This window comes from Grampus griseus (assembly GCF_964374135.1).
Source record: "Grampus griseus genome assembly, chromosome: 1".
Taxonomy (NCBI): domain Eukaryota; kingdom Metazoa; phylum Chordata; class Mammalia; order Artiodactyla; family Delphinidae; genus Grampus; species Grampus griseus.
Genome location: NC_139017.1, coordinates 165,501,377 through 165,623,272, shown reverse-complemented (window position 1 = coordinate 165,623,272; position 121,896 = coordinate 165,501,377). Strand labels below are relative to the sequence as shown.

General features: G+C 42.2%; 4 protein-coding genes across 5 annotated transcripts; 1 reads left to right on the top strand and 3 right to left on the bottom strand.

Moving 5' to 3' along the window:
• Positions 1 to 382: 382 nt before the first annotated feature.
• Positions 383 to 19,383, bottom strand: LACTBL1 (lactamase beta like 1; the record flags this gene model as incomplete). The annotated part of the gene is made up of 7 exons (XM_082673657.1): positions 383 to 1,364; positions 1,968 to 2,073; positions 6,886 to 7,124; positions 8,137 to 8,294; positions 10,343 to 10,452; positions 11,623 to 11,758; positions 19,363 to 19,383. The coding sequence occupies 7 exons, from the start codon at positions 19,381 to 19,383 to the stop codon at positions 383 to 385; spliced, it is 1,752 nt and encodes a 583-aa protein (XP_082529783.1).
• A 9,969-nt stretch (positions 19,384 to 29,352) lies between these two features.
• On the bottom strand, positions 29,353 to 31,232 carry TEX46 (testis expressed 46; the record flags this gene model as incomplete). The annotated part of the gene is made up of 2 exons (XM_082673530.1): positions 29,353 to 29,550; positions 31,041 to 31,232. 2 exons carry the CDS (start codon positions 31,230 to 31,232, stop codon positions 29,353 to 29,355), a joined length of 390 nt encoding a protein of 129 aa, XP_082529656.1.
• Positions 31,233 to 35,312: 4,080 nt separating this feature from the next.
• Positions 35,313 to 99,332, top strand: KDM1A (lysine demethylase 1A; the record flags this gene model as incomplete). 2 transcript variants are annotated; one of them, XM_082656865.1, is made up of 20 exons in its annotated part: positions 35,313 to 35,669; positions 43,587 to 43,752; positions 57,466 to 57,525; positions 68,921 to 69,054; positions 72,101 to 72,179; positions 72,802 to 72,894; positions 73,780 to 73,886; positions 75,451 to 75,532; positions 76,599 to 76,693; positions 85,509 to 85,651; positions 86,029 to 86,119; positions 87,314 to 87,448; positions 88,223 to 88,296; positions 89,079 to 89,190; positions 92,327 to 92,459; positions 94,272 to 94,459; positions 94,883 to 94,997; positions 96,693 to 96,820; positions 97,513 to 97,659; positions 98,733 to 99,332. In XM_082656865.1, 20 exons carry the CDS (start codon positions 35,313 to 35,315, stop codon positions 98,916 to 98,918), a joined length of 2,625 nt encoding a protein of 874 aa, XP_082512991.1. In that variant the 3' UTR covers positions 98,919 to 99,332. The 2 variants fall into 2 exon arrangements, with proteins under 2 accessions (XP_082512991.1, XP_082512992.1); XM_082656866.1 differs by lacking the exon at positions 57,466 to 57,525.
• Positions 99,333 to 104,766: 5,434 nt separating this feature from the next.
• Positions 104,767 to 109,925, bottom strand: LUZP1 (leucine zipper protein 1; the record flags this gene model as incomplete). Its single annotated transcript, XM_082667030.1, has 2 exons — positions 106,845 to 109,925; positions 104,767 to 104,922 (listed from the first exon to the last, which is right to left on the bottom strand). Exons 1-2 carry the CDS (start codon positions 109,899 to 109,901, stop codon positions 104,767 to 104,769), a joined length of 3,213 nt encoding a protein of 1,070 aa, XP_082523156.1. The 5' UTR covers positions 109,902 to 109,925.
• Between the last annotated feature and the right edge of the window lie 11,971 nt (positions 109,926 to 121,896).

The window sequence follows — 121,896 nt, the reverse complement described above, 5'->3', positions numbered from 1 at the left end:
GGGAGCCTGATTCCTCCAGCTCCATTTTTCTTTCTCAAGATTGCTTTGGCTATTTGGGGTCTTTTGTGTTTCCATACATATAAGATTGATTTTTAAAAGACACAATGCTAGACCATATTCTTAGATTTGACAGACATAAAAGTACTCTGTCAATTCGCTATTAAAGTTTCTAAATGCTCACTAAATTTCTGTAAACTCTTCCTCTCCCATGGATAACAAACAGTTCGCCACCGGCTGTAGTTCACAGACCACACTTTGAGTAGCACGGCCCTTTCCCACTTTGCCAACTCCTTAGTTCTTTAATAGACATCCCTACAGCCTTACCTTGCAGAACTAGGATGGAAAGCTGCCAGGCGAGAGAAGGGGAGGCTCTGAACAGGGGTCACTGGGTCTTGAATACTGGTTTGTGAGACAGCCGCATCACCCGGTACGTGTTGAGGCCCGGCACGTCGAAGCCGGGGGAAAGTCCGTGGTGGTCCAAGGGATAGAAGTTGACGAGCTGCCCATGCTGGGCCTCGAGGGACAGCCAGGAGTCACCCAGCGGCAGTGCGCACGGAAACTCGCGGGCCACATACAGCTGGAAGACGCGGCCGCGCAGGTGGCGCAGCGCCAACGTGCGGAACGCCGGGGGCACCAGCGCCTCCACGCGGGGCCCGAACTGGCGCAGGTGCAACTCGCCCGTCGGCCCGGCGCGCACTTCGTAGAAAGTCAAATTGGCAAAAGTGAAGTAGCCAGTGAAGGGTCGTGCGCTGGGCGGCGGAGCCGGGCTGAGCGCGGCCTCACGAAGGGCGCTCTCCATAGCCGGCAGAAGCACATCGTAGACCTGAGCCACGAGGTCAGGCCCTGGCGGCCTCGGCCCGGCCAGGAGCAGCACGAGGCTCAGGCGCAGCGGCGGCACCAGGGAGAAGGTGGCGGCGTAGCCATCCAGGTCACCGTCCTTGCGCACCACGCGGTAGCCCCGCTGCGCATGGAACTCCCACGGTGTGCCAGTCTCGTTGGCGAAGTAGGCGCCCGGGCAGGCCAGCAGCGGTGCCAGTAGTGTCTTAGCCGCGTCTGGCCGCAGAAGCCGCTGGGGCCTGCTGCCCAGGAGCACCATGGCCAGCTTGGCCAGGTCAGAGGTGGTGGAGTACATCTGGCCCGACGGGCGGTACCAGCCGAGATCGTACAGCGGCGCCGGCCGCCCGCTGCCATAAAAGCCAGCTGCCAAGCGGGCACGCACAGGAGGTGTCAGATCGAAGCCTGTGTCTTCCATCCCCAGCGGTTCCAGCACGTTCTCCAAGATCCAGTGCTGGTAGTCACCCTGGGAGGTGTGGGCTGCCAGGACATGGGCCAGAAGCGAGAAGGCCAGCGTGCTGTAATGGCATCTGGAAGAGGAGGGGTGGAAGCTAGGATGCAGCCTCGGATGGACATCTCCAGGCCCTAAATAAACCCTTCCCACCTGCTCAGACTGTCTGCAAAGCCATCAGAGTTTCTGATGCCTTCTCTGTTCAGTGGCTGGCTACACCAGCTATCCACTCCCTATCTCATCAGCATCCCATTTATTTCCAGCACTTGGCAAAGTCTGTATTTATCTTGTTTATCTGTTCACTGATAAGAATGTTCACTGTTCACTCAGAAGAATGCAAACTCCATGAGGAGGAACCTGGTTGGATTCGTTTGCTGCTATATCTCAGTTTAACATATTCCAAGCACAGAGTAAGTGTTCAATAAATGTTGAGTTGATTAATGGGAAAAACATGAGATTCAAACAGGACTGGATCTGGGCCCAGCTCCCTGCTGCCTTGCTCTGCCATCCCTCTAAGGTCCTCAGTCCCCCCAGCTGTGGAACAGGGGTTGTCATCAGTGACCTGCGAGGTCTTTCCTGGCTCTGACCACCTAGGATGAGGTGACATAGGTTCTCTCCCAGGAGGGGTATGTCACCTTGTGAGGTTCCTAACATTGGTAGGGCATCAGGGCTCACTCCTTACCTGGTTCCTGGGTCTGCCACCAGCACATCATCCTTGAGCAGGTTCAGCGCCTCCTGGGTGCTGCCCCTCCACAGCAGCGAAGTGGAACGGAGCCTTCGGGGCAGCCCTAGGGAGGAGCAGTGGTCAGACCTGCTGGGTCAGCTGATGGTGGGATGATGGGCCCCTGGCTGTACCCCCTCCCCCACCTTCCATGAGTTGAAAGATAACAAGATCACCTTTAAAAAAAAAAAAGCTCTGGCATAGACTCTAATCCTGCCTGTGTTTCATTGGGCAAGCCATTTAACCTCTCTGAGCCAGAGTCCCCTCATCTGTAACATGAGGGAAATAATTGCTATGTCATATGGCTGGTGTGAGGATTTGGTGAAATCAAATGCTTAGCAAGGTTCCTGGTCATAGTAATTGCTCAAAAAATAATTATTATCATCAACCATAGATATCTGATTCCATAAAATTCTTGAGGTCACTGCCCAGATAGGTTTTGTGGAACTGGCTGCTCCAGCCACTTGGAATTTTCTGTTTATTGGATGTGACTAGTATTGACAGGATCACAGGATTAGGATTCTTCCCACCCATTCACTCAACAATAGTGTTCAAGCATCTCTTTCGTGCCAAAGACTGTTCTGGGTACTGGAATTCAGTAGTGAACAAAACAAAGTCCCTGCCCGTGTGGAGTCTGCATTCTAGCAGAGGAGACAGACAAGAAGCAAATAGATATGCATGCTGTGGAGGGAAATAATTCCATGTATGAAAGGAGGGATTGTTATTTTTTACAGAGTGGTCAGAGGAAGGCCTCACAGGGTAGGTGACCCTTGAGCAGGTGAGAACTCGAGGAGGTGAGGGAGAGAGCCACATAGCTCTGTGAGGAAAGAATGTCTTAAGCAGAGGAAAAGAGCAGGTGCAAAGGCCCTGAGGCAGGAATCTGTGGGCATGTTTGAGGATCAGCAGGAAAGAGCCAGTGTGGCTGGCAAGGACTGAGAAAAGGGGAGACTTTGGAGGTGAGAGATATTGGGGTGCAGGCACCAGATCCTGTAGGGTGCTATAGGCTACTGCAAGGACTTGGCCTTTTCTCTGATTGGGATGGGGCCACTGTAGGGCTTTGAGCAGAGGAGCGATGTGATCTGACATATATCAGGGTTGCTCTGGCTGCTATGTGAAAACAGACTTTGGGGGGCAATGGCAGACACCAGGAAGCCTGTAAGGAGACTTGCAAAAATCCATGTCTAAATGCTGGTGGTTTGGATGAGTGAGGAGTGGTTGGATTCTGGACATATTTTGATAATGGAGCCAACAGAATTTGCTACTGGAGGGGATGTGGAGGGTGTGGGAGTGAGAGAAATCAGGGATAACTAACTCCAGGCTCTTGGCCTGAGCAGCTGGGGGATGGAGTCCCAAGTCCTGGGTTTAAATTCTGACTCTAACACTTCTTGCTGTGTGGCCCAAACCATATGCTTTACCTCTCTGAGCCTCTACTTGCTCACCTTGAAGTGGGCTGAAGCACCTGCAGTGGTTTCCCTGTGAGGTGTTACAAAACTTAACTAAGAATGGATGAAAAGCTCCAAGAATGGGAGAAAGCTCTAGATTAGGGTGAAGGTCAATCATAAAAGGTACTGGGGGATTTCCCTGGTGGTGCAGTGGTTGAGAGTCTGCCTGCCAATGCAGGGGACATGGGTTCAAGCCCTGGTCCGGGAAGATCCCACATGCCGCAGAGCGACTAAGCCCGTGAGCCACAACTACTGAGCCTGCGTGTCTGGAGCCTGTGCTCCGCAACAAGAGAGGCCGCGACAGTGAGAGGCCCGCGCACCACGATGAAGAGTGGCCCCCGCTCTCCGCAACCAGAGAAAGCCCTCGCACAGAAACGAAGACCCAACACAGCCAAAAATAAATAAATAAATTTATTTTTAAAAAAAAATACTGGGAACATATAACAGAGTCATTCAAGCAGCTGTATGCTCAATTGGTGGGCTTTGGGACACGTAGGGTGGGCTTTTTTGTTTGTTTGGGGGGGTTGCATTTTTCTTAATTAATTTATTTTTGGCTGCATTGGGTCTTCGTTGCTGCATGCAGGCTTTCTCTAGTTGCGGCGAGCAGGGGCTACTCTTTGTTGCAGTTGTGGGCTTCTCATGGCGGTAGCTTCCTCTTGTTGCAGAGCATGGGCTCTCAGCGTACAGGCTCAGTAGTTGTGGCACGTGGGCTTAGTTGCTCCGCAGCATGTGGGATCTTCCCGGACCAGGGCTCGAACTTGTGTCCCCTGCACTGGCAAGCGGATTCTTAACCACTGCGCCACCAGGGAAGCCCGTGTAGGGTGTTTTTAAACTGACCACAAACACAAGACCCCTGTGCTGGGTCCCTTGGGTGCAGATGAAGAAGAATCCACAGTGTACCCTTAGAGGGAGCCCTGGGGTCAGGTTATAAACAGGAGTGTATTTAATAGGAGGCTCATGGAGCAAAATCCTCAGAGCCTCTCACCTGTATGACCCCTTCCAAGGCCTGTATCCAAGTTTGAATTTATAGTATTGTATTTTTAAAGAGGACCCCCAAATTATATCTACATCAGGCCTCCATAAACCTAGGTCTACCCTTGGCTGTAATAACCAGAGCTACATTGACAAGTACTGCTGTGTGCCAGGTACTCTGCTAAGTGCTTGACATTCATTAGCACATTTAATACAGCAAAATAGCATGAACCAGTCCTTTTACAGAGGAGTAAGACAAGGCTCAGAGAGGTTACGTGACTTACCCAAGATCACACAGCTGGAATCAATTTCAGTGCTCATGCCCTTAGCCACTAGGCCACCCTCCCCCAAGGCTCTGATCCTGTCCTGCCTGGACGACTTCAGGAGGTTCCACTATCTGGCAGAGCCTCAGGTTCACCATGTGCTAATGGGAGTGCTAACCAGCCATGTCCACAGACTGAGACCTCAGGCCTGAACGCACTTTGTAAAATGATGAAATAGTAGGCACTTATGGTGGATTCCTACCATCTAGAGTTGATGGGTTGGTGACTGCAAATATGAACAATAGAAGGCATTTTGGGGTGGTGCAGCTGGTGCCTGCCTTCTCCTCCTTGGCTGGGTCAGTCACCATGCAGCACAGCCCCCCTCCCACCCGTTCCTGCCCAATTCCTGTTCACTGGCTTTGTCTTCCAGTATCCCAGCCTGCCCTTGCCCTTCCACCACGTAGATTTCATCTTGGCTTGTTAGCACATCTTTTATTATCATCATTATTATTATATAATTTGTTTTTAATAAGTAATTCATTTACATGATTCAAAAGTCCAAAGACACCAAAGGGTATACAATGAAACATTTTCCTCCCACTCTTCTCCACAGCCACCAAGTTCCCCTCCCTGGAGGCAGCCCAGTGATTCAATCCCTTTCCCTTCCAAAAATAGGTGGTACCCATTTTTATATATATATCTGTATATATACACACACACGTAATATATGTGTATATAAATATATATGTTATATAACAGATACATTACAAATGGATTATACATATACATTCATATACATATATACATTATATGTGTATATATTATTTATTCATATGGTAGCTACAATATATGCTGTTACGAGCTTTTTTACCCACTTAAGATTGTATGTGCATCTCAGTACACAAGGAACGTTATTACCCATTTTTTTAGGGCTACAGTAGTATCTGATTGTATAACTCTGTCATAGTTTATTTAATTACTCCCCTATTTATATTTAGGTTGTTTCAATCTTTTTTTTCACTATCACAAACAGTGCTGTAGTGAATAACTGTGTACATACCTCATACCGCACATGTGTGAATACATCTGTAAGAGAATTTCCTAAAAGTGTATTTCTGAGTCAAAGGATATATACATTTTTGTGACAGGTATTACCAATTACCCTCCACACAGGTTGCACCAATTTTTTTTTTCTTTATTTTGGCCGTGCAGCGCAGCACGTGGGATCCTAGTTCCCCTACCAGGGATCAAACCTGTGCCCCCTGCAGTGGAAGCACAGCGTCTTAGCCACTGGACCGCCAGGGAAGTCCCAAGTTGCACCAATTTAAATTTCCACCACTGATGTATAAGAGGGCCTATTTCACCATAATTTCACCAACTCAGTACACCCACCATTATGGCCTTTACCAATCTGATAAGAGGAAAATGTGTCTCAGGAGATTTAATTTGCATTTATTTTGTTATGAATGAGGTCGAGCATCTTTTAATATTTTGTAATATTCTTAAGAGCCATTTATATTCCTCTTCTGTGAACTGTCTGTTCTGTTCCTATCCTTTACCCATTTTTCTGTTGGGTTCTTGGTCTTTGTAATGGTTTATATACTAAGGGAAATTAACGTATAGTTGTAGAATATATATTATATTCAAATTATATATATAATTTGTAGAATTGTCAACAAATATTCACTTGTTGACTTGTTCTTGATCTAATAAGCAGATCTTGACCTGTCAGCTTGCTTTTGACCTTCCAACAGATCCTCATTTGTCCACTTGACCTAAATTCCCAGGTTTTACCTCAGCTTTTTTTTTTTTTTTTTTTTTGCGGTACACGGGCCTCTCACTGCCGTGGCCTCTCCCGTTGCGGAGCACAGGCTCCGGACGCGCAGGCTCAGCAGCCATGGCTCACGGGCCCAGCCGCTCCATGGCATGTGGGATCCTCCCGGACCGGGGCACGAACCCACGTCCCCTGCATCGGCAGGCGGACTCTCAACCACTGCGCCACCAGGGAAGCCCCACCTCAGCTTTTAACTCACCCGATCTTTCTACCCCTGGCCCGCCACCCAGGAAGGATGAGAGGGAGCTATGGCCAGTTCAGGAAGCAGAGCAGAGAGTGGGCCCAGCCTGGCTGGATGAGAACCTGCTCCTTGGTTCCCCTACCTGAAATGGTTTGGGCTGAGCTACGTTAAGTTCAGAGGCACTCACCTGAGAGCTGGCTGGCCATCCTTCGGAGGGTGACAGGTGAAGGCCTTGGGGCTGGGCCCACCTCCTGCAGACCATCCATCAGGCTCTTTTGTTCAGGCGCTGATGCCATGCCCAGTGGGTTGTTAATGGTGAAGGTGCTGGCGTACCGCTCCAGAGGGTCATCTAGAGAGGCCACGACGCCCTCCTCCCACAGACGATAGAGCATCAGCACGGGAAAGATCTTGGAGATGCTGGAGATCCTGGACAATGTGGGGGGCACAAGGGTGCAGAGGGCATCCTGTTGGCTTCACGACCCACCTCCACCCTGCACCCCCAGCCTCCAACTTTCTAGCATAATTAGGAAAGCACTGAGTCCACCCTTATTCAGCATCTCAGACAGAAATCCACCAGCCTCTGTAGAATGCCTTTGGGATGCTTGAGAACTTACCAGGGGCAGTGGGCCTGGACCAGATGGACACTCTCGAGCACCTCCCCCATGCCAGGCCCTTCACCAGGCACTTCGCTCCCTGGGACAGACCTGGGTTGGGATCCTATCTCTGCCTCTCACCAGCTGAGTTGCCTTGGGCAAGTGCTAGACCTTTCTGAGATTCAGTTTCATTGTCTGTTTCATGGGTTGTAGAAAGGATCGAACAGATTGTGCTTGCAAAGTGCTTGGCAACACACCTGGAAGGTAGTAAGTGCTCAATAAGTGATAACAGATATAATTGTTGCCCTGTGCCTGGCACATAGCAGGTGCAGTGTGAATGGAAGCCCTGCAATCCTCACAGTATCTCAGGGAGCAAATGTGTTCACTTGGCACTGTGAGCTCTGAGGATCCTACAGGCAGCACCCAGGAGGGGAGACTCTGGGTGTGCAGCAGATTGTCCCAAGTTGCTTCCATCTGGGCCACCGCTGCCAACTGGCAGAGACCCAGGTCGAGGGCCCAGGAACTGGTTACGGTTCTTTAGTGTCACGTGGAAGGGGTGTGGGGTGGGACATAAGGGAGCCTTTTCTAGTCTGGGAGGCATTAGGATAAGGGCTCTCCAGAAGGGATTCCTTCCTGACTTGTTACCACTGTGGTGTGATGTTAGGCACTCACTGGTCCTCTCTGGACCTCAGTCTCCTCATCTATAAAATTGCCAAGACTTAATAAAGGGCCCTGGCAGCTAAGACCCCCAGTCATGATTCTCTTGAGTCCCCCTACCTCCTAAGTTCCCCTTGTCCTACCACTCTTCGCCCCCTCCACAAGACCCTGGTGGTCCCCCAGCTGACCGGTACATGGTGTACTCATTGGGGGGCCCAGAAGCCGGGTCTGAACCGTTCTTCCTCCCGAAGTTCCCGGTCCAGAGCACAGTGTCGTTGTGGATGACAACTGCAGACATAGCAGCCAGGCCTGGGGCAGACAGTGCCTGCCGCAGGATCCTGTCCACCTTGGAAGAGAAGAGCGGGTGCCTCAGAGTACAGGTACAGAGACAGGCCCCTCTCCCCACCCACAGGCCCCATGTGGTTCTGTACACCGTACCATTCACATACCGCACCTTGTACACAGCACCCCCTACCTGACTCCCCTCCATTCTCTCCCCCTAGTGGCTGGAAGGGAGCCCAGTGAGCCTCCAGACCTCGGGTTCTCAGACCGTGTCCCATGGGGTGGGGACCCCACCCAGCGGCAATCAGAGCAGATCCCCTGGAAACTGTTTTGTATGTAAGTTTTCCTCATAAGACCTTTGTTCAAAGAAACATTTCTTTGGAAATACGTAAGAGGAGGGAGGCGTTAAAACCCCTGATCTAATCAAACCTGTGTCTGATGCCCTAAAAAACCTCCAACAGGCTGAGTCTGACCCCTTAGTGTTGGAGAATTCAGTATTTATAGAGGGCCCCTAGCGCTGTCTTTGAACATTTATTGAAAATACCTCATTATTTTCAGTCATGTAGTATAATGATGGTGATTAACAGCTGACATTTACTAGACATTTACAACATGCCAGACACAGTATAAAATGATTTTCATACATTGTCTCACTTAATCCTCATAAGTCATTGCTGATTTCTCCCCATTTTACAGGTGAGAAAATTTGAGATATGAAGTGACTTGCCCTGGTGGTTAATGGCTAGTGGAATCAGGATTAGAACCCTATGCTAACTCCAGCACCTCCTTGCCAAGAGATTTTACATTCCCTGAATTGAGCTCAGTCTACCTGTAGTTTCCACCCCTGCACTAACTTTGCCTCTCTGAGCCTCAGTTTCCTCCTCTTTAGCTAGGGATTCACGAGGTGGTAACATAGAGAAGATAGCACAGTGCGTGGCATGTACCAGGTGCTCACTAGAAGGTTGCTATGGTTATTATTGTTGCTTTATTTTTTTTTTAATTACTCTGACCCCTGGGAGCCAAATAGCGTGCTTCTGCTCTCTCTCCTTCACAAAAGCTTTTTGTGTATTTGCAGGCAGTGATTGTGTCTCTCTGCACTGGCCCACGCCTGCTCTTATGTGGACACATCACCCTCCTTCCCTTCAACTGTTCCTCGGATGAAGTTTCAAACCATCTCCCACCACCACCACCAGGCTGCTGCACATACACTTCTGATCTGTGTGTCTCCTAAGGTGAGTGACCCAAGTGGGTAGGGTCTGAATGGCAGAATGGCACAGACAAGAGCTGGCTGACAGCCCCCTCTAGTGTTAAGCCATTCTGCAACGGTAAAAGTTGTGTTGTGGGGTCTTTAATCGTCTTTCAATGGCCTCTGTGATCCTCTCCTATCTCCTCTTTCTCCACCCCCACTTAATGGCCCCACCAGACTGAATATCCTCTCTGTATATGCCTCATACTGACCCTGCTGCCTCTGGGCCTTTGCACATGCTGTTCCCTCTATCTAAAGCACACCTTTCACACCCCCAAGCTCCCTCATTATACACACACATATACTCTGAGTATCTACTCCTTGTTCACCTCTCAGTTTAGACACCACTTCCTCCAGAAGCCTTCCCTGACCCCAAGTCCAGTTCCTTTGTGTCACCATGTACCCTAAACTTTCTCTATCCTCACTCTTACCCCTGTGTTATAAATATTTACTATCTTGACTGTTCCAAGACTAGTAGCTTCTTGAGAGCAAGACAGTATCTTCTTCTGCCACATCCCTGGTGTGTAGCGCAGAGTAAGTGCTCAAGAATTGTATGTTGGGGGGCATACCTGGTGGTCCAGTGGCTAAGACTCTGCACTCCCAATGCAGGGGGCTTGGGTTCGATCACTGGTCAGGGAACTAGATCCCACATGCTGCAACTAAAGATCCCACATGCATGCCACAGAGAAGATCCCATGTGCCACAACTAAGACCCAGTGCCCCCAAATAAATTAATTAATTTTTTAGAAAAAGAATTATATGTTGAATGAATGAATGAATGCCACTACCAGCTCAGAGGATATGCCCTCCCCTTCATCAACCGGGCCTAGCCCACACAGCCAGTTCTCTCCTGGCTCATCACTGACCTTTTTCAGGGCCTCCTTCAACACGGGGAGGGGGTGGGCCAGGGGCACAGGCTCAGGGTGCTGGGGACACATCCTCACGGGGGCAGAAGTCACCTCTGGTCCCAAGGAACCTGGAGGGAACATCACATGGTGAGTGGAGGACAGAGATCAGGTTAGTAGTCTAGGGGTCATTGCCCACTGGGTCTTCTCTCACTTCTGGGTGATCTCAGGAGGCAGTGGAAGGTTTAGAGAAGAGTGGTTCTTGTACTCTTGGGGGGTTCTCACACCCTTACCACCCCACACTGTCCTTAGAGGATGCAGGGAGGTCTGGAGGCCGTTGTGATGGTCTCACAGCCTGAATCCTGCCCTGCCAAGGTCCACACCTTCCCCCTGCGTTTCCAAGAAAGCCACACACATGGACAAAAGTAGGATGGGACTCAAACCCTAATGCCCAGATGCACAGCTCTGGGGATGAAATGAGTTGTTCCTGGTGGTTTAAGCCTGAAGCCTAAGTGGGGCCCTGAGTCCACTTCTCCACCCTTATATATAATCAGAACTGGAGAAAGGGGGACGGTAGAGATGTGGCTGAGCCTGCCCCACAGAGCCGGAACTTGTCTAAGTCTGCTGACCACATGGAGGGAGGAAGCTCGTCATGCGAAGAGAGAAGGGCTACCAACAGGCGCCTGTGGCCTGATTGGTGTCTCGAAGGCCAGGCAGCAGGTAGTGAGTGTAGGACTGTGCTGTCTCCTCCTGGGCATGCTCTGCCCTTTGCCTCTGGCTGCCCATGGCTGGCATCTTGTGGTGAGGCTGTGCCAGCTGGGAGGGCTGGCCCTAGGGCATGAGCCTGGCGTTGCCAGCAGTGGTGGTTCACTTGCTGAGCCTTGACCAGCCCAGGATGGAGAGACCAAGAAATGGCAGCTGCTGTCCATGGACACGTGGACATGTTCCTCCCAGGGTCTTATATGTAGCTGGGGCAGTGCCTTTAAAGGGAGGTAGGGCCTGGAGATCCCACCTTGGGGGCCCAAGGAAGAGCAAGGGAAACACTGTTTGCACTTTTGGGGGGATCCTGAGTTTTACCCCTGGAGTCGATGGCTTAAGGGACCCCCAGTGGTATTAGATCCTCAGTTACTACAGAAGGGCATCGAGGCGCAGAGAGATCACATGACTGGCCCGAAGATGCACAGTTAGTGAGAGCTGGAGTCAGAATGGTCCTCCCTCTTGCCTCAGATCAGGAGTGGTGGCTCAAAGCCCATGGGGACCTCCGGAGGTGGGGGGAAACTCAAGGGTGTTCCTGCACTCACCGGTCTTCAGCTTGGGGAGGTAATACTGCCACAGGAAGCAGCCAGTCATGAGCACAGAGAGCACAAAGAAGAAGCTGCAGGAAACCGGGAAGAGCCACTTCTGTTTCCCTTTCAGCAGGCTGAGCTGCCGGCCAGCCTGCAAGGGGAAGGACAAGGCACACCCCCAAGGGGGTCAGCAAGAGGGAGGAGAGAGGGACCCCTGCCCTGGCCCCTCCTATGCCTTAGGTTCACCCAGACATCAGGAGAGCCCACAGCTTGGGGTAAGTTTCACACCTGTAAAACCAAGGGCCTTCCCAGGATTGCCCCTTCAACAGCTCTGCCCCATATGCACCTCTGCATCTCTGTGCCTTTGCATAGCCTGTTCCCTCTGCTGGGTGTGCCCTCTCTCTCCTATGTACTTAGTGAAACATCTAAGACCCGCTGAAATGCCACCTCCTCCATGAAGCCTTCCCCAACTCTCCTCACCCAAGTCCCCAACAGGGCACTAGGCACAAGCCTCCGTTGTGGTGCACATCCAGCTTTCTCTCTAATACAGTTGTTCTACAACTGTTAGCTGATCCACCTCATGGAGTGTGAGTTCTCCAAGGGAGGGACCACTTCCTCACTCTCTGTCCTCCACGGCCTCTGGTTTATCCTGGTTGCTCGGTACATGTTGTGGAGGGAATGTGTGGGTCCTGAGAACACAGGACAAGGCTTCCCAGGAGACTTGCTTCGCCCCATGCCTCGCCACACACCCACTTTCCCAAGCCTCCACCAACGGTGTGTTCTTGCAGTGGGCCTGCGTAAGGCTCCCAATGTGTGGTTGGTGTCTCCCAGCTGTGGCTGGTCTCATCGCCACGCCCCCCATGTTTCTCTGCCAAGTGAGTATAAAAACCGTTGAAGTGAAAAGGGACCTGCCTGGAAAGCTCAAGAAAGGGTGGAGCTCAGAGAAATGGGGTCTTTTCCTCAGACAGGTGCGTGGGCTGAGCAAGTGTGGCTTGGGAGGTGGGCGAGGGCAGGAAGCAAGGAGCATAAGACGATGAGACCAAGGCCTGAAGTCCAAGAGAGGGAGGAGGAAGAGGCCGCGTGGGGAGGTGGCAAGGAATCTAAAGAGAAAGTGTGTGTGGCGACCTGGCCCCCAGGAAGAACCATGTATTCCCTCACAGCCAACTTAGAATCCTGGAAACACAGTACCACCTCCAGTTAGTGTCCCAGACACGGTGCTAAAAGCCTCTTAAGAGGCGCATCATGGCACCCTGTGAGGTAGGCGCCCTCAGTGCCCTGATGTTACAGATGAGGCTCAGAGAAGTTAAATGACTTGCCCAGGGTCACACAGCTAGTTGCAGAGCTAGCATTTGATCTCTGTCTCTGGCCTGCTCAACCAAAGTTCTGGAAGAGCCTTCACAGTCATTTGTTGAACTTTCTCATTTCCAGGTTGGCAAACTGAAGTTACAGGAAGGAAAGGACTTGTCTAAAAAATAATAAACATCATATGTTGAGTGCCAGCTTTAAGCCTGGGCCTGCACTATTCACTTAACAGGTATTATCTTACCACACTTCATAGTCTGTTCATGAAGTTGGTTTGGGCACTTTCATTTTAGAGGTGATAAAATGAGGCTTACAGAGGTTAGGGGACTTGCTCAAGGTCACAGGGCACAGCAGTGGCAAAGCTGGGATTCAGATCCAATCTGCCTGGCTCTCCACCTTTATGTCTTAATGTGTCTTACGTCTCTTTTGAACTATCTTCATTGCTGCTGTAACCTAAACTCTGATGTGAAAGGACTCTTCCCTGGTCTCCCCTAATCCTTCTCTGTCCCTCCTAGAGGGCCTGCAGAATGAGAGAGCTGGGAAGGAATTCAAAATTCAGGACCTTGTCCCAGGATTGAGGGCTCTGTTTCATTTATTCATCCTTTCAACAGCTCTGTATTGAGCACCTACTAGGTGAGAAGCACTGTTCCAGGCCCTGGGGGCTCAGCAGTGTACCAGTATCAGAATTCCTGCCCTTGGGGAGCTAGCATGCTGGTGTTTAAGGCCTAGCTCTCCTGGCCAGCCCAACTCTGCACAATCTCTCTGCTGTGCTCAGTGGCTGACCTGTGCTCAGGGCGTGGTGAGGATTTGCTGAGTGAATGGGTGAGAGTAGTACAAATCATCGAAGAGTGAGAAGCAGCCAGCTGCTGGAGAGCTGGGTCTCACACTCGGGCCTCTGAAATGTTCAGTCACAGAAGATACCCTTGCAAAGCAAAACCCACATCCAAATCCAGGATACACTACCCTAAGACCCATAAAACCTTTGGCAACTCCCAGTTTCTTCATTTGTAAAGTAGGAAAGGTAATAACCTTGCAAAGTTGTTTTGAGACAAAAAACGTAGCACCTATGTGAGGGGTAATATTCTAAGGACTTTAATGTACTTTATGCATATGAAATCATTTAACTCTCACAATATCCCATGAGACAGTATTATTATTACCACCAGTTTACAAGTGAGGAAGCTGAGTGTCACATATGCTAAGCCATTTACCCAAAACCACACAGTATTATGTGGCAGAACTGGACCTTGAACCCATACAGGGTGGCTCCAGAATCTGGCATCCTTAACCACTAGGCTATCTCTACTGACTCTGGTGAATGAGATGACATATGCTCACACAAAAATGTGTCCTTGAATGTCCATAGCAACATTATCATAAGAGCAAAAAAGTAGAAACAAACCAAATGTCTATCAAATGATGAATGGGTAATCAAAATGCGGTATATCCAATGGAAGATTATTTGGCCGTAAGAAGGAATGAAGTAGTACAACATGGATGAACCTTGAAAACATGGTAAATCAGCCACAAAAGGCCACGTGTTATATGACTCCATTTATATTAAATGTCCAGAATAGGCAAATCCACAGAGACAGAAAGTAGATTAGTGGTTGCCAGTGGCTGGAGGTACAGGGGGATGGGGAGTGACTGCTAACGGGTAGTTTTCTTTTGGGGGGTAATGCAAAGATTCTAAAATTGATTGTGGTGCTGGTTATACAACATTGTGAATATGCTAGAAACCACAGAATTCTACACAAAATTGGTGAATGTTATGGTATGTGAATTATATCACAATAATGATTTTTTATAATAGTACCTATTTGTATTCAGTTGCAAGGATTGAATGAGTTAATATTTATAAATCACTTAGGGCTTCCCTGGTGGCGCAGTGGTTGAGAGTCCGCCTGCCATTGCAGGGGACACGGGTTCATGCCCCGGTCCGGGAGGATCCCACATGCCGCGGAGCGGCTGCGTCCGTGAGCCATGGCTGCTGAGCCTGAGCGTCCGGAGCCTGTGCTCCGCAACGGGAGAGGCCACAACAGTGAGAGGCCCACGTACCGCCAAAAATATATATATATATATATATATATATATATATATATATATATATATATATAAATCACTTAGAACAGTGGTGGGCACATGGTAAACACTATATAATGCATTAGCTATAATTGAATGCCTACTATGTGCTAGGCACTGAGCCAGATATTAGAGATATACTGATAAACAGCGAAGAAAATGTTTCCTACCCTATTGGGGATTACACTTTTCGGAGGAGGTGGGTATTAACCAAATCTTGCATTCACTATTCTTTCCCTATCTCCCTTTCCAAGGGCTCCTCCTTCACCTCTGTCCTACAAATATAGTGTACCTGGCTCCCCTCCTCCTCTTTCCTCAGTACACACACAATCCCTAGGTGACAAATTACCTAATCAGAAGTGGAAGAGGGCCACCACTACAGATCCTACAGGAAAGTATTGTGAACAATGTTATGCCAATCCATTTGACAATTTAAATGACATGGACAAATTTCTTGAAAGACGTAATTTCCCCAGGTGATCTCATGCACAAGGATACCAGCCATGTGCTAATGATTACTGATTCTACAGCTTCTGCTCAGCTCTCTCCCCTGAACTTGAGACTACCATTTTCAACTGCCTACCAAATATTTCCACCTGGAAGTCCCCACACCTCTGAAACCCAACATCCAGGGCAAAACTTGCTTATCTTCCCTCCTCCTCCTTCTCTAATATTTTCAACATCACTTCATGGCACCTGCTTCCACCAAGTCACACAAGCTAGAAATTTCAGGGTCTTCCCTGGCCCCTCCTTGCCCCTCAATCCCTACCCCCAGCCATTCACCAAGCCCTGCTGGCCTGTTAAGTTTATGAAATATTTCAAGCATAGAGAAGAATATATGGAGAATATAATGAACACTTGAGCACCCACCATCCAACTTTGATTAAATCTTAACATTTTATGATATTTTCCTCATATTTAAAAAGTACTAGGGACTTCACTGGTGGTTCAATGATTAAGACTCCATGCTCCCAATGCAGGGGGCCTGGGTTCGATCCCTGGTCAGGGAACTAGATCCCGCATGCCGCAACTAAAAATCCCACATGCTGCAACCAAAGAGGCTGTGTGCTGCAACGAAAAAAAGAAAAAAAAATCCTGCGTGCCACAACTAAAGACCTGGTGCAGCCAAATAAATAATTTTTAAAAAAAATAAAAAATACTATGTTACTTATTTAGTCTGTTGTCTATTCATCCCATCCCATTAGAAAACAGGGACTTTTTTTGTTTTGTTCACTGTAGTATTCCCAGTGACTAGAACGGTCCCTGGAACATAGCAGTCCCTAATAAATATTTGTTAAATGAATGAACGCATGAAAGTAAAACATTCTAGGTAGAGTTGAAGCCCTCTGTCCCCTTTGCAGATCTCAATCTTCTCCCCCTCTCCCCACATGTGACACCCATTCTGATCTTGGTGTTTATCATTATCAGGCATGTTTTTATTCCTTTACTATGTGTTTATGGATCCATAAGCAGCACATAGTATTGTTTTTCAGATTTTAAAACTTATATAAATGATATCCTACTGTATTATCCTCCTTCAACTTACTTTTTTTCCAATTTGATACATGTAGTTCTGGATTATCCATTTTAACTTCTATAGAGTATGCTGCTGTATGACTATACTTCATAGTGTAATAGAGCATGGACTCTGGGGCCAGGCTGCCTTAAAGACGTGAGCATTTTATACATTTTAGTTGGGAGTGAAATATCTGGGTGGTAAGATATAGCCATCTTCAGCTTAACCAGATACTATCCAGTTGCTCTCCAAAGTTGTTCTAATTTATACTTTCACCACCTGTGATTCTCATTGCTACTTTTAGTTTGCATTTTCTTGATTACTGATAAGGTGGTGAGTGTCTCCAGCACCAAGACCTTGGCTTTGATGCCTGCAACACCCGGCACTCCACCTGGCTCTGGCAGGTTCTCAGGAAGTATGTTTTGAACTTTATGTTGTCCTGCAAGTGGAAGGACTTGGGTTCAAATCTCAGCCCTACCTTCCTGAGTCAGTTATAACTCTGGACAAGTCCCTTCCCCTCTCTGAACCTCCACTTCTTTAACTGTTGGAGAGGGCTGGGTTATTTACAAAGAGTTTACTTTTACATCTGGAAACCTCATTTGAATTCAAAAGTATCTTCGAGCTCTAGAATTTAGGGTTCACATTAAAGCCATTCTTTTTTTTTTTTTTTTTTGGCAAAGCCATTCTTTATTCATAATTTCTAAAGATCGGAAAAGTCCCTCAACTGGTGAATGAATAGACAAACTATGGTACATCCATGCAATGGAATACTACTCAGCAATGTAAAGGAACAAACTATTGATATATGCAATCATGCGGATGAATCTTAAATACATTATGCTAAGTGAAAGAAGCCAGACTCAAAAGGCTACAGACTATAGGGACTTCCCTGGTGGTCCAGTGGCTAAGACTCTGCACTCCCAATGCAGGGGGCTCAGGTTAGGGAACTAGATCCCACTTGCCACAACTAGGAATTCTCATACCAAAACTGAAGATCCCGCGTGCCACAACTAAAGATCCCACATGCCTCAACTAAAGATCCCGCATGCAGCAATGAATATCTGGCACGCCACTACGAAGATCTGGCCTGCAGCAACGAAGACCCCATGTGCCGGAATTAAGACCCAGTGCAGCCAAATAGATAAACACATAAATTTTAAAAACATTTTTTTAAAAAAAAGCTACGGACTATATAATTCCATTTTCATAACACTCTGGACAAGGCAAAACTGCAAGGACAGAAAACAATCAATGGCCACCTGGGAGTAGGGATGGTATAGACTACAACAGGGCAGAAGGGAATTTGGGAAGGTGATGAAACTGTTCTCTATCCTGATTGTGATGGTGGTTACAGGGCCATATGTATCTGTCAAAACACATGGAGCTGTACACCTAAAAGAGTGAATTTTAATGCATATAAACTGTACTTCAGGTTTTTTTAAATGAAGCCATTAAAAATCCTGAGAGCATTAGGCTGTCTCCACCTGGGTGTCAGAGGAGTGACACCAGACACAAGTCTGCACCTCAGCCACAGGAGTGAATGGGGAGGCTCTCTGGCATTGCCGTGGGTTTGTGTGGGAGGGGAGTCGGAAGGTGCCCCTCTTTGAGCATGAGCAAAGGACCACTGGGGCAAGCCCTGTGAGGGTGCCCTGGTCGAGGGCAGCCTGATCTCACTTAACAAGTACCTATGACACAGCATCATCCTCTCATTTTCAGGAACAGAATGAAATTCACAGATATTCGATGACTCGATGAGGTCATTGGCAGTGGATGATGGAGCTGGGATTCTAGCCCTGTCTATGCATCCCCCCCCCCAACATGTGACTGGGTTCTCTGCATCCCCAATGTGCAGCCCTCCTCTGGGGCCCAGCCTCATCTCATGTCTGTCTCCAGTCTCAGAATTTATTCCAATAGACACAAAGGTGGGGTCAGTATCTAATGTCGAAGGTGCTCACCAGCTGCTCACATTGACACTTGCAGATGTCACCTGGCATCTCTCTCCTCTCTCTTCCCAGCTGGAAAACGCTGGCGGAGGGGTTGCTCAGGGAGATCCAGGCTCTCCCAAACCCCACCCATAACGCAGTTCACCCAGCTCCTTCCCCTGGTGGTCTGCAGCCCAGAAACCTTCACCTTTATTCTCCCGACTGGCCACTCTGGGACAGCACTCCTTGTCCAGTCATTCATTCAGAATACAATCTCCAGGAGCTGGCTGTGTGCTGGGCACAGTGCTACGCCCTTTGGCTAACATCTGTCCCTCATGGAGCCGTCAGGATGGTGAAGAGGTCAGACACAAGGGCTCTGGGGCCTGAGACTTGATTCTGGCTCTGCCCTTATTAGCTGTGGACCAATGACTTCCCCTCTTTGAGTCTCAGTTTCCTTGTCTGTATAATGGGAATGGCCATCATTCCTACACCTCATAGAATTTAGATGAGGGTAAATGAGAAAATGCATGCAAAGCCCTTTGAAACTAGCTGCTCACAGACTGGTAGCTAGTGGAGTCATAATAATTTCTCTGGGAGAGAGATGTAGACAGATCATGTCAGAGGGCTCTGGGGGCTCTGAGGTACCCATGAGCTCAGCCTCGGGGTGGGAGGGGGAGGAAAGCTTCATAGAACAGGTAGTTGGGGATGAGTTGGGGGCACTCCAGTCAGGGCCCTTGAGACAGGAAAAAGAAGAGGATCTGTTTCTGGTTTGTTTTGAGAATTTGATGAGTCAATACACAGCAAACACTTGAAATGGTTCCTGGCCTGCGGTATAAACTCTAGAAACGTTAGTGATGACAATGAAGGTGATAGAGGGGTGATTTATGATTTAGGTCAATGCTTGAAGCAAGCCTTTGTGGAGCTATGCCTCACCTGGGTCTTCATTCTCTCCATGGTGTGGAAGATTCCAGCCCCTTGAGGAGTCAGCTCTATAGCCCAGGAGACCCTGTGAACAAGAAACTGAGTCAGTGGAGAGAAGGCAAAGAGAGGTCCTGGAGGCTGGAAAAGAGAGGAGGGGGCTGGAGAAATGCAAGAAGACAAGGATGGGGGATTTGCACCCAGAAGTCCTCGCTGTTTCCCAGACACTAATGCATCTTCCCATGTTGTTTCCCCATCAGACTGAGGCTTTCTAGGGTAGGGATCATGTCTCCATTTCATGAAGCTCCACCTCAAAGGCAAGGGGAAACAAATTCAAAAAAACCCCAACTGTCCAGGTCTGCCCAGTCTGTCCTGATTTCAGCACTGAAAGTCCCAAACCCCTCAGTCCAGGGGAAACTGGGACAATTGGTCACCCTCCCTGCCATTGCCTCTGCTTCCAGCTCCTCCTCCTTCTTCAAGCCTCAGAAACAACCCTGTCAGACCCGTGGGTGCGTGGTCCCAACTCACCCTCTTCTGGAAGGCTCAGGAAGGACGGGGCAATTCAGACCCGGCCATGGTTGGCCAGTGCCTCCGGGAGCCCCCGTGTTCCAGGGGACAGGAATGACATCCTGGGTTCTGAGGCGCAGGCTTCACCCAGGCTCCCCAGGGGCTGGCAGATGTGGCGCCTGATTTCCCAGTGCTAATCCCTCTGTGTGTCTTACGCTATGGGGATTAGTTCCTGGGGTCCCCGAGCAGCCGGGAGTGGGGCACATCTGTCAGGGGGACTGTGTGGCGCCTCGTGACCCAAAATGCTCCAGGCTAGCGGGCAAATGTATGCTCTCTCCAGAAGGAGTGTCTGCCAAGCCCAGTGTGCGTAGGAGAGATGATGGGAACTGCCAGGAAACAGCCTCAGCCCGACCCACAGGCCTCCCAGACCTGCCATCCCCCACACCAGCTCCTCAGCTACCTCTGAGGAACCCTGGGCTCCAAAGAACACAGTTTGAAGACCACTGGGGTCAGCCTAGTTGTTACATATTCGGATAACTCGGTTCAAATCCCAGTTCTGTAACTACCTGTGTAGCCTTGGGTAAGTCAGGCCCTCTTTGATTTTTCATCTATAAAATTGGGATGATATCTATGTTATTGTGAGGATTAAACAGCAATGTGTATGCAAAGCAGGTAGCCCAGGACCTGGCACCTAGTAAGGGTTCTGTTAAGGTTAGCTTCTCTTTATTTTATTTATTTATTTATTTATTGACTGCGTTGGGTCTTCGTTGCTGCACATGGACTTTCTCTAGTCGCGGCAAGCGGGGGCTACTCTTCGTTGTGGTGTGCGGGCTTCTCATTGCAGTGGCTTCTCTTGTTGCGGAACCTGGAATCTAGGAGCACGGGCTTCAGCAGTTGCAGCATGCAGGCTCAGTAGTTGTGGCTCGCGGGCTCTAGAGCACAGGCTGAGTAGTTGTGGCGCACGGGCTTGGTGGCTCCGCAGCATGTGGGATCTTCCCATACCAGGGCTCGAACCCGTGTCCCCTGCCCTGGCAGGAGGATTCTTAACCACTGCGCCACCAGGGAAGTCCCAAGGTTAGCTTCTTTTTATAACTTGGGTTTTACACCACAACTTTAGAAAGTCACTATCCACTGATTTTAGTTGGCACAAAAGAGAAAATATATTTGCCTTCTTGGCACCAGATATGGCTGCACATTGGAATTACCTGGCGAGCTTGTAAAAACCGCTAGTCTGGATCCCACCGCCCCAGAGGTCCCCAGGGGTGCAGCCCAGGGCATCACGATTTTTTGAAAACTCCTCAGTGTGTGGTTAAGGTTGAGAATCATTGCCCCAGACCACTGTGTTTCCATCTCATTATAAATGAATGTAGGAATAGCCTGGGGATCGAGTTAAACTGCAGGTTCTGAATCAGTGGGTCAGGGTGGGACCTGAGAGTCCATTTCAAACAAACTCCATTCTGGTCTGTGGACCACACTTTGAGGAGCAAGGCTCCTCTGCAATTCAAGGATTGCGCCAGCTTCTACTTCATGATCTCAATAGAACATCACAATTGCCTCCCAGCCACCCCGTGGCTTGAGTTATTCTATTTTGCTTATGCTCAGGGTCAAGTATGTGAATGGTGGAGGCAAGCCTTTTGGATCTTTTTTTTTTTTTTAATTTTATTTTTGGCTGTGTTGGGTCTTCGTTGCTGCACGTGGGCTTTTTTTTTTCTTCTCTAGTTGCGGTGAGTGGGGGCTACTCTCCATTGCGGTGCGTGGGCTTCTCATTGCGGTGGCTTCTCTTGTTGCGGAGCACGGGCTCTAGGAACGCAGGCTTCAGAAGTCGTGGCACGCGGGCTCAGTAGTTGTGGCTCGTGGGCTCTAGAGCACAGGCTCAGTAGTTGTGGCGCACGAGCTTAGTTGCTCCACGGCATGTGGGATCTTCCCTAACCAGGGCTTGAACCCGTGTCCCCTGCATTGGCAGGCGGATTCTTAACCACTGAGCCACCAAGGAAGCCCAGCCTTCTGGAGCTTATTCTGTATCCCCCAAGGCCAAAAATCTGGGCTGACCCGGAAAAGGGGTGTGATAAGTTAGAGAGAGAAGAGATCTGAGTAATCTTGTCCAAGCTCCACATTGTATGGCTGGTGAAACAGACTGTGAGAGGGGAGATGAATTGCCAAGGTCACACAGAAAATTTAGTGGCAGCAATGGAGCTGGGACCCAGGTTTTCTTTCCCATTGTAGCTGGCTGCTTTGTTCATCTTTAGTGAGGCTCTAAGTAGGCTGGGCAGCCTGCCTCTGGGTCACAGATTGAATGCAGACAGTGTGCCCCATATAGATGCTTAGTGCCTTCTGTGTTACCCTCTGAGGTCTTCACAACAATCCCATGAGGCAGGTTTTATTCTGTCCCCATTTGACAAAGAGGAAACTGAAGCTCTGAGAAGTGAAGTCCCCCAGAAGTGGCAGGACTGGGATTCCAACCCAGGAGTCCTCTCTGCTTCCCAGACACTAATGCATCTCCCATGTTTTTTCCCCATCAGACTATAAGGTTTTCTAGGGTAAAGAGCACGTCTCATTCTGGTTTGTGCTGCCAAACCAGGGCTAAATATCTGAATCAGTTAATCCACTCCAGGGTTCTGCATCTCTGCTGACAAGGACCCTCACCCCCAGGACACTAGCTCCTCTCTTGGAGTTCCTCCCTTGCCCCTTTCCCCAGCCCTAATGCAGCCATTTCTCTCCACCCAGACCAGCCCCTGCACTACCAAATTTAGCCAGACCAGAATCCATACCCTGTCATAGAGGACAATGGCCACACAGTGGCACCAGATGTCCACGTGTAAAATCTTCCAGCCTCCTGGAAAGGATCATTTATTTAATCACTGAATGCTTCTCTCTCTCTAGGCATTTGTCCAAGGGCTTTCCATCCATGCACCAAGATAATCCCCGCAACAGCCCCATGCATTCATTCTCTCTATAGATGAGAGATCATATTAATCATTTGCTTAAATAATCTTCCAAGGCTGCCCACTGCTCTATGGAAAAGTCCAAATTCTTACCTGCATAGTCTAACCCTACCCACTGGACCCTTGAGTCAGACTGCTGGGGTTCAAAACCCAGCTCCACCACTTATTATCTACGTGACCTTGGTCAGATTTCTTGGCTTCTCTTGGACCTCCATATGCTGATCTGTAAAATAGGGTAATGAAATAGAACCTACCCCCTTGGGGTGAGAGTGAGGTTTACGTGAGATAAGACACCTAAAGCACACAGTAGGTGCACACAGTAACCGCTCTGATTACCATTAGACTTGGAGGGTCCCCCTCACAATCCCATGAATCTCTCCTTCTCTCTTCCCTTTTCTCCATCTCTCCTTCTCCCAACTTTTTTTTCTACTTTTACTCTCTCCCCTGACTCTCCACCTATTCTAGCAGGGACAGCATGTTAAATAGTATATTAGAAAGCGATACATGCTATGGAAAAATAAATAGAGCCAAGTAAGGGGAGGTAGATTATAGTATCAAATTGGGCAGTCAGGATGGCCTCCTTGAGAAAGAAATGTCTAGCAAATCACCTAAGGGAAGTAAGGGAGGTAGTAGTATATGGACAACAGAGGAAGAGAGTCCATGGTAGGGCCTTAGGGTGAGAGTGTACAGAAAAGCGAAGAGGCCAGTGGCTGAGCAGATTAAGTGAGGGGCAGAGTAGAGGCGAGGTGGGAAAGGTAGCTGGGGAGCCAGGTCATGGAGAACCTCCCAGGCCACAGGAGGGACTGTAATTCTCACTCTGAGTGAGGTGGGAGCTGTTGTAGAGTCTGGAGAGAGTGGCATGACCTGACTTTTTTTTTTTTTAATAAATTTATTTATTTATTTATTTTTGACTGTGCTGGGTCTTCGTTGCTGCGCACAGGCTTTCTCTAGTTGCAGCGAGCGGGGGCTACTCTTCGCTGTGGTGTGCGGGCTTCTCATTACAGTGGCTTCTCGTTGTGGAGCATGGGCTCTGGGCACATGGGCTTCAGTAGTTGTGGCACACGGGCTCAGTAGTTGTGGCTCGCGGGCTCTAGAGCACAGGCTCAGTAGTTGTGGCGCACAGGCTTAGTTGCTCTGCGGCATGCGGGATCTTCCCAGACTAGGGCTCAAACCCGTGTCCCCTGCATTGGCAAGCGGATTCTTAACCACTATACCACCAGGGAAGACATGAAGCGCTCCGGCTTCAGTGCTGAGAGCAGACTAGAGGGCAAGGGTCGGGGCAGGGAGACCAGGGCCTTGTTCAGCTGAGAGATGGTAGTGGCCTGGTGCACCCAGGCAGGGAGAACATCCAGACTCTGCATATGCTTCTAAGGAAGAGCCAACAGGACTTGCCAATAAATTAGAGCTGGATATGAGAGAAGAGAGGAGTGGGGATCAGCTCCAAACTTTTTGGCCTGAGCAACTGGAAGCTGGGAATTGACTTTTACTATGAGATGGGGAAACCTGCACGTGGGAGGGGGTTTGAGCGGAGGGACAGAGTTCAGGATTGACTGTACGGATTTTGAGATGTCTGAGTGAAGGTGTGAAAGTAGGCAGTTGCACATTTGAGTCTGGGATGTAGAGGTCTGTAACAAAGACACAATTTAGAAAATGATTGACATGTAACAGTAGATGATATTTAAAGCCATTACCAAGGGAGTGAGAAGGAGTAAAGAAGGGATCTGAGGACTGAGCCCTGAGGTCCAGGAGAGTACTGGGTGAAGTACTGAGTACTGGGTGAAGGTGAATATCACAAAGTCACGCAGCACAGGTGCAAATGGGGCTTTACTGGGAAAACTTGGAGGCAGAGGGTCAGCCATTGAATGAGGCATTGGGTTGTCCATCCAACCTCTTGTCATCATGTGGAGAGAGATATGGGGGTCAGGGCATAGCTGGAAACATCCTGGAATATGCTCCAGGAGAGGAACCCCTCATTCCCTTCACTACTTTTTTTGGCAAATGTGAGGTCAGTCTTGCAAGTAAAGAAGATGTGGTCTGAGCTCAGGTACCAGGGGAATTGTTTGCAGTGCTGAGGGCCCCTGGAGACCCCAGGGGAAGGAGAGACCATGTGGAATCATTTCTGCTTTGGGAAGGGAGGCCCCTCTGGAGCCCACCTGCTTTCTCACTGCTAGGAACCCGGAGTGAGTACCCAGAGTTTTCCAGTAAAGTCCAAATTGTTTTTCCAAGGTCCACCCCCTGACCTAGGGGCTCCTGAAATATAAGCCTGCCAAACGGGCATAGAAATCAACAAGGGGAGAAATCAGCTGAGCTTATAAGGAACTTCCAATGGTGTTGGCAATGCTGGAGGAGACATTAATGCTAGAGGGAGGCCTGGAGTAATAGTGCAAAGCACATTGTGGAGGCCTAAGCCATCTGGCCATGGAGTCTGTGCCAAGCCTGGGGAGAGAGCCCCAGGTTCAGATGGAGGAGTGGTCTGCAGGCATTGGACTTGCTCTTACGGTAGCTGCATGAGCTTCTTGACTTGTCTGAAGGTGTTAACCCAGAAGCAGCAGGAGATATTGGCCAGTGAGTATGGTTATTCCCCTGGTTGGCCCGCAAATAGTCCAAAGCTATGTGGTTATATCCTGAGCTAAGGATTCATGATAACCTTGACAGTGAGAACCCTGGCTGTCCCCATAGTAATTTCCTTTCTATGGTTCCACCTATCTAGGGGAGGAAAACCTGCATAAAATAGGGAAACCCATGTACTTAATACCCAGGAGTGTCTTGTCAATGGTACCAGAGGCTGGTGCTGGAAATGTTGCCTTGCCCACACATCTTGGGTTATTATGAAGGTTGATATGCAGGTGGCATTATGTCCAAGGAGAAAGCAACGAAGGACCTATATCTAGAATACAAAATAGTTTTGGGGTTACAAAGCGCACTGCTCAATATTCTTCCAGCTGGCCTCAACATTATCCATGAAGAGGATGAGAACATGATTGTGAAGGCCCAAGGCACAGCAGCTGGGAGAAATGTCCTTGCCATTGTCAGAGAGTGAGATACCAATAAGGTCTCCCGTAGCTGGGCATGGTGGGAGGGGGTAGGAATGGCATATTCAGTACTGTGACAGGTTCATGCCACGGGCCCCGGCCTGAGCAGCTGCTCAAGGCTGTTAAGCATTGCCTGTTCAGATCTGGAAGAAGAGGAGAGAGGTTATTTACCCCTCCACCCCAGTCTATTTCCTGAGATTGCTTGCCTATGTTCTTGCTAGATTTGCTGGGATCTGTCGTGTGCCTGGCATGAGCTAGTTGATCTGTCCTTTCTCAGAACATTTACCTCCATAGGAACCCAGGAGTCACCATACTTCCTGACACATCAGGGGGACTTGTTCCCCTCTTAGGTGCCCACAGAGGATGAGGGAGTGGCTAAGGTAATTGCTCCTTGAGCCAACCATACCAAGGCTCATTTGTACACGCCACCTGCAGGTGGCAAGTGTGGAAGAGCAAGTGAATTCCACGTGGACAGATGGAGGGCAGTGCCGTAAAGATAATTCCATCATCATATTATATCATACCTGGGAATTCCAGCACATGAAAAAGATGCTCATCAGAGCCTTAAGAGTCTAGGTTCTACCTGCTTGGTGGAAAAGAACAGTCACCCCATGTACCTAAACCATGTTCATGGTAGTCAGAATCCATGGCAATTGTGAACTAGTCAGATCCAAAGGTCATTGTGCCACTTTGAGCCACCTTGAGCCACAGGCCAACGTTCCTGCAAGTAATACACATTCCGTGAGCACCAGTGACTTCATAAGTCAAATGAGTCCTCACTGGACTCCCTCAAACCGCCGTGGTAGTTTCACTGTTGTGATAGGTCCAGGTGTGCATCTAGTGAAGTAAAGTGGTTATGATGGCCACATAGTCTTAATCAGCTTTTTTATTCCAGATGCTCTCTTCAAGATGCAGTGCCTTACTGTGGGCTCATTCATATGTCACATATAGATCGAGTTTGTGGCTGAATTGTTGTATCCATCTCCACAGCAGGGGTTACCATATGGACATTCTCCTAATGGTCCCGTTTTGGGTGGTCCAAAGGCCTGGCCATACAGCAAGTCCATTAGCAACGGCCCATGAAGCTGTGTAAAAGGGACTATTTACAAAGGTGTGGGCAGGCTATAGGGAACACACAAGTGTGGTGCAGTACCCCTGGACTGGTAACTGGGGGGATGCTACTGCCCTTGGGCCAGAAGGGAACTGGAAGAAGGTCTTGTAGAGAGAGCCTCCTCTGTGATGACCCAGCCAGCCTCAAACCAGCCCCAGGCAACCCCACAAGAGGCATAAGCATCCCAACCTCCTCCTTCCCTCTCATCCTCTGCCAGGGATCCCTGTCGGCCAAACTCAACTGGAAGCCACAGGGTAAAGGAACCTGATGATGCAGGTTGACCCCCTGGCAGAAAAGGCAGAAGGATGGAGAGTGGGCCTGGAGGGCAAGTAGAAGATACAACACACAAGGGAGGGTTGCGATTTTAGATAGGGCAGTCACAGGAGTCCTCACTAGGAAGGGATCATTTGAGCAAAGACCTGAAGAAGTGTCGTAACTCATCGAATCCTCACAGCAATTGATAAGGCCATTTTATAGTTGAGGAAACTGAGGTACAGCACTCAGTTTATTCATCATCCAAGATTACACAGCTAAGAGCTGATAGAGTTGGGATCTAAAGCCAGGGAGTTTAGCTCCAGGTATCCTGCTCTAAACAAAATAGGATATAGAAAAATCATAAAATGAAAGGGCAGAGAAAATGTCAGGACATATAAGACTGTGATTGACAGTCATAGATGTTATTTATTGAGCACTGACTGTATACGAGCCACTGTGTTAGGTGCTATGAGGGGGATATACAGATGAACAAGATACTGTGTTTGGGTTTCCCTGGTGGCACAGTGGTTAAGAATCCGCCTGCCAACGCAAGGGACACAGGTTCGAGCCCTGGTCTGGGAAGATCCCACATGCCGCGGAGCAACTAACCGCATGCGCCACAGCAACTAAGCCTGTGTGCCACAACTAATGAAGCCCGTGCGCATAGAGCCCGTGCTGCACAACAAAAGAAGCCACCGCAATGAGAAGCACGTGCACTGCAACAAAGAGCAGCCCCCCGCTCACCACAACTAGAGAAAGTCTGCGCGCAGCAACAAAGACCCAATGCAGCCAAAAATAAATAAATAAAATAAATAAATTTATTTATTAAAAAAAAAAAGATGCTGTGCTTGCCCTCAAAGAGTCTATAATCTAGTTGGAGAGTGGGGAGGGAGTATAGAAACATTTACAAACCAAATCCCAGCAGATCATCATACAGTCTATCGTAGAATTACAGATAAAATGCTGGGATACCGCTAAGGAAAGAGACACTTTACAGCTGGGCTGAGGGCAGCTTTCCGGAGGTGGTGGCTTTGAAAGAAGCAAAGAATTGTAACAGCAGAAAGGGGAAGATAAGGGATTCCAGGGGAAGAAACCACGTGAGCAAAGATGTGGCTGCATTTGGGGGATGGCTGATCACCTAATTTGATGAGAGCGCACGAGACTTTTGCTAAGAGAGATGATTTTAAGTGGGACACCAATAAGGCATTAAGCCACACTGGATCCCACAGCGAGGCAGAGGCTTCCTTCTCAATTCTCCTTAATGGAGAAAAGTCTCAGCTGAGTGCTGGCATATCTTGCAAACACTAACACTCACTAATCTCCCTTTTTAACCCACATTTTACAGATTCAGATCTTCAAGTGGGCAACCAAGCTCTGGTTGGAACTTCACAACATTGTTTTGTTTTCACTGTCTTTATTTTGACTGTTAGGTTCTATTTCAAACAATGATACTGGTTTTTTTTTTAACTTACAGATAAATTTTTTATTATTATTTTCCTTTCCAGATAAATTTATTAAGGAAAATATAGTTGATTTAAAGGGACAATATCTAGTTACGCATTCAGGTGGTTCACAGCTATGGCAAAAATCACAAAGGTGGTACACTACTGACTGATGTTCAGGATACTCTGGTATCGGGTAAAAAGCATGTGAGGGAGAATAATGGGGGAAAAAGGTTGGGAAGGGGGTCAGATCATGGGGGGCCTGAACACCATGGTGAGGAGTGAGGCTTTTATTCTGTCAATCACGGCAAGGCGTTGGCTCAAGAATAGGCAATGATCATGCTCGGAGCTGTGCTTGGCAGGGCTTGTTTGTGGCCTCTGAGTGCAGGGGGAGGAGGAGACTGGAGGCTGGGACAGCACTGGGGAGGCTGTTGAAAGACTCAAGGTGAACAGGTAGAGGGCCCTGGACCAGGGTCAAGGTGGTCCAACTGAAAGAGAGGAAGGGCTGGGTTCAAGAGCTCCCATCAGGTTGTGTCATAGGGTGCTATGTGGCTGACCTGGTGAGTACAAACTTCTTTTCAAGAGGCGATGAATTTCAGCCTCTAATCCTCCTCTCCAGTGTGATTTGCTAAGAAAATTCAATAGTCTCTGACTGGGCTTTACTGAGGAAAGGTAACAACAGAAGAGGCTAGCCCACCACAGTCTCTGGGACCTCGTTAGGGGGAATTGGAAGTGCAGTCAGAGATGATGGAGAACATAGATTCCCGTCTCCTCATTCTGGGTTTCCCCGTCGGAAAAGTCCACCGTCGGCTTGACTGCTTGTGGTGATTCATTCTATTCCATACAATGAACATCTGATTTTCTAAGACCTTCAGCTTCATTTCACTGAACATAAGCCGTTCAAGGATCTTGTCCTGGAGGGCAAAGCAAGCGTGCAGCCTCTCCACTTCTTTTGTGTTCAGGCAGTTGCTCTTGGGTTTGGCCTCGCAAGTCTTTGTCTTCTCTTCCTAAACTCCCCATCACCACGAAAAGAGGAAAAGTTGGTTAATAGTGATAATCCTTTCCCATGCCAGTTGAGTTACAATCATCTCAATCAATTTCACGACCAGCATCTAAGGAGAGCCTCTTTGCCACATCTTGTGGGTGAGAGAATGGGGCCCAGTGAGGGAAGGTCCCTTTCTCAGCATCACCCAGCCTGCATGAAAGCCCCCAAACTCCCAGGATCCAGAGCTGCCTTTTGTTCACAGGAATAAGTGAAACGGCCGGCTAATCTGCACCCACGGAGGACTTAAAACCCTTAACCCAAATATATGTGTCTCCAGAGCTTGTGCTTTTCTCAACATGCCTCTTTGAGAGTTTAGTCAGGCCTCATAAAATCTCCAAGTCTCAGTGGTCTCATGAAATGCTCTTATCTCTGTCATCTTTATCTGCTCCCTCCCCCACCACTGCATGCAGTTGGTAAGGACACAATTTTTTTTTTTTTTTAGGATTCAGCTACAAATTCCTAGTCTTTAAAACCATTTAAGAATTAAATATTTCAGACATGCAAAAAAAGTAAATATTACAACAAATACCCATGATCCCTAAAATATCACAACGGTAACTGAAGTCCTCTGTGGATTCTGCTCCTAGAGTGTTCCCCTCCCTCCCTGAACCTTATCTCAACTGCAATCCTGAATGTGGTATTTATTTTTTCCATGCATTTCTTTACACCACTTTACACTGGTTCTCAGTGGGAGGCTATTTTGCCCTCCCCTGGGGACATTTGGCAATGTCTGGAGAAATATTTGGTTGCCACAAGAGGGGTGAGGAGTGCTATTGGCATCTTGTGGGTAGAGGCTAGGGATACTGCCAAAAATTCAGCATTGCACAGGACAGTCTCTCATCACAAAGACTTATCCAGCCCCAAATGTCAATCGTGCAGAGGCTGAGAAATCCTGCCTTAATGTACTTTCACTATACATAGGCATCCATAAACTAGGCAGGATATTGTTTTGCATGTTTTTTAACTTTACATAAAAGACGTCATAATCTAGGTACATTTCTGCTGTCTTCATTATTCAGTTTTAGAGATTTATCTACGTTATACATGTTTTAAAATTTATCCATTTTAATTTTTCCCACTTTAAAGCAGTTGTTACTGTTGTCAAAGCATGTTGTCATCAAACATGAAGTAGAAGAGTCTGGGATGGGCCCTATTCTTCAGCTGAGGCAACTGAAACTTTGTGAAGGAAGTGCTTTGTCCTCTATCACCCAAGAGGGAGCTGCAGAGCAAGGTCTTAGACCAGAGTCGGATTCCTTAGTCTTGCCACATTGTCCTGACACCTTCTCTGTCTTCCCACCCCCCAGTCTAGCTGCGACTATCCCATCACTCTCAGCTGAAGCTAAGGTCCCTCTTGCTCACCTGCTGGGGCTCTGGGGGCGTGGGCTTGAGTTCGTACTTGACCAGCCAGTTGCTAAGCAACAGCAGAAGTAATAGGAACCCAAACAAGGCTGGCTTATAGCTGATCAGCCAAGCCATCAGTGCTCCTATGGTGCCTGAGGAAGCAAATGTCCCGTGGAGATTCCTAAAAAGAGACATTAGCTCCCCCAGCATTATGGCTTGGAAGCACCCAGGCCCCAAGGCCCTGCCTGTCTCCCATCTAGGACAGTTGCCCTCCATGACAGGAGTCATGGCTGCCCCCTCCTCTGAGTCATAACCGGCCCCCACCCCCAGCTGCCGCATAACAATAATACTGACTACTCCTAGGTCTTAAGCAGCCACTATGTGCCAGACTTTGACAGGCAGTTCACAAGCATCATCTCATGACATCCTCACAACAGCCAAATGATGTAGGCTTTCATGATACCTCAGTCATTCAACAGTACTTCTGGGCCTAGTCGCTGGGGATCAACTGGCCAGCAGTATAGAGCCTCTACCCTTGTAGAGAGGGAGACAGCGAAGAAAAATTATCCAAAACTTGGAAATAAGGCAAGAAGATTTCTGCAAGCTCGTTCACAGTCATATTAGGATATTGGCTAACTGGCCCACTTGTTTGTCACCTGATGCTTTAGGGGAAGGAAATTTTATTGGGTTTAATATTTAATATTGATTATGGTCCTGACTCTGTAAAGTCAGATGGAAAAGTTGCTCCACCAATTTCACTTGGGTATATCCCAAAAATTGAAAGCAGGGTCTTGAAGAGATATTTGTACACCCACGTTCATAGCAGTATTATTCACAATAGCCAAAAGGTGGAAGCAACCCCAAAATCCATCAGCAGATAAATGGATAAGCGAAATGTTGTATATACATACAGTGGGATTAGCCTTAAAAAGGAAGGAAATTCTGACACGTTACAACATGGATGAACTTTGACGACATTATGCTAAGTGAAATAAGCAAAAAGCAAAAGCTATTTGATTCACTTATATGAGCTATCTAGTGCGGTCAAATTTATAGAGACAGAAAGTAGAATGGTGGTTGGCAGGGGCTGGGAGCAGAGGGGAATGATGAGTTGTCGTCTAGTGGGTACAGAGTTTTACAAGATGAAAAGCGTTCTTCAGATTCTTTGCAGAACCATGTAAGCGGATTCTTTGCAGAACCATGTGAACGGACTTAACACTAGTGAACTGTACACTTAAAAATGGTTAAGATGGTAAATTTTATGCTATATGTATTTTACTACAATTTAAAAAATTAATTTAAAGTGAATTAAATTAAAAATTTTTAATGAATTAGTTACTTCTGGGAAAAAAAATGGATAAGTTGCAAATGATTTTTGTTTCCAAATAGATGCAAATGAATTCTGTCTGACAGAAAAGATAACCTCAAAGTTTACAGTTTTATGGCCTTGTAGGACATTATTTTTTTTCTTATTCAACTTTGCAGTCTTATTCCAGCATTCTGTGTTCCACTGACCAGTGACTATATCATGTTTCTCATATTTTCCTTTGACCCATCTTTATCCTCCTGCTGTTCTCTCAAAAACGAGTTAAGGGACTTCCTTGGTAGTGTAGTAGTTAAGAATCCACCTGCCAATGCAGGGGACGCAGGTTCGATCCCTGGTCCAGGAAGATCCCACAAGCCATGGAGCAACTAAGCCCGTGCGCCACAACTACTGAGCCTGCGCTCTAGAGCCCACAAGCCACAACTACTGAGCCCACATGCCACAACTGCTGAAGCCCGGGTGCCTGGAGCCCGTGCTCTGCAAGAGAGGCCACCGCAATGAAGAGTAGCCCCTGCGCTACAACTAGAGAAAGCCCGTGTGCAGCAACAACACTCAACGCAGCCAAAAATAAATAAATTAATTTTTTTAAAAAGTTAAAAAAACAAAGAATGAATTAAATAAATCTTTGACATGTGCTCACTATTTTGTATGGGAGTTCTTTATGTTCAAATGTAAATTTTAATGATTATGTTATTCTAATATATTCAATTAGTTGTCACTTGTTGGGTCTTAGGGACCTGAGATAACACTTTTTTAAAAAAATAAATTTATTTATCTATTTATTTTTGGCTGCCTTGGGTCTTCGTTGCTGCATGAGGGCTTTCTTTTCAGTGGTAGCGAGCGGAGGCGGCTACTCTTCGTTGCAGTGCACAGGCCTCTCCTTAAGGTGGCTTCTCTTGTTGCAGAGCACAGGCTCTAGGCGCGCGGGCTTCAGTAGTTGTGGCACATGGGCTCAGTAGTTGTGGCTCGCGAGTTCTAGAGTGCAAGCTCAGTAGTTGTGGCACACGGGCTTAGTTGCTCTGCGGCATGTGGTATCTTCCCAGACCAGGGTTTGAACCCATGTGCCCTGCATTGGCAGGTGGATTCTTAATCACTGCACCACCAGGGAAGCCCAACACTTTAAAGTTAAATCTTTCTACACATACTTAAACATTTCCCTAGAATGTTTTCCTGAAAGTGGAATTGTTGGGTCAAAGGATATGCATATTTTTAAAATCTAATTTTAAATTTTATCAAACTACTAAACATGCAAGCCAGTCAGATAGAACTACAGGGTTTAAAACAAACAAGTTTCCATCTCTTATCTCATCCCTTCCCACCCTCACATTCTACGACTCAAACAACCAATTTCAACTCTTCTAGCTATTCCTCCTGGTGTTTATCTTGATATATCTGAGTAGTACGCTTATACTGTTATTTCTGAATTTCTCAATTTTGAAATTATATACTATCTTTTCATGATGGAATCTGGGTATTTAGCTCCTATGTAGAACCGCCTCCATTCCCACTTTGTCCCCTCTTCTGTAAACCCCTCTCACCCCTCTCCTCCACAAAGTTTCTCTTTCCTCCATTCTCCCCATATAATTCTATCCCTTTGGTTAAAACAATATTCATTGCTTATGTTATTATAGACCTGTCAGTGTAGTTCACAGCTGAACCATGTGTTGTATTATGATTACACTTTCTTTCTGGCATAGCTTTTAGTTTTCCTGAACTTAATTGTCTCTTTTTTTCTGTTAGCTTAGTTTAAAAAAAAAAATTCAACTTCTTTGATGTAAAATCGACATAAAATAAAATACACCTATTTTACGTGTGTAGTTCAATGAGTTTTGACTAATGTATACACGCCCCAGTCAAGATAGAAAACATTTCCATCACCCCCAGCAAGTCCTTTCCAGCTCTCTTGAAGTCAACCCCCACCCTCATCCCAGGCAACCACTGATTGGATTCTATCACTAGAGATTAGTTTTACCAGTTCTTGAACTTCACGTATAAATGGAATTATTTTTTGAGAATTATACTTTGAAGACACAAACTTGTAAAAAAGCGATTACAGCTCTGTGTCCTAGAGGAAATAAGCTTGAAGAACACAAGGCCTGTTCCAGTGTTGGGTCAGTGAAGGATTCCTGGAGGTATTAAAAGAATAAACCGCCACCACCATCAGCGACATTAGAAAGAATTAACCTGGAGTGGAAAGCCGTCATGTATGTGGGGATGGGAGCATAGGAGTGGGAAGAGGTGCGAGTGAGGAAGTGCAAATGGGGAGGGGGTCCAGACAGAAGACAGAGCATGAACAAAGCCCCGGAGGCAATGGCAATCCCGTTTGGACTCATATCTGGATTTCCTAACTTTTGTCCATTTTATTACCTCGAAACTCATTTGCTCTCCAAGATTTCCCCAGTCGAAGCAGGACAATTATGAATAGTAAATACGATGATCTACTAGTTACATATAAGTGTTTTCCCCTGTAAGCTCTTTGAGAGCAAGAACTTCATAATTAAACCTTTGTCACGTAGTAAGCATTAATAAATATTGGTTGACCTGACGAATGAGTAGGTGAATGAATGAATGAGTGAATGAACGAATGAATTTATGAATACACGCAAGTCCCAGGAGGAAATGGTTGCTCTCGGAGGTACAGTCTGGCCCAGAAGCCCTAGAATGGGGACCGTGCTGGGACCGACCCCGACGGCTAAGGAGACGCTCTAGGAAAGCTTCGTGCAATTTGCCATGGCGCCGCTCTAGCCTCGAGGACGCCGCTCTATGGCAGCGGGGAGGGCGGGGCCGTGGGCGTCTCGGGCTTTATTGTTCTGGCGCGGCGGGAGCGCGCGGAGCGCGCTTAGCGCGTGCATACGCGACGGCGGTTGGCAGCGCGCGGACTGTGTGAAGTGAAGCGAGGCGACTCCGGACTCACGGACCGACAGACCGAGCGGCCCTTACGGCCGTCCGCAGCCAGGCGGCCCGAGATGTTGTCTGGGAAGAAGGCAGCAGCCGCGGCGGCGGCGGCGGCGGCAGCGGCGGCGGCGGCCGGGTCGGAGGCCGGTGCCGGGGCAGCGGGCGGCTCGGAGAACGGCTCTGAGGTGGCCGCGCCGCCCGCGGGCCTGTCCGGCCCTGCCGAAGCCGGGCCGGGGGCGGCCGGGGAGCGCACTCCCCGCAAGAAGGAGCCCCCGCGGTCCTCGCCCCCCGGGGGCCTGGCTGAGCCGCCGGGGTCCGCCGGGCCTCAAGCTGGGCCTACCGTCGTGACTGGGTCTGCGACCCCCATGGAAACGGGAATCGCAGAGACTCCGGAGGGGCGACGGACCAGTCGGCGCAAGCGGGCGAAGGTGAGGCCCGATCCCCGCCCTCGAACCGCAAATCCCAATGCCAAGCTTCCCCGAGGTTGTCCAGCCCGCATTACCCCCACCCCCGCGAGCCCCGGTCTTGGGCCTTGAGCCCCATGCCCCCCGACCTCCCCAGTCACCGACCTCCACCCACCTCTCCACTAGCTGGCTGGGTGAGGTGGGAGAAGGGAAGGTCTTTGCGGTGGTGAATGCGTCTTCATGCCGGGACCGGGCCGTCCTGGGAAAGGGGGATCTCGGGAAGGGGTATTTACTCATTTACATCTCGTACACCTTTTCATTTTCTTGACTGGGAAAAATGGCTCCCTGACGTGGAGTTATGGTTGGCCTTGCTGGAGACATACATCATTTGTTTGACCACAGATGTGTCTGGAAGCTGCTCAGCAATATTTATGTGTTTCGGCCGGGAGCACGTTGAGGCTGTAGGGTGATGCTAAAGAAATTGCCTTAGCCTTGAAGACCGGAAAAAAGGAACTTTTTTTTTTTTTTTTTGAGCCCTTTGCTGTGTGCTAGAGAGTTTTGCTCTTTGTCCTTTTATCCTGTCAACGATCTTTTGATGTAGTTTTACAAATGAGGAAGCTGATTAAGAGGGTTAATATCAATTAGTCAAGGTGTAAATATACGGCAAGAAAAGGCTTTGTCACGGGACAGTATATACAGACTCACATCTCTGGGTGCCAGATGCTGTGTTCAAAGCATCACCAACTTTTTATTTTTGCTAAACACCAACTGGCAGGTTTTGCTAGCCCCATTTCAGGAATGAGTAAGCTGAGGCATGCAGTTTAAGCAGCTTGCCCAGAGTCGCAAAACTAAGTAAGTGGTGGAACTGGAATGTAAGCCCTACACTTACAATGTGATAAGGTAGCATCAGCCTCTGAAACAAAGGACCACATGTGACACCAACAGTGAGGAGGGCACTGGGGCAGTAGTAGGGCACAGACTTTAGACATGGCCCTTTTCTGGAGATTTCATGGTACAGTTGAAAAAACTGGAAGTATATGTACATATAATTTTAAGTAACTAAATATTTAAAATTATGTAATTTATGCATATTACAAGTTTTCTATCTCTATATAATTTAAGTGGATATACCAAGTCAGTGTGTATGAGGAGCTTCTTGAGTATTGCCCAGATTGAGAGCCCTCAGATTGAATTGCCCAGTTTTGAGAGATCTCTCTCCAAGAATACCTTACTCCAAGTATAAAGGAGGGAAGTCTTTGTGTGGGGGGGGGGGCGGTTTAACCAACGCATAGGTTGGCAACTCCCAATTCTCTGAAATGAAATAGAGGATAGAAGCCCAATTGGGTTTTGATTTAACTATTTCAATAGAAAATTTGGCCAGAAACCAGATGATAAGATTTTTTTTTTTTAAGAGAACGAGGTGTCTTATTTATTTATGCATGCATACCTGCATGCTGGGTCTCTTAGTTGCTGCACACGGGCTCCTTAGTTGTGGCTTGCCAGCTGCTTAGTTGCAGCACACAGGCTCCTTAGTTGTGGCATGTGAACTCTTAGTTGCAGCATGCATGTGGGATCTAATTCCCTGAGCAGGGATCCAACCCAGGCCCCCTGCATTGGGAGCACGGGGTCTTAACCACTGAGCCACCAGGGAAGTCCCTCAGATATTTTTTTTAAAAACAGGTTTATTGAGATAATTCACATACCATAAAATTTACCATTTTTGAGTATGTAATTCAGTGATTATTAGCATATTCACAAAGTTGTACAACCAGCACAATATCCTACAGTCAATTGTAGGATATTTTCATCACCCCCAAAAGACACCTGTACCATTAGCAGGCACTCTCCATTCATCTTTGGCTCCAGCCCCTGGCATTCACTAATCTTTGTGTCATTGTGGATTTGCCTTTTTTGGACATTTTATGTAAATGGAACCATATAGCATGTGGCCTTTTGTGTCTGGCTTTAGCATGTTTTCAAGGTTCATCCATGTTGTAGTACTTCCATTCAGTACTTGATAGCTCACTTGCCAAATAATATCCCAGTGTACGAATATACCACATTTTGTTTATCCATTCATCATTTTACAGACATCTCCACTTTTTGGCTGTTGTGAATAATGCTGCTGTGAACATTTGTGTACAGTTTTTTGTGTGAACATGTTTTTGGTTCTCTTAGGTATGATACCTAGGAGTGGAATTGCTGGGTGGTATGGTATCTCTGTTTAACTTATAGAGGAGCTGCCAAACAGTTTTCCATAGCAGCCACATCATTTTACATTCCCACCAGCAATATTTGAGAGTTCCGATTTCTCCAATCTTATTGACACTTGATAATGTCTTTTTATTATAGCCATCCTAGTGGGTGTGAAGTGCTATCTCATTGTGGTTTTAATATGTAGGCTAAAAATGTTGAATTGAGTATCTTTTCTTGTCCTTATTGGCCATTTATATATATTTTTGGTGAAATGTCTATTCATAGCCTTGGCTCATCTTTAAATTGTGTTGTCTTTTTATTGTTGAGTAGTTAGAGTTCTGTATATACGGTGATTACAAAAGTTTTAAATTTTGATTTCCAGTTTATTTTTTCTTTTGTCCCTTTTGCTTCTAGTGTTCCATCTAAGAAACCATTGCCTAATCCAGTGTCATAAAGATTTACTCCTATGTTTTCTTCTAAGAGTTTTAGCTGCATTTAGGTCTGTGATCATTTTGGAGTCAATTTTTGTACGTGGCATTCTTTTGCATGTGTGTATCCACTTGTCCCAACACAATTTGTTGAAGGCTGTTCTCTCCCCTTTGAATGATTGACACCCTTGTTGATTGACCATAAATGTAAGGGTTTATTTTTCCACTCTCAATTCTATCCCATTGATCTATATTTCTGTTCTTATGCCAGTACCACACTGTCCTGATTACTGTAGCTTGGCAATATGTTTTGAAATCAGGAAGTGTGAGTTCTCCAGCTTTGTTCTTTTTCAAGATTGTTTTGGCTATTCTGTATCTCTTGCATTTCCATATAAATTTTAGGATCAGTTTATCAATTTTTGCAAAAAGGCAGCTGAAATTCTGATTGGGATTGTGTTGAATCTAGATTAATTTGGGGCTTGCTGTAAGATTTCTTTGTAATTCTCCTGTGTTTAATTTTCCTTTGTGATTAGCTCTGAAACTCTCAAAAGAAAAATGGGTTATGTGTTTATTTGGTGAGCAACTAGGAAGTAAAGAACTGGGGAAGCTGACCTACGTATTCATAGCTAGTCTTGGGAACCAGAGGAAACAGACCTCAAGGGATAGAGTATCCATAAAGGAGTAAAATGGAAGCTGAGTCCACTGTAGATAGACCTTGCTTCAAGACCTTGCCTCAAGAGTTTATGCAGGGGATATATCTATATTTTATAGCCTGGGAGCTTATTCATTTTGGGGAGGGACACTCTTTTTTTTTTGCCACACCGTGCAGCATATGGTATCTTAGTTCCCCGACCAGGGATTGAACCCATGCCCCCTGCAATGGAAGCAATAAGTCTTAACCACTGGACTGCCAGGGAAGTCCCTGGGGGGAGCCCTCTTTTTAAAAAAATTTATATATGCATAAACATGTATATAATTATATAAATAAGTAAATATATATATAATTATGTAATCAAAATTAGGTTCAGGGTATTGGAAGGAGTCCATGCAATTGAAGGTCCCTGAGGCTTAAGTTTCATTAGTTTCAGCATAAATTCACCTCTGAATGTCTATGCTAACATTATGGCAAACTATTTAAGGTTTGAAATTGTTAAATTGGGCTGAGACTTTGGGAACACCACACAGCTTAAGGAATGGCAGTCTTGAGCTGGGCCTTGAAAAAGGACAGAATTTTTAAAAGTGTTCTGGAAAAGGATGGACTTCTGGAGTTAACTCATCCTCCTGTGATTCCTTTTCCTCAGAAAAATAAATCCTACCTTGTAACATTATTAGGTTTAGATATAATGTAAATAAAATGCTTATTGCAGTGTTTGGCATAAGTAAGTAGGTACCCAGTGATTTAAGTACTACTAGGGAAGAAAAGGAAGTGAAAAATGCTTGGAATATAATAGAAAGTGGTTTGAGAAGCAACAGGGAGTCCAGAGTGGACAACTGAATGTTGGGAACAATGGGCGAATGAATTTAATTGGAAATGAGGTTCTTCTAGGAGCAAGATAAGTTGGAGGGACCAGTATGTTGCAGAGTTGTATCTAGGTTGTAGAGAGCCAAATACTAAATATGTGCTGTCCAGGATGGTAGCCACTAGCCACCTATGGCTATTGAGCACTTACCATGTGGCTAGTAGATTGAGGGAACTGAATTTTTAATTTTTATTTAATCCTAAATAGCCACATGGTAAGTGCTCAATAGCCACAGGTGGCTAGTGCTACCTTATTGGACGCACAGATACAGAACATTTCCATTAGCTCAGAAAATTCTGTCAGACAGCATTGCACTAAATTATGAAGTATAAGTGCTATGAGAATTTAGAGAAGGGAAAGATATATTTGTAAGTTTGGAAGACTTAGGGAGTAATTTGCAGAGGAGGTGGGCCTTGAGTTTTAGACATTGGATTTACAGAAAAGGTGGGAGTAGCTTTTAGGGAGTTTAGGGATGATTTTGACGAGTGTGTTAGAAAATGATTAGAGGTAAATTTGACTAATTAGAGCTAGAGAGTTTATATGCTGTTTTGACAGTTTGGGCATTCATTTGTTAAACTATCTGAAAATACAGTGTATTTGGACAATTAATCTGGCACTTGTACCCTAGGTGAATTACAAGGAAGCACTGTTAAAAGACTGGAGCTTTAAGGTGGTTGGGAAGTGAATGAATCACTGTAGCAAGGGTGTGGAAGAGATAGGAGGACTAGAGATACAAATTTGAGAGTCACGGGTGTACAGGTAAGAACAAGTACCCTACTGACTCATCTGCCTGTTGGGACACCTTTTTGTACTTGGTTATAAGTAGTTGTAGAACCTCTGAAGTCTCAGAGGATTTTACTTAGGGATAAAAGATTCCCAATCCTTTATGTTCATAGCATCCATTCTTTTTGTCAGGGGAATAATTCTTATTTTTTAGAGTTTGTATGATTCTTTCAGATGATTTTTAAACTTTTTCGTAAGTGGGGAAATCCTTTTTTACAAAATATAATTTTATGCACAATCCCAAAATAAAATACTACTTGCCTGTTTTATATGAAGTTTAAATTTATAACATTTATTTTAGTTGTCAGTCTTTGAGACAATGAGGCTATTTTGGTAGAGCCAAATTTGGGAGTGGAGGTTAAGCATAATAAATAGTTGCAGCTTCAATAATTTCTGTATTTTGTTTATGAAGTATTGTACTGATTGACAAGTAGTGGTAGTGCAAAAGGTTGTTTCCTTTGTTTTTAGCTTGTCTTGCCATCTCAGGACACTCTCTCAGTTGAACAGAGATGGCAGAAGAAATTTTATTCTTCAGTCTACCCAAAATTGAGTTACCTAAGTAGTACAACTTCATATGTTGGTGATCTCTAAAGGGTTATGGTTTGGTTTAACATATGAGTACTCATGTTAAAAATACATTTTAAAATTAGTAAATGAAATCCTCCAAAAATCCAAGGGTTCTGTGGAACACAGTTCTTTTTCTGTTGTTGTTAAATACTACCTTAGATATTCTTACTCCTATCTCTAGGTATTTTTCTGATCTCCTTTTTTTCTTGAAAGCTAAGAACTCTAGACCAGCCTCTTCCAGGTATATTCCTTGTTAGTAGTTATTACATCAAAACATTGGATTAAACAATATTTAAGAAGATTGTTTTTGCTGTGAAACTTCTCAGTACTTTTAACATGTATTATGACTCTCCTAGAGGGGGCCTATAAAAAATGCAGTGTTTCTCTAACTTTAATCTTGGATTCATTTTTCCTTCAAAGGGCGTGGTGTCTTAGGCAAAAGCTGAACTAATTCAGTAGAGAGGATCGTATATTATTGTTTGTGTTTGTCTCAGAATTTGCACATTGCCCAGTTCCACAGTAGGCACTTGTTAAGTGATTATTGATTGAATGGGTAGGATTGATGGGCAGGGGATTAAAGGGCTGAATCTTTGGGTCAGGGAGAGATCAAGCACTGTTGAGGGGTTAAAGGTGAAAGGAAGCTGCATACTGTAAACATGTATTACATTTTCTAACCCAGCTCCCTCTGAAACTTTTTTCCCTCCTTGCTGCTTTACCCATTATCCTGAGGTCTGTTCCTAACAGTTTAATCTCAGTCAAGTAGGATAAAGTTTGTTATCTGCATTTTGGGGAGATTTTATTGTAAAGTCTCTGAGATGTTTACCTGATCAGGTTTTTTTGTTTGCAACTAGAGTTTCAGTTTATTAAGGGCAGAGATACTCATTCATAATCATTTTCTCCATTGTGCCATGTTCTCAGTTCAGTATTTGATAGATAAATACGGTTATTCATGTGTTAAATAAAATTCTTAGAGCACAGGTCAAAACTATTCAATTTATCCATAATTGTTTCCATTTTCTAACCCAATCCCTGTTTTCAGTAAAACTCTTACCTCCCCTAGCTACCTACTCCCCCACCACCCAAATCCTGTGGTCATGTCACTTAAAAAAAAAAGAAGAAGACAGATAATAGCAGCCAGCCATCTGGAGCAATTTCAAAGATATTTCGAAAGTTAAAATAGATTACATTCACTGTAATCCACAGGACGATGCATTTCAGAAATCTAATATATTTGGAAGCCATGTTGTCTTTGCCCTGTCTCCACCTCCAATAAATACTTTTTATTTTATTCGTTTTATTTTTTCATTCAGTCCAGAATAGAGAGCTCTTGTTTCTGTAGCTTCCTTGTTAGGGTAGGGGTCAAAATGATGATTTGACAGTGTTCCAAGGTTGATGACTATTTGTAATACCACATTACACATTTTAACAAAGCGGTCCATAATAATCTTCCCTATCCTAAGTTGCTTTACCCCCCAATAAAACATTCATTAAGACTGCTTCCTCTTTCTACTTATTACCTGGTTTTCCCCTTTGTAACGGGTGTGAATTAGTAGTAAGGCTTGTAGTCTCCATATCCACATGACTTACTCCTTAATTTGTTGTAATAAGGATTCTTTGCTCTCATCATTCAACTCTCTTAGGTCACCAGTGTTTTGTTTATGTTTTTGTTTTAAGCAAATGTACCGTTTTATTGTTTCAATTTGACTATTGCCATTTGCAATTTTTATTCCCTGCCCACCCTCCCCACTCCTCAATTTGGTTTCTAGAATTCTTTTTTTTTTTTTTTTCCCAGTACGCAGGCCTCTCACTGCCGTGGCCTCTCCCGTTGCGGAGCACAGGCTCTGGACGCGCAGGCCCAGCGGCCATGGCCCACGGGCCTAGCCACTCTGCGGCATGCGGGATCCTCCCCGACCGGGGCACGAACCCATGTCCCCTGTATCTGCAGGCGGACTCTCAACCACTGCGCCACCAGGGAAGCCCTCTAGAATTCTTTTGCTATCTACCTATGGAATAGTAGTTAGAAGTACAGATTGGCATTAGACAGACTTGTTATTCTAGCTAACTGTATTTTTGTCTGACTGAGGGCTAGCTTAGTCTTTTGTTGAAACTTCCAGTATGTGAACATGATATATACATATGTATAGATTCACACACAAACACACAATTAATTTTTATTTGTAGAGAGCCTCAGAGTCATTGATTTGAATTTCAGTACTATGATGTAAAAGTTACAGTTTGGGCTAAATCTGAACTGACACAAGATTATTTCATGAGAGATTTTGTTTTTAATGGTTACCTATTATGAGCTAGCTTGTTCCTTGTTATTTGCTTATTTTCCTTAAAAATTGAAGTTAGAAAGCAATTCATATTTACTGATGGTTCCAAACTGAGTTTCTGACTTTAGATGTCCATTGTATTTAGCTTTCCCTGGTATAATCTCCATATAGGTAGAGTACAGAGAGATGGATGAAAGTTTGGCCAACCTCTCAGAAGATGAGTATTATTCAGAAGAAGAGAGAAATGCTAAAGCAGAGAAGGAAAAGAAGCTTCCCCCACCACCCCCTCAAGCCCCACCTGAGGAAGAAAATGAAAGTGAGCCTGAGGAACCATCTGGTGAGTTATAGTAACTAACCACAGTTTTGTTTTATCTTAGAAATAAGAATAAATGAATTTATTCCTATTCTGCAATGTTGTTTATGTCTTTGGTTTATACTCTTATATTGGCCATGTGTATTTTTGTGTGTATGCACATATACATGTATACACACATAAATATACATGCATATATACATAGTGGTACTGACATTCTTTTTGTGTGTGTCTGTACATATAGGAGGAAAGTAAAGAATGAGGGTAGAAGGATAATGGCTGTGTAAGGCAGCTGAAAAGTTGGAGAAAGTGCACAGAAAGCCAAACCCGAAGAACCAAACCTTTCAGTGATAACTCTGATTCAGAATTTAGAGATAGAATGATTCAGAAATTATTCTGGCTAAATTATGCCATTTACTTCATGGTTAGATACTTTCAGGTAAAACCTTCGTGGTGTGGATCAGTTTTGAAAAGGGTCTTTTCCTGGTGAACAAAGATAAAAATACATTCTGAAGTCAAAAAGAAAAGACTTAAGTGCCTGTTATTGTTTAGTTATTGAGCCTCCAGTCAAAAGAATGGTATAAGAAAAGGCTGTGAAGAGATTCTAAGGTCACACAATCTTCCCTATGACATTGAAAGATTATTGGAGCCTGTAGTACTGTTTTCAGAGGTTCAAACATTTTAAAAGAATTCTCACTAACATCACCTCAGTGAGTCCTACTGAGGATGCCCAGACCAATTAGGAATACCCTTTTGTTTTGGAGAGACCAAACAAAAGTAGAATCTTAATTAATATTTCATATCTTCTGCCTTTAATGGCTACTTTTTAACTCTTCTTGACTTTGAATTTTTACTAAGTTCTTCTCATTAAAATACTTTCTGTATTTCCAGTAGCTCCAGGCCCATTCACCTCACCAATTCTTTAGAGAGCATTACAAATCAGGTGTTAATTTAAACTTAGATTTAGAACTTATCAAACAGATTCTAGCTAAAACTCAAAAATAAAAATTTATAATTTACAGTAATTGTAATAAAATGTGATAAAAGAATACAGTTTGAGAGCATTTAGAAAAAGATAGATTCTGGGTTTAAATCTTCTCAGGACTCAGATTTCCTAAGAATGGTTTTCCTAAAACTTTCTTAAAATAACTTATCGGAGAGTTACTTACTGGGAGTGGTATGTTACCTTTGGGAGTAATGTCCCTGAGGCAAACGTACCTCAACAACACCTCCTCTCTTTTTGTTGATTTTTTTTCCTCCTTTTCCTAGTCTTTTACATTTAGCACTCTCCCCTTCTTTCTGTCCTTACTCCCAACTCTTCCCTTGACTCTCTACTCCTTTCTTCTATATTCTTCTTTGATTCTTGCCTTTCTTTTTTTCTACCTTTGCTGTAGATTTGCCAATGAGATACATGGGGATAATCCTTTTGATAGCTGTTATATAGCTCCAGAGGCTGCTGATCTCTTAGTTTAAGGACTCTGTTATTCAGTAGATGATCTGATATCTCAGATACTGCCTCACCCTCTTTTTTGTGTAGTTGTCAGTGTCTCCAGTAAGAAACTGATTTACCATAAAGTATCAAGTTGATATACACTTTGTCCTCTGAGAATTTTAAACCAAGTCTTGGTGTTTTCTTTTTTGTGAAAGAGGTTTTTTATTTTGTTTTCCTTCTTCCATAAATGTCAGATATTGTTCCTACAAAGAGTAAATATCTTTTTAAAAATTATTTATTTGGTTGCGCTGGGTCTTAGTTGCGGCAGGCGGGCTCCTTAGTTGCAGCTCGCGGGCTCCTTAGTTGTTGCATGCATGTGGGATCTAGTTCCCTGACCAGGGATCAAACCCGGGCCTCCTGCATTGGGAGCATGGAGTCTTATCGACTGCGCCACCAGGGAAGTCCCCAAAAGTAAATATCTTAGCAAAGGGATTTAGGATCTGGGGAACTGTCTTTATGCCATTATGTTCTAGTTAATGTTAATCCAGTGGTTTAGTTTAAGTTTTAAACTATTTAATATTTTGGAGAAAGTTAAAGTTTTGTTTCTTAAGTTTAGGATATCTTCAGTGCTCAGAGGTGCGCTGATAACAGCCAAAACGTACAATTAATTTGTGGTTATGAAAATAAAGTTATTTTTCCTCTAAAACAACTCAAAAAAATTTTTTTAAACATTTGTAGGGTGAATTAGGGAATACTTACCCTGGAAAAGTAGTGGTAACTTACTGGCCTGCAGAATTTAGAAATAGTTTGGGTCCTCATGGTGAATAAATATTATCAGGGAAGTTCAAGTATGTAGAAACTGTCCAGGGTTTCCAAAATCTCTTGTCTTATCCGAACTAGTTCTTTCACTTAAGTTTTCATTCAGAAATTGAATGGAAGCCTTGCCATATGCGTATTTAATATCTTGAGAGAAGATGTGGGTCTGGTTCTTTACCAAATCTTTTCAGTTATTTTAGGTGATAACTAGACATTAACTTACTCTCTTAAAATATATAAGGTTTGAATACATTTCATTCTTACCAGCTTTTAAACATGTTTAGAAAATTTTGCTTTGCTTTCCACAGTGTTAATCTTAAGAAGAATAAAATATTTTGTTAATTATGAAAGCACAAGGTATTCTGAAGTCAGTGGGTAAAATGATTTGACTGGAGAAGATTCCTCTAGGAGACTTCTAAGAGGAGGCCAAAAAGGAAGGTTGGAGCCTTGGTTACCAGGCTAAGGAATTTGAACTTGATGTCCTTTAAGCACTAGGAGGATCTGGCCATGGGTAACACTGAGGTTTTTTGAGTGAAGGTGCTATACCAAAATACGTGTTTTGGAAAAATCAATCTATGTGCTCTATAAGGGCAAAGTAAAGGAGTAAAGAGACTGGGATTGGAGAGGTGATTTAGGCTATTTTGGTAATTGAATTTACTAGATTTTGATCAATGGAAAAATGTTCTCAATATCAAAGTTGAATTTTTGGGGAAACGAGGTTTGAGTTTCAGGAATTCCCTGGTGGTCCAGTGGTTAGGACTCGGCGCTTTCACTGCCTGGGCCCAGGTTCGATCCCTGGTCTGGGAACTAAGATCCTGCAAGCCTGCACGGTGTGGCCAAAAAAAAATGGAGGTTTTTTAATTGAGAAAAAGTTCTCTGTTCTGGGTTAAACACTGTTTGTAGATTTGTCAGTTTTTAATTATAACAATGTGGCATTTAGTTGTGTGGTAGTCACATAGGTAAATGTATTTTTCATACTAAATATTACTGCTTATGTTTAAAATTCACCTGTTTTCTTAAACATTTCCATGTATTTTTATATTTACTATACACTTCTGAATATATTTGTTTTAACAAACGATGGTTTTATTTGGTTTTCCAGTACCTTTTCTATCAAGATAAAAGTGGCAACTGAGCCTGAACAGGTTGTTTTTGGAATTGAGTGTTTGGTTATTAGTGGTGTTACATAATAGTGAGCGTCTATAAAATAGAGTAAAATCTCGGTTGGAGTTTACATACTGGTTTAGAATAATTGCTGCTCTGTTAAAGTAACTTTCTATTGGAGAAAAGCTTTCTTCCCTTCTTGACTCAGTTGTTACCCTGTATACCTTAGATTATTCCTCAGTGAGGTTTTACTAAGTTAACTAATTTGCTAGCACTTAGCTTTTTTATTTTCATACAAAACATAGTTTTTTTCCCCTCACTGCCTTTCAGCAGTTGAAATTTTCCAGAAAAATCTCACTAAGTAGTTCCTGGATTTAAATTTTGTATTGGATTACTGTTTAGGAACTCTGGTTTGGGATTACTGTTTAGGAACTCTAACATTTGGGATTAGAAGTAGCTTAGTTGTGTATAGCTTAAGATTTGTATGGAAACTTACTCTAAAATAAATAAAATGAAATTTGAAATGGGTTTTTAAGATGCCTTTCTTAAGACTTCTTCACGTTAATGGATTTCTCAATAGAGACATCAGAAGTATGTTTAAAATATATGTATGTATGTGCACGTGTCTGTATGTGTACCATTTTTCCAGGCTCAGTGCTGTGCTAATACTCTAATGAAACTCAAAGGCTTCCATTAACCATTGATTAACTCTTCAAATCAATTTTGTTAGATATTGTTAGCTGGTCGGTGACGACTTTATTATATTCCATTTTATTGAATGACTGTGGGAAGAATCACTTTATCTCCTTGTTTAAAATAAGAATTCTGGTGAGAATATAACAGGAAAGTGTTTGCTCTCTTCTCTGTTGTGCATGGTAATTTTGGATGTGTTTGGTGTATGTGTTTGAAAGATATGTAGGCTTTTAAACAAATTACAAAACAATGAGATATGAGAGATTGCTATGACAAAAAATTCTGTATGGTTTTAATAATTTGGAGGCCTTGTTCATGTAATAGTCATGCTGTAGATTGAAAGTATTTTTAAAAATCACACAAAAGGAGATGCAACCTGAATTAGTAAAAATACTAAATTTATATAAAATATACAAAATGTACATGTATGGGTAGAAGAATTTAGCTTAAAATTCAGTGAAATTTGATCACAAATACTGTTGACAAGAGATTGACCGAAAACTTGATGAGTTGCTTTATTTGCTGTAGCAAAAATCTAAAAGGCAGAATCTTTTGGACTATCCTTTAGAACTCGATATAATAGAATTTGACCAGAGAAGAGCTGAAGATGGACCTTACTTTAAAAGAAAAAAATCAATGGTCGGTCCCAATATTTGTACAGTGGTCCTTATATTTTCATAATTCTTTGTTTATAAAGTACCCTGATCATCTCTCCTATGAGTCAGTCATACTGATTGCAGTCAGTAAAAGTGCTGGATTTGGCAGCATGGATAGTTATGGTCAGAGTTCAGGTGAATACTTTCGTTTATCAGGCTGTAAGTACTCTCAAGTGGCACATCCCAGCCTTTTCTCTCTCCATGCCTACAGGTGCACAGCCCCCATACCCAGCAGGAGACCCTTTTTTGTAGGTTTAGTAGAAGTTGCTAGGAAATTGATCCCTGAAGAGTTGTTTATGTTGCCATTTTGGCCTGCTAGTGTCAACTAAGTGCCTGAAATCATTTGATTTTCTCATCATATGAAGTATGGTGTATACATTTAGAAAACAGACCTAGGATTAATTTTCTTGCCTTTTTTAAAAAAATAAATTTATTTATTTATTTATTTTTGGCTGTGTTGGGTCTTCGTTGCAGGCTTTCTCTAGTTGCGGCGAACAGGGGCTACTCTTCGTTGCAGTGCGCTTGCTTCTCATCGCAGTGGCTTCTCATTGTGGGGCACGAGCTCTAGGTGTGTGGGCTTCAGTAGTTGTGGCACATGGGCTCAGTAGTTGTGGCTCGCAGGCTCTAGAGCACAGGTTCAGTAGTTGTGGCGCACGAGCCTAGTTGCTTCGCGGCATGTGGGATCTTCCCGGACCAGGGCTTGAACCTGTGTCCCCTTCATTGACAAGCGGATTCTTAACCACTGCACCACCTTTTTTTTTTTTTTTTATTATAGCATCATTTCAGTGTTCTGATTTGGAACTATGCTCCAGAATAACTTACTAGAGAGCTGGGGGAAAATGTCACAGGCCGAAAAGGTAACCTAGATCAATTCAACAAAATTTTTGTATTTTGAGAGATTACTAAAAATGGACCAAGATGTATATTACTCTCCAACACATGGTCCCCACTCTCAGATAATTTATAGCCTAGTGTGAGATACAGATGTATACATAAATGTATAATAGAAGGCAAAATACTCTTAGATGTTACATTTCAGGGTAAAAATTTAGAGAGACTTACAGGCAGAAAGGGTGGAAAGGAAGGAAGTCTTCAGATCCTTCTTTACTTACAGGAAGAGTTAAAAAAACAAAAAAGAAGCCCAACAAGGTAGGGGATTGGTGGTGTGGAGGGGAAAATTTTTATAGAGACATTTTCCACACAAAATAAGATTTTCACAAATGTGCAGCTCCTCATTCACTTTATTCTACATACATTAATTGTAAAACTATAGTGCTTTGTTCCAGGCATGGTGCTGGATTCTGAGGGTTCAAGGCTGAAGACTAGGTCCTCCTGCAAAGAATTCACAGTCCAGTTTAGGGTTACAGATATTAATTGACAACAATGAAGAAACAGTACGATAAAAGTATATACAAAGTATGGTGAGACTGCAGAAATTGTTTTCAGATGTTTTTCCCAAAATTGGGTTTTGGACGTTTTACTTTAAACATGAAGGAATGAAGTTAGGCTTTTATGAAGCAGTTTGAGAGCCCTGATTTTTAACTGTTTACTGCTTTTGGCTGATAAGAACCATTGAATCAGATGCTACCAAGTTATGTTTGGTCTTTAGAGATTGACCTGCTTTTCTTAATGAATGATTTTATTTTATTGATAATTTTGCTTTATTTTTTATTAAGGCAAAATAGTAATTTGTTTAGCTGAGCAACTTTATTTTTGTAATCTCGTATTCTTTTGCTACCATCCTTTATTTGGTGTGATCATGGATAATAGAAGAACAGGATACTTTGAGGATTTTCTCATCTGAAAAATGGGGCTTGATATGAGGATCACATGAGAAGATATGGGCTCCACTTTTGTGTACAGATGTTTTGTATTTATTAAACACAGTTGAACCAGGAATACGGTGGGTTGGTGGTGGTGGTGTTTTTTTTTTTTTTTTTGTGGTATGCGGGCCTCTCACTGTTGTGGTCTCTCTCGTTGTGGAGCACAGGCTCCGGACGCACAGGCTCAGCAGCCATGGCTCACAGGCCTAGCCGCTCCGCGGCATGTGGGATCTTCCTGGACCGGGGCACGAACCTGTGTTCCCTGCATCGGCAGGCGGACTCTCAACCACTGCGCCACCAGGGAAGCCCGGTGTTGTTTTTTTTTAATTTATTTATTTTATTGAAGTGTAGGTGATTTACAGTGTTGTGTTAATCACTGCTGCACAGCAAAGTGATTCAGTTATACATATATATATATATACACACACACACACACACACACACACACACATTCTTTTTTAAAATATTCTTTTCCATTATGGTTTATCATAGGATTTTGAATATAGTTCTCTGTGCTGTACAGTAGGACCTTGTTTATCCATTCTGTATATAAAAGCTTACATCTGCTAACCCCAACTTACCACTCCATCCTTCCCCCAACCCCGTTTCCCTTGGCAACCACCAGTCTGTTCTCTATGTCCATGATCCTGTTTCTTAGGTTCATTTGTGTCATATTTTAGATTCCACATATAAGTGATATCATATGGTATTTGTCTTTCTCTTTCTGACTTCACTTAGTATGGTAATCTCTAGTTGCATCAGATCAGTGTTCTCCTCAGGAAAAAATCAGGTTAGGTAATGGACTAGGTTGACATACATACTCTGTCACTTTTGGAAACTGGAAAGTGTATGTGGTAGCCCATTTTCAATAATGTGAATAGATCATTTTTTACAAGATAGATAATTCTTTAAGCTTTTATATGATAAATCATAGGAGGAGTGGCAAATCTTGATACTTTCTAATAAAGACTTTCTCTCCTCAGAGAATAACAATGTAAATCCATGTATCAACTATCGAGATATAACATTAAATTTTGCCATATTTGCTGATCACAGAGGTTTTAAACATTTGAAAATAGGATTATTTTTGATTTTGCTATTTTTTAGCATCTTCTGATATTTGAAGATAGACGAATACATATGATTAATTAAAGCCTAAGAAGTTGTATGTTTTTCATAGCATTGTAGACTCAAATCATGTTTAAGATGGAAGGAGCCTCTAATCATAGCCTGGGAAGATATAGATAGCCAGAGTTCTGAAAAACTGTTACATGAGCAGGAAAGGGGAACTCTCTTGTTGGGAAATACATTCATGGTTATCAGTTGTGAAAAGTTATAATGGTTCTTTTAATAGCAGCTCCAGAATAAAGTTCCATATTGGCCTTTTTAAAAACAGGTAAATAACTAGAAAAATAAGCTTTGTTTTTAAAAAACTACCTGTACTCAAACACAGCTTAAGCTTGGTAGTTGAGCAACATAACATAGCATCTGAATTGTGGGCTTTCTTTGCAACATTTTGAAAAGTGAACTACAAACCAAGATTTTGCAACAAAATAAGTAAGGAAAATCTATGGAATGTGGAGGGAAATAGCATGTGAGAAAGTCAGTTCTTTCAATTGGCTTACAAAACCTTTGCTTTCTTCCCTAGCTTGTAGGGCTTTTACATTCTTTTATATAGGATCCCTACTACTGAGCTTCTCAGTTCTGCCCCAGTGTTAAGTTCAGGAGCAAAGCAGTGCTACAGCTCCTCCAGTGGTACAGTGAGAAAATTCCAGGCAGGCTCCTACCTCAGGAAGCATGGTTTTCCTGCTTTCTAGACTTAGTTCTTTATTTTATTTTACTTGCTGTGTTAGGTCTTTGTTGCTGCGCGTGGGCTTCTCATTGCGGTGGCTTCTTCTGTTGCGAAGCACGGGCTCTAGGCATGCGAGCTTCAGTAGTTGTGGCACGTGGGCTCAGTAGTTGTGGCTCGCGGGCTCTAGAACGCAGGCTCAGTGGTTATGGCGCACGGGCTTAGTTGCTCTGCGGCATGTAGGGTCTTCCCGGACCAGGACTCGAACCCATGTCCTCTGCATTGGCAGGCGGATTCTTAAACACTGTGCCACCAGGGAAGTCCCAGTTCATTATTTTAAACAACAGTGTAACCCTAGAATTGCTGCTCTAATTGGAGATTTCATTTTGGTTAATTTTGTTGGGGAGTATTGATCAGTGTTAGGTGTTTTAAAATGCCTCTGATGTGCTTCAGAGGAACCCCCGAGGCTCTTCCTTCAGGATAGTTTAGTCTACCTCTCTGAGCCCAGTTTACTTTGCTTTGCGTTTCTTTGAGCAGCTGTAGATGATTTATTCTTCTGCCAAAAATCATAGTCAGAAAGTTAGCAGGAAAGAGATGTATCAAGCAAGAGTGGTATACTTGAAGGTGTTTTTAAGCCACCTCTCACTACAGCAGGGACAGGAAGGCAGCACAACTTGGTGATGGTCACCAATAATTCATTTTTCTCAATTTTTTCTTTTTTACTTTTTTTATCATTTATGTTGACCAATTCCTCTTTGAAACTGTGACTTTCCTTAATGAGATTAATCATACAGCTGCTTCAAAATTTTTTACCTCTATGTTGATTTAAAATTTCTTATACCCATTCTCACTTGTGAGTTCTAGTCTTTAATTTCCAACCATCTTTAGAGTATTTCCATTTAATTTTACTAACCTGTCTCCCAGATTTCCCATTTTTTCCATTGTATTACTATTCTCCTGAACTTTGGAAGCTTGGAGTCTTGAAAGCCCCTTATCTCTTTCATCAAGTCTCTTGTAAAGTCATGTGTCTTCCTGTGCACAGCCTCTTCACCTTGTCCATTTTTACTGCCACCTTTTAAACTTTTTTTTTTTTTTTTGCGGTACGCAGGCCTCTACTGCTGTGGCCTCTCCTGTTGCGGAGCACAGGCTCCGGACGTGCAGGCTCAGCGGCCATGGCTCACGGGCCCAGCCGCTCTGCGGCATGTGGGATCTTCCCGGACCGGGGCATGAACCTGTGTCCCCTGCATCGGCAGGCGGACTCTCAACCACTGCGCCACCAGGGAAGCCCTACTGTCATCTTTTTATTCTGCTGGATTTCACTTCACATCTAAATTATTTCAGTAGTCTTTCGACTGGATCTCCTTTATCTAGATCACCTTTCTCCTCTAATCCATCTAGTACAAACTGATTAAAGTATCACTTGTTTTGTTGCTTTCCTGGTAAAAATACTATTCTCCTGCATTACTATTAAGATCAAGTTTAAGTTTTGGCCCTGAAAGTGGCCCACTTTTGCTTATCCTTTGTGTCTCCCACTGCTCTTTGAGATCATCTCCTTCATTAAGCAGGGTGCTGTGTGCGATTCTTCGTACATACCATGTCTGTGGTTTTCTCCTTGCTTTTGTAAATGTTCTGGACCATGCTGTGGTATCACCGTACCCCGCACCCCCCACCCCAGTCTATGCAAATTTCTGGATTTGTTCGGAAAAGCTTCCCTGATTCCCCCAAGTGTGTGTTTCTTGTTTCCTTTAAAAAAAAAAAAAAAAAGTTTCTTTCTGGATATTTTTCATCTTTCCCCAATTAGATTATGAGCCCTTTGAAAATAGGGACTCAGCCTTTTCTACTTTTGATTTTGTGCTTGGCAGTTTGGATGGGTATTCAGTAAACATTAAATTTGTGAGCTTATTTTAAGTAAGAAACTCAACTAGTGTGTTAATATAGTGCAAACTTGTGTGTTCAAAGGTGGTTTTAACTTTTGAGATGTTTTTTTCCTTTGCTAGTTTCTTAGGTTCAATTGAAGTCAATCCTTGGCAGTTATTTTTATTCTGTAAATTTGGTAAATTTTTGATTAAATAAATTTTGATGAATTGATTTTCTGTTTAAAGATCATTGCTTCCTAGAAGATTTAGTAATTCCTCAAAATGTTTACAAAGTTATCAGTTAATGTGATTCCAAGAAACTAAATAGTCAAAATGTGATGAATATGTTGTTCAGTATATTCCTGGGAACAACACACCAATGATTCTCGCCTCCATGCCTGCCAGATAAAAGTATTTGAATGTAATAGACTTCCTCTTAAGATGTTGAAAGAGTGGTCTCTTGAGAGTTTGAATCAAGATGAAAAAACAATTCAGTAGTGTGACTATAACTAAAATACTTAACTGTTCTTCAAGAATAACTTAACAGATCTGTAGATTTATTAGAGGACAACTGAAAGGCTGCTATGGAAGATAAACTGAAAAGATTTTATTTTGAACTTGGAGAAGATATGCACAAATAAACTGTATTAGGGTCTCTACTTCAAACTTGAGGATTTTGTGTGTGTGTTGTCGGCGGGGGTGTGTGAAAACAAAAGGAAGTCTGCTCATTCAGTAGTGCCAAAATCAAGGTGATATTAAAAAATTGCTTGTGTATATTTTCATCTTCTGTTTTGAATTTGAGCTCATGGAAGATAACAACCACATTTGCCTGCTGTTCCATGTCTTTGTGCCACTGTCAGAAGCAGAGTTCTAGGCCTGAAAGACCCGAAGAGCAAATGAATATGGCATTTTATGTGTTCTAATCAGAGACACTACCTGGATGGAAAGTTAGCTGCAAACATTTGTATGTGTGCTGTTCTTAATAAAATGAATATTCTCTTAAAGAATAAAGGAAATTAATACGTAATTATAAGACTGTTTCTTATGCCAATTGTATTGCATGATTCTGTGCTTTGAACATTATAGCATGCTGGCAAAACAAAGGATCTGAGAGCTGGTAAAGCAAAAAAAAAAAAAAAGAGGAAGAATTGGTCTAGAATACCACTAATAAAAATGGTGCTGTTTTCTGCTGTCTTTGGAGAAGTAGGCACCCTCAAAATACTCATGAGTATATTGTGATTAGAGAGAAAATAGCAACTTTACTTTCAAGCAGGTTATAAATATTCATCAATTCAAGAGACAAATATATTGTTCATTTACTTAATTTTAAGCACTTTTTGTTTTCCATCATTTCTTTCATGTTTATATCATCTTCTGCTTAGTTTTCTCCTGTTTCTCTGCTTAAGTAGTATTTTAGAGTTTCATTTCTTTTTTGACTTTCTGTTGCTATGAGAGATACCTTTTAAAAATCTTCCAGAGTATTGAATATTTTCCATGTTTCTCCTACGTATTTTTATCGAAGGACAGTGTCTTTATAAGAATTTTGTTAGTACCTCTTTTCAAAAGCAGACAGCAAAAAAGACTGCCTTACCTTGTTGTAAAAGAGCAGCCTTGTTGACCTTCTGAGCACATAAGTCAGGGGTAAGAAATCCATATTTCTATTAAGAAAAAACATTGACAGGAAAAAAAAATCAGTACAGTAAATAGCATATTGTATGACATGTAGTGGGAGGAGAAGGAAAATGATAGAAATAGAAAGGGTAAAATAATTCAGTCTTAATGGCAAGCTTGAAAGTGTTTTTTGGTTTTGTTTTTACTTATTAAGAAGTGGTGAGATGCCATCATTAGAAGAGACTGTTGTTTTCATTCTTTCTTAAAGAAGCCAGAAACATAATTTGAGAAAGAAGAGCTATATTATTCCTAATGCCTAAATGTTCTTCTTGGAAACTCTTTCATTGTTTTCAGCCCCTTTCCCCCCTTCTAAAATAATAGCTTAATCTTCTGGTGTAGTTTGGTGCTATTTGGAACCAAAGAAAATAATGACAACAATTTTAACTCTGAAACTTTTTAACTCTGAAAGACTTCTAAATGAATAAATCCATAAGTTCATTAAGAATGAACATTTTTTAATTTAAACTTTAAAAGTAAAATTTTAAATGTACAGCCTGCATTTTTAAGATAAGTTTACAGATTGGATTTCATAATTGGAGTTATCTCTTCATAATTATATGCCCTTTCCAAAGGCTGTAAACAGCAAATCATATACCTTGTACCTTGTCTGAGAAGCATAACCTTCTAGAACCTAAAGTACCGTTTATACAAGAGCAATGTGAAATAATTTTAGGATGGGATTCTATTCTACTTTCAAAGCAGACCATATACCATCTAGCAACATATTATAATATTGTCAGAAATCATTTATATATGAATACCTTCATATACTTAAAGATGAAAATGTCACTTTAAGTCTCACAGACCTGGGATCATTCTTATAGTAAGGGGGCTATGTTAGTTTTACTTTCCTGCTGCCTTTTAACTCAAATGGTAGAATAATCAATCTGCTTTCTAGTTGAGATTCTTTTAGAATAAACTGTTTAATGAAGAGTGTCCAGTTTTAGATCTTTGTGGGATGGTGTTTCATATCTTCCAAAGATCACACTGGTAGTTTTCCCTAGTATATCAGGTGGCGAGAGGCTTAAGAGGATCATTGCATCTGTCTTGGTGATTGATTTTTGGAAGAGTCTGGAAGATGATCTATCCGAACTTTCTCAAGTTTAACTTTCAAGCTGTGATACTTTTCTTAAAGTTATTTCTGTACATTAATCAATGAGGAAAATTTCTTAGAGGGCTTATTGTGAAGCTTGAGGTAGAAGCTCCCCCATCATCTTGCCTGCTCCAGCCTTCCCCCTTGTGTTATGTCTATCTACAGTACTTGGCATATGACTGTGAGGTGTTTTATGGTGTTTTAATTAAAGTGTTACTGAGGAAGCACTGGCATGTTCAGATCTGGCACTGTCTAGTATGTATAGTGAATGAAACTTCTTTTGGAACTGAATCTTAGTTATCATCCCTTCTTTGAAGTCAAGGGGAGAATATTCCATTAAAATTATGTCTTCCTTGTTGTCTTATATATATTCTTTTTAGATAGAAAGGTAAAGTTTAAGAGACATTGAGCAGATGCTGAATTGTTGCAACTCCAGATCCTAGAGCCCATGTCACACCCACTCTCAGTCTAGCAACAAGTAGTAAAAGACATTTGGAATCCCTTTTCCCCCATCCAACCTTGACTATTAAGACTGACAGCAAGAATTTAGCAATTAGAAATACTGCGTACTTTGTTCTCCTACCTTTCAACAAGAATCAGCATGTAAAGTTGAAGTTTCCTGACCAGAATTTGGAAGACTATAATGTGACTCCCTGGGCCTTGATTCCAGAAGAAGGAGCTCTCTGAATATGCGTTTACTAGTTGGTGGTGAATTCGTGAGTCGCCAACTATTAGGCCTTTATGTCCAGATATTATCTCAATTTATGGAGTAAGGTCCCTGAGTTCTCCTCTTTCCTTCCACAGGGCAAGCAGGAGGACTTCAAGACGACAGTTCTGGAGGGTATGGAGACGGCCAAGCATCAGGTGAGGGTGGCATTAGATGCTTGCCACTTAGCAAGAGCCGCCAAGTCAGGGTTTGATGCTTGCAAGTGTTTTTGGCTGTAGTACCCACATTTTAGCCAGAAGCGCAGGGGAACTTTAACCCACAGGACAGAGTAGTATAATAGGAGAAAGTGTAGACAGAACAAAGGCAAGCAAAACCTTTTGAAGTCCTCAGGCCGATCTCAGCCCTCCACTCTTCTTCATGTTTTTGAGGAGATGGCGGGTACTTTTCTCCCCAGCAGCCTTTATAGTAAAAGTAAACATGATATAAAACATAGTCTTAGAAATCATGGGACCTTTACAAAGAAAAATAACTTTATACACAGAGGGGAAGCCATAGGCTGAAAAACAGGATGGAAAGGCCTTCTAGGATTAGTCAGAGGAACTATGTGGGCAAGAGAAATGGTTGTTAAGTGGTATTGGATACAGTTTTTTCAGTTAACATTACATAGTTAATCATTTTGCAGTTTAAACATTTTGTTTCTCACATGAAAATTAATCTTTGTTAAAAACTCTGCTTGAAGTGCTGTTTCTTTTCAGACCAAACTATGAGATTTTAACTTTTGGAAAAAGTAAAGGGTTAAATGATTTATAGGGGCCTATCTGGAACAGTTAAAGTTTGTTCCAAGAATCCAAAGTAGAATATCTGGATTTCATCCTTTACCTCTTAAAGGATGCAATTGTGTGTGCCAGTGCTCAAAACTAGTTTATATATACATTTTGATAGACTTGGAATAGGTATCACTTATGGAGTTTGTCACTTTTGAACTCTTAAGTCTACTTTAAAATTATTTGTTTATTATAGTTTGTGTACAGCAGGTCCAGGGAATATTTTGTATTTTACTCTCTTAGATCAAAAATAGTTCAATGTTAATACAGAAATTAGTACTTAGGGGATCCAGAATGTTAGAAGTAGACTTCTTTAAATGCTATTTGAAGGATTGGAGGTTGATAATCAGTACATGGTTGTCTTAGAGGAGTTAAAATTCTCTTTCAGAGTCTGTATCTGATAGATAAATCTTCAAGAATGCTTTTCATCAAATGATGCACAATTGGATCTTCCAGGGAACTGTTGAGGGTCAGGGATAGCCTTTAGAGCTTTAATCTTGAAGAAATAAATTGAGTTTTCTTGTTTCTTTTTGTTTTGTTTTTACATGAGTAATAAATAAGTTTACTCTTTTGCTTAAGTAAACAACATGTTGTATTGCTGAAAGTAAAAGCAGACTTTCTTATAGAACTGTGGTGCTACTGACTTAATATTAGTAGAACATGAGTTTTAAGTGTTTCCAGGAATGGTGGTGACTATTCTGAACCCTTCAAGGTCTCTTCTTTAGATTTTCACCTTGTTCAGAAGCATGTATTTGTGAGATGATCAGTCGGAGTTAGAAACGTATGCTTATAAGTGATCAATGTTATTCTCTTAACAAAACCAAATGACCGTCATGAGTATCTTGGGACCAGGATCACATCTTGACTTTTAAAAAATCATAGCAAGTTGGTGTTTACATCCTAAATCTTGAAAGTTAGAAGGGAACTTGAGGTCATCTTGCCTAGCTTTCTACCTTCAAATAGGTGGTATTTGTATCACCCCTGTTTTATCAGGTCCTGAAACACAAAGTTAAATGACTCGACCAGGAATATACCCAACTGTGGAGGAGTGAAAACCCAGAGGTCTCGTTTCTTATGCGTATACTATTCCTTACACCTTCCCTTATAGAATCATTTAAAGTGTGCGTTTACGCTGAAAATAAAAAATCTAAAGCATAAGAAATCATAGGATTTTCCTCTTTTTCCTTTTTCTCTCTTCTCCCCCTATTCTTTATTCTTTTATTTTTAAACTATTATAAGACTGGATATGGTGCATCTAAACTTACTGATTTTAGGAAGTTTATATGTGCATCCTATCAGGCTCTTGTTTTCCCTCTTTAGCTAGAAATCTAATTGTAGTTCATTTTCTCTACGTTAATAAAGGGGGAAAAAAGGCAAGAAACTCATGGAGGCCTTCTTTTCTGTTGTTATATCTCTCTTACTTCATTCAAGATGCTACCTGTATCATATCAGAATCGGGGGGAAATGATTTCATGGAATAGCAGTCCTATATACTCACTTCCCTCCCCTCCTTTTTTCTGCCTAATTGATATATCCGGAAAGATCTAAATTAGTCCCTTAAATATTTAACTACTTTTACTGTGTTTTGAGGGAAAGCATTAGCCAATCAGACCATTAGAAAAGGCAATTATGCTTTAGCATGACTGCATTTTGAAAGGTGATGCTGGAAATTTCCTGTGTTAAGTGGTGAGAAAGAGGAATTGAACAGAGGGCAAGATTGGTATGTAGGCAGCCTTGGGGCTTTTAAAAAATTAAGGTAGCATCTTTGAAATATTCTAAATTTCCAGAATACCAGACTCTGTTAAGTACACACAAACACCAAAGTATAAAACTGTATTCCAGAGCCAAGTGTAAATACTTCTGAATTATATGTACTACTGCTACTTTTAATCAGGATGTTATACTGAAAACAATTGTATTCTGTAAGATTCTTCCCTCTAAAGGAGATACTTGAGTTAGATTATCCAGAATGGTTTGTTAGTTCATTTTGAAATATTTTATAGAAAGAATGTTTTGATTTACCTTCTGAGCAGTTTAGTTTCCAAATTAACATTTTTTGTTTCCTTGGAAAAAAGTTAGATTTTTTCATCTTGCACACTTTTCACCTTGATTTTGATAATGGTTTCCTTCTTTGGAATAGTAATTTTCATCCCTAAAAACCAGAAGGAAGGCAATAATTACTGAGTTTTTAGGGACCATTTTTCATTTTTTAAAAATTTATTTTTAAGAATAATTGGGGTTGTTTTTAGATGTTATATAGAAGATAGAGATGGAGAACAGTGTTATTCCACATATACATTAATGTTACAACTTTTGGCTTCTTTAATTCCTTTTGTTAAACTTTTGATGTTTGATTCAAAGATAATTTAAAACTGTCATGACTCATATAAAATTTCTTAATTGTTACATATTTCCCAAATTAGCCAACTATATTGGAGTGATTTCTGTTGATAAGAACACTTGGAATGAGGAACCAAATATAATGTAAAATTTAGTGCTTTTTCCCCACATGGTTTTTCTGGCTGTCATTGACAATAGTATTTTGCAGTAGGATTGATGTTCATTGACCACTTATTAAACATATATATAGAAGATAATATAGCTAAGAAAGAAAACTACCCTGTTTTGGGGAGGGAGAAGTAGAGTTTACAGAGTTCATTGGTTGTCTTATTAATAGTATACACTCATGAAATACACCAAGAAGTAACCTATTAAGAGGTATTTGGTCCAAATACTCAGGATTATTGGGTAGATAATGCTTCTTATAAATGTGACATGTTTTGGGACTTGGCTTTGTTTTTTTATTTTGATTTGGGGGTACAGGACTGGGGACATCAGAGCTGTATAGTTGGGGCTTCCCTGGTGGCGCAGTGGTTAAGAATCTGCCTGCCAACGCAGTGGACGTGGGTTTGATCCCTGGTCCGGGAAGATCCCACATGCCGCGGAGCAAGTCCGCGTGCAGCAACAAAGATCCAACACAGCCAAAAAATAAATTAATAAAAAAAAAGCTGTATAGTTTTAGAAGCTTTCAAATTACTGAAATAACCTATACATCTGATAGTCAGCATTTCTTCTTTTCATGCCTTAATTTCATGCTTCACCCTCCACAATATGGCTGTTACTGATTATTTTTTTCCTTAAGGAGTAATTAATTCTCCTGACAGTCTTTAATTTTAGGTTGAGATTCATTAAATGTGAGGATTATTGATTTGATCTACTGTTGTGAATACAGTATTTGTGCCCTCATAATCTACTGTGAATGGATGAATTTTTCTTCTTGTCTCCAACAACAGTATTTCTTAATGTACAGCCCACAGTAGCATTAGACATTTTTGCTTAACCTCTTGTTAACCATTATTTTTTCCTAGATAGTGTTTGGATGTCTTTGTGGAAACACCACCTCAATAGCTTAGCTATAATTTTCTAAGTTACATCTTTACCTGCTTTGTTCTTCTTCTTCTTTTTTTTTTAAACATCTTTATTGGAGTATAATTGCTTTACAATGATGTGTTAGTTTCTGCTTTATAACAAAGTGAATCAGCTCTACATATACATATATCCCCATATCTCCTCCCTCTTGCATCTCCCTCCCACCCTCCCTACCCCACTGCCCCATCCCACCCCTCTAGGTGGTCACAAAGCACCGAGCTGATCTCCCTGTGCTATGTGGCTGCTTCCCACTAGCTATCTGTTTTCTATTTGATAGTATATATAAGTCCGTGCCACTCTCTCACTTCGTCCCAGCTTAGCCTTCCCCCTCCCCGTGTCCTCAAGTCCATTCTCTACGTCTGTGTCTTTATTCCTGTACTGCCCTTGGGTTCTTCAGAACCTTTTTTTTTTCTTTTTTAGATTCCATATTATATGTGTTAGCATACGGTATTTATTTTTCTCTTTCTGACTTACTTCACTCTGTATAACAATCTCTATGTCCATCCACCTCACTACAAATAACTCGATTTCGTTTCTTTTATGGCTGATTAATATTCCATTGTATATATGTGCCACATCTTCTTTATCCATTCATCTGTCGATGAACAACTAGGTTGCTTCCATGTCCTGGCTGTTGTAAATAGAGCTGCAGTGAACATTGTGGTACATGACTCTTTTTGAATTATGGTTTTCTCAGGGTATATGCCTAGTAGTGGGATTGCTGGGTCGTATGGTAGTTCTATTTTTAGTTTTTTAAGGAACCTCCATACGGTTCTCCATAGTGGGTATATCAATTTACATTCCCACCAACAGTGCAAGAGGGTTCCCTTTTCTCCACACCCTCTCCAGCATTTATTGTTTGTAGATTTTTTTGATGATGGCCATTCTGACTAGTGTGAGGTGATACCTCATTGTAGTTTTGATTTGCATTTCTCTAATGATTAGTGATGTTGAGCATCCTTTCATGTGTTTGTTGGCAATCTGTATATCTTCTTTGGAGAAATGTCTATTTAGGTATTCTGCCCGTTTTTGGATTGGGTTGTTTGTTTTTTTGATATTGAGCTGCATGAGCTGCTTGTAAATTTTGGAGATTAATCCTTTGTCAGTTGCTTCATTTGCAAATATTTTCTCCCGTTCTGAGGGTTGTCTTTTCATCTTGTTTATATTTTCCTTTGCTGTGCAAGAGCTTTTAAGTTTCATTAGGTCCCATTTGTTTATTTTTATTTCCATTTCTCTAGGAGGTGGGTCAAAAAGGGTCTTGCTGTGATTTATGTCATAGAGTGTTCTACCTAGGTTTTCCTCTAAGCGTTTTATAGTGTCTGGCCTTACATTTAGGTCTTTAATCCATTTTGAGTTAATTTTTTTGTATGGTGTTAGGCGGTGTTCTAATTTCATTCTTTTACATGTAGCTATCCAGTTTTCCCAGCACCACTTATTGAAGAGGCTGTCTTTTCTCCATTGTATATTCTTGCCTCCTTTATCAAAAATAAGGTAACCATATGTGCGTGGGTTTATCTCTGGGCTTTCTATCCTGTTCCATTGATCTATATTTCTGTTTTTGTGCCAGTACCATACTGTCCTGATTACTGTAGCTTTGTAGTATAGTCTGAAGTCAGCGAGCCTGATTCCTCCAGCTCCGTTTTTCTTTCTCAAGATTGCTTTGGCTATTCGGGGTCTTTTGTGTTTCCATACAAATTGTGAAATTTTTTGTTCTAGTTCTGTGAAAACTGCCATTGGTAGTTTGATAGGGATTGCCTTGAATCTGTAGATTGCTTTGGGTAAGATAGTCATTTTCACATTGTTGATTCTTCCAATCCAAGAACATGGTGTATCTCTCCATCTGTTTGTATTGTCTTTAATTTCAGTGTCTTATAGTTTTCTGCATACGGGTCTTTTGTCTACTTAGGTAGGTTTATTCCTAGGTATTTTATTCTTTTAGTTGCAGTGGTAAATGGGAGTGTTTCCTTAATTTCTCTTTCAGATTTTTCATCATTAGTGTATAGGAATGCAAGAGATTTCTGTGCATTAATTTTGTATCCTTCTACTTTACCAAATTCATTGATTAGCTCTAGTAGTTTTCTGGTAGCATCTTTAGGATTCTCTATGTGTGGTATCATGTCATCTGCAAACAGTGACAGCTTTACTTCTTTTCTGATTTGGATTCCTTTTATTTCTTTTTCTTCTCTGATTGCTGTGGCTAAAAATTCCGAAACTATGTTGAATAATAGTGGTGAGAGTGGACAACCTTGTCTTATTCCTGATCTTAGAGGAAATGGTTTCAGTTTTTCACCATTGGGAATGATGTTGGCTGTGGGTTTGTCATATATGGCCTTTATTATGTTGAGGTAAGTTCCCTCTATGCTTACTTTCTGGAGAGTTTTTATCATAAATGGGTGTTGAATTTGGTTGAAAGCTTTTTCTGCATCTATGGAGATGATCATATGGTTTTTCTCCTTCAATTTGTTAATATGGTTTATCACATTGATCAATTTGCGTATACTGAGGAATCCCTGCATTCCTGCGATAAACCCCACTTGATCATGGTGTGTGATTCTTTTAATGTGCTGTTGGATTCTGTTTGCCAGTATTTTGTTGAGGATTTTTGCATCTATGTTCATCAGTGATATTGGCCTGTAGTTTTCTTTCTTTGTGACATCTTTGTCTGGTTTTGGTATCAGGGTGATGGTGGCCTTGTAGAATGAGTTTGGGAGTGTTCCTCCCTCTGCTGTATTTTGGAAGAGTTTGAGAAGGATAGATGTTAGCTCTTCTCTAAATGTTTGATAGAATTCGCCTGTTTAGCCATCTGGTCCTGGGCTTTTGTTTGTTGGAAGATTTTTTTTTTTTTTTTTTGCGGTACGCAGGCCTCTCACTCTTGTGGCCTCTCCCATTGTGGAGCACAGGGTCCGGACGCGCAGGCCCAGCGGCCATGGCTCACGGGCCCAGCCTCTCCGCGGCATGTGGGATCCTCCCGGACCAGGGCACGAACCCGCGTCCCCTGCATCGGCAGGCGGACTCCCAACCACTGCGCCACCAGGGAAGCCCTGTTGGAAGATTTTTAATCACAGTTTCAATTTCACTGCTTGTGATTGGTCTGTTTATATTTTCTATTTCTTCCTGGTTCAGTCTCGGAAGGTTGTGCTTTTCTAACAATTTGTCCATTTCTTCCAGGGTGTCCATTTTATTGGCATATAGTTGATTGTAGTAATCTCTCATGATCCTTTGTATTTCTGCAGTGTCAGTTGTTACTTCTTTTTCATTTCTTATTCTGTTGATTTGAGTCTTCTGCCTTTTTTTCTTGAGTCTGGCTAATGGTTTATCGATTTTGTTTATCTTCTCAAAGAACCAGCTTTTAGTTTTATTGATCTTTGCTATTGTTTCCTTCATTCCTTTTTCGTTTATTTCTGATCTGATCTTTATGATTTCTTTCCTTCTGCTAACTTTGGGGTTTTTTTGTTCTTCTTTCTCTAATTGCTTTAGGTGTAAGGTTAGGTGGTTTATTTGAGATGTTTCTTGTTTCTTGAGGTAGGATTGTATTGCTATAAACTTCCCTCTTAGAACTGCTTTTGCTGCATCCCATAGGTTTTGGGTCATCACGTTTTTATTGTCATTTGTTTCTAGGTATTTTTTGATTTCACCTTTGATTTCTTCAGTGATCTCTTGGTTATTAAGTAGTGTATTGTTTAGCCTCCGTGTGTTTGTATTTTTTACAGATTTTTTCCCTGTAGTTGATATCTAGTCTCATAGCACTGTGGTCAGAAAAGATACTTGATATGATTTCAATTTTCTTAAATTTACTAAGGCTTGATTTGTGACCCAGTATATGATCTTTCCTGGAGAATGTTCCATGAGCACTTGAGCAGAAAGTGTATTCTGTTGTTTTTGGATGGAATGTCCTATAAATATCAATTAAGTCCATCTTGTTTAATGTATCATTTAAAGCTTGTGTTTCCTTATTTCATTTTGGATGATCTGTCCATTGGTGAAAATGGGGTGGTAAAGCTTCCTACTATGATTCTGTTACTGTCGATTTCCTCTTTTATGGCTGTTAGCATTTGCCTTATGTATTGAGATGATCCTCTGTTGCGTGCATAAATATTTAAATTGTTATATCTTCTTCTTGGAGTGATCCCTTTATCATTATGTGTGTTCTTCTTTGTCTCTTGTAATGGTCTTTGTTTTAAAGTCTATTTTGTCTGATGTGAGAATTGCTACTCCAGCTTTCTTGCGATTTCCATTTGCATGGAATATCTTTTTCCATCCCCTCACTTTCAGTGTATGTGTCCCTAGGTGTGAAGTGGGTCTCTTGTAGACAGCATATATACGGGTCTTGTTTTTGTATCCGTTCAGCCAGTCTGTGTCTTTTGGTGGGAGTGTTTATTCCATTTACATTTAAGGTAATTATCGATATGTGTGTTCCTGTGACCATTTTCTTAATTGTTTTTGGTTTGTTATTGTAGGTCTTTTCCTTCTCTTGTGTTTCCTGCCTAGAGAAGTTCCTTTACCATTTGTTGTAAAGCTGGTTTGGTGGTGCTGAATTCTCTTAGCTTTTGCTTGTCTGTAAAGGTTTTAATTTCTCCATCAAATCTGAATGAGATCCTTGCTGGGTAGAGTAATCTTGATTGTAGGTTTTTCCCTTTCATCACTTTAAATATGTCTTGCCACTCCCATCTGGCTTGCAGAGTTTCTGCTGAAAGATCAGCTGTTAACCTTATGGGGATTCCCTTGTATGTTATTTGTTGTTTTTCCCTTGCTGCTTTTTTTTTTTTTTTGCAGTACGTGGGCCTCTCCCGTTGCGGAGCACAGGCTCCGGACACGCAGGCTTAGCAGCCATGGCTCACAGGCCTAGCCGCTCCACGGGATCTTCCCGGACCGGGGCACGAACCCGTGTCCCCTGCATTGGCAGGCGGACTCTCAACCACTGCGCCACCAGGGAAGCCCTCCCTTGCTGCTTTTAATATTTTTTCTTTGTATTTAATTTTTGACAGTTTGATTAATATGTGTCTTGGCGTGTTTCTCCTTGGATTTATCCTTTATGGGACTCTCTGTGCTTCCTGGACTTGATTGACTATTTCCTTTTCCGTATTAGGGAAGTTTTCAACTATAATCTCTTCAGATATTTTCTCCCTTTCTTTTTCTCTTCTTCTTCTGGGACCCCTATAATTCGAATGTTGGTGCGTTTAATGTTGTCCCAGAGGTCTCTAAGGCTGTCCTCAATTCTTCTCATTCTTTTTTCTTTATTCTGCTCTGCAGTAGTTATTTCCACTGTTTTATCTTCCAGGTCACTTATCTGTTCTTCTACCTCAGTTATTCTGCTATTGATTCCTTGTAGAGAAGTTTTTATTGCATTTATTGTGTTGTTCATCATTGTTTGTTTGCTCTTTAGTTCTTCTAGCTCTTTGTGAAACGATCCTTGTATTTGTCCATTGTATTTTCAAGATTTTGGATCATCTTTATCTGAATTCTTTTTCAGGTAGACTGCCTGTTTCCTCTTCATTTGTTTGGTCTGGTACGTTTTTACCTTGCTCCTTCATCTGCTGTGTGTTTCTCTGTCTTCTCATTTTGCTTAACTTACTGTGTTTGGGGTCTCCTTTTTGCAGGCTGCAGGTTCATAGTTCCTGTTGTTTTTGGTGTCTGCCCCTAGTGGCTAAGGTTGGTTCAGTGGGTTGTGTAGGCTTCCTGGTGGATGGGAGTAGTGCCTGTCTTCTGGTGGATGAGGCTGGATCTTGTCTTTCTGGTGGGCAGGACCACATCCGGTGGTGTGTTTTGGGGTGTTTGTGACCTTATTATGATTTTTGGTAGCCTCTCTGCTAATGGGTGAGGTGTGTTCCTGTCTTGCTAGTTGTTTGGCATAAGGTGTCCAGTACTGTAGATTGCTGGTTGTTCAGTGGAGCTGGGTCTTAGTGTTGAGATGGAGATCTCTGGGAGAGCTCTCGCCGTTTGATATTATGTGGAGCTGGGAGGTCTCTGGTGGACCAATGTCCTGAACTCGGCTCTCCCACCTCAGAGGCACAGGCCTGACATCCGGCTGGAGCACCAAGACCCTCTCAGCCACATGGCCAGGTACGTGGGGAGTTTCTTGCCTTTTGGGATGTCTGAGGTCTTCTGCCAGCGTTCAGTAGGTGTTCTATAGGAGTTGTTCCACGTGTAGATGTATTTCTGATGTATTTGTGGGGAGGAAGGTGATCTCCACGTCTCACTCCTCCACCATATTGAAGGTCTCTGCCTTGTTCTTTTTATTCTCCTAATCTTACTAATGCCTTTCCTTTAAAGTTGCTTCCATTATCAGTGCTTCCAACTTCTTGTTTTATGTGCTTTAAAATGATTAAATATGGATATCTGGTGCCTGTCTTGTTACTTATATAATTACTTCAGTGGTATTGAATTTTGAAACTCTTTAAATTGTTTCTTGATATGTTCAGAAGCTGATGGAAGTATATATTTGTAAGATCATCTTAGATAGAGAGCGCCGAATCCGAACCACTAGACCACCAGGGAGAGATCATCTTAGAAATAAAAGTAAAATATATGTGAATGTTTCTGAGGACACCTTAAAAAGATGTACTTAACCATCAGCTTATAAAAATATCAATTTAATACCCAATTTTAAGAATTATACTTGTTATGTAAGTTATATATATACTATGTATATATATTACTATATAGTATATGCAGTAAAATATTTTACTTGCAATATGTAGTAAAGCATTTCTAATGTTTCTGCCAGAAAAGGCGAATTCCTTGCTTTCTTTTATCTCTTCATTGTAGTCTGCTTAGTTTCTTTCACTGCTTGCCAGCACTGAATTATGAGAACTGATGGATGGTGCCATTTATGAGATCATGTGTTGGTTATTAAACCTTAGAGTCCTCTTCATGTTCCCTGCTGTAGTCCTAAAAGAAGGCATGTGATTGTGTTTTTCACTCCATAACCTCTTTTGCTTTCGTTAGTGTATTTTCCTTTATTCTGGTTCTTTAGTTTTAAATTTTATTGTATATTATCAGTAATGCTAATTTTAATTAGAGTATCCTCCAATATTTTAAAGTTTTTTTGTGGATGAAGAAAATATTCTAAATGCCTTGTGCTTTATATGGTATATTGTTTCACTCATTAGTAAACTGATTTTTGGAATGTTAAGCTGAAAAGAATGACTAAATCCTAAGGATGTTTCAGCTTTTGAGCAAATTGAAAGTTTTTTTAAAAAAGGAAGTGAGATCAGTCTGCAAATAAGGCAAAGCTTTACAGAGGTTCTTCAGGCAAGAAAGGAGTTTGAGGCATAATCATTATCCCTAGTTTTGTGTTCACTTTCACTTTTCCCAGAAGTCCTTTGCTTTTCTTTGTTAGGTGTGGAGGGTGCAGCTTTCCAGAGTAGACTTCCTCATGACCGGATGACTTCTCAAGAAGCAGCCTGTTTTCCAGATATCATCAGTGGACCACAGCAAACCCAGAAGGTTTTTCTGTTCATTAGAAACCGCACAGTAAGTTTCCAATCAGCTTTTTTCCACCTGAATTGTAAAAGGTACATATTACTTTTATATAGAATATGGGGGGAAAAATAGAGAGGAAAGAATTTTTAAGTTATCTGTAATACTATTCCGAGATAACCACTGTTAAAAATTAGGCGTTTTTTCCTCCAGGTATTTTTTTAAAGGTACATTTAATTTTTGTTTTTACAAAATTGAGATCCTACTTCCATGCATTCTTGGGATCCTTTTCTTTCCTCATAACCTCATAAACACACAATAAGAATCTTTACACACTTTTTTTTTTTAATAATACATTAAAAATAATCACTTTGTCTTTCCTTCCCAGGGTAAGAGAAACCCTTATTCTGTTCTTCTCATCTGGTTGATCTTCCTCCTCTGGCTAAATGATTGATTTTTAATGTCGGCAAAATATTTTTTTATCTGACAGTTGGGTCATACTTTAACTGTTGGGCATTTAAATGTCCATTTTTGCTTATTATAATGAAGCTCTGAACAGCTTTATACATTCTTGACTCTTATCTCTGGTTATTTCCTTAGGATAGCGTTCTAGAAGGAAAACTACCTGGTCAAAAAGTATGAACGCTTTTAAAGATTTGATACATGTTGTCAGATTGCTTCCCAGAGAGGCTGACCCAGTTGACACCCTCGTTACCCTGCCCTGTTTTTGTGATTAAAACGATGATAATCTGTGCTGCTGTAGTAGACCAAAATCATTTCATTTATTTTCCATTTCTTTGATTACTTAGACTGATTGCTTTTTTTTTTTTTTTTTTTTTTGCGGTACGCGGGCCTTTTACTGCTGTGGCCTCTCCCATTGCGGAGCACAGGCTCCAGACGCGCAGGCTCAGCGGCCATGGCTCACGGGCCCAGCCGCTCTGCGGCATGTGGGATCCTCCTGCACCGGGGCATGAACCCGTGTTGCCTGCATCGGCAGGCAGACTCAACCACTGCGCCACCAGGGAAGCCCCAGACTGATTGCTCTTTCACATTTATTAGTCATTTGTATTTCTTCTGTGAATTTTTCTTTAATGTCCTTTATTCATCAGAAATTCTTTATATACTATTCAGAACATATTCATTGTACTCTGGAGTGATACAAAGTAGAAGAAATTCATGTTGTAATTTCAGTTATTTTGGATATAGCTCAGAGATGTCTTTTTAGCCACCACTAACGTCTTTATTTTGACCATTACATTGCAAAACTACTGCTAAATTTGGATTGTTAAATGCCATTCATCTAGAGTGATTGGTAGGTTTTTGTAGTACAGAATAAAGGTTCTTTTTTGTGAAGGAAAATAGGGTGATTTTTTTAAAGTGAATGGAAAATTCTTAATGTGCATTTCTGAGGCTGATTTGTCTTATAATTGAATCAGCTTCTTTGTGTAACATGTCAACATTTGTTCTAAGTGGATTTCAGACAAAATTGTCATTTTTTTGTTTCATCCTGAGGGGAGTTTTTACTTGAATTTGAGTGGTGGATTTATAGGGATCTCTGTTTTCTTTGATTCATTACCTGTGACCAGAAATCCAGATTTGGGGAAGGACTAGCCCAGGTTAGAGTTGTGGTCTCTGGCTAAAGAACGGAACTTAAGTCATTCTTTCCTGTAAGAATTGTGTCAGTTCTCTCGTGTTAAACTGCATCTTTTGCTTCCAGATTTTAAAACCACAACTTTAGGATTATTCAACTAGAACCTATGACCTGACCTTTATATTATAAGATGGAAGGAGGAAGAAGGCTTGTGTTGAGGGGTGATGGACTTGGGCCCACTGTGTGCTTGAGGAATTCCATTTTCCTTTGACAGTGGCCACAGAGAAAAGCAGAGGGTCCATATGGATTTGGTCATATCTCTGTAATTGAATTTATTTGCACTTTTTTTTTTTTCTTTTGCTGTACGCGGGCCTCTCACTGTTGTGGCCTCTCAGTTGCGGAGCGCAGTTTCCAGACGCGCAGGCTCAGTGGCCATGGCTCACGGGCCTAGCCGCTCTGCAGCATGTGGGATCTTCCCATACCGGGGCACAAACCCATGTCCCCTGCATCGGCAGGAGGACTCTCAACCACTGCGCCACTAGGGAAGCCCTGAATTTATTTACACTTTAGTTCTTTCTTTGAAACTTGTTTATGGAGCAGTCTTTATTAACTTTTAGCTAAGATGTAAATATGATGGTATTCAGCTGGTCTTACATTTTGCAGATATATATTCAGTTTGAAAAGAATAAATTGATTGTAAATAAATTGATTGTACCATAATATTTTTTATTCCTCATCTTACTGCTTTTTCAGCAGTATTCAAAATAATTGACTCCTCCTTTCTTAAATACACAGCTCCCTTAGCTTAACACATTATTCTAGTTTTTCTCCTGCCTCCCTGGTTGTCTTCTCTGAATGCTTTATAGCCTTATCCTTAACAACAGGCCACTATGTGAACTGGTTAGAGTTCCTTAAGGTCCTCTCCTCTCTCCCCTGTTCTTTCCCACTAGGAGCCCTGTTCTACACACTTGGCTTCAGTTATCACCCATAAGCAAGTGGCTCTAAACCTTAACTCTCCTCTGAACCCCAGCTATGTATCTAGATGCCAGTCTTTCACCTCCTCTTGTTGTCTTGAAACTTAACTCATTATCTCTTATTTCGGTGTCCCTCATTCAGTGAATGGCATACCAACTCATTTAGTTGTGCAAGCCCAAAACTGAGGAGTTATCCTTTGCACACACACCTCCCCACATATCTGATTGATCATTTGATTTTGTATCTACTCAGGATCTCTGGAGTTATCTAACTCAGGTTTAAATTCTTGTTGCTCCCCAGCTGTATGATCTTGGCAACTTACTAGGCAGGCTAAATTATCTCCTAGCTTCTTTAATAATTCACTCATTTGACATAGTTTTGTGTTTCATTAGTTTCTTTGTCAGGAATATAACCCTACTGTTTCACTAAAAGGAAAACCTATATTTGAGGCCTTAAAGTTAAAAAGATATTTTAAAGTGATCAAATGGTATATGTCTATTTGATTGTAATACAATTTCTATCATTTAAATACAGTTGCAGTTGTGGTTAGATAATCCAAAGATTCAGCTGACCTTTGAGGCTACTCTCCAACAATTAGAAGCGCCTTACAACAGTAAGTAGTGTTTTCAGTAGGACTGGTTTTGAACTGGATTTGAAAATGGATACTTCCTTCCAGAAGCTCATGGTTCCTTGATAATGAATTTGATAATGAATTTTCATCTTCTTGTGCTATGCAAAAATGAGCCTTGCAGCAAAATTATTTTGTGTGTTTGTAATTGTTTTTCTGATTTTTTAATTGTGTTGACGGATGAGTGAGTTCAGAGATTGCTAATAATTTCTCCAGACCTATGTTCCAGCTTTAATCCACATAGTACTTTGCTGGCATTCAGCCTGTCTATCTGGCTTTCTCATTTCCCAGTTGCCACCAGCAGTCTTGTAAAGTTTTTGCCAAAGGAAATGAGCATAATACTAGTTTTAAAAGGGTTGGTTTTGTCCTTCATTTCATCTGTAATGGGATGTCATTTTTAAAAATTCGAAATTATGTGATATGCATTTTGGACTACCACACAGATTAATAGTTCTAAGAATCACTTTTCTAAAGGAATCACATGACTTGAAGCTTATAGAAAAGATGAATAGAATGACTTCATGATGGAGAAATAGAAGAAGAGTTAAGAGTTTTCCATTTAAAGTGCTAAAAAGATAAACATGTTTTTAAATTCATTTTTCTGTAGGTGATACCGTGCTTGTCCACCGAGTTCACAGTTATTTAGAGCGTCATGGTCTTATCAACTTCGGCATCTATAAGAGGATAAAGCCCCTCCCAAGTAAGGACCTGGCCAATGAATTTTATGGTTTTAAATTAGGTTCCAGCAGGCTTTTTAGCATTTTATTTTGATTTCTAAATCCATATTTAGAACCAAAATATTCCCAAGTTTATCTTCTTATAAGTCAAATTTAAAGTAAAATCTCTTTGTAAATGTGAATTTCCTATAATTTCTGGTTTGATAAATACTTGATAAAAGATACTGAATTTCCAATTTAAGAAAAAACAAAGTAAAATTTATTAAAAATGAAAAAAATCAGTTATAAAGTAGGAAGTTTGTTTTCTCTCATTAACCAGTTCTTTAATGCAATGCTAAAGGTTGCATTTTTATTTTTTAAATGCTTTTTACCCCTTTAATGGTGTCTGGATAATGTCTGCCAGGAATCAGAAGATAGGGATATTTTGAGAATTAATACATCTATCTATCTATTTATTTATTTTATATTTATGCTTTAATAATTTTTCATAAAAGGAAACTAAAGACTGCAGAAGTAGAGCTTAAAGAAAATAGCTTTAAGAATCGATTGGTTGACTGCTCAAATTGTCCTAAGTATAATTGTGAGGTAACTGTGGGAGATTATTCATAATAAATTAACCGAGGGTCACAGACGCTGAAGCACATGGCAGAGGTAATGAAAAAGTAAATCTTAAGATAAAGGATTTCATTTATGAATTTTCAACATTGAATTAAAGTTTATAAGTTTCAGATATTTTCTAATTTGTATTCATATAGTTTTCATAATTTGAAAATAACTCTGAATTGTTACTTTGTGAGACGTCATAACATGTTAAGAACCTAGAAATTTTCTTGATAAAAAAAATAACAAATAAAAACTCTTAAACCTACAACAAAGTATTTTAATTTTTGTTCATTTTTTAATTTTAGCTAAAAAGACAGGAAAGGTAATCATTATAGGCTCTGGGGTCTCGGGCTTGGCAGCAGCTCGTCAGTTACAAAGTTTTGGAATGGATGTCACACTTCTGGAAGCCAGGGTAAGAATTTTATTTTGGGTTTAGAAGCCCAGCTTAATGGAAATATGGTAAAGAAATTATCTGTTGCAAATTAAGGAATCTTACAAATTGAACTAAACCAAACTGATTTAAATAATACTCAAAGTATTTTGACAGTGTTAACTACATTGGATAAAGCATTTTTGACAGTAAAACTTTGCAAAGTGCTCACTGAGTATTTAGAGTTTATAAATAATCCATATAGCCCTTTGATGTATATTTTCAGGTCATTGTTTCTTGCAGCTAACTTTCAATTTGGGGGCTTTCTCGGGCATACCCTTTACAGGATGCAGTTATATTTAGTGGTGGGACAGAGTGAATTGTATTCTGTTTGATTGTAAACGGAAAGGAGTTGCTTCTCAGACAGCAGCCATCTTTTACAGCCTGGTGAAGCCAAGATATTGGCTCCTTATCATTAGTCCTAGAGAGAGAAATGGAAACTGAAAGAGGATGGGGATGATGGCACAGAATGGAAAAAAAGAACATCCCATTAGGATGTTATTATTCAAATCATTTTCATGAGTAATTTTTGAGATTTAATTATTTTTCAGTGGCTTAAAGACCTCCCTTGACTCCTACCATTTAAAGAAACAAAAACCAAACAACAACAAAACACTTCTCACATAACCTAAACAATCTAAAATTTTATAAAAGCTTTCAAAATGTTTTGAAATTGCTTTTTACAAATTCCTAATTTTTTAAAATGTTCTTTACAAATAGAGTATGGAGAGATCAAAATTAAATAATTCCTGATACAGTCTTACTTTAATATTTTATTCATTAATTCAGAAAACATTTGTGTGCCCTCTGTCTCCTGTGTACAAAGAATATAGCAAGGAATAATGGGATCATTATGATTCCTACCCATGTGTGCAGGTTTTTGTTTTGCTTTTTTTCATTTGTTTGTTTGGAGTTTACAGAGTACTCTCATGTAATCCATGACTGAAGTATCACTGCAGCTCAGTAAGATTTCCCCATACTTGAAAATCTACAGTCAGCAAAGATAACACTTGGGCCTGTGTAGAAATGAGAGGTATTGTCAACAGTTCATGCTCAGTAGACACTCTGCCCTTGGGCATGGGGCTGCACTGGAGAGGCATTTGTCAGATAGATATCAAATCATTCACAGCTGACTTTGACACTGTGGGGCAAGAGTCAGAACATGAAGGTAGGAAAATGGCCTTTAGTGTTGAAATTTGTGAACAAATATTTTCTATGTGAGTGGCCCTTGCTCAGCCTGTACAACTGGTGTTAGAGACATTAGGGTAGGTGGCTAATAGTACCAGTAACTAAGTATGTCTTTTGGGTGTCAAATTGTTTCCTACCTCACATCACTTAATTCTGTTCCTTTTATATGTCATTCATTACCTACCACTCTCTCAAATAGTTAAAGTTCATTTGCTCTTTGTGCTCACATTGTACTCCATGTAAACTCTAACTACACCTTTCTTTTTAAGTTATCAAAGAGCCCTGAGATGGTACCTTGCCAGGTTATTATGGTTAAACTAGAATTTATGACTTTAGCCATTTAATTTCTGAAAAACAGGATCGTGTGGGTGGACGAGTTGCTACATTTCGCAAAGGAAACTACGTAGCTGATCTTGGAGCCATGGTAGTAACAGGTCTTGGTAAGTAGTTCTTAGTTTTGTACTGTAATACAAGGTCTGAGACTCATAAAATTGTTTAATCTTACATATATATATATATATATATATATATATATATATGTATGTATGTATGTATGTATTTTTTTTTTTTTTTTTGGCTGCGTTGGGTCTTTGTTGCTGCGCGCGGGCTTTCTGTAGTTGCTGCGAGCAGGGTCTACTCTTTGCTGCGGTGCGCGTGCTTCTCATTGCAGTGGCATCTCTTGCTGTGGAGCACGGGCTCTAGGTGCACCAGCTTCGGTAGTTGAGGCACACGGGCTCTAGAGCGCAGTCTCAATAGTGTGGCGCATGGGCTTAGTTTCTTCTTGGCATGTGGGATCTTCCCGGACCAGGGGTCAAACCCTTGTTGCCTGCATTGGCCGGCAGATTCTTAACCACTGCGCCACCAGGGAAGTCCCTGTTTAATCTTATATTTTAAAGCCATAGATACAATTTTAAAATATATTGGTTAGGATACTGTTCTCAGTATTAGTGAGAGGTAAATTGACAAATAGTCTTCCTGAAAAGATACATCAATATGAGCATAATTTAAAATGTACATAGATTTTAACCTAGCGGATCCAGTTCTAGGAAATTATCCTAAGAAAATAGACAACTGGACAGTGACGTAGCAGATGTTAGAAACCACAGATTAGAAGATTAAATTATTATACAATGAGAACTATGCAGCCACTAAAAATTATGTAGCTGCATATTAACGTGAAATTATGTCCACATTTGTTGCAAAGTTGGAAAAAGATCACAGAACAGTGCATGTGTTATGATCCTTTTGTATGTATATGTCTGTAATTTTATGCACATAAAATCTAGAAGGGTCTGTAATGTTAACCAATTTTTGGTAATAGGTAATGTTTTGCTTTCTTCTTTATGCTTAACTTAAATATTTATTTTACTTTGGGCATTTTGTTGATATGTAATTCATGTACCCTAAGCTTTGATATTTTAAATTTTGAGTAAAAATATTTTTGCATTGAGGTTTTTGTTCTCTTTTCATAGGTATGTTGAATTTAATTGTTGGAGTTTTTTCTAGGAGGGAATCCCATGGCTGTGGTTAGCAAGCAAGTAAATATGGAACTGGCCAAGATCAAGCAAAAATGCCCACTTTATGAAGCTAATGGACAAGCTGTAAGTTGACAACAAACTACTTTTCACAATTTCTTTGGTTCAGTGGAAAACAATTTTGGGGAAATATGTGAGTGAATATACACACATATAAATATGAACTGAGAGTAGAAATGATGTGACATTATTGTGATTGTTTCTTAACTCTGAGCTGTATAGGAAGGGGTTATACATGCCTGTTTAGGCATTTATCTTTAAATACTTAATGAAGATTAGGCTAGCTAGGCTGTTAAGTTTTTTAGTTTTTGATGGGCTAATAGCGAAATGGTGGTACTAACCTGATGCTTAGGTAGGTTAAAGTGTTTGTTGATCAGAGGCATAGGAGCTTCCTATGGTTGGTATGATAGTAGCATGGAAGTGATATTCAGTATGGGAGAGTGAGAGTGTTTTAACAGCTGTATTATAAGTTATGTAAGTCAGTCCTAATTTTTAGGGGTCTGTGAAACTCAAAAGTTTGTATTCAGCAGAATTTTTGCCAACTCCCCTGTTAGGAGTGAGGGAGTCTACAATTCTCAGGCTATAAACACACTATCATCTTTATATTTGAAGGAAGGGAAAGCTTGCTATGTATATGGCAGTTTAGCCTACTGTTATTAAAAGTGGTTAGATTCCAACTCTAGAATTTTGTGTGATAGGTCCCATGGGACATCCTCACCTTTTCCTGTCTACCTTTAGGATATGCAGTTTATATCAGAGAAGTACAGACTTCTGGGAAATGTTTTGGTTCCCATCCCCACCATTCTGGATCCATATTTACTCCCAGGGCTTTTTTGGGGGTGAGGGGAAAGGGCGGGCAGGCTTCTGGCAAAATAAACAAAGTAGAAAGGAAAAGGATGAAGTAGAGGTTAATTCAACAATTCTATAAACTTCTATTTACCCTGCAAAGACCTGTAAAAAATAAAGAGATAAGACAGTGTCCCTGCCATGTAAGACCCCATAGTCTGGTGGTACTTGTACACAAATAATTATCTTTTCCCACCTTTTTATTATAGAAATTTTCAAACATATACAAAAGTAGAAAGAGTACTATAATGGACTCCCATTTTTCCAGTCTTGTTGAGAGCAGGGGAAGTGACATGACCAGATAGGTGTTTTAGGTAGATAGACAGTAATTTAGAGAATTGAATTGAGGAAGCAGGGTCTCTGAAGTAGATACTACATTAGTCCTCAAGAAGTAATGGAATCCAAACCAAAGATTATCACTGATCTTTGAGACACTATCTTTTTCTTTAGACTTTCCTGAATGTAGAGCCTGTTCATTTAGTCTTTCTAACAGTAAAAAGTGAGGGGTTTTTTCCTAGTAGAGATATCCAAAGAAATTGTCTGCTTTCTTGGTATTAGATAAGCTGTAAAACATTTTTTAAAACACTTGTTTCTAAATAACATACCAATATTTGCTGAAATGTGGCCTATAGCCAGCTGCCAATCCATGAACTGTTGGTTACTAGTATGGGATGAGATATATCTTGTGCCAGAATGTAAATAAACCACACCATTTAACCATGATGTTTGTTCAGAGGATGACTTTTTTTTTTTTGGTAGCAAGACTTTGTCAACGAAAGAAGTGGTGGTGCGTTTAGTTTATGTTCTGGCATAGGCTCCGTATCTCACCAGGACCAGCCCTTTGAGTAGCATTTTGGTACACAGTTGTTAAGCTGGTGTGTGGTTTTCAGCATTTTGTTGTCATTCAACTCTGATCTTTATAGTATTTTTCTAGGTTTGTTTGTTTGTATTTGGTGAAGCAGCCAAATGGTAAGGAGGATTCTTTAAGCATTCTCAAATTTGGGAAAAAATTCTTTGCATCTTTGAGTTCTGCTTGCCTTAAGTTAGTCAATCAAACATAAGAAGACATTAATATTTCTTAATCATGCTGTTCCCAGTGGTCTAGCTCAGAGTAGGAATGGACAACCGGTGACCAGTAGACTGGCTTTTGGCTTATATGACAAGTACTGAGAGCTTATAGCCTGGTTAATTTATGCTTATAATCACAGATACGTGTCGTGCCTTTAGAAATCTAAGGAATCGCTCAGTCAGTTGCTTCATTCTCCCATTTTGCAGGGGAAGAATCTAAAGCACGTGCCTGTTTCCCTGAGGTCATTATAGTCAATAAGTTGTAGAGCCAAGGTCCGTTGTCTGGTGTTGCAGCTTTAATGCCCGCACTTGTTCTGTTCTGCCTAGCTGATAGTTCAGGGAAGGTGGGAGCAGGGGTGAGTGTGCAGTTCTGACTGCCAGTGTGACTGCATCAGCTGAGTCTCCTTCTCAGAGAGCTTTCTTTTAATAGGTATTCTAAGGAGGCCCACCTAGAGTGATGATATTCACTCAGCCATTGATTTTTCTTCAGTGAACTGTTGAACGAAATGAGATGTGTTCCTCCATTCTCTGTGGATAGCCTCAGTGGAAGAGAGGGTGATTGATTTGATGGTTCTGTTGTTAGTACATAGAAATTAATTATTCCATCCTATACAAGGCCAGCAGTTAACTCAGAGTTATTAATATCATTTGTAATTTTGTCTTAAGGACATATCACCATACTCAGCCATTTTGCTGCTATAGAAAAAAAATCATGTAGTAAGTGGTTTTTGTTTTGTTACCTTGTTATTGTTTTAATAACAGTCACAAGAATCCCTGAAAGAGTTTGCCTCTCTCTTCTCTCTGGTCCTGGACTGGCAGCTAGTATGTTGAGCTTGTATGTTTGTTTTTGACAAAGGAAGCTTATTTTATGGCTTTGGTTTACTAGAACAGGGCTTTCTAATCTGGTTCTACTATAGGATATTCTTATAAATAGAAGTATCTTCCAAGCCTATAAAAACAATCAGAGGGCTTCCCTGGTGGCGCAGTGGTTGAGAGTCCGCCTGCTGATGCAGGGGACACGGGTTCATGCCCCGGTCCAGGAAGATCCCACATGCCGCGGAGCGGCTGGGCCCATGAGCCATGGCCGCTGAGCCTGCGCGCCCGGAGCCTGTGCTCCGCAACGGGAGAGGCCACAACAGTGAGAGGCCCACGTACCGCAAAAACAAAACAAAACAAAACAAAACAAATAATCGGAGCTAATAAAGCAGGTGCCCTCGGATTAACTGATGATGGAGTTATCCTCTGAATTATGCAGTTTTAAATAGATATGGGTAAGGTTGGGAAATAGGGTAATTCATATTTCAGGAGCATTTTGGGAGTCACCAGTGAGAGGACTGAAAACATGGATTGGTGGGGGAGACTGGAGAAATGACTGTGAGTGTTTTCTGCATCTCCTATACGGCTAGTAACTTGGGGGCTTTAGATTCTAGTTTTGTGTTTGACTTTTTTTGAGTAATGAAAAGGTATCTGAAGTGAGTGACTGTGTGAGAGAGAGAGACTCTGTGTGTGTGTGTGTGTGTGTGTGATTATTAAGTGAGATCAAAAGACTCAGTAACTACTTAGAGAAACAGAACCTGATTATGAGGAAGAAAGATAACACTTGAAAGGTAACGCATGCCAGGCTTCTTAGAAATACCATTGATTGGATACACTCAGTACCTATCATAACTTAGCAAGTTTCCACTTTTATTCATAGAGAGTGATGCTTAAGTGGTTATACTTTTGACAGAGGTATCTTGGCCGTTTCAGTTTTCATCTTCCTTTTTGGAAACATCTTTGGTATCTTTAAGGAAGTCTTTCTCTACCCTTTAAAATCATGACTGCCAATCCCTGCCTTTTATAAATATAAAAATCTCATGCCTTCCTTTAATGTTTTTGAAGTTGCAAAATAAGTTTTTTCCCCTCAAATATAGTTATAATACTGACTTTTCTTTTCCAAACTATATTAATTTATTTAACAAGAATTTACTGAGCACCTCTGCTATGTGCTAAAGAAGTTGCTGGAGTGCACTCCTTAGACATGCCATGTGTGCCTTCTCCACATGGCTTAGTTCCTGCTCTAGGAAAGTCAGTTATTTACATCCCCTGAAAGATTCCTTATGAGGTAAAAGAAGGAGAGGGAGGCAACAGTCTCCATTTATAGAATCACATTGAATTTTATTTGAATTAAGGATATACCTGTTGTCCTTATTCTCCCTTCAGGGTTAATAACAATATCTCATTTCCCTTAGCTATTTGGGAATCTGGGTTAGAAACTCCTCAGATGTAAATTTATTTTTCCACTAATCTTTCGTTTTACCGTAATTGTAGAAGTGCATGGGGATGGGAGAGGTGGAGGTTGACTGTGGCCTCTGTTGGCCAGATTTTGCCATTACAACTTTCTTCAACGTGTAATTCTTCCTGAGGATTTCTCTTCTCTCAGAACTTTGAGTACCTGGAACCTAGGTACACTTAACTCCATTTTTGCTCTGCTGCTAGAGAACTTATGCAGACTGGAAGTATGACAGATGGGCAATGTGTTTGAAGACCTACCAAGCTTGTGATGATAGAATGCAACCAGAGGTAGAACTAAGGAGAGCTGTCCTTCCTTTGAGATGATTCCTTACAGAATCAGGGACCGTGTCCAGAAAGTTGTTTGGCTCTCCCGGAATTTATTCTGCATGAGCCAGTCACACAGGCTTCCCCACCCGGACCATGTTCAGGGATGCTCCATGTAATCCGTCCTCCATATATGGATGCTCCGTGTAATAGGATCAAAGCAGTCAGGGTTAGACCCCATTTAGAGGAGGGAGACTCACCAAATGTTTAGTCTTGAAGGAACCATTTATTTGGAGCCTTTCATTGAGAAATAAATGGTTTTGAAAAATCATAAAATCTGTTTCAAGCAATAGCCTTTTTGTTTGATTCTTTGCTAGGAAACTGTATCAAAGGTCCTTTCCCGAAAGACTGCTTCTTCGTTTGTTGTTATGTTTTGTCACTGTGTTGTAATATAGGAATCCAGCTGCGTAAAATGTGGTGCTTAAGCCTTGGTAACATTTGCTGAGTTCCTTTCTGAGGATGCAATTTAAGAATATACAATAGAACAGTCAGGTTAGGGCTTCCCTGGTGGCGCAGTGGTTGAGGGTCCGCCTGCCGATGCAGGGGACACAGGTTTGTGCCCCGGTCCGGGAGGATCCTGCGTGCCACGGAGCAACTAAGCCCGTGTGTCACAACTACTGAGCCCGTGTGCCGCAACTACTGAAGCCCACACACCTAGAGCCCCTGCTCCACAAGAGAAGCCACCACAATGAGAAGCCTGCGCACCACAACAAAGAGTAGCCCCCGCTCGCAGCAACTAGAAAAAGCCCACGCAGCAACGAAGACCCAACGCAGCCAAAAATAAAAATAAATAAATAAATTTATTTTCTAAAAAAAGAATGAATGGTCAGGTTAAACTAAAATTATTGTGACTTGTGTTAGAGATTGCCAGTATTTCAACATCCTTTCATAATTATTTGTGGAACTAACAGAGTCCAAGGGTTCTCACCAAAGGGAAAGAAATGACCTGAAACAGGTATGTAGGGGGTGCTTAGGGTAGTCAGTTGCTAAAGTTCTTGTCATTGTCTGAGTGTGTCAAGTAGAATATATCTAATAGATTAACTTTAGAAACAGAGTCAAGGTTTAAATACATCAAAAACACATTTTGGTTTTCTCCCAGTCAGTATTGGTGTCCTAATGGACAAGTATTTTATGTACTATTTTCCAAATATTTCTTTAATTTTAAAGTGTAATTTTAAAATTAATGGGAAAAAATCCAGGTTTCAAAGCTACCCCTGGTGTCACTGACAACATTCCTATAACTGCTTAGCAGAAAATGGATGAGACCTGACTGCTGACTGGAGCCCCGAGTTAGAGGGGGTGTCCTGGAGATGCAGTCATGTCATTCTGGTATCAGATGCAGCAGTGATCTTTTGGTTTGGTGTTTGTTTGGTTTGATTGTTGTTCTTTTTCTCTTGTACTGAATTTTGCTTATTCCTCTCTGCTTTCTGCACTGTCTCCCTTTACCACCCCCACCCCCACCCAAAGTGCCTTTCTTTTGCCCATTTCTGTGCCTTGACTCTCTCATTTTAGTCTCTGTACAGTCTGTTCCTTATCTCTGTGGTAGTTGCAGCTTCTGAGCTCACAATGCTTCTGTCATGCTGTGTGTTTAAAGCCTTGATTCTACTGCCGTCTTACAAAGCTAAACTTGGCTTGGCTGTGGGCTCTTATTTACAGTTTATTTCTCTCTCTGCTGCACTGGTTAAAAGGACACTGTCAAGGTATTTTTCTTTCATAATTTTTCAATTCATTTTCCTCACTGTTTACAGTAACCCATTAAAAGCCTGAAACTTAAATCTTTCCCTTCCAAAGATCCCGTCCATCATACATTCCCACTGGTTTGTCGTAGAGTTGCACCTGTATGTTGGGCTGGTGCCATTTGAGTATTTGTCATTGAAAGAGCATGTAAAAAGTCAAGTTTTTTGTCGGGGGTGTGGGTGGACTAAAGGGGAAAGTGTAACGAATCAAGTGGGCTGCTCAGCAAACAGAGGGAAGAAACAAAAGGTCAAATTTGGTCCCTCTAACCTTGACAGTGTCCCTTTAAATATTTCTGTACCACACACCCTGGACCCCAGATACTGAGCCTTTGAGTGCTGCGTACTTTTTCAATATGAACTTCCCTATGTGACTGTCACTCTAGCTGTAAAGATTAGAGCTTGTCTAAAGCAAGCCATCCAATTGACACTGGAAGAGCTTTAATCTGTACCATTTGCAAACTTGGCGTATTGGCACTTTCTGTCCTATTGTAGAGGCATATGTGATCTGATCCCTCTTGCTGCTATAGCATCCTCCTGCTAGGCATTTTAGAAGCCACATGTAGAAATATCACCATTTGTACTCCAGGAAAAGCAGTCATTCATATTGCATCTGTGATCAGTGAAGAGCTCATAACTATGTAGATTTCATATTGAAAATGTGATTGTTTCCTTTTTAAAGGAGCACCAAATTTAGAACCATCTTTTGTAACATCACTGCGGGAATTAACACCAAGCAAAATTTCAGCATTGCTTTGAGCTGTTCTTTATGTGACCATCATATATAGAGTATATGTAACTGACGGGAAAGTAAATGAAATTCCTGACAAGAAGGTCACTTCCATCAGCTCTGATAGCTGTGTAATCAAAACAAGTAGCGATGTCACCAAGAACTCCTTTCTTTGGCCCTGGACTTGAATGGGTAGGTCAGATGTGTTTGATCCACCAAGTCCTAGGTACCAAGTCCTAGGTACCACCCTGATATATAAATGGCACCAAGCATCCAAAGCCTGATTCACTGCCTTATTTCTCAACATAAACCAAAAGATTCTCAGGGGTTTCTATTTCTAAGGCTAAGGGGGATTCTCTAATTCATAAAGATTTCCTGATCTCTCCCATGTGTGATCTTTTAGAACTTGATGCTTTAAAATACTATTTTGATTGAATTAGTTATAGTGTCTTGTCATAATTTACAGTTCCAAAGGAGAGTTGCAGTCCTTTTCCCTTTGTTTTGGTGCAGATTATACTTCTCACCATATTCTTTTTTGCTATACCATGGCTCATCTGCTAAGAGTTACTGTGTGACTCATCAGTGAAGGGGCAGAGGCTAGTGCTTCGAAAGCATCCATTTAATTGGGAAGGGCAAAACTGAAGGAGTTGCAGATGAGAAGCAGAGTTTTACTGTGATGATCTTGTCCATAATAGTTACCTCTAATTGTAGATCATTCTTCCTCAGCCTTAGTGATTATTAGGGCTTACTTTCATGTTTTGTTTTCTTGTTACCAATTTTAGGTTGATGGTAAAGTGAAAATCCAAATTTTGAATCCTGTTTCCCAGTTGGTGCCTAGCGCCTTTTTTTTTTTTATGTATTTATTTGGCTGTGCCGGCTCTTAGTTGTGGCACGCGGGATCTTTGTTGCCACACGTGGGATCTTTCGTTGTGGCATGCGGGATCTAGTTCCCTGACCAGGGATTGAACCCAGGCCCCCTGCATTGGGAGCACGGAGTCTTGACCACTGGACCACCAGGGAAGTCCCGATGCCTCGCTTTTTATGGCAAGAGATGCTTGCCTTAGACATGCTTTTTCCTTCTCGCTATTCCCATGAATTCAGCAATAGGATTGTAGATACAGTTTACTCTGGGGCTGAATTAAGCAGTAGCAGAGGAATTTGTGTCAGCTAACTGATGGTATCACTAGGTAGGGGCACAGCAGGGATTAGGAGCATGGTCTTGCAGCTTGATGATCTGCTTTGCAATCTGTTCTCTTACTCCACAGTAGTGAGCCAGACCTGGTACCTCAGTCACTCATAGTCTAAGAGCATTGGATATTCAACTCTGAACTTAATTGGTGCCATAAAACACTATTACTCTGAGAAAGAATTAAGATGCTGTTGTGTTCTTATTAATAGCCATGAATTTCACTTCTCTCTTCCCTACTCCTACCTGAAATTGTCGTCTTTGAGGGGAAGCAGATACCTTGGGCTTCTTATTTTTTCATCCTGTCCTTATTCTGGAAGGTGCTCAGGTGTGTTAACATAGTCTTTGTTCTCTGGGACTTCTCCAGTGTGTTGTCTGCATGTCAGCCCAGCTTATCTCAGTGCATGTCAACTCCAGGGCATCTTGGGCTCCACATGACTTCACTCAACACCAATGTGAATCCTGTGGCTGTTAATAAAGGTAGAGTCCCAGCTCTGAGGGCAAAATCGTGAGAATAGGAAAATATCTGGGCTGAAACATTTCATATCTCATTTAATGGAATTGACCACTTCATAGAAAAGACAGTTTGAATCATTGTCCTCAAAGGTTTCCCCTTTGAGATACATATTTTGACCTTTTAAACTGTAGAGCATTTGTGTTTTCATGGATGGTTATGTTTAGTCGTGTAAGGACCAACTCTGCCATACTTCAAATTTTCAGGTTCCTAAAGAGAAAGATGAAATGGTAGAGCAAGAGTTTAACCGGTTGCTAGAAGCTACATCTTACCTTAGTCATCAACTAGACTTCAATGTCCTCAATAATAAGCCTGTGTCCCTTGGCCAGGCATTGGAAGTTGTCATTCAGTAAGTACTTTGATACCGCTTGTTGTATTATAGATTCCGTTTATAGATTTGCTATTTAATGTTTAAAGTTTTCATCAAATCTTATTTGAGCTAGTTTTCACTTATTTTCTTGTGAAATAGTTAAATCCAAAAGTAAAGCTATTTAAAATAATTACATGATCCTTAAGGCTCTCTCGATTGTAAAATTCATGTCTTTTATGGTATTGAATTAACTGTATTTAACATAGCCTAGAAAATAATTTGCCACCAGCCAACTTTCTTATTCCAAAGTATTAGAAATTTTAGAGGGCCTTGATGCCATCAAATGTTTCTGATGGGCACCTGTCTTACTCAGCAAGGCTGGCTGTGTGGCCGGAGCATATATATTGTCTCTTCAGGTTACAAGAAAAGCATGTCAAAGATGAGCAGATTGAACATTGGAAGAAGATAGTGAAAACTCAGGAGGAACTGAAAGAACTTCTTAATAAGGTGAAATTTTATATTTTTTTCATAGCTGAAGATGCATCAGTAGGGGGAAAAGGCCTTTAATTTAGAAATTTAAAAGCATTTCTGATTTTTTTTCTCCATGGGAGAGAAAGTCTGCACAGCTCATTATTGTTAAGAAAATAATGACTAGCAAAAGGCACTGTATTATCTGTCAGTCTTTCTGTATGGCATTATTGGTAAATTGATGCTGGGGGAAATAGATCTTTCCTGTGTCAGGTTGCTGTTGCCTGTTGCAAAGCTGGCCTAGTGCCCTCTGCTAAAGTCTAGGATGAGAAGGAGATCAGCTGTGCTGGGGTTAAGTTCCCACTGATGAAGACAACATGTCAGCAGCCAGTACCATAATTCATTGGCATAATTATTTCACTTGAGGTGCCAATATGGGGATATTCCCCAGTGGTACCTGTAAGGGGGCCTTTGTTTATGCCATCTTCCAGAGCCCCAGCTCCAGACTGGGAAACCATTTGTTTCTCCTCATCCTGCCAGCTGCAAACTTGGGGGCTTTATGATACAAAATCTGGGTGCATCTTGTGACTGGACTCTTGCCTCATTCTCTCACTGTACCTCATTTCGTCATCTTGTCAAATGAAGAGGTCTCTGGCACATCTTCTTCATGGATTGTGGTATGGATGAAGTGAGAAGAGTGGCTAGAACATGGCCAGCTGGTGTGAAGCTCCCAGTCTCAAGCTTTAACCTTCACCCTAGTCTTGTGTAGCACCACCAGAAATCCGAAAAAACTAACATTGGGAATGGTTCTTTGTGTGATGATTTGACCTTTTACATATTTAAAAAACAAATCATGACAATTTGTTTCCCAAAGCAATAAGTTTAATTGGAGACAGTTTGTTTTTCCTGGTAGTTAATTTTTAATTAATTATATATTTTTATTAATGGGACATTCCTAGTTCTCCCATTTGTTTAGGAAGACAGAGCCAATCCTCCTTATCTGATAGTGATGTGATACCTCTATGTTGAGCCATATAGGATTTTTTCCTGTTTTAAAATGTCATTAAAAAAATTTTTTTTAATATCATGATTTGGAAGAGGTATTTAAGAATTCCATAGACCTTGCAGTATAACCCTGTTTTGGTATAATAGCAGTTTAGGGGAGGAACCAAAGTACATGCTTTGGTGATGAATTACTGTCTGGAATGGTAAATTTGTATTTTTCCCTCTTAGATGGTAAATTTAAAAGAGAAAATTAAAGAACTCCATCAGCAATACAAAGAAGCATCTGAAGTCAAGCCACCCAGAGATATCACTGCTGAGTTCTTAGTGAAAAGCAAACACAGGGATCTAACTGCCTTATGCAAGGTATGGTATACATACATGCCTCATTGATTTTTACTTGGAATCCTAAGAAATAGTATAGATCCGGGAAACTTTGGAAAAGAGAGAGCCACTAGCCAATCACAGGTGCCTGTAGTAGGAAGAGGGTTTGGTACACAGGAGCTGTGGGAACTTAATGGGTTAATTTTGTCTGCTTTTTCTGCAGAATTCCTGCCTTGTTTTCACAGTGTCATCCTTTAGCTTACCCACATCTCAGTTTAGCCCTCTGTCATAGTTTATCTCTGACAATTTAAAATAATGATAATGAACATGGACTTCAGAGTTATTGAATGGAGTCAAACTGTCTGGTTGAAATCCCTAACTTAGTATCTCCTAGCCCTGTGACCTTAGACTCCTTAGTCACCTCATCTGTGACATGGTGTTAGTACTACCTCACTTGTAGGGGGTCTGAAGTGGTTATTCCATGCTCGGGACACAGTAAACGCACCGGAAGTGGTAGTCACTATTCTTTTTCATCCTTACTGTGTAGCATACTAGTATGTTTCTTTATTTCCTCCTTCTGCATCCTCCCCCACCTCCCCGCCCCCACCCCCCTCAGTCTTAATTCTAGGCTAACATTGTAACTTGTCTCCGAGAACAACCATCCCTGAGCCCTGACCCAACCTCCAGCCTTCAGCTAAGGCACACTTGTAGATTAACCTGAACAGGGATATGGTCCAGGCCTTACACCTTGTGGTATAAATAACTAGGTGGGTCTCTGACCCATCAAGATCAACCCAGTTCTCTTAATTTTATCAGGAATATGATGAATTAGCTGAAACACAAGGAAAGCTAGAAGAAAAACTTCAAGAATTGGAAGCCAATCCCCCAAGGTAAGGAAAACACGAACGCTCAGAAAGATAGCTTTTACTGTTCCTTCTGTTAGATTTAAAAGAAAAATTACAAAGCACCCTGGGCTTTTATTTATGTTCAGTGAATGTATTGTAAATTGTTTAATGAATGGAAGGTATCTGTGCACATAGGACTATTTGTCAGGCTCCTTAATCCTCTGCTGTTATATTTTAATGTGTAACGGTGTCCTAGATACTTGCTAGGTATCTTTTTTTTAAAAGATAGCCTTTTCCCATAAGATTTGATACATGAATGAAAATTGTCTTTGAGTGGCGTAGAAGGTGGTATTGCTTTAAACTCATAATTCTGGGGACCGGGAAAGTATTACACTTTATTTCCATTGGGTTTTTGATAGTGAACTCTTACATGGTGACAGTGTGCTGCATGTTGCATCAGCCTCCACATACATCTACTCTTTTCTGTAGTCAGGGATGCTACCCATTCTTGCTTAAAAAAAAAAAAGTCCATGCTTTATTCAAAATATAAAACAAAAAAAATGTTTTAAAGTAAGCTTTTATAATGCAAGGTAACAGTATAAAGAAGACTTTTTTTTTCCCCGGAATTACAGTCAGGCCTTGCTTTATGGCTTGGCCTGCTCTAGGCAGCAGGAATAAAGGGCTTAATAAAACAGATACGGTCCTGCTTTTTGACTTAGAATTTCTTCACATAAGGCATAGTCCCACTGAGATCATCCACATCAGCCCATTGAGAATCATAGTAATGTCCTTTAATAACCTTGTGCTCCTTTGTTCTCATTTTGCAGTGATGTGTATCTCTCGTCAAGAGACAGACAAATACTTGACTGGCATTTTGCAAATCTTGAATTTGCTAATGCCACACCTCTCTCTACACTTTCCCTTAAACATTGGGATCAGGTAAAATTCCCTTACCATGTATTGCACATGTCTTTGAGAGGGCTCCTAAGATAAACTGTTAATTTGTTTGTATGTGTGTTTTTAAACAGCTTTATTAAGATATAATTTATATTCAATAACACTCACCTATTTTAAGTGAGCAATTTGATGTTTTGCCAGACTTACATAGTCATGAACCACCACACCCACAATTAAGATACAGAACATTTCTGTCACCCTGAAAAGTCCTCTTGTCCCTTTGCAGTCAGTCTCCAGCCCTCCTGCTCCTGGCCCTACGCAACCACTGATTTGCTTTCTGTCACTATGGTTTTGCTTTTTCTAGAATTGCATGTAAATTGGACCATACAGTATATAATTGTACAGTATGTAGCCTTTGTCTGTGCCTTTTTTTGATTTTGAGATTCATTGTTGTTGTGTATATCAATAGTTTGTTTCTTTTTGTTGTTTAGTAATTTCATATCCATTGTATGGATACGGCCACAGAATGTACCCATTCACTGATACATGGGCAGACATTTAGGTTGTTTCGTTTTTGGCTATAAATGATTGAAGCTACTGTGAACGTTCATGTCTTTCTCTTGGGTAAATATCTAGAAGTAAAATATTTGGGTCTGCGGGAAGTAGATTTTTAACTTTATAAGAAACTTACAAACGGTTTTCCACATCTCATTCTCAGCAGCAGTAGTATATGCCCGCCCCAGTTGCTCCATAACCTCACCAACACCTGGTATCGCCAGTTTTTAAAATTTTAACCATTTTAATGGTTGTATAGTGGTTTTTCATTGTGGTTTTAATTTGCATTCCTGTGATGACTAGTAACGGTGAAGCATCTTTTCATGTGCTGATTGGCCATTCATATGTCAATTATTTGGTGAAAAGTCTGTTCAGAACTTTTGCCTATTTAAAAAAATCTGTCACAACATTGTTAATCAACTATACTCCAATATAAAATAAAAAGTTAAAAAAATTAAATTTATAAAACAGTTGTTTGTCCTCTTGTAAGAGTTCATTATGGTCTGTAAATTCTGGATACAGTTCCTTTGTCGGATTTATGTTTTGAAAATACTTTCTTCCAGTCTACAACTGGCGTTTTCATTTTCTAAATGGTATCTTTCAAAGAGCAAAAGTTTTTAATTTTATGAAGTCCTGTTTATCAACTCTTTCTTTAGGCTTTGTGCTTTTTGTGTCCTGAAAAATCTTTGTCTAAACTGGGATTGCAAAAATTTTCTCCTGTTTTCTTCCTGAAGTTTTATGAGCTTAGCTCTTATGTTAGGTCTATGACCCATTTTGAGTTAAATTTTTGTGTATAGGGCTTCCCTGGTGGCGCGGTGGTTGAGAGTCCGCCTGCCGATGCAGGGGACACGGGTTCGTGTCCCGGTCCGGGAAGATCCCATGTGCCGCGGAGCGGCTGGGCCGGTGAGCCATGGCCGCTGGGCCTGCGCGTCCGGAGCCTGTGCTCTGCAACGGGAGAGGCCACACAGTGAGAGGCCCGCGTACCGCAAAAAAAAAAAAAAATTTGTGTATAGTGAGAGGTGAGGTAGGGTTCATATTTTTCCATATGGTTATCTAATTAACTATTCTAGCACCATCTTTTTTCCTTATTTGTTTTGGAGCCTTTGTTGAAAATCAGTTCTTCTATATGCCACTGTCACACTGTCTTGATTACTTTTGCTTTATAGTACATCTTGAAATCAGGTAGTGTAAGTTCTTCATCTTTGTTCTTTTTTGAAAGTGTTTTGACTATTTTAGATCTTCTATAAAGTTTTAGAATCAGCTTATCAGTCTCTACAAAAAAAGTACCTTCTGGGATTGTCATCTTAACAATAGTGAGTCTTCTAATCCTTGAACATGGTATATCTCTCCATTTATTTAGGTTTCCTTTAACTTATCTCAGCAGTACTTTATAGTTCTCAGTGTACCAGTCTTACACATCTTTTGTTAAATTATTTTTAAGTGTTTTCAGTGTGATTTACTCTTGAACTGGTGAGAAATCACCAGGTTTCTTAGATGCTGAATGGACCTGTAAATCTGAGACTTTGGCCAGACTTAAGATTGTATAGAAGTAAATATTATATTTTGCTTACATATTTTCATTTTCATTATACATTTTCCTAGTAAAATTATTTTTACTTCTTCATCTTCAGATTATGTCCTGGTATTCTTTAGAATTTGAATTTGGCAAGGATTGCACTTGCTAGTGGTATAAATCTTGTAGAATTTCCAGTTTCTTTATGGTTTTTCATGTAAATACTAAATTACCTCTAGTCACTGATCTATCATTTGATGTTGCAATATGTATTCATTTGTAATCGTTTTAAATTTTGAATGTAGGTGATGTGAACTGATCCATATGGGGAACAAATGAGTCAGTCACTAAGTAGTGAGAGTTGTGCTGCCAGCCCAGTATATTTTTATCTAATTCCTAAGAATCGTGGTATGTTTTCCCCAGGAGTTTCATGAAATTAGAAATATCAACTAGCCTTCAGAAGTTTCTCTATTTGGAAAATTTTTCAGTAAATTCAAAGACATGAAATCATTTTGGGAATTCTTCCAGGCCAAATCTTGACTTCTTCATGGATTATCTTGGGCGAATCTTTATAATCCTAGATTACGTCTGGTTTGACCAACTTTAGTTTTGGAAGTCTTCCTCAACTTTAAAATCTGTAAGTTTAAGCCATAAAAACTGATTTTGCTGTTATGTAGAAGAAAATGTAATTAGGATGGTGAATCTGATATCCTACCACATCTATAGTGCATACAAAAGCCAAACAAACTTTTATGGTATCATCTGAATTTACTGAATAAGCTTCCTTCCCTCTCCTGCGCGCCGTGGGTAGTCTGGACTTGGTGGTGTAGGACTGTGATGATAAAAAGTCTATCACAGAAGAAAAGAAACTGCCCCAATCTCACTGCCCAGAGGTAGCTATTAGTGACATTCTGGCGTTCTTTCCGTTTTCCCTTTAGTTTCCTGGGGCAGCTGTAGTGGAAGACTGAGTGATTATTCTTTAATTTCTGTCTTAGAATATTGGCTTTCCACAAGCTGGTGTTTTTTCAGTGTTATTTTGTAGGACTCAATATAAATGGCATAAGTTAGATTAAGAAAGTGTGAAAATATGTTCTTTTCTGTCTTCTTTAGGATGATGACTTTGAGTTTACTGGCAGCCACCTGACAGTGAGGAATGGCTACTCATGTGTGCCTGTGGCTTTAGCAGAAGGCCTGGACATTAAACTGAATACAGCAGTTCGGCAGGTTCGCTACACAGCTTCAGGTACGTCTTTACTGGTAAGATAAATCTCTTACTTTGAAACATGGTACTGATCTTTTGTTGAGTTTGACCTACAGAAAAAATTTTAGGTACATCTCCTGATAGAATGTCTCATAAACTATGATTCCTGAATTTAAAATTTTGCATTTACAAAAGTACTGAGGCTGTAGAGCCTTTAGAGGCTCTGACCCCATCTTAGTATAAACCAGAAAATTGGGGCAATTTTTAGAGTCTCCAGTTTGTGCATATTAGTTTGGTATTATAGTAAACAGCCAGGGAGTTTGGATCTAATTTTGCTAAGTATGCTCTTAAATACCAGGATTTGGGCCCCTAGGGCTCCAGTGGGACCCACCCCTTGTATTTCACCATCTGCATCTTGGTTTTTGGCTTTTCCTATTCAGGTGGGCTAACTGCTTAGGCTGGTTTCTCATTCTGGGAGCAGTTTTGCTGATAGGTTGACTTCAGAGATGAAATTGCCCTGTGATTCCTTTGGCAGTAGGCTCTGTGCTCATTACTGCTGCTTTCAGGGTGCATTTCATGTGGAGTGCAGAGAGCCCATCATCCACCCACCTTTGGAATTAATAGTCTTGAACTCCTTAAGAAAGCTAGTCACCCCTGCTCTCTAAGGGCTCTCATGACTAGTGGAGATGTGGCCACCAGTCTTGCCTTCCATGGCCCCTTTTCTAGAGTTGCTGAGATCACCACAGATAATTTTTTTAACAACCAGTGAAACAGTTTGGGTTTTGGGGGGGTTTTTGGGTTTTGGGTTTTTTTTTGCGGTACGCGGGCCTCTCACTGTTGTAGCCTCTCCCGTTGCGGAGCACAGGCTCCGGACGCGCAGGCTCAGCGGCCACGGCTCACCGGCCCAGCCCCTCCGCGGCATGTGGGATCTTCCCGGACCGGGGCACGAACCCGTGTCCCCTGCATCGGCAGGCGGACTCTCAACCACTGCGCCACCAGGGAAGCCCCTAGTGTAACAGTTTTTGATTTTAGTTTTCCCTTCAGAGGCAGCTTCTGGCTGCTGGTGTTGAGAAGATCTACAGCCTTAAATAGCCATTTGCAGGCAGGTGGAGAACAGTGAGACTAGCTTTTGTGTCATTTTCCCTAATTCTGTGGCCACAGAAAATGGGCATGTATGGAGCTGTCATACTTACTTTGAGCTATCTATGTATTTTTCAGAAATTATGTAAAGAGGCATTTACTGAAGAAAAAATTGAACACAAATGAGGGAGAATTACATTAACTTACTTTCAGTACCTTTTCTGTGGTCAGCTTTGAGCTCATTCATATCCTGGCAAGCTAAGCATCACTGTATATTCTCAAGGATAGCATGCTCTGTGGTTTTAGGCTGCATCCCTTAGATCGGCACCACAAGCTTCTGATATCATTCTTCTTTTGGTCCTTAGTGAGCGCCTAACCACAGTGGAGAGATATTGGTTCTATCGGGATAGGCATTTTACTCTTAATTTTGGTCTAAATTTACTTAACTTTGGTAAATGATAAGGTCCTATTATTAGTCCAAAAGATCCCCAGTGTATCAGTCGGGAAGGTGGGGTAGTATGGTGGTAGAGATCGAGGACTCTGAAGTTGACTGTTGGGTTTAAATCCTGGCACTTGTTACATGTATGGCCTTAGACAAGTTACTTCACCTCTGCCTCAGTTTTCTTCTGTAGAAAATGAGCAGAACTGACTTCACAAACTTGTAGTAAGAATTAACTGAGATAGCATGTAGATTCTACTGTGCACTAAATGTTCAATACCCTTGTCATTATCATCCTTATCACCAATAAAGCCTTTTTCCTCTAACCTGTCTAGGATGTGAAGTGATAGCTGTGAATACCCGCTCCACGAGCCAGACGTTTATTTATAAGTGTGATGCAGTTCTCTGTACCCTTCCCTTGGGTGTGTTGAAGCAGCAGCCACCAGCTGTTCAGTTTGTGCCGCCTCTTCCTGAATGGAAAACATCTGCAGTCCAAAGGATGGGATTTGGCAACCTTAACAAGGTAACTTGCCCTAGGTACTTCTCTACATACCCAGTGTACAAATATCAGTCTGATTGCCCTCCACTTAGAGAGGAGAGAGGTTTGCGTTTTTAAACATTTTGCTGTGCTATCAACTCTGTGATATCAGGGTGAGGCCTGTCAGTTCATTAACTTTAGTACCTAATTATATAGAAAGTATCCATGAGGACTGTCTTCTGGGGTCACTTCTCAAACCCAAGCCTATAAAAAGAGAGTGCTAAATGTCTTCCTAAGTAGTACATGTATAATAGGGATTTCTAGGCTTATACTGAGAGTAGATTAGAAGGAACTTATTTTAGTAAGGTCTGAGGAAGAAGTACTTCCTGTTGAGGCACAGCTGTGCTTAGCTTAAAGCCATGTTCTCTGAGTGCTGTCACCAGCTTATACGCTTCTTTTTCACAATAGGTCGTGTTGTGTTTTGACCGGGTATTCTGGGATCCAAGTGTCAATTTGTTCGGACATGTTGGCAGTACGACTGCCAGCAGGGGTGAGCTCTTCCTCTTCTGGAACCTCTATAAAGGTAATGGCTTTCTAGTTTTAATCTTTATACATCCTTATAGGAATAGAGAATTAGGAATATTATACCTGCCTTCAAGGAGTTCACAACCTAGTGGGGGATACATTAAGGAGGCTGGCAGCCTCAGAACAGGGCAGGAAGTAGAGGAGTGAGAGTGAAAGCCAAGGCACTGCAAGAGAAAACATAGAAGAAGAAATCAACTCAGCCAGGGGCTCGGGCTCAGGCCCAGGGAAGCTTCCTGGAAAGGGAAACTTGTATTCCTCATTCTCAGACTTTTGTATCTGACTTGCCCCTGAATCTTTGATCACTTTCCCTAGAATGTATTTATCAAACTCCTACCTCCTGTTTTACATTCTTCTGTAATTGGGTTGCTCTTAGTTCTATATAGAGCTTTTTTTTTTAAAAGAAGTATATTTAGATCTTACCTCATTCCAAGAAAAGGATGTAAGACATTCTCCTTTGCAGCAGTATCAGGAGGCCTGGCCTTGACAGTGCAGACACATCAGTTAACCAGTTTGACTGACACGTGGTTCTTTCCATCACTCCTCACTGCCTGGTACTGAACATCCTTCGCACGGCCAGGGCCACTAACTCCGCAGAGGAGCCATTTGCTCCCTGAGCACATTGTTTCCAGCAACAGCTGAGTGCTCTTTCTCTTCCCTGATCTAGGCCATCAAGTCCTGTCAGGGCCTCACTCTCTCTCTCAGACCTGTTTACTTCTTTCCCACTGCCTACCTCCCAGTCCAGGCCACTCTTACCTCATACCTGTTCAATTGCCAATAGCCACTGACTGCTATCACCACTTCTTTCTTTTGATGGCTTTCATTATCGTGGCCATCATGAAGGCTGAATAATCTGACCCTTCTTTTCTACTCAGCTTCTTCATTGTCCATGCCCTCCCCAGCCTCCAGGCGCACTTGTCTGCTCTCCTGGAATCCTAAAATGTACCATGCTGTCTTCTGCTCTGGGGCCTCTGCATTGTACTGTGCCCTGGGCCTGGGGTGCTTTTATTTTTCTCCATCTCTTCCTTCCCAATGTGGCATACTCTATGCAGCTTCAGGGCTTGGCCCAAATGTTACTATTTCAAAGAGACTTTCCAGGACACATGTATTCCCACTGCCTCAAATGAAATTATGTCCTTGTATTCTTTTCTCTGTAGTCTGTGTTTTCATAGCTTTTATCACAGTTCGTAATTGTCTCTATGATTATTTTTGTTGTTGTTGATTTTTGGAGTATATAGTCTAGTTTATAGTTTTTATATCCCTAGCATCTAGTACTGTGGCTATCGCATAAGCCTGTTGCCCACAGAGTCACGAAATGGGTGAGTAAGGGTGATGATGAGTATGGAAGGGCCTGGGATGACAGCTAAGAGGATGCAGCCCTGGTCATGGAGATGTCTAAGAACTCTGTGCCTAAATATAGGGACACTTGATAGCAAGATCTGAAGTTATATCTTCAGAACTTCTGTATTCTGCCAGGTTATAAGCAATGAAGTACATGAGTCACACTTCACTGTGGTTTGCCAGCACCCTTCTGGGGATAGGATTCAAGTTGCTGGCTCAGAAACGTGTGTCTAGCGTGAGTGGTGCATGTCTGTCATCAGATTTCAAACAGCCAAGAATAATGTGAGACCTGATAAGGAGGTACTTGAGAAAAGTCTGTAGGAAAACCCTGGAATTGTCCTTTCTGTTTCTCTAGCTCCAATACTATTGGCACTAGTGGCAGGAGAAGCTGCTGGCATCATGGAAAACATAAGTGATGATGTGATTGTTGGCCGATGCCTGGCCATTCTCAAAGGGATTTTTGGTAGCAGTGCAGTGCCCCAGGTAAGTAAGTAAGGGGCAGGGGCAGGTGAGGATCTGGGGTTTAGACTAAAGCAGGGTTTGGTGTATCTCGAGTTGCAGCACAGATTCTTGGTCAGGACAGTTTCAGCCAGAATTGTGTGCTGGGTTTACATTAATGCTAATGTTTAGAGTTCATGCCCTAAGTATGGGATTGAGAAAAGCCCCCAGTACATGGGCCAGGGGATTGAGAAGGCTATTTGCCGCATTTCTTTGCTTGTGTTGTCTGTTGTCTCTGCTTGTGGAATCATCCCCACCCCCAATTCCCCAACCACCTTTCAGATGAAGTGGCCAACTCCCCAAGGGAAGTCTCAAGAGAATCTCTTGGTACTTTTTTCTGTTATTCTTTCTTTAGGTCCATTGAACACTTTTAAGTCCCTGATGATTCCTTTGAGAGAAGGCATATTAATGCTTCATGTGAATTTTAAAAGGGAATAGAGATCAATCCCTGGGTGGATCTCTGGATTCATAGCGAGAAGGCAATCTGGAGGCTTCCTTGCAGCCTGAAGGCATTTTTTTTATTTTATAGCAGCAGCATTCATCACTTGGCTAACTCTCGTGTCTCTTGCCTTTCTCTCACTTGTAGCCCCCACCCATCACAGCTTTTCCACCTTTCAGAAATGACCGATTTGTCCTTGGTGTCCAGTAATAACTTCCACTCATGGTTTCTCCTTTAGCCCAAGGAAACAGTGGTGTCTCGCTGGCGTGCTGATCCCTGGGCCCGGGGCTCCTACTCCTATGTAGCCGCAGGATCATCTGGAAATGACTATGACTTAATGGCTCAGCCAATCACTCCTGGCCCCTCAATTCCAGGTGCCCCACAGGTGAGAAACTGGCAAACTATACCTGGGCTTATTTGGAAACAGGCCAGTATCCCAGGATTTCAGGGTAAAAATAGTGCCACTGGTTTTCTTTTTAGATTTTAGTCAGTCTTAGACCCTTGGACCCTTTCAGATAACCAAAAGCAGAGGGAAAGGGAGGAGCAATGTTTGTGTCTAATTCGTTACATGTTGTCCTTGTCAGTCTAGACAGTCTGTGTTCAGAATGCAAGAGTCCAGAGTAAAAACCAATTACTTTTTCCTTATTCAGACTTTTGTTCCTAAAAAACAAAAACAAAACCATCTTTAATTGTGCCCCATTTTGTACTGGCTCGTAGGATTGTTGCAGGATCCCAATTACTTAGGGGCCTCCAGGAATGCCCCTGAGAAATAACCTGAAGTCTTTATGAGTAGTCAGGGTTTCTCAGGACCCTGTGGTAAGTAAGGCCTGCTCTAAGCTGAGAGGCCGAAGTGTTCCAGAACGAGAACAAGTGCTGTGTTCTCTCTGGTTCAGAGTAGTCGGGAACACCACACCTCTAGTAGGGGATACATTAGGCAAAGGAAGCTCTACAACTGGGTATCCCCGAGAATTAAACCGATAAATAAACACAGATGCAGTTAAGCATCACCCTAGAACTAAGGCTGGGCTGAGTTTTTTGTTTTGTTTTGTTTTTTTGCGGTTCGCGGGCCTCTCACTGTTGTGGCCTCTCCCGTTGGGGAGCACGGGCTCCGGACACGCAGGCTCAGCGGCCATGGCTCACAGGCCCAGCCGCTCCGCGGCACGTGGGATCTTCCCGGACCAGGGGCACGAACCACTGCATCGGCAGGTGGACTCTCAACCACTGCGCCACCAGGGAAGCCCTGGGCTGAGTTTTATTGCCCCATTTGTACTTCTGTTTGTTCTAGGAAAATGCCTGCTGATAAAGGGAGACCCTTTTTGGGAGAATGATGGGCCAGTGATGGGGTGGGGAGGGCAGGTAGTGAGCCCTCAAAATCCAACAGGAATTCGGCAGTTCAAACACAACAATAAGGCATATTTGCAGCCTGCTGATTTTCTCTAATTTTTTTTCCTGCAATAGCCTATTCCACGACTCTTCTTTGCTGGAGAACATACAATCCGTAACTACCCAGCCACGGTCCATGGTGCTCTGCTGAGTGGGCTGAGAGAAGCAGGAAGGATTGCAGACCAGTTCTTGGGGGCCATGTATACCCTGCCTCGCCAGGCCACACCAGGCGTCCCTGCCCAGCAGTCCCCGAGCATGTGAGATGGATGTGTTCTAAGGGAAGAGGCCGATGTGTTTGTGTCTTTTGCTGCATAAGCAAAGCTCTTCTAGCAATATTAGATTCTACTGAGAAACTCACCCTGGCATCTGGGCTCCAGATCAACTGCTAGAGCTCCTGGTGGTCAGGTGGCCAAGGAGGTTGCCGCCTTTAAGTGACTTAGAGCTAGGGAGGCACTTGTCCATTAGTGTGGGAGTCTGTGTTCTTCGTTAGGACTGAGGCAAGCAAGTGCTGCGAGAGAACATCTTAGTCTCTTTGTGTGTGGTGGTTTTTTATATTTTGAGAATAAAACTTCATAGAAAATTAGTCTTATCTTTTTGTTTCCCCTTAGGTTTCGAGTTATATATAAGGCAGGGGTGTTACTCCTTTGAAAATGCCAGTTTTTATCCATGTTTAAATAAAAGAGGATGTTTATATGAAGGAGAAAATGGTTTGGTCTGGTCAGAAGACAGGATTGAGGGGGGTTCCCATAAAAGCAAAGGGTTTCCTGGTCTGTGGGGCTAGACTTCCCCATTGGGATTGTGGGGTGACCGTGTGCCAGGGGTAGGAAGCTGCAGGTCAAGCATATGGATATTAGGAAACTGAATGAATTTTCAAGATAAGACACAAGCCTTGACACAAAGTTTGGGTGGGCCTCTGGCAGACCATCCTGTCTTTATTCCCCTAGATTCCCTCCATGGGTATATGCTAACTTTCCACTTCTGTCCAAGGTATTGATATAAAAGTTTAAGGAGATCAAGGGTTTAGGTAACATAGTGGAAATTTTCTATTGCTGCTGTAACAAATTATCATAGCAGACTCTGAAGGAAGATTCCATTTCCTTGCCTCTTTCAGATTCTAGTGACTGTATTCCTTGGCTTGTGGCCCCTTCCTCCATCTTAAAAGCACATTACTCCAATCCCTGCTTCCATCATCACCTTCTGTTGTTCTGTAGTTCAGATCTTATCTCCCTCTTATAAGGATACTAGTGATTTCATTTAAGGCCGACCCAGATCTCTCGCCCACCTCAAAATCCTTAATCACATTTGCAAACTCGTTTCTGCCACGTAAGACTAAAACATTTTTACAAAAAGGGAACAGTGCCTTTTTCTTCCAAAGGGTTCCTAACAGACTATGTTACTGTAAGTTATGTACATAATCTGCTTCTGGAAGTTGGATTTTACTCCCGTTAGTCAATTCTTCCCTATAATTAGTTTAAATGAGGTTTTATTCTTAGTAAGATTTAAGGGACATTACATTGGTGGTCTGACTGGAAGATGAAGATGGAGAGGGCTTTTTCCTCATCCTGGAATGAGTGACAACCATGGGAAAAATTTGCACACCAGGATCAGGGCAAGTGGTGCAACTATGATGTAAAGGTGAGAAGAGCGTGTAGTAGAAAGTATATTGACTTTGGACCACAACCTATATTTGAATCCTAGCTTTCCCATGAATATTGTTACCTCAGGAGGTTAGGGTGTCTGATCCAGTGGTATGTGGTCTTTGAAGAGTTTTTGTTTTTTAAATAAACGACATAGGCAGCTTGGGAGACGACACAGATGTGAGTGTGTGTGTGTGTGTGTGTGTGTGTGTGTGTGTGTGTGTGTGTGTGTGTGTGTGTGTGTGTGTGTGTGTGTGTGTGTGTGTGTGTGTGTGTGTGTGTGTGTGTGTGTGTGTGTGTGTGTGTGTGTGTGTGTGTGTGTGTGTGTGTGTGTGTGTGTGTGTGTGTGTGTGTGTGTGTGTGTGTGTGAGTGATGAGCCTAAAAGTAAAATGTAGCAATGAAATAACTGCTATATGATTCCAAGTCCAGTTACATGAGTCCGAGGACATGTCCTTTCCCAAGCCTCAGCTATGTTTCCAGTCCTTACGGCATCAGTAATTGGCTGAGTATTTTCAGTAAATGTAAATGAAATATACTAGCTGCACCAGTGCACAGCAACAGCTGTACACAGAGATGACATCAAGAAAAATGGCATCACTGACTCACACTCACACAAAGCACATGGAAACTAGGGAGCTTTATTGGTTACATATTGTGCTGCAGAGCCAACAGAGACAGCATTAGAGCCAGAGGATACATGCAGACAGGCAGCTTCAACTATACACATGCACCCAAGGAGCCCTGAGTCACTGCTCATGGCTTCGCCCTGGTTTCCAGCGACAGGGTCTGGCCTCCTTGGTCCCATGCTTGGAGCTGGAATGTAGGAGAAGCTGCTGCACCTAGACTCCAAGGGGCAGGGGAGAGACCAGAGCACCTGCCTGAGCAAGTAGGTGTGGACCGACAGATACTGATGTGTCCCCTAGCAAGGGGGCCTATAATGTAATAACAGTTTATTTGAGGGCTACTTCCCTAGCCCTCCCGATCTTTAAAATACAAAAAAAAAAAAAAAAAAAAAAATAGACTTTATTCTCTTAAAAATAATACATTCCATTCAGTACATGTTCTGAGCTGTGAAGCAGCAGGAAAGTAGGGCCCCTTTCCCTATGATCTTGGTTGTGAGGCTTTGAGGAGAACCCTGTTGTTCCCCACCCTGGGGTATTTAAAAGGTAATCCCTAAAAGCAGCTCTTCCAAAGCAGTCTTGTCAGAGTAATGATAAACCCACACCAACAAAGGCAGCTGGGGACCCAGGGGCAGGGTCCCTATTCCTTTACTGGGAAACGATAGCACATGGCACTAACTCACTAAATATAAAGAACTAAAACTGCCCCAGGATGGCAAGTCCAAGAGCAACACAGACGCTCCCACACCCCACGAGGGTGATAGCGTCACGTGCAGGCCTGCCTGTGGCCGAGGCTGGAATTCTTGGCCCCACTGCAAATCCCTGTGGCCCACCCGGGAACTGTTTCCTTGCTACGCAAAAGCAGAAACAGCCGCAACTTCTCTGCCCACCGTCCCTGCAGCTTTCTCTGGTTGTTTCTAGTACCAGAGTGGTGACAGACAGGCGGGGGCAGGTGGAGGAGACCAGCTCCTAGCACTGAGCCAGCTCTACTTCCTCCAAGCAAGCAGCTCTGGAGTGCCAGCTTCCCAGACCTTACTAGGAACCCTCCCACACCCCATACACCTGCCAGTAAAATTCCGAGTTAGAGCCAAGCTGCAGAAGAGGCTGGTCATAAAAGTGGGTTTGTTGGCTGGGACAGAGGGAATATTTGGCTTGATTAGACAACTATTCAACTACCAGGTCTCCCATTTGGAAGTTTCCTCCAGGACCCCTGATGGTGAGGCCTGGGTCCAGACGGTCACACCTAGGTTGCTTTTCAGAAACAGGCCTTCCAACTTTGGAATTTGACAGCCAGCCTTGCCAGCCATTTGAAGCCGAGAGGAACTGAGCCTCTAGCGTTCACCTGCTATTACAAATATATTTTCTGCAATGCTGAGGACATTTAAAAATAAAATCTATTTTACAGCGGCTCTAGAAAGTGTGCAGATTAAGGAAACAAAATATTTATCCTGAAATAACTGTTACAATCAAACCCTATTGCACTCAGATTTTAAGATAGCAGCCCCAGCAAAAGGGCACCATAGCTGCCCCTCTTCCACAGAGCATTCTGGGTGGTGGCAGATGTTGGTGCTGCTAAAATGTGGAAAGATCCAGACTTTGGCACCAGGAGCTACAGCACCAGAATCCAGGGCTCCCAACGCCCAAAAAGACAAGAATTACTGGCGAGATCTTTGTAGGCATCGTTTGGCGCCCTTCTGTTTCCACCAGCAACGAACCACAGACCTAATTTCCTATAGCCTCAGTTGACCGCCACAGGGGTCTGTTTCCTTTGGACTCTCAGGGTTGACAACCAGTTAAGAAGAATGGCAGGAAGGCTACAAGTGAGAGGTTGCAGCCTTGAGCCAATGACCCAGGAAAAGCAGCAGGAAGAGATTTTGAAAACAGCATCTTGAGTATCTGAGGCAGCAATGTGAAGAAAAGGCAAGCCACATGACAAATACCCTTAGATTGGCAAAACTCCAGAAAATGGAAGTATAAGCAAAACACTCCTGTCCGTGAAAGTCAAGTAGGTGCTCCCCAAGCCTCCTCCAGGATCGCCAAATCTGATGCAGACAAGGGAGGGGCAAACGCTGGTTCCCACCCTGAGCGGAGGCAGGGAAGATTCAAGAAGCACTGGAACAGGAGATACACACCTTGTGCTGTGGAAAGCACGTGGCCTGCTGTGTGGCACTGGGCAAGGTTGGTGTTGAAAAGGGCCGCAGAGACCATCTAACCTCACCCTTTCCCTTTATAAACTGGAAAAGTGAGGCCAAGGGAACTTCTCTGAGTTCATCCTCATGACATTAAAACATGGGGAACTGGAAAGAATAAGGCCCAGGAAAACAAAGGCGATGGGAAGGACACATGTAAACCCATTTGGACAATACCTTCCACGATTAAGACTCACCCCCCACAGGGAGGAAACAAAAATCTTAGAATGCCAGATTTAGGATCCTTAGAGACCATCCATTTCAAAGAACTCATTTTACAGATAGGGAAACTGAGGCCCCAAGAGGACAACGACTTGCCCAAGGTCACATAGCAAGGAAGTACAAAGCCATGAAGAAAATTCAGCTTTCCTGACTTCCACTCTAATGCTCTTTCACTATGAAGGAACAGTGTCTGCTTCATAAAGGTAGCCTTTGAAAGGGGATCCCTTCTTTGAACTGAGAGAATGCTTAGAAAAAGCAGTGCCAAGAATGTACGGTTCTTTCCCCACGTGATTGGTATAAGGAATCTAATCAATTTTTCTTTATGTGGCTTCCTGAAAGGTTTGCTATATTTTGAATTGTATGAATCTAGGGCCCTTGATGGGCACGTATTACCTTTCCTCCAATGAAGTCATCATAATGATAGCTGGTTTGCAGAAATCATGGGCCCACTTCTGTAGGAATGCATCAGCTTGGTAAAGTGCGATACCTCCTCCACGGGGGATGAGGAGGAGGAACAAAGTCCATGCCTTTCATGGAGCCATTGCTTTGTGGAGTGACTACGGGGAAATTGCTTCTTCCTGTCTACTTTCCCCCGTGCTGGCGCTTCCTAGAAGGCAGAGTATGCTGGGTCAGGCCCAGGTTAGTCTGGGAGTATTCCAAAGGAGAAAACAACGAAGTCAGCCTGAAGTCTCCAGCCACAGGAGAGGAGCAGGCAAGGCCAGCAGCATGTTGGTGCCCAGGGAAGGAGATGCATGAGGCTCGTGCACTTCCAGGTGCCTTTGGAAGGTGAACAGAGAGCCGGGGTTGGTGGGGGGGGGGTGTGATGTCATTCCAGTAGGTGGGTACCCGTGTGCTCTGCCCCCAGCAATCAATGGTCAGCCCGGGGGCCCAGTCAGAGAAACTTCAACCTAAAGGGTAGTTCCATAAACCCCTGTAAAAGTCTGAGGAACTCCACAGGGGAAGAAATGGAACCCCCTAGATGGAGCTGATGGCTGGTGGGTGCACAGGCCCCTGGGGCAAATGAGGAGTGAACTGGATGTGGTGAAGAGACTAAGAAATCAGAACGTTAACCACAGAAGGGGTTGCCCTATGACACAGAACCCACCAAGGAGCAGAGAAGAGATTTGGCTGCTGTTGTGTGGCGGGGATACAAGGGGTTTCTATGTCTTTCCTCATGTGGGGGCCAGAGTGGCCCATCCTACCTGGGGGACGGGGACAAGGAGAGTAGACTCATGCATCAGGGAAGGCTGGCCCTGGGTGACCATGTCCAGCTTGTAGTTTCTGATTCCCTCTGGCCAACTGGCAAAAAAGAAGCCACAGCCTGGCTCTCTGCCAGTCTCCCAGCCAAGGCCTAGTTTCTAGCCTGGCTCCTTCACAGGGCAGGAAGGCGCAAGAGCTGAGAAGCAGGAGCAGAGGAGACAGCAGACTTCACCAGCTGGCTCAGTTTTCCTCAGCACAGGGCCTGTTTGGCCGTAACCGTTCCTCAGCCCGGGGTCGCCCAGGCTCGGGCAGCCCCGGCTTTGCACACAGTTCAGACCTTTCGAGGGAGTTGTGCAGTCGCCTGTAGACACTGAGTGTGCAGTCGTCACCTTCCTCCTGTGCCAACAGATGACAAAAGTCAGCTGCAGAGAACAATACAGTGAATAATAAGACACCGTCACTCCCCACCCCAATGGCCCTCTCTAACAGGGAGATGTGGTGCAGACCGACCACAGCAGAACTGCAAAGGACTGGCCAGTATCAAAGTTCCACCTACGAACTCCAAGCTGCTGAGAGCTCCTAGGGTAGACTGGGAGGCTCACAGCTGAACAGGAGCCCTAAAAAGGGACAGGACCAGGAACAGGGCCACTGGAGTGGGACCTCCAAGTAGGGGCCAGCATTACTGGAGTGTTGCACGTGCAGGCTGCAGGCCTCTCAGGGTCAGAGCCATTTGCTCGCTGGAGAGGCAGGGAAGTATGAAAAGGAAGCTGGACAGCTCTTATCCTACTTCCCACCTACAGACTACCAAAAAGCTCACATATACCTTTCCTACCATATCTCATCTCATATGTGCCCCTCACCCTATATTTCTCAGACATCCACAGTTTTAGCTTCATCCAACTTTCTCTGCACTCCTCTTCTACCAGAATTCTGCCCTTTTAATGTTCTTGTTGCTCCTCCCCAGCTAATGCAGATCAAAGAATGAGTGAGAAAGTCTGGTTGGCAAGGTAAAAAAGAGCATTGGATTTAGAGACAAGAATCTTGGATTCAAATCTTAGCTCTTCCAGTAATTCACCTGGATGGCCTTGGTGAAGAGACCCTTTGTGTCGCTGACCCTCCATTTCTACATCTAAAAAATAGGGATAATATCCCCACACACACACCAGGGCTGTTGGAGAGACTGAATAAGACAGCGGGTGGGGAAGTGCTTTAAAGTACCCTGTAAAGACGCAGGGCTTTTCAACTTAACACACAGTCACCACCTGCCTTTTAAAAGAAAGGAACAGGGACTTCCCTGGTAGTCCAGAGGTTAAGAATCCGCCTTCCAATGCAGGAGGCACAGGTTCGATCCCTGGTTGGGGAACTAAGATCCCACATGCCATGGGGCAACTAAGCCTGCATGCTCTAGAGCCCGCGCGCCTCAACTAGAGAGAAGCCCACACACCACAACGAAAGATCCCGCGTGCCGCAACTAAGACCCGGCGCAGCCAAAAATAAATATTTAAACAAATAATAAAAGAAGGGAACAATCTCTAGGTCAAAAACATCTTTCTTCATCACAGGACTCACATCTAAAAGACACTCCTGGGGGCTTCCCCTTCATATGTTGTTCTGGCACTCTGACACTCATATAAGGAGAGATTCTAGATTTGTCTATCCAGTAACAAGCCACACTGAACCAGCCCTGCCCTCAGACTGATGACATAATGGCCTACATAGATGTCTGGGACAAAAAGTGATGCTCGGGCATAAAGCTTATCCAAGTAGGCCCAGTGTAAGCCCCAGCGCTCCTCAGCCCCTACATGCCAGCAGCTGGCAAAGATCTGCCTAAACTGAGGCAGCCAAAGAACTCATTTCCTTGGCTCCATCTCTGCTCTACAGAAAGCCACTGTGCTTCCTCCTTTAACCCAGAACCTCCCAACAGCTGCAGCTGATTCTTGTGCTTCTAGGTACTGCTCTGTGGGGCTATAAGGGGAGCTCCTCTGGCGACCAAGAGAACAGAGGCCACATCTCTCTCCTTTTTTGTAGCCTTCATATGTGAAGGCAAAATGAAGGAGACAAATTGGGGAAAAGATTTTGGAAATGCATGCTGCTCTCTGCCAAATACCTTCTTCAAGGTACTTCATTCTTCTTTAAGGCCAAATCCACATTATTTTCAACAGTTCTCTGAACTACCCAGTTCTATTCAGTGTTTCTCAGCCCCAGTCTCCATAATCCTGAGTCACACAGGCCAGGGCAGAGGGGAACAAAAAAGAAAGTAAAGGAGAAAAGGGGAAAGTGGAAGGAGAACAGGAGAGAGGGAAAGAAGTGGGACTTACCATGCCTGCCAAGTGGTTCCAGGCTTCAGCCGTGACAGTATCTCCTACCCGATTCCGACGAGTGAGCACCTCTGACACGGTGAGGCTGCTTTGGGTCCTTCTGGAGGAGAGCTCGGGGGCATCCCCTGAGTTGCCTACCCTTCGAGTGCCCTGCTCAAAAAGGTATGAGCTGGGCTGTTCAAGGTCTGAATAGTCTGTGGAAGATCTCTGGATGTAGGTGTTGGTAGATTCCACATTTTTACCTATTCGAGTCGGGGGGTCTTCTAAAGAGTTCAAGTCTCGCCTACTCTTCCAGGCATTTCTCACAGTAACGTGTCTGGCATCTGACGAGCCCACTTCTAAGGGGCCACTATGGCTTTTCCACCTGATTGTCTCCGCTGTGGGTGCATGGCTATTCCTCTCCACAGGATCGGATGGCTTGATTATAATGCTGCTCCGAGAGACCACCGTTTCTGGCCTGTTCTTCGGGGCCCCATCTCCCATTCTTTCAGCTTCTGTGAACTGCAGGGTGATGTCATGTTTGTGAATGGAGAGCTCAAAGGGGGAGCTGACATGGTTACTAACCGACGTGAGCTCTGGTGGCCCAACCTGGATGTTGCTGGTGGATGTGTGCCTCTCCCGCAGGGCCTCGCCTAGAGCAGCTCTCGGGCTGCTGTCAGAGGGGTAGATAGTTATACTGCTTGTCACTTTGTTTGGCCCTGGTTTGGAAGTAGACTTCTGTTTTTCCAATGTGGCCTCGGTTCCAGATCCTCCCATGACTTTTTTCACATCCTTATCAATGATGACAGGTTTGATGATGGCTCTAGATCGCAAGGCCTCTCTGGGGCTAAAGGGCCGCTGGCTTTTTACCCCGGCACCATTGGCCTCTGGGAGCTCCATGGCATTGGTGGAGGCTCTGACAGGTTTCCCAGATTCATTTTCTGTTCCCACATCTTTATCATTCTCAAAGAGGGAGGTTCTAAGTCCCCCTCGGGATTTGGCCTTTTCTCTAGAGTTGGGCTGTTGCTTGGGCTCTGGAGTAATGGTTGTGTTTACCAATTTGGCAGTAACAAGAGACACCATGTCCATATCATCATCTGAGTCTGGCTTCTCTCTGCCACTGGATTTGATGACTCGACATCTCAGGGCCTCATGCTGACTACTGTCTTCCATCACAACTGCTATGGGTTGATCAACTCCTTCTTTACTGGGGGTTGAAAAGCCCTGAAGGATGTTCTCTTGGCTTCTGGAGCTATAAGGATACTTTGATAAAGGTGGAGCCTTGGAATTTGGGAAACTGGTATCAGCCTCTGGGCCGTTGGCAGCCTTTTTCCCCTTAGAGAGCCCTTCTGAGGAAGATCTTCTAGATGTTGCCAGAGCTCCCACGGCCTTAGAACTGCCAGAGTCTGCAGCCTGAGTTATTTGACTTCCATTGCCAGGCACCTGCCCCCTCTTGCCAAAGAGGGCCTCTGTGGAGGTGTCAGAAGCCTTGTCACCTCTCCCTGATATGTCATTGGGAACAGATCCATGGGTGGTATCACTAAATGTTCGTGTCGTCTTCTCTACTTTCCCCTTCAGCCCACTCTCAGTACCTGGCTTGGGAGTGCCCTTCCAAACTTTATTGTGCTCCTGGGCAGCTGGCGGGTAGCGGCTAAGCACTGACGGCTGTTCCCTGGACTTCTTCCCTTCACTCTGAGAGGAGCCAGATGCGAATCGATCTTCAGTTCTCTTTGTCTCCTGAGTCCCACTGTCTGCACCTGCCCCTGTGTTGGAAGCTTTGGCTGCCCTCCTGTTGGTAAAGCTGGGAGAGGAAACCTGCCTGTTGCTCAGAGGATAGTTTTCATTGTTGAGAACAAATTCCCTGTTTCGGTGCCTTTCCCGCTTATGCTGAGGGGACAGTTCCCGGGGTGTCTGCTTGGACACAGGTGCCTCATTCCCATGCGCTCTAAACTTAGTCCTCTCATGCCTGCCTTTGCTGGACAGGAAAGCATCTTCCCCTTCTACCTCCCCGTTCTCTAATTCTTTCTGTTTCTTGATTTGTAGCTTTATCTCCTCCAGCTGGCTGGCTAAGAGTTTGTTTTTATTTTGTTCACTTAAGTAATTATCCTGAAGGTCATTATTTTTGGCCCTCATTTTCTTAAGCTCTTCCTCCAAAGATTCAAAATGCTTGATTTGTGTCTTAAGTTTCTCAATCTCTTGGTTAAGGTCTTTTACTTTGTTGTCTTCCTGATTTCGGTTCTTTTCATTTTCTGATTTGTTTCTTGTTTCATTCTCTACCTGCTTTAGATAGTCCAGAGTTCCCTTCCTTCTTGATTCTTTGGACGGCAGTGTGGAAGAGATACCATCCTCAATTCGTAGGTCATTCCTTTCCAGAAGGTTAGAAGCATTCCTTGTATAATCTCGGTTCATTTTTTTGTTCTGCTCCAATTTTTGAGTGAGCTCTTTTATCAGTTTCTCGTTTTCTTTCTCCTTTTCATTCAAGTATTTTCTCTCACTTACAAAGGTCAGAGTTAATGATTTCAGCTTTTCTAACTCTGACACTAAACTCTGCTCAGTTTTATCCAGCCGGTCCTCAGAAGATTCTAGTTCTTTCACTTTGACCCTGAGCATTTCCAGCTCAGAGGAGATTTTCTTTGTCAGGTTTCTCTCCTCATTCAGGCTCAAACACAGTTGGGTACAGTCATTCTTACTCCTGCTAAAGGCCTCCTCTAGCTTCTCCAGTTCAGCCATTCGTTTCTGAAGCCGCTCAATCTCAGATTTTAGCTCCCGGGTGAGGTTTTCCTCCTCCTCAAGTTTCTCCTTCATCTGCTGACAGAGATCCTCTGCTCTCTTAATTTCCTCATCTTTGCCTTCGATTCTCAGCACTCGCTGACGCAGCACTTCAATCTCAGCCAACATGCTGGAGTTGCTGCCTTCTGCCTGAATCACCTTGTCCTGGAGATCCAGGAGCTCATCCTCTGCTTTCTGGAGGTTTTTTGTGGCTTCCTCCAACTCATCAAGACGGCGGCTTAGACTCTGTAACTTAAACCGCAGGTGGCGGCTGGAAGCAGTATCCTTGTAGCTTGTAAATTCAGCCATGTCTACTGCCAGCCAATGTGGGCTCCTAGAGGCACCCAGTTCCACTCGAGGGGATGAGAAACGGTTACCTTTCTCTTGGCATCCACAACCTTCTTTGGCAGCTCGAGACCATTATCAGTCTACAGAAGAAAAGCAGAAAGCATGTCAGGCAGCAAATCTAAAACCTCTACTTCAACTCCCAGTTGTAAAGAGTTCCCATATGTAATTCTTGTGCCTAGAACATGGCAGGTGTTGAAATTTGTTGAATGACTGAATTTGACTAAACCTGCAAGAAAACACTGGTTCTTTATGGCTGATGCCTAGTTTCACCCTAATGAAGAATGCCACCAATGGCAGCATGGCAAAAAGACACAAAAATGCCTCATTTACATGACCAACTGTTCGATATTCAGGAAGCAAAGTCCAACCCAAGAAGGATAAAAATAAAATCTGCACCTAGAAGCATCATAAGGATACAGCAGAATACCACAAGGTATTTTAAAAGCAGTAAGGGGTGGGGGGGAGCAAATAGTCTATGAAGAAATAACAACTGAACTGGATTCTCAGCAGAAACTTTTAAGTGGACATCAAGAAGATAAAAGACATGATAACAAAACAAAACGAAAAGACATGATATAACATCTTTAAAAGTTCTAAGAGAAAATAACTAACCTAGAAGTAAATCTCCTAGAAGTAAATACCAAGAGAAACTATGAAAGAGAGATATAATTAGTCAGAAACACTTTAAGAACAAATAAAAGGAAAATAAAAATTTAAGTGTTTATCACTGAAAAAACTATTGATAGACGTACTTCAGAATACAGAAACTGATCATTTAAAGAAGGCATTAGATGCAAGAAGGAAAAGAAATTAACCCAGACAAGCACTGATTGATTCAGTTAAACAATAAAAATCAATTAGGGATTGGTTTTATCCTGCTCCTTCTCCCCAAAGTGGAACTGAAACACTAAACAATAATAACATGTAAATCATAAAGAGAGAAATCAGAATTCAAGTGTTCTTAGAATGTTATATTCTTTGCGAAGAGGATAGTGTTATTATAACTAACTTTAGACCTTGTTAAGAATAGATATTAATCGTATATCTGATAAGGCATTAATAAGCAGAATATATAAAGAACTTCTACAACTTAACAGCGAAAAAGAACCTGATTTAAAAATGGGAAAAGGACTTGAATAGACATTTCTCCAAAGATGATATCCAAGGACGACTACTATCAAAAAACAAAAAGTGTACAGATGTGGAGAACTGGAACCTTTGTACACTGTTGGTGGGAAAATGCTATAACTACTATGGAAAAACATGATGGTGTTCCTCAAAAAATTAAAAACTAATTATCATATGATCCAGCAATTCCACTTCTGGATATATATGCAAAAAATGAAAGAATGATCTCAGAGGGATGTTTGCACACCTGTTTTTTTTTAATTTTTCTTTTGGCCACACTGTGCAGCTTGCGGGATCTTACTTCCCCAACCAGGGATCAAACCCAGGCCCCTTGCAGTGGAAGCGCAGAGTCCTAACCACTGGACCGCCAGGGAAGTCCCCATACCTATGTTCATAGCAGCATTTTCACAAGAGCCAAAAGGTGGAAGCAACCTAAATGTCCATCAGTGGATGAATGGATACACAAAATGTGGTTTACACATACAATGAAATGTTATTCAATCTTAAAAAGGAAGGAAATTCTGACGCTTCAACATGGATGCACCTCGAGGACGTTATACTAAGTGAAATAATCCAGTCACAAAAGACAAATACTATATGATTTCACTTATATGAGGTACCTGGAATAGTCAAATTCATAGAAACAAAGTAGAATGGTGATGGCCAGAAGCTGAGGGAAAGAGGAAATAGGGACTTGTTGTTCAATGGGTATAGAACCATTTTTATCTTTCAGTTCTGCAAGATAAAAAATGTTCCAGAGATTGGTTGGACAACAGTGTGTATATATACTTAACACTACTAAAAAAGTGTATATTTAAAAATGGTTAAGATGATACATTTTATGTTATGCATTTTTTGCCAAAATAAAAAATAATTTTTAAAAAGGTTAAGGCACAAAAGAAGTAAAATACATAGAGATGGTAGGGTATACTTTCAGTTTCTGGTCCAGCATGTAAGGAGCTTCTAAAGTCATCACTTCTTCCTAACAAGTGAAAAGCTGAACAAACAAAATCAACAACTCTTCTTAGATCCATCAGAGAACTGAGGTTACAGAGAAAACTGCTTCCCCCAAAGTTAAACAGACAAGTGGATACAGAGAACACAATTTACCAGAGCAGAAATGCAGGAGTAGAAACCTCCACAGGAACTAATACCAGGGTAGGAAAACCTAAACTGCAACTGACAAACTTCTCGAGGCTCAGGGTGGACAACTTTGGGAGTCAAACACAACAGAGGGCATCTCAGTCTTAGGTGGGGGATGCACCACATTTTGTGAGCTTTACCTCCAGGAGCTGTACCAGGTTCCCACAGTGAAGATGGGAAAAAATCCCCTCATGCTTCCAGCTGGAGGAGGGTAAATTAACCATTTTGAAACCAGGGTCTAACCTATTAGAGTCTTATCCGAGCCTAACTAACCTGGGGGAAGGAAAATACCCAACTCCAGCCAGCTCTAACTTTCTACATGGTGGAAGGAATATGCCCAACTCCAGCCATCCTGTACCACCTAGGGGATGGGGTAGGGAGAGGGGTGGCACGTAGGACCTGACATTGAGAAGCACTTGTGAAATTCATAGCCCAGGGGCCCAGGCTTACTAAAAAACTGAGACCTGATCATGGGACAACAGGATACTTCCCCTTCCCCAACACTATACCACAACATCATAAAGGCCTACTTGCCTAAGTTATTTTTACCCAGGACATCATGTCCAGCTTTCAACAAAAAATTACAAGGCATACTAAAAGACAAAAACACAGTTTAAAGAAACAGAGCAAGCATCAGAACCAGACTCAGATATGGAAGAGCTGTTAGAATTCAGACAGAAATTCAAAATGACTATGATTAATATGCTAGAGACTCTAATGGAAAAATTAGACAACATGCAAGGTCATATGGGTAATGTAAGAAAAGAAATAGAAATTACAGAAAAGAATCAAAAAGAAAGGTTAGAGATCAAAAACACCAACAGAAATGAAAAATGCCTTTGTCTCATTAGTAAACTAGACACAGCTGGTAAAGAATCTCAGTGCTTGAGGATATGTCAGTAGAAACTTCTAAACCTGAAAAGCAAAGAGAGAGAATGACTGCAAAAAAATGGAACAGAATATCCAAGAAGTGTGGGATAACTACCAGAAGTGTAACACATGTGTAACGGGAATACCAGAAGAAGAAAGAAAGAGAAGAAAAATTTGAAGCAATGACAGAATTTCCCCAAATTACTGTCAGCACCAAACCACAGATTCAGGAAGCTCAGAACACCAAGCAGGATAAATGCTAAAAACGAAAACACCAAGGCATATCATATTCACACTACAGAAAATCAAAGATAAAGGAAAAATCCTGAAAGAACCCAGAGGAATAAACACCTTACCTACAGAGGAACAAAGATAAGAATTAGCATCTGACTTCTCAGAAATCATGCAAGTGACAAGACAGTAGAGTGAAATATTTTAAATGTTGAGAGAAAAACACCACCAATGTAGACTGCTGTACCCTACAAAATTATCCTTCAAAAGTGAAGGAGAGGGACTTCCCTGGTGGTCCAGTGGTGAAGAATCCACCTTCCAACGCAGGAGATGCGGGTTTGATCCCTGGTTGGGAACTAAGATCCCACATGCCACAGGGCAACTAAGCCCACGCGCCACAACTACTGAGCCCGTGTGCCTCAACTAGAGGGCCTACGTGCTGCAAACTACAGAGCCCATGCACTCTGGAGCTCACATGCCACAACTGTAGAGCCCATGCGCTCTGGAGCCTGTGTACCACAACTAGAAAGAGAAAACCCATGCACCACAACTAGAGAGAACCCATGCACCACAACAAAAGATCCCACATGCTGCAACGAAGATCCCGCATGCTGCAACTAAGACCCAACACAGCCAAAAATAAAAAATAAATTTAAAAAAAGTCAATTCCAAAAGTGAAGGAGAAGTAAAGACTTTCTAGGACAAATAAAAATTGAGGGGACCTGTTGCCAGTTGACCCACCTTACAAAAAAATGGTAAAAGAAGTTCTTCAGTAAGAAGGAAAATGATATAGGTCAAAAACTCAGAACACATAAAAAAAAAAGGACGAGCATTAGAGAAGGAATAAGTCCAAGTAAAATAAAATTTTTAATTGTTCCTATTCTTAATTTATCTAACAGATAATTTTTCAAAATAATAATAGCAATAATGCCACAACTACTGAAGCCCACACGCCTACAGCCCATGCTCCGCAATAAGAGAAGCCACCACAGTGAGAAGCCTGCGCACCACGGTGAAGAGTAGCCCCCACTCACACGACTAGAGAAAAAGCCCAGGTGCAGCAACGAAGACCCAATGCAGCCAAAAATAAATAAATAAATTTTTTTTAAAAAAACCCACTTTAAATTTTAATAAAGACATATATAGATTAAAAGTAAAAGGATCAAGAAAGATATACCATCTAACACTAATCAAAAGAAAGGTGGAGTAGCTACATTAATTTCAGATAGCAGATTTTAGAACAAGGAATGTTATCAAGGGGAAAGGGGGATATAACATAATGATAAAGGGGTCAATTCTCCAAGAAGACAATAGTCCTTAATGTGTATGTGCATCAAAATATGTGAGGCAAAAACTGATTGAACTGCAAGGAGAAATAGATAAATCAATTACTATGGTTGGAGAGTTCAACACCTCTCTGTGATAAATGGACAGATCCAGCAGGCAGAAAATCAGTAAGGACATAGCTGAACTCAGCAACACCATCAATCAACTGGATATAATGGACATCTATAGACTATTTCATCCAACAACAAAATAAACATTCTTCTCAAGTTCACATGGAACATTCACCAAGACAGACTACATTCTGGGTCATAAAACACACCCAAACAAGTTTAAAAGAAACTATACAATGTCTACTCCCAGACCACAATGGAATGGAACTAGAAATCAGTACCAGAAAGATAGCTGGAATTCCAAAATATGTGGAGATTAAACAACACACTTCTTTGACATGGGTCAAAGAAGAAATCTCAAGAGAAATGTTTTAAGTATTTTGAACCAAATGAAAACGAAATACAACTTTATCAAAAGTCGTGGGGTGTAGCAAACGCAATGCTTAGAGGCAAATTTATAGCACTGAATGAATATATTAGTAAAGAATGAAGATCTACAATCAATAAACTCCTATCTTAGGGAACTAGAAAAAAGAAGAGCAAATTAAAACCAGAGTAAGCTGAAGAAAAGAAATAATAAAAATTAGAGTAGAAATCAATAAAACTGAAAACAGAAAATCAATAGAGAAAAAAAATCAATGAAACCAAAAGCTGGTTCTTTGAAAATATCAATAAAATCAATCAGCCTCTTGCCAGGCTAACTAAGAAAAAAAAAAGAGAGAAAACACAAATTACTAATAACCCAATGCAGGGGGCCCAGGTTTGATCCCTGGTCAGGGAACTAGATCCCACATGCATGCCGCACCTAACAGTTCGCATGCCATAACTAAGGAGCCCACCTGCCGCAACTAAGGAGCCCACCTGCCACAGCTAAGACCTGGCACAACCAAATAAATAAATATTTTTTTAAAAAAAGAAAGAGGGACATCACTACAGATCCCATGGACCCTAAAAGGATAATAAAGGAATATTATGCATAACTCTATGCACACAAACTTGATAGCTTAGATGAAATCAATTTCTTGAAAGACACAATCTACCAAAACTCACACAAGAAGAAAAACACAATCTTAATAGACCTGTATCTATTAAATAAATTGAATCAATATTTAATAACCTTGCAAAACAGAAAGCACCAGGCCCATCATTTCACTGATGAAATTATACCAAGAAATTATACCAAGTATCTACAACCTCTTCCAAAAAGAGAAGCAAAGGGAATACTTCCTAACTTGTCCTTTGATGCCAGCATTACATTAACAACAAAAGCAAAGACATTACAAGAAAACTACAGCCCAATATCTCTCATGAACACAGATACAAAAATCCTTAATGAAATATTAGTAAATGAAATCCAACACTGTATAAAAATAATTATACACCACAACTAAGCGTGATTTGTCCCAGGTATGCAGGGCTGGTTCAGTATTCAAAAATCAATAAATGAAATCCACCACACTGACAGGTTAAAGAAGAAAAATCACATGATCATATTAATAGATGCAAAAAAGCACTTGACAAAATTCAATACCCATTCATAATAAAAACTCTTAGCAAAGTAGGAACAGAGGGGAACTTCCTCACATCTACAAAAAAACCCTACAGATAACATCATACCTAATTGTGGGAAGTCCAAAGCTTTCTCGCTAAGATCAAGAACAAGGCAAGGATGTCCCCTCCTATCACAGCTTCTCAAAATTTACTGAAGTCCTAGCTAACACAGTAAGACAGGAAAAGAGAAGAAAAGGTATACTGATTGGGAAAGAAGAAATAAAACTGTCTTTGTTCACAGATGATATGACTGTCTTATGTAGAAAATCTAAATGAATCAACAAAAAAACTGGAACTAATAAGCAATTATAACTATAGCAAGGTTGCAGGATATAAGGTTAACATACAAAAGTCAATCAATTTCCTGTATATACCAGCAATGAACACATGGAATTCAAAATTGAAAACACAATACCCTTTGTATTAGCACCTCCTAAAATGAAATACACAGGTATAAATCTCACAATATGTACAAGATCTATATGAAGAAAACCACAAAACTCTGATGAAGAACTAAATAAATAAAAAGATATTCCATGTTCGTGGATTCTAACACTCAATATTATCCAAACTCAGTTCTTCCCAATTTGACCTCTAGATTCAATGCAATCTCAATCAAAATCCCAGCAAGTTATTTTGTGGATATAGCCAAATGGATTCTAAAATTTGCATGGAGAGGCAAAAGACCCAGTACAGCCAATGCCATATTGAAGGAGAACAACAGAGTTGGAGAACTGATGCTACCCAACTTCAAGACTCACTATAAAAGCTGCAATATTCAAGACTGTGTGATACTGGTGACAGAAAAGACAAATAGATTAATGGAACAGAACAGAGAGCCCAGAAATAGACCCACAGAAATATGGTCACCTGATCTTTGACAAAGAAGCAAGGGCAATACAACAGAAAGACAGTCTTTTCAACAAATGGTGCTAGAACAAATTGGACATTCACGTGCAAAACTATCAATATCGACACAGACCTTACATCCTTCACAAACACTAACTTGAAATGGGTCACAGCCCTAAATGTCATAGATAAAACTATAAAACACCTAGAAGATATCATAAGGAGAATACCTAGGGACCCTGGGTTTGGCTGTGACTTCTTAGATACAACACCAAAGGTACAATTCATGAAAGGAGTAATCGATAAAATGAACTTCATTAAAATTAAAAACTGCTCTGCAAAAGACAATGTCAAGAGAATGAGAAGACAAGCCACAGACTGAAGGAAAAAAAACTTGCAAAGGACATATCTGATAACAATAAGAAAATCTGATTTTAAAATGGGCCAAATACCTTAACAGACACTTCACTAAAGAAGACCTACAGGTGGCAAATAAGCTTATGAAAAGATGCTCCAACATCACTTGTCATCAGGGAAATGCAAATTTAAAGTTACCACTACACCAAATGCTAGTAAGGATGTGAACCACAGGAACTCTCCTTGCTAGTGAAGATGCAAAATGGTACAGCCACTTTTAGAAGACAGTTTGGTGGTTTCTTAAGAAACTAAACATACTCAGGCATATGATGTAGCAATAGCAGCACAGGTAAGATGCAAAATATTATATACAGAATGGATAAACAACAAGGTCCGACTGTATAGCACAGGGAACTATATTCAATATCCTGTAATAAACCATATATATACGTAACTGAATCACTTTGCTGTACATCAGAAACTAACGCAACATTGTAAATCAGCTATACTTCAATAAGACAAATTTTTAAAAATAGTATTACAAAAACAACAAAAAAAGCACAGATAGTTCATCTATAAGAGGCAGGAAGGCAGAGTATATGGGTACAAGTGTTAGTGGGTAGGTAGGAAGGAAGGTGTGGTGGTAGTAGTCTAATAAAGTTCTCTTCTGACTGTTTTTGCTTTTTCACTGAAGTAGAAAGCAAGATCATCATCTTAAAATGATGACAAGGGCAGGGGGTAGAGTAGTACAGGTTTCAGAAATGGTCATCTAGGTGAATGGAAAATAGAATGATTGCCAGGCAACATTAAGGGCCCACTTGAAATTCATGGTTATAATTTAAAGTGAAACCAATCAGCAAGGTTGTATTTTTATATTCAGTCTTGTTCTGCTGACCAGGTGAAGCCACAGAGAGAGAGAATTGGACTGAAAACAGGGTTGGAAGTTTGCAAATGTAACAAAGCAAGAAAAGAGTGAGGAAATTATAGGTGTGCACAAGGGAGCTTCAGTAAAGAGAAACACGAACATCAAGAACATGTGAAGAACAGTGAAAATGTAATAGGACCAATGAATTGAAGGTACCACTGAGGATTGAAGGATTGTTGGAGTCAGGGTACTAGGAGGAATGAGCTTGAAAGATAGGAGACGGTAATCAGAGAGGGATCTCAGGGAATTGAAACTATCAAGGAGTTGCAGTAATTGATAATGTCAAGAACTAAGGTATAAATAGGCAGAGCACAGAGGATTTTCAGGGCAGTAAAACTACTCTGTATGATACTACAATGGTGGATACATGTCATTATACATTTGTCCAAACTCACAGGATGTACAACACCAAGAGTGAACCCGAATGCAAACTATGGACTTTGGGTGAACATGATGTGTGTGGAGGTTCATCAACTGTAACAAATGTACATGGGAGATGTTGATAATGGGGGGGAACCTGAGGAGGGAAGTGGACAGGGGGTATATGGGATATTGCTGTACCTTCCCCTCAATTCTGCTGTGAATCGAAAACTGCTCCAAAAAAGTAGTCTTAACTTTTTGAAGTTAAAAAACTAAAGTATGATTCTGGGAATGCCAGCTACAGAGAGGGGTGAGCTCACTGGAAGAGAGAAATACTGAGAGGCAAAGGTGTTGCAAGGATTCCTGAATTGTACATTAAAAGCCCACAAATTAACAGGACTAGTGCTGCAAATTGTGACATTAAACAAGAAACTATAGTCATCGAGAAATGAGAGGCAGTGACCCTGGGGTTCAATATGACAGCAACAATAAGGGCACTGGGTGATGCAGTCTGATATTAGATTTAAACCTAGGAGAAAGGATGGAGGGAACAAGGTCTGAGCCATAAGAGAAAAACAGCCTCCATTTGAGAGAAAAATGGACTCAACAATGACCCCATGAGAAAGCTCAGGGCAAAAGAGAAACGACCTTAAGCAGGATTTGAGGAGATGCTAAATGCCACTTCTCTCCAACCCCAAGATCTCCTCCATCAATTGCACTTAAAGCCTAGAGCCACCAGGTGGAGCCCATGCTCAGCTTTTAAAAAACACCAAGGCCTCCGCGGCACTGGAAATTACAGGGCCTGCCTCCCTCCCAGCCTCTCCATCGCCCAGCTCCCTGACTATTCTTCCCTCTCCACCACTCGGCTTCCCTGGGTATTGTCTTTCTCTGTCTCTTCTCACCTGTGCCTCCTTTGGTCTCCCCTTCTCCTCCTTTTTCCAGCTTACAGGCTTCCTCATTCCCAAAAACGGAGAGGAAAAAAAAACCTACATCTCTATATTTTTTATAAGAAAGAAACCATTTCCCTTATTCCCATCTACTTTTCCTACATACAAAACAAACCTTGTTTTTGGCCTTTTGCCTAGTGGTACAGTAAAAAAAAAAAAATTCTTAACTACCAATTTTTTTTTTCTTGCGGTACGCAGGCCTCTCGCTGTTGTGGCCTCTCCGGACGCGCAGGCTCAGCGGCCGTGGCTCACGAGCCCAGCTGCTCTGCGGCACGTGGGATCTTCCCAGACCAGGGCACGAACCCGTGTCCCCTGCATCGGCAGGCAGACTCTCAACCACTGCGCCACCAGGGAAGCCCCTTAACTACCAATTTTATACACAGGGTGGAGGGGATGGGGGACTGAACTAAAAGTAGGAGCCATAAACCACTTTTAAATGAGTAGATACAAAAGATCTGTAGTGGCATAGCAGTTATTGGAGGACAAATGATGCTTCTATAATACAAAGAGCTTTAAAACAGCTTATCCTCATAAGTATGCTAGACAGTCATTAAATTGTATACTTTAAAGAGAGGAACTTTATGATACATAAATTATATCTTAAGTTGTTTAAAAAAAAAAACAGCTTACCCCAAACAGACATTCTCCTCAACAAGTCTTATTTATACTACATAAACAAATCTCTTTCTTAGAGAGGAAAATGTTAAACTTAAGTACAGCCCCATCTATAAATGATATTTCTGAATTAGCAGAGTCCAGGAATTACACTGCTTTTTTATTCATTTGGCTTTTAGTGCCAATTTTATATGTTCTGTTCAAGACTCTGATATGAATCAACCAGGGTAGCACAAGGAATGAAAAAGCGAAACTCACTGAATATACAGCAAATACTTACTGAAATATATAGAGAAGAGAGTTATCACACGCCACTGCTCAAAATCCTTTAAAGGGCCTTATTGCTCAGGACAAAGCCTACACTCCCCACACGGCATGTGAAGTCCTAACGACCCGCCCTGCCTACCCCTTCAGCCTCGTCTTCAAACTCCGTGTAGCTCTTCACTCTCGACGTTCCACAAACCTTGCACTCTCTCTCACCTCCAGGCCTTCACTAGCTTGATAATACTTCCTTTTCAGTTTTTCAAATCCCACCTTAGGCAGTACCTCCTCCTGGAAGCTCCTGGAGCACCTCCTTCCTGAACCCCTAGGCTAGATCAGGGCGCCTCTTTCTTGCGCTTTAGTCTGCTGTATTGGTCCCATCACAGCACTTATCACAATGTATTCAAGTTTTATTTATTCATTTTATCTCTCCAACTTGTTTCTTTTTCACCACTGTATTCTCAGCACCCAGCAGGAAGCCTAGCACATAAATTAATGCTTAAAATTCAATGAATGAATAGGGCTGAATGAGCCCCCTAATTATTAAATGGCTGGTCAGCCCTTTGGCACTAACCATTAACAGAAAATAATAAAAATGATGTCGAGGAGCTACTTACTCATGGATTACAAATGGAGAAAACAACTAACAATAACAGATACAGCCAGCACAGATATCAAGTCCCGTGGTAATGCTCTGAAAGGTCTCGTCCCAAGCCCCAAGCCACTTGCACAGTGCTTCTCCCGTTGGACAATGACCCATCTGGCTTTCAGGTCTATGCCATGGAAATATGACATAAATACCAGAAAACCACACCACTCATTGAGGTTCTAATTATTGGAGGAAGTGTTGAAGCAGAAAATATTTCTGGATCTTCTTCCACTCCTTAGAATGGGATTTCACAGCCAAAACACAGCTAAAAGATCATTTAGTCCACTGAGTTTCAAACCAGACTGAGCAAACCCCTTCCAGAGTCACCTGGGAAAAGAGAGCAGGGGCGAAGGTCTGAGCAGGCTGAGTCAGGCTCCCTCTCTCACTCAGTCAACCAAAGCAACCGATTTCAGCTTCTTAACATATTGGTCTTCCCCCAAATGACTCACGAAAGAGTTCTACCGCTTTTATTTAAAATAAAACTGCCTGTTTGGTCCAATCCCTTTATTTTAAAAATGAAGGAACTGAGACTCAATATTTCTCCAGCAACTTAGCAAAGCCAAGGACTTTAGTCTCCTGACTCTACCCAGGACTCTTCCCATTGTGTAAAAGCACTTCCCTACAAATTCTTGAGCATTTTTACAAAGTGAGGCATTCTGATTATACATAGACT